General features: G+C 38.2%; 2 protein-coding genes and 1 pseudogene across 2 annotated transcripts; 2 read left to right on the top strand and 1 right to left on the bottom strand.

The window, feature by feature from the left end:
- Positions 1–12346: 12346 nt before the first annotated feature.
- Positions 12347–68946, top strand: HNRNPC (heterogeneous nuclear ribonucleoprotein C). Its single transcript, XM_030318646.1, has 10 exons — positions 12347–12492; positions 13118–13163; positions 17014–17039; positions 39860–40137; positions 45783–45858; positions 46489–46536; positions 66876–67040; positions 67577–67689; positions 67932–68092; positions 68191–68946. Exons 4-10 carry the CDS (start codon positions 39897–39899, stop codon positions 68272–68274), a joined length of 888 nt encoding a protein of 295 aa, XP_030174506.1. The 5' UTR covers positions 12347–12492; positions 13118–13163; positions 17014–17039; positions 39860–39896; the 3' UTR covers positions 68275–68946.
- A 13341-nt stretch (positions 68947–82287) lies between these two features.
- Positions 82288–82630, bottom strand: LOC115515380 (annotated as a pseudogene).
- An 11695-nt stretch (positions 82631–94325) lies between these two features.
- On the top strand, positions 94326–95408 carry LOC115517222 (olfactory receptor 5AU1). Its single transcript, XM_030320333.1, has one exon. It carries the CDS (start codon positions 94473–94475, stop codon positions 95406–95408), a length of 936 nt encoding a protein of 311 aa, XP_030176193.1. The 5' UTR covers positions 94326–94472.
- The last annotated feature ends 11157 nt before the right edge of the window (positions 95409–106565 follow it).

The following is a 106565-nucleotide window of genomic DNA, read 5'->3' as shown; positions in this document are numbered from 1 at the left end:
AAAAATATTTTTAAAGGGAAGAAACTTTTTTTTTAATGTTTATGTAGTTTTGAGAGAAAGAGAGACAGAACGTGAGCAGGGGAGGGGCAGAGAGAGAGGGAGACACAGAATCTGAAGCAGGCTCCAGGCTCTGAGCTGCCAGCACAGAGCTCGACACGGGGCTTGAACTCACAAACTCGTGAGATTATGACCTGAGACAAACCAAGAGTCAGACACCTAGGGCCAAAACCAAGAGTCAGATGCCTAACTAAGTGAGCCACCCAGGCACCACAAAAAGGGAAGGGACTTTAATGATGTCTCCTCCATTGCTCAGATCTGCCAATTCAAATTCATGCTACCTTTATGATATATATATATATATATATATAATCCCAAATTCAGCATTTTTTTATTTCTAAAATTTACCATTTTTTAACTCCTACTATTCTATTTCCACCACTCTTTAGAAAAGAGCAGCAGTCAGGGTTCTTTGGACAATGAAGAAGTGAGCAGGGGAGTGTGTTCTGAGGTTTTAGGCATCTGAGCATAAATGGAAATGATGAAAATGGCAGGATTCTGGGGGTGGAGTTGTGGAATAGGTAGTACTCAAAGATAAGAGTACACATTCTATTGGAAACGTTCCTCAGGCATTAAGAGACATCTCTCAAACTGTGTTTTAAAAAATCCCTGGGTAAACTTTAAAGTGGTCAGTAGTGTGAAAGATAATTACTATGTAAAATATAATTTCATAACTGAAAGGATGTGGGCCAGTTCACATGGTATTTTTATAACATTTTGATGGGTGCTCACAAGGTTAATTTCTACTTTAATAGTAAAATAAGTACTAATGATGAAATGTAAGGCTTGTCAACTGAAATGTACTCTGTACGCTGTATAAAGATTAGCCTAATGAAACATTACCAGAGGATAAAATCTTGTGCTTCAGAGCCAGAAGGAGAACAGATGGCGAGTGTGTTTAAAGAAGGCTTAACCTACAAGAAACCAGATTCAGGTCATTGCTGGGATGAAAATGACAAGAGGAGCAAAGACGACAAAGGAAAAGATGGAGAAAAATATTTGGTAGGAGGGGAAAAAAACAAATTGAGGAAACAAAGAAATATAAAGTTTTTTTTTAAGGAAGTTTTTTAAGTGAAAATCTTTTCACAATATCTCCTTCAAGAGGCGAAGGGCCTATATTACACAGGTTCCAAAGCACCCCATACTTATCTTTAGTAGCACTTAATACAATTTACTATAAGTAATTAATTATTCACATAAGACTTGACTCTGTTCTGTAGGTCAGGAACCACAGCTATTTATTTATTTCTGTGTTCTTATGACTTGGCATAGTACTTGGCACAATGCTTATTACATAGCATGTACTTCATAAACATTTGTTGAATAAATGGATAGGATTTTTCCACCTTGGCAAACTATGAATAACTGTATAATGGTTGTATGCACACACTCAAGAATCAGACTTGCTAGCATCAGAATCTTAGTTCCAACAAAAACTGGCAGTGCCACCTTAGGCAAATTACATAACCTCTTTTTACTTTCCTCATCTTTAAAACGGGGATGAGATGGTGCACCTGGGTTCAGGTCACGATCTCACAGCTCATGAGTTCTAGCCCCACGTTGGGCTCTGTACTGACAGCTCAGAGCCTGGGGCCTGCTTTGGATTCTGTATCTCCTTCTCTCTCTGCCCCTCCCTCACACACTGTCTCTCTCTCTCAAAAATAAATAAACATTATTATTATTTTTTTTTTAAAGAAGGGGTACCTGAGCGGCTCAGTCAGTTAAGCATCTGACTTTGGCTCAGGTCAGTAGCTCATGGTTCATGAGTTCTCGTGGTTCATGAGTTCAAGCCCTGCGGCGGGCTCTTTGCTCTGTGCAGAGCCTGGAGCCTGCTTCAGATCTGTCTCCCTTTCTTTGCCCCTCCCCCACTCCTTCTCTCTCTCTCTCTCTCTCTCTCTCTCTCTCTGTCTCTCTGTCTCTCTCTCCTCCTCCTCTCCCTCTCTCAAAAATAAACATTAAAAAATAAAAAAAAATGGGGATAAGAAAATCACCAAATGAATTAATTTGTGTAAAACACTTAGAAAAGTACTTGACACATGGTATCTGTTCAATAAAAGCTATCTTTTATTATTTTAATTTGAAATTAGCCAATGACACTCAAAATCAAATGCTACTCAACCTCAAAAACACTAAAGTGGATGTAATGATTTAAAATTTCTTTAATCTAACTTTTTCAAGCTTTATGAGTAAGCATTTTTCCTTGTTTATTTTTTTAATTTTTAAGCTCAGGGTTTTGCCTGTTAAGAAAAAAGGTGAGGGTGCCTGGGTGGCTCAGTCAGTTAACCGTCTGACTTGGTTTCAGCTGAGGTCATGATCTCATAGTTTGTGAGTTCAAGCTCCACATTGGGCTCTGTGCTGAAAGCGTGGAGCCTGCTTGGGATTTCTTTCTTTCTCTCTCTCTAAATAAATAAATAAATAAAGCATTAATACATTTTTTTTAAATTTTTTTTCAACATTTATTTATTTTTTGGGGACACAGAGAGACAGAGCATGAACGGGGGAGGGGCAGAGAGAGAGGGAGACACAGAATCGGAAACAGGCTCCAGGCTCTGAGCCATCAGCCCAGAGCCTGACGCGGGGCTCGAACTCACGGACCGCGAGATCGTGACCTGGCTGAAGTCGGACGCCCAACCGACTGCGCCACCCAGGCGCCCCATTATACATTTTAAAAAAGGATAAAAACAAGTCCTTGATTACAGATTATGATAATATTTACGTAAAAATAAATTCATACATACATTTTCTTTAATCTGTACAGAGACATACCAAATAATTAGGAATGGATGCTTTTAGAGGATGGATCAAATAGAAACTTTAACTTTTTCTGTATTTCAAAGTTTTACAAAAATTACATATTCTTAGAAAAAAGAAAAAAGCTTATTTCCATATGGAAAGCTTTAAAATAATAAGATAGGGGAGAAAACACTGGAAGCCTTAAGAAGGCATATATCCAACTAAAGTGACCAATAATTTTATCAGCATGCATGAAGTCTTTTTTGTAGAATTCAGATCATCAATAATCTATTCACTGGAGTCTATATTCCAAATTCCCTTAGTATGATTTTACCCACTGCCAAAGGCATTTGCAATGAAAACAGAAATAGATATGACAAGATGCTATGACAGATAGTCAAGCCATCAATCTATAAAATTTTGTGATTCACACATACATACCAAGTACAAAATGAGGTCCATTAATAAAAGAATTACACAACAAAAGAGTGCTATCTTGTTATGGGGTAAATAATAACTGAAATGAGTTTGAGTAGGGGTACAAGGCTTGAGGACTAAAACTATGTTATATCTGGTTTTGTGATGTCAATACATTGAACACAGAAAACACTTAAAAAATACATGAGGTACTGGTTGATTGAATAAGCAATTGAATCAATCATCATATATTCTTTAAAAGCATTAATTGGGACTTGAATTCTGTTTTAAAAAATAGGTGGGCAACTATGTGGATGCAAATGGAGGGTATTATGCTCAGTGAAATTAGTCAGAGAAAGACAAAAATCATAGGACTTCACTCATATGAGGATTCTAAGAGACAAAACAGATGAACATAAGGGAAGGGAAACAAAAATAATATAAAAACAGGGAAGGGGGACAAAACAAAAGAGACTCATAAATATGGGGAACAAACTGAGGGTTGCAGGAGGGGTTGTGGGAGGGGGAATGGGCTAAATGGGTAAGGAGCATTAAAGAATCTACTGAAATCATTGCTGCACTATATACTAATTCGGATGTAAATTTTAAAAAATAAAAAATAAAGTTAAATTACAAAGTTAAAAAAAAATAGTTGGGACTATGGGGAAAGAGAATGGCAATGTGGCCTGTTGGAGAAAAAGGACTACAGGGGCTGCCTAGGCATAGGGTCTTGTGGAGGGGATAACATTGACAGGTAAGGCGGGCTCAGTCAGGGAAGAGCTGTGAATGAAACAATGAAAATGTAGGACTGAAATAGAGAGCTATTATAGGATTTTAGTGTGGGAGTCACACAAAAAAAGCAAATGCTTTTAGATGATTACCATGACAGTAATTTGCAGAATGAGCTTGGGGGACAGATTCAATGTGGGAGAAACAGAATGCAGCCAAAGAGGAAGGGTCTTGAAAGTGATGTGTATTATCTTTATCATATTTATTTTTCATATAGACTAAAGTTGCCTGTATAAGATACACTGTGAACAGTCAGAAAGGTTTCCAAATTAGTGTAAAGAATTATAAAGTAGTGTTAGGTAAATCAGGGAGCTCTGGAAGTTTAAACTTTTTTTTTTAATGGTTATTTTTGAGAGACAGAAAGAGCATGAATGGGGGAGGAGCAGAAAGAGAGGGAGAGACAGAATCCAAAGCAGGCTCCAGGCTTTGAGCTGTCAGCACAGAGCCTGACACAGGGCTCTAAACCACGACCTGAGGTGAAGTCTCAACCAACTGAGCCACCAAGGCGCCCCTCTGTGAAGTTTAAATTAAATGCTTTTTCTGGATTCTTCAGAGACCATGTCCTCACTCTCCAGTAGGAAATGCTTATGACAACCTTGGATGATGGAGGATGCAGAGGAAGAGAAGCAATGATGATTGACTAGTAAATTCCTGTTTGACTTGTTGAATATAATAAGGTAGAGAAGTACAACGAGGGTATGTAATATGATAGACATAGAGTACAACATTCAGCTAATTACTTAGGTGAAAAGTAAATTAGGCATTTCACAGATGTTGCTGCTTTTCCTTTCTCCTCCTTCTTCTTGGCAGGTGGCTTGGAACTGGGAGGTGGGACGGTTGCAGGGGATATATTACTCTGATAATAACTCCAAGCCACATAAAGCCTTCCTCAAAGAGAATTACTTCTTGAATGGAAAACGAAAGTTCAGGGGCACCTGGGTGGCTCACTCAGTTAACTGTCCAACTTCAGTTCAGGTCATGATCTCATGGCTCCTGGGTTTGACCCCCATGTCAGGCTCTGTACTGACAGTTCAGAGCCTGGAGCCTGCTTCAGGTTCTGTGTCTCCCTCTCTTTCTCTGCCCCTCCCCTGCTTGTACTCTGTCTCTCTCAAAAGTAAATAAACCAAAAAAAAAAAAAAAAAAAAAAGTTTAGTTTTGTTTTCTCTTTAGCCCAAGGTAAGGAGTTACTACTTTGTTTCCTTACCTCTTCCTCCACTACTGGAGTCTGGCTCCTGGCTTGCTTTCTACTATACACCACTACCAACAGAAGCATTCAACTTTAGAACTATAAGGTGTTTAGAGTAAGCAGAAGAGATCAAGGGCGCTTCCTACTTTTCATCTCGCCTACCTAGGTTTACAAAGCTTTAAAACCAGAGTCATAAATGTGTGTCTTCAGCATAGTGCTTAGTAGTTTGCCTTGTATTATGCTATTTTTGCATTGTTTTCTCACCGTTAGTAAATTCTAAGTTACTTGATGGAGGGACAAGTTGTCAATTCTTCTTGTATTTTCTTTTTTTTTTTTTTTTCAACGTTTATTTATTTTTGGGACAGAGAGAGACAGAGCATGAACAGGGGAGGGGCAGAGAGAGAGGGAGACACAGAATCGGACACAGGCTCCAGGCTCTGAGCCATCAGCCCAGAGCCCGACTCGGGGCTCGAACTCACGGACCGCGAGATCGTGACCTGGCTGAAGTCGGACGCTTAACCGACTGCGCCACCCAGGCGCCCCTCTTCTTGTATTTTCTAACTCTACCCCACCTAGCAAAGGGATGAACTCCTTGAAAACATAAATGGTCTCTTAAGTACTTCTCTTGCATCATATACAGTGGTTAATAAGTAGGTCGTGATAAAGATAATGCACTAAAACAGATTTCTGGTAAAATGAAAATAAGTAGGTTTTGTTAACATTTTAGGGGTGTATTTATTCTATGAGAACAATGAGTAATAAAACATGTTAGTGTTGTGAAAAAAACAAAATTCAATTGAGTAAATTTGAAGATCTAATTGACTTCATTCAATGACTCATGAATCAGGCAGCACCATATCTAGCAAATAGAAAGGAGCTCCAAAGAATTATAGGAAGGAAAGGTTTTCAAAGGCAGAGAGCGGGTGAGATAAGGAAGACGTAAATGGGGGAGGGGGGGGAAGGATTATTTCAGACAAGGTCACCTTCCTATGGAGGACAAAAGGGTCTATCAGGCAGATTACCTCACTGGTGCTGATCAGGAATTTCAGAGGGACTGGTTAAGATTACACTTCTGGAAGAGAATCAAACTGCAATTAGGTAAAGTATTAAGTTTCACTTTGGTAGTGTGGGCATAGCACAGGTGATTCCATCGGGGACTGTTGTTGCTTTTTAAACAGTGACTATTTTTATTTACTTAAATCAATAGTTACATGCATTGCAGACCAAGGAAGCCTCACAGCCTCTGGGTCCCTCTGAGTAAATGCTATATAAAATATATAATGAAGAAAAGACAGTCTACCTGTACGTCCTGGGAAAATAACAATTTCTCCTGATAAAATTACTGACTAATACAAATTTCAAATACACTTTGTGTAAGATCCTGTAATATGCAGTAAGCCAGGGGAATACAGAGAGTAATATGAAACTCTGCTATCAAAAAAAAAACTTACCATCCAAAAACAAAGCCCAAAGTTAATAAAAGGAAGGAAATAGTAAAGATCAAGGTGGAAATGAAATAGAGACTGAAAAAAAAAAAAGCAATGAAACCAAAAGCTGGTTCTTTATCAATTTTGTTTATCTTTTCAAACAGCCAGGAAAAAAAGAAAACTTTTTTTTTCAAGAAAAAAAAAAAGAACTCAAATAAAATCAGAAATGAAAGGAAGAAGCAACAACCAACATCAAAGAACAACCAAGGATTACAGTGAATACTACAAAAACTTATATGCAAAAAATTGTACAACCTAGAAGAAACAGATAAATTCCTTAAAATATATAATTTTGCAAAACTGAATCAGGAAAAAATAGGAAATCTGGGCAGACTGATTACTAGTAATGAAATTGAGTCAGTATTCAAAAACCTCCCCAGAGGCCCCTGGGTGGCTCAGTTAAGTATCTGACTCAATTTCAGCTCAGGCATGATCTCATGGCTTGTGAGTTTGAGTCCCACATTGGGCTCTGTGCTGACAGCGTGGAGCCTGCTTGGGATTCTCTCTCATATTTTCTCTCTTTCTCTCTCTCTCTCTCTCTCCCCCCCCCCCTCTTTCTTTCCCCTCCTCCCGTGCTCTCTCTCACAAAAAATAAACAAAACAAAACCCTCCTCAAAACCAAATGTCCCTGACCCGGGGGCTTCACAGGTGAATTCTACAAAATGTTTAAAGAAGAGTTAATACCTATTTTTCCCAAGCTATTCCAAAAAAAAAAAAAAAAAAAATAGAAGAGCAAGGAAAACTTCCAAACTCAAGCCAGCATTAACCTGAGACCAAAACCAGAGAAAGACACCACAAAAGAAAAAAAAAAAAATACAGGCCAATATCCCTGATGAACATAGATGCAAAAATCATCCACAAAATATTAGCAATCCAAATTCAACCATACATTAAAAAAAATCATTCACCACAATCAAGTAGGACTGTGGGCACAAGGATGGTGCAACATCCACAAATCAATCAACGTGATACATCACTATAACAACATGAAGGATTAAAACCATATGATCATCTCAGTAGATGCAGAAAAAGCATTTGACAAAATTCAACATCCATTCATGACAAAAAATTCTCAACAAAATGGATTTAGAGGGAGCATACCTAAATATAATAAAGGACATATATGACGAAACCATAGCTAACATCATAAAGGACATATATGACAAAACCAGAGCTAACATCATATTTGATGCTGAAAAATTGAAAGCTTTTCCTCTAAGATTAGGAACAAGACAAGAATATCAATTCTCAGGGCACCTGGGTGGCTCAGTCGGTTAAGTGTCCGACTTTGGCTCAGGTCATGATCTCGCAGTCCGTGGGTTTGAGCCCCGCATCGGGCTCTGTGCTGACAGCTCAGAGCCTGGAGCCTGTTTCAGATTCTGTGTCTCCCTCTCTCTCCAACCCTCCCCTGTTCATGCTCTCTGTCTCAAAAATAAATAAATGTTAAAAAAAAATTAAAGAATATCAATTCTCACCACTTTTATTCAACATTATACTGGAGTCCTAGCTGTGACAATCAGACAAGAGCTAAAAGGCACCCAAATTTGTAAGGAAGAAATAAAACTGTCCCTATTTGCAGATGACATGATACTACATAGAGAAAACCCTAAAGACTCCACCAAAAAAGCTGTTAGAACAAATAAATTCAGCGATGCTGCAGGATACTACATTAAAAATACAGAAATCTGTCGCATTTCTATACACTAACAATGAACTAGCAGAAAGGAAATTAAGAAAACAATCCCATTTACAATTGCACCAAAAAGAATAAAAGACCTAGGAATGAACTTACACAAGGAGGTGAAAGACCTATACTCTGAAAACTGTAAGACATTGATGAAAGAAATTGAAGACATAAACAAGTGGAAAGATATGCCCTGATCATGGATTGGAAGAATTACCATTATTAAAATGTCCAAACTAGCCAAAGCAAACTATAGATATAATGCAATCCTTATCAAAATACTAATAGTATTTTTCATAGACCTAGAACAAATAATCCTAAAATTTGTATGGAACCACAAAAAAACCCAACTAGTCAAAGCAATCTTGAGAAAGAACAAAACTAGACATATCACTATCCCAGATTTCAAGATATAGTACAAAGCTATAGCAATTGCAACAGTATAGTACTGGCATAAAAACAGACACACAGATCAACGGAACAGAATAGAAAATTCCACAATGATCCCACACGTATATGGTTGATTAGTCTATGACAAAGGAGGCAAGAATATACAATGGGAAAAAGACCATCTCTTTAATAAGTGGTACTGGGAAAACTGGACAGCAGTGTGCCAAAGAATGAAACTGGGCCATTTCCTTATACCATACACAAAAATAAAATAAAAATGGATTAAAGACCTAAACATGAGACCTGAAACCATAAAACTCCTAAAAGAAAATACAAGCAGTAATCTCTTGGACACTGGCCTTAGCAACATATTTATGGATAATGTCTCCTCAGACAAAGGAAACAAAAGCAAAAGTAAACTATTTATACACCAAAATAAAAAACTTTTGCACAGCAAAGGAAACCATCAGCAAAAGAGGTAACTTATTGAATGGGAGGAGATATTTGTGCAATATATATCCAATAAGGAGTTAACATCTGAAATATAGAAACAACTTATAGGGGTACCTGGCTGGCTCAGTCAATAGAACATGTGACTCTTGATCTCATGGTCTGGAGTTCAAGCCCCATGGTGGCCATGGAGTCTATTTAATTAAGAAAAAAAAAAAAAAAAAAGAACTTAGCTCAACACTAAAAAAAAAAAAAAATCCAGTTAAAATTGGGCAGAGGACCTAAATATACATTTTTCCAAAGAAGACATACAGATGGCCAACGGACATGAATAGATGTCCAACACACTAATCAGAGAAATGCAAATCAAAACCACAATGAGATATCATTTCATACTTGTCAGAATGGCTAGTTTCAAAAGGACAAGAAGTAAGTGTTGGTGAGGATATGAAGAAAAGAAAACCCCCTGGGGTGCCTGTTCAAGGCAGGTCAAGATCTCAAGGATTCTGGGATTGAGCCTTGCCTTGTGTAGCACTCTGCTTTGTGCTGACAGTAAAGAACCTGCTTGGGATTTTCTCTCTCTGCCCCTCACCCACTTGTGCGCGTGTTCTCTCTCTCTTTCTCTCTCTCTCTCTCAAAAATTAAACTTTTGTGATTTCACTACTGGGTATTTATCCAGAGAAAACAAAAACACTAATTGGAAAAGATCTATGCACCCCTATGTGTATTGCAGCATTATTTACAATGGCCAAGATATGGAAGTAACCTAAGTGTTCTTCAAGAGATGAATGGATAAAGGTATATGTATGCATATACACACACAATGGAATATTTATAAGACATTAAAAAGAATGAGATCTTGTCATTTGCGACAACATGGCTGGGCCTAGAGAGTATTATGCTAAGGGAAATACATCAGACAGAGAAGGCAAATATCATAGGATTGCACTTATGTGTGGAATCTAAAAAATAAAAAATAGAAAGAGACTGATAAATACAGAGAACTGGTGATTGCCAGAGGGGAGGGAGTAGGTAGGATAGGTGAAACAGGTGAATGGGATTAAGAGATACAAACTTCCAGTTATAAAAGAAATAAGCCAGAGATTTGAAAAGTACAGCATAGTGAATACAGGCTACCATAATGGAAAAACATTGTTTGGTAACTATACTTATTGTGGGTGGTGAGCACAGCATAATGTATGGCACTGTCAAATCTCTAGGTTGTGCACCTGAAATGAATACATTGTCAATTATACTTCAATAATAAAAATTAAGAAAAACAAAACAAAACAACTTACCATCCAGGACAAGACTGTAAAATTAACCACAGCACTATGAGAGAGTTTCAAATGCAACCTCAGCTTGAGCTGAGGCTTCAAGCACTTGTAGGATGTTTTCCTCTGGTTACTTGTTTAAAGTTGACAATTTGGAAAATACAGAAAAGAACAAGTAAAACAAACAAACAAACAACCCAACAAATAAAACAAAAAGTGCCTGTAATTCTCCCACCAGGAAGAGAACTATGTTAATAATTCAGTATGTTTTTTTACATGCTTAGATTGTTTCCAAATTTGCTTAAAAGCATGTAGCCAAAAAATTCAAGCAGTATAACAAGGCATACCACTGAAAAAGATAAAGTTTGCTCCCCAAGGGCATGTTGAAATAAATTTCTAGATCCAAGATGGCGTCCCTCCTTCCAGGTGTACCCTATAAATTCTGCTTGACCGGAAACGCTATATACCCTGTTAGCCAATCCCCAAACGTCAAGCCAGCTCTGGCCTCTAAACTTGTTTCTTTTTCCTTGACCTTTGTAAATAAGGTCAGAAATGCAACCCCAATCCTGTTTCTGAGTTGCCTCTTCTAATGCTAGGTAAAAGTCGCTGTTGCCCAAACGTCCCGGGTAGACATTGCTTGTGAGGCACCGTATTCTCCCAATCCGTGGATTGTTTTCTCTTGAAGGAAAGACATCAAGCTAGTTAATAAATTGTTTTGTCATTTGACAGGTTAACAGCTAGCTTCATTGTGAATCTCTCTGCAATTCAGAATTAATTCAAAACTAATGCATAAAACTGCATTCACTTATACATTTACCCCTTAAGATGGATACAGATGAAATCACATTATCAGGTGTTCTGCATCCTCCTTTCCTTAACTGTGTAAAGAAATCTCCCCCATTCTTAGTAGAGCTGGAGCTATTTTGATTGCGTTCATGGCTGCTATAATACAACCAGAGGGACTGGCAGGCGGTAACCCCAGGGAGTAGGTGGTAGGCCATTTCAGGATGAGGGGATTTGAGGGACCAGATTTGGATGATGAGGGGAGATGGAGGGATAAGCCAATTTGGTTGGCACTAGGGTATCAGCAGGATGACTTGAGGCCAGAGGGTAGGCCTAGTATTCCAGGCCAGCACTTTGGACTTCTTTACTTTTTGTAGTGGAAAGGAATAAGGAAGTTAGTTGGTTTGGCTGAGATATGGGTTGTCTGAAGCAAGGCTTGACAGGCTGACAAGTGGAGCTGTCCAGGAAAGGGCTGACATTCGGGTCTAGAACTGAGAAGGGACTTGGGTTGGAAAAACTGCAGGGCTGGTTTGTTTTCGGCAGGCTGGTCCTCACTGCTCCCTTTCCTCTCTAAGAAAAGTCCTCTCTTTACCCACATTCGGTGGAGGATTCAGTAGGTGCGTCACCTTTTTCCTTGACCCGAGGCTAGGGCAGTTCCTTCCAGCCTGCTATCTAAAAAAATCCCTCAATCCTTCCCCGCCCCCACGCCGCGGGAATTCCGAGATCTGGGCGGGCCTTCTACTTGGAGATCTAAGGAGCAGAGATAGGAGAATGCGGCCGCCAATCAGACCTCCCGGATACCCGGATGTGAAGCGGTGCGCGATACAAAGACGAGTTTCCACCCAGCGCTTCGTCAGGTACAGTGACCAATAAGCACTTCTCAGGTGATAAATGACAGGAAAAGTAGCCATTTACAAACTAGTTTCTCCCACGCATGTGGAAATTCTCCCGAATAGTCTAACCCACTACTGGTTGTGATTGGGCAGCGTTGTGAAGAGCAGTAGAACTGTCTAATTAGAAGCGGGAGCGAGAAAAGTCGCAGCCAATAGCAGGATTTTCGGGAGCGGGGCGGGGGCTAGGCCTTCGCCTCGGCGGCAGAGGAGACTCGGGGGCCATTTTGTGAAGAGACGAAGACTGAGCGGTTGCGGCCGCGTTGTCGACCTCGAGCAGCAGTTGGCTTCTCCACGTAGAACTCGGGAGTAGGAGATTCAGAATCGAATCCCTTCTCCCTCCCCCCTCCTGGTAAGTGGAGGGGGCGGAAGCAGGGCAGGCGCTGGGTTCCTCCCGGAGCGCGAAGGGGTGTGGGAGAAGACGAGGGAACCCTACCCTCGGTAGAGTAACTAGGCCCCCATTTATTCAATTTGCGTTGGGCCATTAGGTTTTATGCAGGACAGAGTTTTATAGGCCTCAGCCCTTGCGTAGATTTAACCTGATGTCCTCTGGGCCACGATCGGCAGGGGAAATGTCCTTTTTCTTTTTCGCTCTTTCTGTGTTAACGGCTGCTTCCTTTCATTTTCTACGACCATGAGGACTCCAGGAGAGATATGAAAGGGAAGATCGAGATGCTTCTTACTGCAGTGGAAGTTCCTGTAGTGTCGATGCCTCCTGTTAAATTTAAAAATTGGGCGGGGGATGGGTAAGGGTTACCGAGTAAATCTTGTACCGCAAACCTTTAAATTCTGGAGCGTGCCGCAGGGTATGAGTAGTAAATACAACAATAGATTTAACGTTTTGCCGATTACTTTTTTACACCTCTCTGAGCAATGGCGGACCTCGAAGTAGTTATTTTCAATTCTATTTTTTTAAAAATTGTGATCGTTTGCATATTAACAGTAATAATTAAAGCTGGCTTACTTTTTATCTGCAGGTTACAAATCACTTGAAATATATAAGTTAGTGGAACTTTGCTTGAGGTAGGTACTACTATCTTTCTCAGACAGAAACTGAGGCTCTAGAGTGTCGGTTACTAGGGTCATACTAAATCAGTAGCGGAACTAAGGAATTTGACCACTAGGTTGGTTAGTCAAGTGGCTTTACCTAGCTATTAGAATAGTAGGTATTAAAAGTACTATATTTGAATCTTTACAAGAAACTAATTACAGCAACCACTAGCGGTAACTGGAAATTTCCAAACTGCACTTGGGGAAAATATTAGTTACGAGAATTGCAGCTGTTATTAATTTAACATTCTAAAATAAACTTAAAATTTGATTTTCAGGATATTCTGGCAATAATTTTTCCCAAATATCTAAATCTTTTATTAAGAAACTATTATAGTGCCTACTTTTTAGGTCCTGAAATTTACTAAAAATGTTCACGAAATTTATAAAAATTACATAGGTTTCTAGGTATCACATTCACTTATCCAAGAAACCACTTTGTCTTAATACTGTGGGAAGGGGAAGATTTAGTTGATTTTATTTTTTATGATGTGTTACAAAAACTTACTAAGCAAAATTTAAACCAGTACTGCAGGGTAAATTCATCCTTCAGGAAACAGAAGGTAAAAGTACTTTTACCAGGAATAATGATGCATTTGTTAATTCCCTCACTCTGTAGATACTGTAATAGGGATTAAAAGCATTGCCCATTAAAAATGTAAACGTATATTAAATGGGCTTAAAACTAAAGTTTATAACTGCAGAACTGTTAGAAATGAGATAAGGGTGTAGTGATTGGTTAAGTCGTTGACAAATAGAGAAATGTGAAGAATTAATATTTAATAGCAGTTATTGGTAAGAAGTGAAATTAATTGAAGGGCTCTTTTCTTGCCTTGAGGTGTTAGAAATATGGGGTTTCTTAGGATCAGCATGTACCAAGGAAGCAATTACTTTAGTATCCACCTGGAAAGATTTGACCCCAGAATTCATGTCTGAAACAATTTTAGAGGTGTTTTTAGATTCGTAGGATTTAGTAGCATTTTCATATGGCTAAAGAGGAAGGGTTTAAGAAGGGTGAGTAAGTTGCAGGTCTCCTGACCTTCTGGTGTTTCCCATGCCCGTAGCAGGGGAATGCTTGGTGGTGGTTGCTGTTTCCTTCTGTAGAGAATTTAAACATTCCTTGTTATTTGTGATGAGGTCTTCACTGGGTTTAATATAGCATGCGACTTTGTTTTGAATGGGACTGCTGTAAGAACAAAAGTATAAATCCAAAATAGTTCATTATTGTAATATTAAAGATTACATTAAGTGGTTATTGTCTAATGTGTTAACTGGGGAGTGACATAGTTAAGAGAACTAGACTTTATTCCCTATCTCCCCCACCCTCTTTATTGCGTTAGCAAATCATTTAAACCTTATGGCTTTCAGTTTTATACTTAACAAGGGGGCTTAGACATCTTACCTATTTTCATGTCTGATTTCTACTCTCGTAATTTGTTGTACGGAGGCTGAAAAGTGTACAGAAGGTTTTATTAAAAGCAGTTTTTGTGTATTAGTAATTGTTTTCTACCTTACTAACATTTTTTTTGTCTTGAAAGAGTTTTGTTAATCTGGAGTGCATTACTCATGCTTAATAAGTATACTCATAGGGATCAGGGAAGATGATGATTTTGTACATATTAGATACGTTAGAGAATTGGTGAGAACTGCTAGTACTATTAGTTATTAGATGTAGTATAACTGCATGTATTTTCTTAGATAATAGAAAGTTGGGGTGTGTTAAGGGGGAAAGGATTACTATACAGTTTTTTAATTCTCTTGGTGCAATTACTATGATAGGTTATGATCTTAGATTTATTTTATAGTGCTCATACCTAAAGGGGTACCCGTTAAGCTCTCATAGTGGTTCTTAAATGTGAACTGACATTAGAATTAGCGAGGGGAAGAACAGTTGAAATAGTTTTCAAGGCTCTCCACCACCAGAGTTTCTAATTAAGTCTGGTGTGGGCCCTGAGAATTTGCATTTCTAATAAGTGCCACTTGGTGCTGGTTCGCAGCCCTCACTTTGAGAATAGTCCTTTAGAAGAAGGGATCCAAACCTCCCAGAGGTTGGACAAAGTATTCTCTAGGTATAATCAGGCACTAAAGTTATTTATTTTTTTATGTGTTGATAGCTCATCTATTTAACATAACATTTTGGAAGACTTTCAGAATTGTGAATGCTTTTCATATTAACTTCTGTTTTCATAGTTTGTGTAATTTTTTTTAAAAGATTGTATTTTTAATCTCTACACCCAATGTGGTGTTTTCAACCCACAGGCCTGAGATCGAGAGTCACATGCTCCTCTGACTGCGCCAGCCACACACCCCTGTAGTTTGTACAATTTAACACATCAGTCCAAGTATAAAAGTAATTTCCTTGTCATGCCTCAACTAGTCTGCTTTGAAAAAGTTAAAATTTTAGAGGTTTAGTATCTGTTCTGTTGCTGTAGTCATTGACACATAATTGATGTAAGGAACACTTTAAAAGCTCAGCATAAGATGTTTTAGTTTACTGACATTTGGCTGAATACTGAAATGTGAGGGCAACCAGTTCCTTCTTTGGTCGGAAGATCTACAATCTAATTTCAAATCTTACCTGATGAAACAGCCAATCGGGTCATGTATGTTTCAGTGGGTGTTATGTATCAGATTCTTGGATTTCATATCTTGGAATTAGCTATGTATACTGGCTTATAAACAGTGGGACCACAGAAACAAATTCCTCGAGGGCCACAATTTATTTTTCACCTATTTTACGACATTAAATATTCAGTAACTCTAATAATCTTGTCCTTCATTTGTGGTTTTTCTGTTGTCACTGAGTGGAATGATGAGCTCCTTATTTATTTTTATGATGTGCTTCTTATTTAAAACATCTTTCCCCTTTTTGTAGAATCTACCAGGTCTTGTAGTTCGATCATTTACTAGTTTTGAGAATAGATGTCATCTCTAGTATGTATCTTCATAGTAGACCATTCCCCCTTCATAATCTTGATATTTGACTTATGCTCACTTCTTCATCTCTTTTGGCCTGGTTTTTCTATAATTTCTTTGCCCAAACTGCTGATGTTCAAGATGAACATTCAGTTGTAGATTTTTGTTTTTTTAGACCCTTTTGGGAATATAGGCATATATTTAGTAAATTTTAGTCACCTACTGATAATTGAAGAATTGTGAAGACAGTCACTGGAGGAGGGGATGGTTCTGTAGAGGCTTTCCCATCCCAGTGTAATGTTATGCTTTACCAAAATGTTTTAGATGCAGTGGACAGATGTTTCTGTCTTGGGGGTTTAGGGCACAACATTTCTGAGGAACTCTGACTCAATCTGTCCCTTCTCCTTTCACAGGGCAGCAAGGCGAACCCCATCCCTACTCACTGGAGCTCAGCTTTGATTTTTAACCTCCCTTCCCCACCCTTCCAGAACACACACATTCCCATTCCAAAACTGATTTTATAAAGACATTTTAAACATAATGATGCAACTTGGTGTGCACTACGGCAAATTTACAGGTGTTTTTTTTTTAATTGTTTCCAAAAACGGGCCTTGGATTTAAGATGTAATTTTTAAAATTTCTATTTCTATTTTTTCTGCAGCAGTTGGGTTAGAGGAGGAGGAGCCTTTTAGCCTCTCATAAACTGACCTCTCTACTTCCTCGTGTATTTTTAAGATTGATTGATGATGTGGAAAGGGCTTTGCTTGTCTGCTACTGAGAACTTTACCCTTGCGGTTTTTGTGGAAACTGCTTTTGGAGAAAGAAAAGAAATGAACTTTACTGACTTGACATTTTTGCACCTCCCGTTTTTCTAATCTGGGCTATTTTTATTTTTGTTTTTTTACAGTGAGATTTTTTTGATCTTCAGCTACAGTAAGTTATTCCAATTTTTTTTTTACATTTTTCCTGACTTTCCGCTGATTTCCTTTTTATTGTTGTTACTAGTTACTATTATTATTTATTATTATTATACTTATGATGGTGATGATGATGATGATGATGACACTGATGATTTTTAACCGGATTAAAATCGAGTTTTTCTGAATGTTCATAAGAATTTCTCCGGCCTCCTGATTGACTTTGGAGTTTTACATCTTGGGAGAGAAAGTGAAGGCATTAGCATTTTTAAGTGGATTGATCACATAAACCTTTTCTCTCCCAACCCCACCCTTGCCCTCATCCCCTTCCCCACGCTCGAAAGAATTTTACTGGCTGTTAAGTCTGTGACCTTATTTTTCCTGATCTTTAACTTAACTGTTTTAGAGCATCTCTGGACGTCTGTATTTTTAATTTTTTATTTTTGTTTTTTTATTTTTAATCTTTCATTTGTTAAATTTTTAAACTGTGCTGCAATAAAATGTGTGTGGTACTACTTAACACCTATAATGGTGATGGCATTTTCCCAGAAAGCCATCTTCCTCCTGTTTCCCTTGAAATCCCATCCTGCTTTTCCTGTACACTACTACCCCTCACAAACCACAAGCTGCAGCAACATGGATGCCCAGCCTGGAACAGCAGCAGCCAGGATGACCTGGAGCCAGGGGGGCCTTCGGAACAGATGCACACCCTTCCTGGGTGATGGTAAGAGGTGTGAGGTCCACTTGGTTTCATTGCAAAGACTAGGAAATACACCCCTTTAAGTCTAGTTGATACGGTGTAGGTGGTAGCTTCTGGAAATGCTTAGGTTGAGATTTTTGTGTATCTCAGATGTTTCCCAAGGGATGCCATCTCAGTTTTTTGTAAACTATGATGGAATTATGAGTTTGTAATTGGGCTGACTGAGAAATTTTGGTAATTGGAAAGAGCAGCTGAAGGTTACATATACTTTAGAATGAAAATGGCTTGTTTTTATTAGCAACAAGACATGGACATACTACGTGTTTTTTTTTTCCTTAGATTATTGCAAATTAGTGTCATTCGGAGTAATCTTCCTTGGGTTGTGGATTGTATTCTGTTTATTCTTTTTTTTTTTTAATTTTAAAAAAAATTTTTTTTTTCAACGTTTATTTATTTTTGGGACAGAGAGAGACAGAGCATGAACAGGGGAGGGGCATAGAGAGAGGGAGACACAGAATCGGAAACAGGCTCCAGGCTCTGAGCCATCAGCCCAGAGCCCGACGCGGGGCTCGAACTCACGGACCGCGAGATCGTGACCTGGCTGAAGTCGGACGCTTAACCGACTGCGCCACCCAGGCGCCCCTGTATTCTGTTTATTCTTAATAAAATTTAACGTGAATCAAGCTGTAAGAAACATCCTGTAATGATAAATGCTGTCTCACTGGGAGTTTTTTTAAAAAAGGATAGCTAGGCTTTTTAATCTCAGAAAGTGAAATCTAACCTGTATCCAAATTAGGAAAGATCTGGGGCTGACCTCTTTCAGTGATAACTTGGGACCCAGCTAAATGTTGGGGAATCTGGTGTGTTCCCAAGAGTACTAGGAAGGAATGAGAACCTAAAGACTTAAGAAATTTAGCATCGTCTAGTATTTTACTGACAACAGTGGAATATTTTGATAACTCACTTTAGAGTTGCTCTAGTAGATTTTGAACTGAGGTTAAAAAGTAAAATGGTTTTTAAAGGCATTATTGAATGCTGTGTGGTACTAGGGTCATTAACATACATCCCTTGCTTGTACTAAAAGAATAAAGTCCAATTAAAGTGAACACTGAAGACATCCTCAAAGTAAACCAGAATGGGAGAAAGTTCTATGAACTGTCCTGATGTTATACGGAACAGGAATGGAAAATTTTAATAGGTCCAAGTACTATTGATGGCCTTTATTGTAGGAAAGCTATTTTTACCTGTTAATTCTCTGTCATTGTCATTGTGTGGTTTCTATTCGCTATATGCTCTTTCCTGTTCATGCTACAAATTTATCTTGTGTTACAGTTTGGGAGATACAAAAAGGTGTAGTTCTTCAGGGACTCATAACCTTGTGAGGGAAATGTCGGTGAATGAGATGTCACCATGTGATTAAGAGAGAAACATAGATTCTATAAAAAGTATGCAAAAATGAGTAAGTACCTCATTGACTCTTAAAAGGTCAGGAAATGCTGCTTTAAAAAAAATTTTTTTTTAATGGTAGAGTGTGCAGGCAGGAGAGGGGCAGAGAGAGATAGAGAATCTGAAGCAGCCTCTTCCCTGATCTGGGCAGGGAGCCTGATGTAGGGCTCGAAATCACAAACCATGAGATCATGACCTGAGCCAAAGTCAGGTGCTCAACCAATCTGAGCTACCCATGTGCCCCAGTCAGGAAGTGCTTCTAAGAGAAGGAACTGAAGTGAAGCTTAGAATTAATAATGCCAGATTATAAAAATTTTAATGCCATGCTAGGGAGTTTTTATTTTATCCAAAACCATTGGTGAGCTATTGAGGTTTTAAACTGGGGAGTGAGATCAGATTTTCATTTTAGAAATGTAATAGTGTGGAAATGGCTTAGAGGAGAGTGAGATTAGAAGTAGGCGATAAGATATTCAAATACACAGAAAAATAATGAGCTGGCCTCCTCAAAAGCAGTGTAATTGGGATTAGAGAGGAGCTGATAGATGTTGGGTAAACAAAAGGAGCAGATTAGAGTTAAGAGTAGGAGAAAGCAGTTTAAATACTGCTTTGTGAGGTAGACATTTGAGTGCTTATTCTGAAAATCACTGTCAGGCTGGGGCATATAGGGATGAACAAAACATTGTTCCCTAGCCCTCTTTGTTATTGAGCATTTTATAATCTAGAAGGAAAAGAACAGAATGAGATGATAGGAAGAGAACCAAATTTAGAATATGGAGGTGGGAGGGTGCTGCCAGTGAGAGACCTTAAAGGAATTAGTGTTGAAATTAAGATCTGGACGTGGATTATCCTACCTAAAAGCACAGATTATTGGGAGAAAAAACTTGGCTACAGAGCAAGAAATAATTGGAAAGATAGGCAAGTACCAAGCATAGTATATAGGTCCTTGTAGGGCCACATTTAATATCTAGATTATTTTGGGAAGAAAAGGAGTCTTTTGAAGGAACTTGAGAATGCTGAGATCCTATTTCTTTGGAATTTCCTTCTGGCTATTGTATGGGGAATGTTAGTAATGAGGACAAAGTTCAAAGAGGACAATAAATTAGAAGAGTTACCAGAGTAGCCAATCAGAATGGTCACTATCTGGTTAATCTCTTAAAAAACAGATAATCCTACTTGCCCAGGTTTTTCAAATGAGTTTTTTTGGGGCATGTATTACTGAGCAGATGTAAGTTGTTTGAAGAGGGCAGGTTGATCAGATTGTAGGAATTAACTGGTTACTTCTCTGACAACCCCTTTGGTTCAGACATGATAGGATTGCTTCCCTATTTGAAAAGAAAAATGAAGTAGACACACGGTTTTTTCCTTTTGGAAGCGATAATGTGGACACTTTACCATGTTTGTGTTCATCAGTGTTAAAGTTCTTGTAACCTTTCTTAATTTATTTTAGAGGGGGAGGGGGCAGAGAGAAACTTAAGCAGGCTCCATGCTCAGCACAGAGCACGGCTAGATCCCACGACCTTGGGGTCATGACCTGAGCCAAAGTCAAGAGTGAGATGCCTAACTAACTGAGCCACCCAGGCACCCTTGTGTGAACTTTTTTAATCATCATCGTAATCTTTGTATAAGTATTCACATTTTGGAGATGAGAATATTGAAGCACAAAATTTTTAAAATTTGCCTAGTTAGACATACTTAACCAACTGAGCCACCCAGGCACCCTTGTGTGAACTTTTTAAATCATCATCGTAATCTTGTATAAGTATTCACATTTTGGAGATGAGAATATTGAAGCACAGAATTTTTAAAATTTGCCCAGTTAGACATACTTAGTAAATGGTGACACATGGGTTTAACTCAGGCAGTTAGGCCTACAGATTTCAACTTTTAATCATAACTAGGTTGAGCTTTACTTCACATATTGAAGTATTTATGGAAAACAAATCTTTATTGGGTTAAAGTTACCCTCACCCAATTGTGTTGGACCTCCATTTTTAGAGAGTGTCCAACTAAATATCGTTATATATTTTAACTTATGTTAAATGGCATAATGAAGTGTCCAAGGTAATGAATTACTTAGATGTAGCTTTGTGGTATAATTTTATAAAATATTTGGATGTGACAGTATTCTTTTGAGGAAGTAAATACACTTTAAAAGTGAGTTTAGTCAAATAAATAATTGTATTTATGGTTTAAAAAAATACACATCCTAGAGGGTTGTGTTGCCAAATCCAGCAGTCTTTTTCAGTCCTCATCACACTTGACCAGTTGGTATGATTTAACCAGTGGAGCCACTTCCTCCTTGAAACGTTTTTTTACTTAGCTTCCCGGTTTTTGTTCTGTTTCTGGGTCATTTCATTCAGTCGGATGATTTCTATACCATTTATAAGCTAATTATTCCCATGGTTCCATCACCAGCCTTGGCCTCTTTTGAATGACTTGCCAATCAATCTGTTTAACTGCCTGGCTGACTACTCCCTTTAAGTGTATCAACTTAAAAGTCCAAACCTGGGCTCTTGCAATTCTCTCAAACCAGTGTTGCCTGTTAATGAAACTCCAGTTTTTATGTCAATTTAGGTCAGATGTTGGTTAGCCATCCTTATCTGTTTTCTCTCGTACCTTATCTTTGGCCTTGTGAAATACACTGTCAGTGCTTCCTTTAAAATACAAGAATTGACCCATACTGCCGTTCCTTGGTCCAGTTTCAAGCTGTCATTGTCTGGTGCACAATTGGAATAGGTTTAGGTTTTTTTGCCCCTCCCACCAGTTGTGGTAGCTGCATTGGTCCTACTGAAATGTAATGCTTGAAAAAATGTATTGCCTGAAGGAGTTTCTTCTTGAAACTCAACTAATAGCTCCCTATTTTCAGTGTTAAAAATTCACTGTGGTTTAACAAAGTACATGATCTGTTGTGCTCCTCTTTACCAATAGTGTACACACAGTATGCTCTAGCCAAGTTGCCTCCTTACTGAGTCTTGAGCACACTAGATGGTCCTGTCTCAGAGCCTTTCCTTGGAATGTTCTTCCCTGAGACATTCCTAAGATTAGGTTCCTCACTTCACTCAAAGGTCATCTCCTCGCTGGTGTTTTCCCTCTCTTGGCCCTTCAGGCTTTCCCCCACTAAATACTCGAGCACTTTTTTTGACAGCACACGTATTAAGAACTTTGTCTTCTACGTAAAGGTATGAGAGAAATATCTGGAAAGCTACATGTGAAAAAACATTGATTACCTCTGGGCAAGGAGGGATTTAGGGTTGGAAGGAAACTTGCTGTGTGCCTACACTGAGGAGTATAATGAGCAACAGTATTTCGTTTCTAATTTAAAAACTTAAAACTTCTTTTGTAGAAATGCTTCAATTCAGATTCTGTGACTGAAGTTAAATAGTTAAGGCCTATGGTAGGGGTTTAGTAAACAGTTTTGTAGTTAAGTTGAAATGCAGTTTTAAGATAGGTTTGGCTGGAGGCAACTGGGTGGGTCATCCAGTTAAGTGACTTGGGCTCAGGTCACTATCTCCTGTGGTTCAAGAATTTGAGCCCTGCACTGGTCTGCGCTGACAGCTCAGAGCCTGGAGCCTGCTTCATTCAGAATCTGTCTCCCCCTCTCTCTACCCTTCCCACACTTGCATTCTGTCTCTCTCAAAAATAAATAACATTAGAAAAAAAACTAAAGAAATAGGTTTGGCTGTGGTGGAATGAGTTGAGTTGTAATTTGAGGACATGGGTTGTGTGTTTCCTGGAATGGGGCTGTAGACAAAATTTGGAAGAACTTTGTCATTTTCTTAAAAAGTAATTCTCCAGGAGTATGCATACATAGGCTTTTCAGAAAGTCATGTCATACATACAGCATGTAACATTCAAGTAGAAAAAATTTCTTAATGTGAATATAATATTAACAAAATTAGATAATCTAAGAATTTTAATAGCTGCATACATTGCATACTTAAACAATATTTTACTTAAAACTATTATTTGGGGCACTTAGGTTCTTGCCATTTTTCCCTTTTATACACAATTGAACAGTCCTAAAACTAAAATTTTATAAGTGGTTTATATTTTTACATATATGTATGTGGATATTTGATGCTGTTTCAATTTTGTGAAATATTCTTGAACTTACACAAAGGGATATAATCAGTTTCCATGAACTTGATCCAGTTTTGACAGTCCTTGTGTAATCTTGTTTCACCTATACCTGCATCTACTCCCTCTGCTTCACATTATTTTGAAGTAAATCAAGGATTTACTTTTTTGCTTGGTCTTTCTGGACTTAGAGAAATTCTTTTATTAGAGACAAGTTTTTTGTTAATTTGAGTGAATCTTGGCATGGTTTTTCTCATAGGTGATAAAATTGAGTTGAGAGTAACAGAAGATGGTCATCTTATTGTCAGTTCTCAAATTTAGGTATAATCCCATGTTCTAGCTGCTTAGGTCTGAGTGATGGAGAATGTTGTAACTTTAATTCATTTCCTTATTAAAAATTATTTCCTTATAAAAAATTAAAATTTTATGACAAATATTATTAGTTTGACAAACTCATTTGGTGACAGCCTGACTTCGATTGATTTGATTATTTACAGTCTGTTACATTAAGTGACTGTGATTATGTATATCTATTACTGTATAAAAACTAATACATTTGATTTGACAGCTGAGTGGTTCCCCAGATCCAGCTGGGGTGTAACATAAAAAAAAAAGGCACAGTATTGGTAAATACTGAAAAATACTGATTTCCAAACACCTGTCTCCATGGTAGACTTTAAAAAGTGTATTTTGGGCACACCTGGGTGGCTCAGTCAGTTGAACATCCAATTCTTGATTTTGGCTCAGGTCATGATCCCAGAGTTGTGGGATTGAGTCCCGTGTGGGCTCCGCATTGAGCATGAAGCCTTCCTTTCTCTCTCTGCCTCCCCCCTCCCCCGACATGCTCTTTCTGTTTCTCTCTAAAAAAAAGTAAAATAGTATAAATTTTATAACTGAAAAGTATAATTTGTTGGAACTCAATTGCAAGATAAAAAAGAAATGAAATCCTGTGAATAAGTATCACTGACACTTTCTATCTGCTATTCAGAATATGGTCTGTGCTCCAGCAGCAACATCATCATCATCATCATTGTCATCATCATCATCATAACCTGGAAGTTTCATAGAAATACAGAATTTTATGCCCTATCCTAGAACTGATGGGCACATCAAAGAAAAGTACTGGTCTAGACCACTTGCATTCCCTTATTATTGCTTACTTGTGATGTAGACATTTTGATGGGCTTTGTGGCAAGAGGGTTTTTTGGTGTTTGAGGGGAAAGTTGGGGATCACGGTATGTGAATTTGCAGTAATACAATATAAAAAAATGTAAAAATTGAAATAATGACTCATAAATAGGATTAAGAATCAAGTAATTCAGACGGTAATTTGATAAATGGTAGATAAGTAGTGGATACCACTGAAGCTAGTAATCAAATATTTGTCGGTGATAAATGATAGCTGAAAAGAGAAATGTTTGAAAAACATAATTTTGCCTATCAGTGTGGATCTGTGACTATAATACTTATGAACATTTTTACCTTTTCCCCATGTTTAAAGAGAATATTCAGACATACAAAACAGTATTGTATATTATATATATACCTAGATTGCCATGTTACCGTTTTCTTTGAGTGTTATTTACTGAACCACTTAAGGGAAATTGCTGATTTAAGACAGATTCCTAATATTTAAAGCATTAATCTCAAGTATAAAGATACTGTTCTCTTGATCAAGAGTTCATGTGCACCTCAACCATTTTGTCACTATTATGCACATAGGTTTTCAGTGATACTAGAAATAAGTACTTCCTGTATTTTTTTTTTTAATATTTTATATATTGCATGTGTCCTTGATGTTTTAGTGTTTGGTCAAGGTTTATTGACTTTACTGAAGTAATTATGAAATGTTGCTCTTATTTCTTTTCCTGTGAAAAGCATTCTTTTACATACTCCTAATACTTGTTTGATACTTGTAGATTTGGGAACCTCTTTTTTTGAAATGGCTTAAAACATCCCCAGAATGGCACCAGGGTGGCTCAGTCGGTTAAGCGTCCGACTTCAGCTCAGGTCATGAACTGAACTGTGACTTCAAGCTCCCATTGGGCTCTGTGCTGACAGCTCAGATTCTGTGTCTCCCTCTCTCTGTTCCTCTCCCACTTGCACTCTGTCTCTCTCTCAAGAATAAGAAGATTTAAAGAAAAATTCTCAGAATGAGTAGATGTTTGTTGAAGGGGAGTTTTGCTATGTAGAAGTTAGTCTAGTTAAGAATATGATAGGTTTATAACAAGACAGATACCATATGTTTTCACTCTTGTGGATCCAGAGAACTTAACAGAAACCCATGGGGGAGGGGGAAGGGGAAAAAAAAAAAAGAGGTTAGAGTGGGAGAGAGCCAAAGCATAAGAGACTCTTAAAAACTGAGAACAAACTGAGGGTTGATGGGGGGTGGGAGGGAGAGGAGGGTAGGTGATGAGCATTGAAGAGGGCATCTTTTGGGATGAGCACTGGGTGTTGTATGGAAACCAGTTTGACAATAAATTTCATATATTAAAAAAAAAAAAAAGACTATGATAGGCTTTGGGGCACCTGGGTGGTTCAGTAGGTTAAGGGTCGGACTCTTGATTTTGGTTCATGTTATGATCTCGTGGTTCATGGGATGGAGCCTTACATCAGGCTCTGTACAGCATAGAACCTGCTTGAGATTCTCTCCCCCTCTGTCTCTCTTTCTCTCTCTCTGCCCCTCCCCCACTCTTGTGTGCACACTCTTTCTCTCACTGTCTCTCTCCCTCAGATCATTTTTTGTTTGTTTTTGTGAGAGACAGAACAAGTGGGGATGGGGCAGAGAGAATCCCAAGCAGGCTCCACAGTGTCAGCACAGAGCTTGAAACCATGAACCAGATCATGACCTGAGCTGAAACCAAGAGCTAGACACTTAACCCACTGAGCCACCCAGGCACCCTTCTCTCAAAAATAAATGAAAGTAGCAGCCTTCCCTTTTTTAGGAAAAACAAATGGGATTGCCTGGGTGGCTCAGTTGGTTAAGCATCTGACTTCGGCTTGGGTCATGATTTCACATCTTGTGGGTTCAAGCCCTGTGTCAGGCTCTGCTGACAAGCTCAGCCTGGAACCTGCTTTTGATTCTGTGTCTCCCTCTCTGCCCTTCCCCCACTCATGCTCTGGCTCTCCCAAAAATAAATGAAAAAACACTTAAGGACAATACAATACGCTTCTAAAATGCTGAGGTTTGCTTTTTTTTTCTTTTATTTTTAAGTAATCTCTGCACCCAGCATGGGGCTTGAATCCACAACTCAGATCAAGTCACATGCTCTACCCACTGAGCCAGCCAGGCATAACCTTACCCCCTTATTTCCTTAAGTCTGATGTAACTCTGACTGAAACTGACAGGTAACTATTTAATAATGCCAACAGTTGATTATGAAGGTTGAAATGTGGAGAGAAGTACCTGTCTCTGTTGGGACTACTAATGAGATACCTTGAATTTGTGAAACACAATATCCAGTGAAAAATTTGATTGAGAGATGCCCATTTTCTAAAATTTTATATAGTTTTGAATTGCTCTTTGTGGAAGGGAAGCACTCAACCATTACAACTTGTTTGTGGGGGGAGGGTGGGTTATAGAAATCTTTGCTTATTCTAGGCCAAGCTGTGCATTATAATCCTTGAATTGCAATGTTGCATTAAGCTATCTTTGCAGAATGACGAATTATGAGAGCAATGTGGTTGTTGAAGAAAAATCAAGGAAAAAGTACTTAAAAAATTAAGAATATTACTACATCCTGAGATGTCTAATACTTAGTAATTTAGATAACTTCTACGGTTGACCTTTGAACAACACAGATTTGAATTGTATGGTTCGACTTACATGTGGGTTTTTTAAAATATAAATGCAATACTGTAAGCATTTTTCTTAGGATTTAAAAAAAATTTTTTTTTTAGTATTTATTTTTGAGAGAGACAGAGACAGAATGCAAGTGGATTAGGGGCAGAGAGAGAGGGAGACACAGAATGGGAAGCAGGCTCCAGGCTCTGAGCTGTTAGCACAGAGCCTGACACAGGGCTCGAACTCACGAGCCGTGAAATCATGACCTGAGCCAAAGTCGGATGCTCAACCGACTGAGCCACACAGGCGCCCCTTTTCTTAGGATTTTAGTAACTTTTTTCCTTATTATTTTTAAGGAGCATGTGAACGGGGGATGGGGGGAGGTAGAGAATCTTAATCTAAGGCAGGAGTGGATCTCAAAACCATGAGATCATAACCTGAGCCAAAATCAAGCTTAACAAACAGTCACCTAGGTGCCCCTCTTGCTTATTGTAAGAATGCAGTATATAACATACACAGAATACGTGTTAATAAACTTATTGGTAAGGCTTCCAGTCAGCAGTTTTTGGGGAGTCCAGTTCCGTTTGGCTTGTTTATTGCACAGTGGGGACGTTGGTGCCCCTTGCCTCCTGTGTTGTTCATGGGACAGCTGTATAGCATGTGTGCTCCTTAGCATCTTGAACATCTCTCAATGTCAGTACGTTGTCATTTTTAAATAATTGTTGCTGCTTATATTAATCAGATTGATGTACTGAAATTCATTAAGCCAGTCCTATATTGTCAGGCACTTATTTTCTAATTTTTCACTGTTAATATGTCCAAATCCTTGTTTGCTTCAGATGAGTTCTCAAAAGTGAGATTGAGCCAAAGAATGTGTACAGGTTTAAGGCTTTTGATAAAAAAAAAAGTCCCATTGTCCCCTGAAAATAATGGAACCAATTCATAGAAAAAATGTATAAATATGACCATTCCAAGTTTAAAATATTTTTGCTTATTTGGTAAATGAAGTATGGTAATTGATTTCATTTATGTTTTCATTATAGTGATGTTGAATTAAAAAAATCTCCTTAAACCTTTAGTAGTACTTGCTAATAACCTGTTTGTGTCCTTGGCCCATTTTTTTGTTGCTGTTGGTATTTACCAATAATAGTAAATGATGTAGTAGTAGCAGCAGCTGCAGCAGCAACACTTCCTGTGTGCCAAGCACCATGTCAATGTTTTCTGTACTTTGTTTATGCCTCCTACCTCACCAATGAGACAAATACTATCAATGATACTGATTTTACTGTTGAAATGTCTGGTTTTTGGAGGAATTGGCTTCCCAAAGGGTGGTGTACACTATTCAAAGGGGTTGACCTTGAAAGTGAAACAAGTCTGACCCTAGTCTCAGAGCTCTTGACCATTAGGATGTATTCTTTTCATGCATTTTGTGTATGTTATTAAGAACTTGAATTGTGGACAAATAGACATTACGGTTTTTTGTAACTTTTATTTTTCATTATTTTTGTATTTTAGTGTGGGAATGTGTTGTATTTTATGTTCTATTTAGGAAGTTTTCGTTAGTCACTATTGCAAGTGAAATTTGGTCATGGTGGCCATGGCTTGAACTTTTGGGGATAGGTATCTTCCATTTTGGTTAAAAAAAAATTTTTTTTTGAAAACAGTGTTTACCTAAACTTTTAATTTGCAATTTTTAAAGTTACTGACTCAGGTCCTGTTCAAACCTAAACCAGGATAGGGCTGATCAGAATACAGAAAATACGCAGAAGCATTTGTCAGTTGAGATTGACTTTTGGTTGTCATTGTTTTAAAACTAATGTGACATAGAAAAAATCTTGTGCTATTGAAGGAAAATTGTGTTGATCTTATTAAACTTCTCTAAGTGATTTGGGCAAGATTCCTCAGGGTATGTTGAACAAATCAGTGAAGGATATGTAATTGTAAGTGACTGTTAATATTTTAATACTTAAAATCCGAATCTGACACTTCAGGCTGAAACAAGGGTCATTGAAATAGGTCTAAAGAGGATGAGGGACGCCTGGGTGGCTCAGTCGGTTAAGCGGCCGACTTAAGCTCAGGTCATGATGTCGCGGTCCATGAGTTCAAGCCACGTGTCGGGCTCTGTGCTGACAGCTCAGAGCCTGGAGCCTGCTTTGAATTCTGTGTCTCCCTCTCTCTGACCCACCCCCATTCATGCTCTCTCTGTGTCTCAAAAATAAATAAACGTTTAAAAAAATTTTTTTTTAAATAAAGAGGATGAAATGGTATTCGAAGTGTAAAACCGTGTACTAGATGTAAAGAGACCCAACTCTATAGTCATACAAATAGGAAGTTAGCATTATATTAATGAGTAAGAATTAGGTTTTACTTTATGAATTCTGCATATGTTGACAATACAAAAGTTATTAGCAGAAGCACTAGCATCTGGATAGCATCCAGAGTGTATTCCATTCTTTTTTTTTTTTTTTTTTTTTTTTTTTTTTTTCAACGTTTATTTGTTTTTGGGACAGAGAGAGACAGAGCATGAACGGGGGAGGGGCAGAGAGAGAGGGAAACACAGAATCGGAAACAGGCTCCAGGCTCTGAGCCATCAGCCCAGAGCCCGACGCGGGGCTCGAACTCACGGACCGCGAGATCGTGACCTGGCTGAAGTCGGACGCTTAACCGACTGCGCCACCCAGGCGCCCCCAGAGTGTATTCCATTCTTGAAAGAGCAACCAAATTTGGGCTGCTACTATGTTCAAAGGGACATTGACAGATTAAATTGTTGCATGGGACTTCTTTCTTATTTTCACAGATGGTGAGGATAGACAACACTTTGAATAAGATTTATGTTAAAAAGAAAATTTTAATGCTAACGAAGAGACAAGGGAAGAAGCAACTAAAGAAATTAGTTAAAAGCCAGTTAGGTTTTAGAGTTGAGTATCTTTAAATTGTGGATTCCTTGACTTTGGTGGCAGTTCAAGAAGCTAGATAGATTATTAGTGAGTGAGCAAGGATGTTAGGGGATTTTAACATGTTCTGAAGAATTGTGAGGCTGTTGAACTACATGATTTAGTTTTTTCATCTTAGAGATTCTGGGAATATTTTTAGTACAGGTTAAATTTAAATTTTTAAATTTAAAACAGTTTAATACAGTTTAAAATTTGTTGTTGTATTTCATTACCTGTTTATACTTTGACAGGAACAATCTTATTATAAAAATGTTTATTAAAATTTGAAGGAAACATGTAAAGAAAATACTTAAAGCATCAGCAAAGATAATCACTATTAATATTAGCTATCTGGGGCGCCTGGGTGGCTCAGTCGGTTAAGCGTCCGACTTCAGCCAGGTCACGATCTCGCGGTCTGTGAGTTCGAGCCCCGCGTCGGGCTCTGGGCTGATGGCTCAGAGCCTGGAGCCTGTTTCCGATTCTGTGTCTCCCTCTCTCTCTGCCCCTCCCCCATTCATGCTCTGTCTCTCTCTGTCCCAAAAATAAATAAACGTTGAAAAAAAAAATTTAATATTTGCTATCTTCGTCCATTTTTCTGTCTCTAGCTATGGGTGTACCTGTACATCTCTATATTTTTTTCATAGTATGTATTTTATATATTTATAGGTTTTAGCAATGTAGAATTGTTACCATATGTAGTTTTAGAGCATTTATTTTATAAGTATTTTTCGCTTAGTTTTCTACAACATGTTTTTATTAGGGGGTTATCTAATGTTTTTTGTTATAGGGATCTATAAAAATTACAGGCGTCAAAGTTTCTCATTTTCAGTTCCAAATAGGATGACCTGAAATTAATTTAACATTGTCAGTTGCTTAATTAATGCAAGTATATAGACCTACCCGTTGCTTGGCACTTAACTTTAAGAATTTTCAGGGGCGCCTGGGCGGCTCAGTCGGTTGAGCTTTCGACTTCAATCGGGTCATGATCTGGCGGCTTGTGAGTTCTAGCTCCGCGTCAGGCTCTTTGCTGACAGTTCAGGGCCTGGAGCCTGCTTCATATTCTGGGTCTCCCTCTCTCTCTGCCCCTCTCCGGCTCATGCTGTCTCTCTGTCTTTCAAAAATAAACATTAAAAAAAATTTTAAAAAATAATAAAGTGTTTTCAAAGGAACCTATAGAAACATGTACTGGTTTACTTAGCTATAGCAGAGGAAATGCCATTTCTCTTCATCCAATTGGATGATCATTGTTATATTAGTAAATCTAAGAAAAATGTAATTTTGCTATTTTCTGGGAACTTGTTAAAGTGTGTGACCTTGTATATATCATTTTCCCATTTGCCTAAACTAGCTTTAAGAAACTTTGGAACAGGTAATATTACACATGTAAAATACACCATCTGTGTTCCAGCCTTATGCTTGGTTCTGGTAGCTGCTTCTTAGATTGCCATGTTTGTTCTCTATTTGCATTTTTTCCCCCCTCCTGAATAATTTTAAAATTCTAGGCATGATACTTCACTTAGGAACTTGAACGTGGCTTCACCTTGTAAGAAGAAAGATAGTATGTATCATCACATAATTATCAAAATAATTATAATATTCAATATTCTCTTGTGTACAGTCCATAATAAAATTCTCTAGTTGTCACCAAAAAATGTTCCCTATCCAGTCAAGGTTCATACATTGCTTTGTTAATCTAGGAAAATCCTTCCTTTTCCCTATTTTGTATGTATTTATTTTTGAGGAGTTTCAATCATTTTTATTGTTGTATAATGTCTCTACAAACTTGAAATTGATTGTTTCCGTATGTATAGGTTCAAGTATTTTACCAAGAATATTGCATAGGTGATATGTTTGTTACATCAGCAGGCATATGTCAGATCAGTTGGTTTAAGTGGTGGCATTTATGTCTCCCATTGTAAAAGTACATTTTTCCTGTTAAAATCGTATTCTTTTTGGTAATACTTTGAGATTATGTAAATCCTGTTTCTACTCAAGCTTTTGCCCAGTGATTTTAGCATACATCAGTAGTCGTCTGAATCAATTCTTAAATTGATGTAATCTTTACCAATCTAACAGTTTTAAGAAGTATCTTTAAAATTTTTCATTTCAGTATGTTTTTCTTTAAAACATTTGATTTTAAATGATTTGTTTTGAGTTTCCTGCCTTTTACTTTCTCTTCATACTTTTTGGGACTGTTGCATGTTTTGTGTTGAGGTTTTGACAATTGCATATATAATTTTTACATTTAAATTTTGACCCATTTATAATTTATTTTGGTGTACTGAGTTTGTTTTTAGATGGCTGTGTGCTACCATTTATTGAATTATCTATTTCTCCCTATAATTTATAATATCTTGAGTATTCTTAGTTTAATTCTTAGACATAGCAGTTAGAATAGCTTATCTAAAAATGGCTAGCGTCCCTTTTTGTGACCTGAAAATGCCTTAAAAATAAAGTATACTGTTCTTTTTGCAGACAGATGGACAGTTCATTGTTGGCCAGAGGGAAATAATTGAATGCAATAAAGATAACAGACAGAGAACAAAGAAAGGGGGCCAGTTTGAGTAAGAGGGAACCAAGAGGGACAAGTGATTTATAAAGGGGCAAAATAAGAGCTTAGGATTGTTAAAGGAGGACAACTTAGTGCAGATGATGACACTCTAATTGGGCAGAGAAATTTATAGTATCAGAAAAAGAAACTTTGTCAAGAAATTGTGAAAGGCGGTGTGAAGTAGAAAATCTTTACACTCCAGATTTAGTCATATATTTTTAAAAATGCCAACTCATTGCTGCCATCTAGTGATACTTTCTTTTTATATTGAAAGATGGGAAATAACATTAGTCATGTATCTAATTTGAATTGGATGTATAGGGTAGTTAAAGGGTAATGAAGAAAATTTTAAGGCAGAGTTCTGAATTTTCTAGTTTGAGGCAAGTTGTTTTTCTTAGTATGATTTGACATCTGATAAGCCATACAGATGTTGTCTTTGATTTATTTTTTTCTGGAGTAAAAGGTAATGTGCTATGAGCAAGTTTCAACGTGATTAGGTGTATAGGGCAAGCAGGTAGAGGTTTAGCTGAAATTTTTTTTTTTGAGCGGCTGGCAAAAGTTTATTAGAATATAAGATGGGAAAAGAAGAAAATAGTATGAAAGCTCTCTTTACAGAGAGGGGACATTCAAACGTGAGGATTGGCTGAAATCTTAAGTAGAAACCTTATGGCTTGTGTACTTAACTTTCTGCTGCTGGGATTTTTGTTTGTAGTAAATATGCCTAAATATTACTACTGTGATACTAAACACAGTCTGAATGAGTGACACAGTTTTGTCAAGCATTTATCTTTCCAGTCCTTTTCCACTAAAGGTACAGTTCTGGTGTCCCAGACGTAAAAGCAAGGGAGCTAAAGTGTTGGTTCCAGTTATAAATTTGTTTTGGGCCAGCTCCCAGCAAAGTCAAGGACCTTCATAACCTATGTTTTTGGGCCATTTGAAACTTCATAATCAGAGAGTGTAATCTACATCTCCCCTTGCTGCTCCTCTTCCCAGCAGAATTTACTTGACATTTAATGTGAACTTGAGAGATGGAGTAGTCATTATAAACATCTCCCAAATTTTTAGTTAGATTGGCAGTCCCAAGTTAGGTTGGTCTCAAGAGGGCAAAGAATCGGGATAGTGCAAACCTGAGAATGAACAGTTGAAATAAAATTTGACAGGTTTGTTTGCATTCCAAACAGATGGAGATTTTATTTACCTTTTTTTTTTGGTTTTAGGATATAATTGGAATGGCAGGAGTGTGAATAGAAACACTTCTATATCCACAAGTCTTAAATATTTGTCCATCACTGCCACTAAAATCTCTTGGTTTTATTGCTTCAGCATAAAGCCTATGATCAGACACATAGATCCTTTGGTGTAATGCAATAAAGGTAACTGAGTACTCCTAGTTTAGATTTACTTACCAGATAAAACACGCCTTAGATTCTTTGGGATAAAAATATATATGTAAAGTATGTAGTATGCAAACACCTGCGTGCATGTGCATCTGTGCTAGTTAATGAGTGCTACAACCCAGATAACCTTTAGGAAAATGTTCATTCTTTCCTTCCATTGTATTTACTGTGTTCGAATTCTGCTCTTCTGGAAACCAGATCTATTTAAATCTTCAGCAGTGAATTACACAGGATGCAGAGTATCCAGGGAACATAATCATTTCAGAAGTCTACCCTGTTCATTTTACTTTTTTTTTATATAAATTGTTTTAAATGTTTTTATTCATTTTTGAAAGAGACAGAGCATGAGTGGGGGAGGGGCAGAGAGAGAGGGAGACACAGTGGGAAGCAGGCTCCAGGCTCTGAGCTGTCAGCACAGAGCCCGATGTGGGGCTTAAGCTCACGGACTGTGAGATTGTGACCTGAGCCAAAGTCAGACACTCAACCGACTGAACCACCCAGGCGTCCCTCATTTTTTACTCTTTGAAACTAATTTTAGGAAAGAACCTTTTTTATTCTGTGTAACTTTTATTTATTTAGATGTTTAAGAAAGAATGAATTTGACTTAGAAATGAGTTCTGTGGGGCGCCTGGCTGGCTCAGTTGGAAGAACATGCGACTCTTGATTTTTGGATTGTCAGTTCAAGCCCCACATGGTGTATAGAGATTACTTACTTCCCTACCTACATACATAAACTTTAAAAAAAATTTTTTTTCTGATAACGCCTGAAACTAATACAACACTATATGCTAACTAACTAGAAATAAAATAAAACTTTAAAAAAATGACTTCTCTGAGAACACTTTAAAAAAATTTTTTTTAAGTTTATTTTTGAGAGAAAGATAGGGCATGAGTGGGACAGGAGAGACAGAATTCAAAGCAGGCTCCTGGCTCTGAGCTGTCAGCACAGAACCCCATGTGGGGCTCGAACCCACAGGCCATGAGATCATGACCTGAGCTGAAGTGTGGATGCCTAACTGACTGAGCCACCCAGGAGCCCCTCTCTGAGAAAACTTTAAGGATGTTACTAGACTAATTTCATCTATGAGGAATTACAGAACATTTAAAATGTGCTAGCAACTTCTGGTTGTCAGAAAAATGGGAGAAGGTGTGGAATTTATAAACTAGCTTGAGGAACTAGACTATGAAGGTCATAATAAGCATTAACCAAAAGCAGAGTACCCACAGGACAACATTTTAAAATATTATTGCTTTATCTTTTGTAAGCATGTGACTTTTATGTGAATAGTTTATATGTGCTTCTTTTTACCATATAGTTATATATGTTGCTTTTCGACCTAAACATTTAATCATAATTCCCCACATTATTTAAAGTAATTGCCAGATTTTTCTCTTTAAGTTCTTTGTTTGTTTTTGTTGAATCTCTACACCCAATGAGGGGCTCAGGCTCCACCCTGGGATCAAGAGTTGCATGCTTTCCCCCACTGAGCCAGCCAGGCACACCTAAAGTGATGTGCAGATTAGTCTAAAGACTGTAATTGCTGGTAATTAGAATGCTGAGTTAAAAATTAAAAATCTGCTGTACAAAAATGCATGTAGAATATAACATGCTATAGATATTTGTAAGGTAAAACAAAAGTTAACTTGTTCTGCAACTGCTTTTATACTGAAATCTGATGTATGTCTTGAAGACTGTAGCATTTGGATCTGATTATTTAAGCTAGGCAGCACTTCCACCCATATCTTCTTGCCTAGCACTTATTTTTAAAAAGCTAGGAGAAATCTGCCCAATGAGGAAAAATTACTCAAGTGTGAACCTTTATGACCCATAATGTAGCCTCAAATAAGTTAATTTACATCTGTTCCATTTCTGTTAGGTCGAGAAAAATAATTAGGAAGCAAAACCTCTAATGACCAAAGTCCATAAAAATACAACTCTGCCAACAAGGTTTGCACCTTGGAATGACCTGTGACAGTTGAGAAGTAAATGAAACAACATATTTAAGGAAAGAAAATGCAGTGATAAAATTTCATACCCAGCAAAACTGACTGACAAGTATAGACCGCATAGGCCAACTGTTAGTAACATGTAAGAACTGAGAAAATATTTTCATGAATTCTGAGTAATACGTTAGAGATAAACCTGAGATACTATAATTTTAAGTCATGGTAGAATTTAAGCAGTAATATCACAAAAAAGACTTTGTGTGTGTGTAATTGCACTAAGAGTATGAAATTATGGGAAATCCAGACTGGGAAACTTGAGGTTGAATACCCTGTACTCTTCAAAGAAGTTGTTTTGAGTTAAAGGGATGGAAGGGGAACATATCTAAAAGAAGCCATAAAAGACACATCAAATTCGCTTTAATGGGTAAGACTACTAACTAGGGATATACATAAACGTGATAGAATATTTTGAAAAGAAAGTGATTATGGCACACCTGGGTAGCTCAGTCCTTTGAGCATCTGACTTTTGATCTCAGTTCAGGTCTTGATTTGAGGATTTTGAGTTCGGGCCCTGCTTAGGGCTCTGTGCTGGGCTTGAAGCCTTCTTCACAAAAAAAAAAAAAAAAAAAAAGCGATAGTTAACTTTTGGAGGTTGGAAAGGGATTGAGAATGGAATGGTGCACATAGAGGGCTTCTTAGTTTTGAGATTTTGTAGAGGCTCTGGTACCTAGAGATTTTTACAATAGTCCCTTGTACTCACCCACACTTGGAACAGGAAACACACTCTGTTTCAAGTGCTTTTCTTAAAATTGGTTCCCTTGGCTATCCAGTAAATGGATATTTGGGGATTCTTCAATTCCTGAGTCTATTTCCCCCACGTGGGCTGTTGCATGGGCCGTTGGCTTCCTTACCAGCCTGGCATTTTGGCATTTTCATTGGGGTACCTTGACACTAAAGCTCACTATCTAGTTGCTTTTATCTGGGGATTCAGAAAGATCAAAAACTATGCTCTGCTGTTGGTGCTTTCTTTTGAGAATCTTTTTTTTCCCAGTAGTTTCTTTGCATTTGGGATATTGGTCACTATCCATCCCTTCCTTCCCAACAGAGATTTCAAGGGTAAGGTACCTTAAGGATTAAAGGTAGGGTGAATGTGAACTGAGATAATTTGTATTTGTGAAATTTGTAAAATTTTGGGGAATCTGTTCCTCTCTTCAATAATTTTTTTTTTTTTAATGTTTGTTTATATCTGAGAGACAGACACAGAATCTGAAACAGGCTCCAGGCTCTGAGCTGTCAGCCTAGAGCCCTACATGGGGCTCAAACCCACGAGCTGTGAGATCCTGACCCAAGCCAAAGTTGGATGCTTAACTGACTGAGCTACCCGGGGCCCTTTCAATAAAATATTAAACAGTAGTATTACTAGAGTGTAAACTCTGAGGAATTGTAGCTGTTGCTGTTTTTCCTCTGAAGTAGCCTTGATAGCTGTACTTCTCAGATACATGTTCAGTGAAAAAATGTATTTATTTGTACTAACCCTTTTTTTTTTTAGGAACATGTGTTTCTCCTTGAACCAGGATTAATGAATCTTTGTGGGTTCATTTGTCTTTACTATTGCTCATATTTTGATTAAATCCTTACAGTGAGTATGGCATTGAAAGCTATACCATTCACTTTAGCCAAGCCTTTGAAGTTGAGGTCAATATATTATTTTTCGGTTAACAATTCATGATTCTTGTAGCAAATTTAGAAACCATATATAATCACCTAAAAGATAAAATCATATTCTTAAACTCAGAGATGGCACCCAAAGTTACCACCTTCTTATTTGTGTCTGGATGTTTCTTTACTGGCCTTTCCAAATGGAGTTGCTTAAGAATTAATCCGTAATGCCCAGTGGCATTCTTTATATATAATGAATTCTATATTTCTAGATTGGTACAAGCTATATACCTACCATCTTTGTGAAAATTGGAAAAACAGTCATATAAGTCCATTTGTTTTGTGGTTCCAAGGAGTATATTTGAAGCAGGCATTAATGTCCATTGTTTGGTGGTTTACCCTCTTGTTCAGTATACTGATAGCATGTAGAACCATCCTCTTTTCCCTTACAGGTAATTTCTAATTGAACCCAGGAATATTTTTTCCTGTATTTATTATTATTTACCATAACATGTAGAATATATGTTTGTTTCTCATGAAAAACATTTGTAGAAACCTGGCTTAAGTTGTCCCCATTTACAATAATAGGAAACTTTAATAGCCAGCAGTAACATTTGAAACCAGTTACGCCTTTCATTTCATTTTTGTTTTTGGTGTTCTAAGGCTTTCTGGCACTCACACTTAGAGTTGAAAATGTGTTCACGACTCTCACGACTGCTGTTTGATAAATTTTTATTTCTTAGTCTTAAAATTTAAGAACTGTTTATAAAGCTATAATTTAGAAACCAAAATCAAATAAAGACAATTTCTTGAATTTTAGAATGGCTAGGAGGGAAAAATGGTTTTGGCAGCTTTAAAATCAGTACTGTTTGTGGGGCGCCTGGGTGGCTCAGTCGGTTAAGCGTCCGACTTTGGCTCAGGTCATGATCTCATGGTTTGTGAGTTCAAGCCCAACATCAGGCTCTGTGCTGACAGCTTGAGGCCTGGAGCCTGCTTCCGATTCTGTGTCTCCTCCTCTCTGCCCTTCCCCCACCGGTGCTCTGTCTCTATCAAAAATAAATAAATGTAAAAAAAATTAAAACAGAAATCAGTACTGTTTGAAAGGACTAGGTGTTTAAGGGTCAGAATATTAGTGGTCCAAAAAAAAAAAAAATACCAGTGGTCTGTATAAATGATGTTGTACTATTTTGTTAACATACATATATAGAATATATTTTTACATAATCCACGAGAACTAGTTTGTCATGATTTCTCCTGAGGATTGGAAAGAGACTGATATCTGATTTGAGTTTCAAAAGGATGAATGGGGAAAAATTAATCTTAAGAATGTTACTCTAAATCTAAAGTGGGTTCATCTTCAGTTTGGTAGTTGGAGTGGGAAGGGGCAGCAGATAAAAAAGCTTAAAGAATGTCAAAACTTTTCTCACATAAAAAAAGACCTAAGATGGTAGTATCATGAATCTCTATGTAATTGTGATTGAACCTTTATAACATACATAAAGATAATTTTGTTTTGAAAAAGTCTGAGGAAAGTAGTTTTCTTGGTCTCCTTTTGATTCATGCAGTGTTCTATTTACTAGTTTTATCATCATCATCATCTAGTAGTAAATGTCCCAACTGTATTTGTAGATTATCACATAAAAGTAAAGTAGGTCAAGAGTCCGTACATTGTGTAAAGTGCTAGTACTGATACTGGAGATACCTCTGGCATATTATAAGTCAATTGAAGTACCTGGAAATAGTTCCAGAGTGAATGAGTTGGGTCTATATATTGCTTTAGTATAATAAGGTTAATTATACTTGAGGGTGTCAGCTGCCCACATTTATCTAGCTAAAGAATGGTTGTTTGTGGGCAGAATTCAGAGTTTTATATATCTTTGGAATAGTTGAGACTCGTTTTAGTAATAGCACTGTGCAAGAAGGTGGAGTTCTTTATACGTGGCAAGGAATGGTTAGGTTAGTATGAGGGGTAAGGTTAGAAATCTGAGAAGTTTGTAGTAGAAAGCTTAAGGATTTCGAATTTGCTTCAGGACTTTAGAACAGAGATGGTCACTTACAATTAATAATGTCCGTGATTGTGTTACTAGTAGTCTCTGAAGAGGACCCCCCCCCAGCCCCTCATGGGATAGACTTGGGGAAGAGGGAGCTAAATTTTTATAAGAATACATATATTCAGGAGCTCTCCTCTCTAAAACAGTCAGATAACTTGCTGCTATGACAGTCCTTTTGGTTGACTGATACTCTAGTCACAGTGGTTCAAAATAAGGAGTAGAAAGTTTCATCGAGGAGTATTTTGTTTTTATCTCCTTTTCACCTGAACGCATTTTTTTTTTTCCTTCCAGCTTTTCGGCTTTGTGAACAACCGTATCATCAAAGACCATGGCAAGCAATGTTACCAACAAGACAGATCCTCGCTCCATGAACTCCCGTGTATTCATCGGGAATCTCAACACTCTTGTGGTCAAGAAATCTGATGTGGAGGCAATCTTCTCAAAATATGGCAAAATTGTGGGTTGCTCTGTTCATAAGGGCTTTGCCTTCGTTCAGTATGTTAATGAGAGAAATGCCCGGGCTGCTGTGGCAGGAGAGGATGGAAGAATGATTGCTGGCCAGGTTTTAGGTAAGATCTGGGTTGAATTAATTTTTTCATTGATTGTATAATTCACATACCGGTCATTTTTCTTTTTTTTAGTGTTTATTAGTTTTGAGAGAGAAACAGAGACCCATGTGCATATAGGGTACTGGTAGAGCGAATCCCAAGCAGGCTACATGCTGATAGTGTGGAGCCTGACACAAGGCTCAGTCTCACAAACTGATGTCATGACCTCATGAGCTGTAGTCAAGACTTGGACTCAACCATCTGAGGCACCCAGGTGCCCCCAGATCTAGATTTTTCTATTCAAGCTTCTGTTTTTCTGTCCCTTTCCCATTAAGCTAACAGTCAAAAAATGTTAGGGTTGTAGGTATAATTGGCTAAGGATTTTATTCCATTTTGTGTAGCAGAGTTTGGATAAGCTTCTGTTGGCAGTCTTGAGTAAGGTCAGGAGAATAGGAATGACGTGTTACATAAGGAACAGTTGCTGCCTAATAACTGTGTCCTACCATTCACAGGAGGGATGAGGTGAAGACAATATAGCTTAGTCATTCTTGAGCTGTGGAGCCGGGTGCTTGGCTCTGCACTGGCGATTCATAACTGTGTATTGGGCAGTCTGCATAGCTTGGCTGAGCCTTAAATTTTCTTAGTTTTTAAAAACTGTGCCTCAGAGTTTATTATCTATTCTTACCTGAGGTAATAGTACTTTGGTGTTATCAGGAATTTGTCTTAGTTGAGATGATTCATGAGACGCTTCAAGTATAGTCTAGCATGTTACACATAATAAAAGGTACTTATTATTAAATATATTTCAGCATTAGCACAAAGTGGTTTTGTCGTAGGTGTTAGTTTTCCCAATAAGTGTCTGCTCTGATCTAGTATGTTCAGATATTTTAGAATGAGATTTAAGGCCTATTTAATAATAGTTTATATTCTAAACTTCAGAAGATTTCATTACATATTAAGACTTAGCACATAAGTCTTACAGAATTTCATCTCCTTGAATAGTTTTCTAACAACTTACCAGTTGCTAAGATTTGCTGTCAGAATCATAGTAATTTTATATAGCTTATATTTTCTTGGGTGTGAATAATATTAGGGAAGTTGAAGGGTTCAGTAGAGAAGTCAATTTCTCTTTTTTTTTTTATGAATAAAAAGGAATAAGCACATATATTTGAATGCCACATAATGGCTAGTGGCATTGTTGATACTGTGGTTATCAATTTAACAATTATTTAGGTTTATAAAGTTTATAGCAGTTCATAATTGAGAACTTAGTTTTCTGATGATTCCTGTAGAGGCTTATTTAAGTTTTCATTTTGTTTTCAGCATTTTCAGGACTTTGTATTCAGTTGTATAATGTGCAAATTTGAATTCCAATTTAAACATTTTAATTTCTAACTGCCTTCCTCTCCAGGTTGGAGTGGGTTCTTTCCTCCTTAAGTGTATTCATATTGGTGATTTTCCCTCTAATACTAGATAAAACTTGAGCATTTCATAATGATTGTAGCATTTAATAATACTTTATATCGTGATTTATTGTAAAGCTTCAACAGCTTTTAGACTATTTTGGATGTTTATGGTTTTTCAGTGGCTATTTCATGAAAGCTCTTTGATTTTAGAATAAAAGTTTAGTGTAATTTGTATTTCACTTGTAAACCCTTTTCAAATTCTGTTTTAGAAATCTTAACCACAATGGATTGGGAAGGAAAAATATTGGAAGTTAGAGAACCTTGTAATCCTTGATATTGAAGATAAAAGTAACAGTTTTAATTGAGAATACATAAGAAATTTCCGTACCCACTTGTCCTATATTCAAACTATAGGAAAACTCAAAGTATAGGAAAACTTTGATACCTGTAAAATGGGTGTGGTGGCAAAAGTGAACTAAAACAGTTTTCTTTTTTATAAAAAATTTTTTTTTTCAACATTTTATTTATTTTGGGACACAGAGAGACAAAGCATGAATGGGGGAGGGGCAGAGAGAGAGGGAGACACAGAATTGGAAACAGGCTCCAGGCTCTGAGCCATCAGCCCAGAGCCCGACGCGGGGCTCGAACTCACGGACCGCGAGATCGTGACCTGGCTGAAGTCGGACGCTTAACCGACTGCGCCACCCAGGCGCCCCCTAAAACAGTTTTCTATCATAAAATGAGTCAGGTTTTTTTATGATACTTGTTTATTTTTAACGGTCATGGAAATTTACTAATACAAAAATAGAAGAATTTAATGAGCATGTGTGTATGTACATCTCACCTGTGTTACCAACCAGATACCAACATTTGACTAATCTTGTTTTCGTCTGTTGTTTCTTTTTTTCCCTTTTTTCTCTTAAATTTTGTTAGAGTCAAGTCTCTTTTTAAGACTCCAGCATATATCAGCAGACTGGACTTTTAACAAAATGCAAACCACACTGCCCTTATCACATACCAAAATAAAGCCTCCCAGAAATTCCCTAATGCCATCAAATAATTCATTCCATGTTTAGATTTCTTCCTTTAGAGTCTGAAACTTTTATTGTTATTATTTTAATGTTTATTTTGAGAGAGAGAAACAGTGTGAGTGGGGTAAAAGGGCAGAGAGAGAGGGAGACACACAATTCAAAGCAGGCCCCAGGCTCTGAGCTGTCATGTCAGCAACAGAACCCCACTCAAACCCATGAACCTCGCGAGATCAGTGACCTGAGCCAAAGTTGGATGCTTAACTGACTGAGCTTTCCAAGCATCCCTGGTCCCTGGTTGCAAACTTTTTTTTTTTTTTTTAAGTTTTTGTTTTGTGGTTTGTGGTTGGTTTTTTGTTTTTTTTTTTGTTTTTTTTTACTTTTTATTTTTTTGAGAGAGAGCTAGGGGTAAGGGCAGAGAGAGGTGGGGACAGGATCTGAAGCAGGCTCCGCGCTGAAAGCAGAAAGCCTGATGTGGGACCAAACCCACGAACTGTGAGTTCATTAACTGAGCAGGGATAAAAGTCAGACATTTAACTGACTGAGCCATTCAGGTGCCCCTCAACTTTTTTTAAATAACTTGATTAATTCAAATCAAGATCCAGTTCATGTCTGTATGTGTGTTTAATTCCCTCTTAGATGTTTTTAAATCTGAGTTTTCCTGTCCTTCTAATTTAAAAAATGTATGACATTAATTTGTTGAAGAAAATGTGTTCCACACTGTGTACTGATTGATTCTTGTGGTGTCACTTAATTTGTTGTTTTCTACCTCTGTTTGTGTAATACTGCTACATCTAGAGCAGTGCTGTCCATAGATGTGTAAGAGAATATATACTTAAAACACATCTGAATTCAGACTAGCAGCTTACTTCCTTAGACTGCAGATCTAGAGGCTTGATAAAATTCAGATACTATTTATTTTGGTGAAAATATTACATGGACCGTGTTCTGTGTTTTATATTATACCACATCAGGTGACCTAATGTGGTCCCATTTTTAGTGATGTTAAGGATAATTTGTGGGTTCTGAGTTTACATCCTGACACATCAATGATAAGGTTTCCCATCAGTTTTTAACTTTAATGGTGATTATCCATTGATGATTATTGCCTACGTATTTCATTAGGGCTTGCAAAATAATTTTTCTAACCTGATATCTAGCAATCATTAAATATAATCATTGCTTAATAATATAACTCTTATATTTTAGCTTTTTTTATTTTTGTTTTTTTAATTTTTTAACGTTTACTTTTGAGAGAGTGAGAACATGGAGCAGGGAGGGTCAGAGAAAGAGGGAGACACAGAATCCGAACTAGGCTCCAGGCTCTGAACTCAAGAGCCGTGAGATCATGACCTGAAACCAACGTCGGACACTTAACCCACTGACCCACACAGGCACCCCTAGCCTTTTTAAAAAAAAAAAAAAAAAAAAGCTCTAGGGGGTGCCTGGATGACTTTGTGAAACCTCCAACTCCTTAATTTCTGCTCAGGTCATGATCACATGGTCGTGAGTTTGAGCCCTGTATTGGCTCTGGGTTGACAGTGTGGAGTCTGCTTAGGATTCTTTCTCTGTTTTCTCAAAGTGGATAAATAAAGTAAGCTCTGTTCTACACCCAGCATGGGTTGAAGAACTCGCAACGCCAAGTACAAAAAGTTGCATGTTCTACCAACTGAGCTAGCCAGGCATCCCCATAAACTTATATTTAAATTGATACATTTTGTGCATTGCAAATCATTCCTTAGAACTTAAAATATTTCTTCTGTGGCCAGTGGATCACCTTCAAATTGGTTTTCTATGTCCTTGAGACCTTACTCTTGTAATATTTTATTGCATCTTTAACTTTCTGGCATCACAAGATATTTCAGGTCATCTGATAGATTTCTTGACCTAAATCTCGATTTGCCCCTTTTTTCTAGGAGCCTGGCTCCTTTAAATGGCACTTACATAGAAACCATGATCTGTACACTGAGAGTGTTTATTATTGTTGAATTTTAATAGCTTCTGTCTAGTTTCAGCGGAAGAATAGGAGCACCTTGGTTTTTAGAAAACAAAACATAATTTTATGCATTGTGCACAGTTTTAAAATAACTACGTCTATTAGGTTTGTTTTTTGTTTGTTTTTTTACCAAAATTAAGATTATTAAAAGCAATTTTAGCTTTTAGTTTCTTTTTATTAGTATATATCCTATTCTGGATATCAACACAGTACTATAGTTTAAATCATCACTTGAAATAATTCTTCTATAAGGTTGTGTAATTAACATGATACATAGTTTATTGTTTTTGTTTAGAAAATTTTTAAAAACTACATTCTCAACAATAAATGTTAAAAATTAAAAATGAGTTTAGTGAACTAAAAACTGAAGATTATTCATAAATGTAGTGGTGCTCAGCAGATAGTGTACTGAAATTCTGTTTTCAGTTGGTCATTTGATGAACTGAGTTTTGGAGAGCTGGTTTTTGGCAAATGTATTCTTATTAGAATAAGAAAGCAATCAATTCTTTTGTTAGACAGTGGGTAACGGTAAACAGCTGGCCATGTTGGAATATGTGTTTTAAAAATGACGAGGCATATGGAAACTAGGGCTTTTCCTTTGTTCCCTTATTTTCCTTTTCTTTTTGTTCATGTAACAGTTGCTCAGCAGTTAGTCTGCATAATATATATTTTTTTAATGTTTATTTAGAGAGAGAGAGTGCAAGCTGGGAAGGGGTAGAGAGAATCCCAGGCAGCTCTACGCCCAGCACAGAGCCAAAGTAAAGAGTTCGACACTTACCCAGTTGAGCAACTCCACGTGCCCCTGCATAGTATTTCTTAACCAATTTTTATTCATCTTTACAGCTGATTCTGTTGTAAGGGGAATGAGATCTGAGGGCACCATACTCCAATTCATGAATTGCTGTATATTTTATGTCTCTGAGGTCACTCACTCATTCCTAATATATGCTCTGAATAGTGAGTTTAGTGGCAGTTGAGGGTAGAAGGGTACCAAAAGACCAAACCTAATGTTTTATGTATAAGAATACTTTGTTACAGAACAGAGGACAAAGGAATGAAAGACTAAGTCTTAGCCTTATAAAAATTCATGAGCCCCTTTTATCTAAGGAAAGATGAGATACGGTGTTAGTCCTTTGTTGACTTATATACTGTGTACGCATTTTAAAACTAGTTTAAGATATACCCTACCCACCCAGAGTTGTCATTAAAGTTTTTGTCCTTTGTTTTGCTTTTCAGATATTAATCTGCTGGCAGAGCCAAAAGTGAACCGAGGAAAAGCAGGTGTGAAACGATCTGCAGCGGAGATGTACGGGTCAGTACCAGAACACCCTTCTCCGTCCCCTCTACTCAGGTCCGGAACTTTATTATTTATAACTGCATTGTGTCCATCAGTGGGCATCTTCTCTATCTGTTTTCTGGATGTGGGGAGGGTTACTGTAGTATGTTTATCTGTGTAAAAGTGATGCTTTATTAATCTTGTATTAGTATACCTCCTTTTCGCCCATTTCCCAGAGAATTATTAGAATTCCCTGAGGTTTTACTTACTAAAGAGCAGTTTGATATTTTTAACATAAAATGAAATCCTTCAAGAGGAATTGTTTAGTTTAAGAAGCTGGGAAATAAGAAAGGGAAGGAGGGTAGCATAAGAATGTTTGGTTTATTGTTGTATTTTTCAGTGTTCCTGTATTAGCTGTTAATGGTGTATGTTGAAATTGTAGCATACTTGTGCCTAAATTTGCAAATTGGCTGCTGCATGTCCAGTGGCCTCTAAAATGATTGAAATTTTAGTGATTTGTTTGAATGATTGGATATTATTCCATGCTAATCTCTTGATCTGTTTGTTATGATTGGTTTTGCATGGTTTTTGTTTTGTTTTTCCCATCTACTGTTGTAAATATACATCAGCAGCTCAAATTAATCCTTTTTGGTATTTGTTTTTCAGCTCCTCTTTTGACTTGGACTATGACTTTCAACGAGATTATTATGACAGGTATGTTAAAGGTGTTTGTTTGTCTATTCTGGTTAAAAGCCATTTAAGTAAGATCATTTTATTTTTCAATTTTGTAACAAACATTCCCTTTTGTAGTAATGAGCATAAGCAGGTTGTCAGAGTCCCCCCTTTATAACAAAATGAAAAATACTTTCTTACAAATTGTCAGAGGTAGATGAGGGTGGGTGTTTGTTAGTTTCAAAGAATCAGTTTATATATGGTCTGGGTATATGGGGACATGTCCCATTGTTTTGTTTGAATATGATATGCCAGATAGAGAAGTAAGGATTCATTGACTGCTAAATGAGGAAATAGAACTTAATTAGCAATTTCCATGCTCTCTTCATTTTGTCCTGTCACATACTTGCCATTTGGCTTTGCTTTGTAGGGATTACAACAAATTTTTTTTTTTTTTTTAAAAAGATCCCTAAGTCTCCCTTGAGTAAACCAACTAATACAAAACAGATACAGTGAGCATACATAAACGAATTAACAATATGCACTCCAGACACCTGTGTTGTTAGCTCAATCGGTTGAGCGTTCGACTTGATCTCCACTCAGGTCATGACCTCATGGTTCATGGGATTGAGCCCTGTGTGATGCTCTTTGCTGACCGCTTAAACTTAAAAAAAAAAAAATCCTCTCCTTGAAGGACATTTTAAGAATTTGTGTTAGGAGGTAAAAGGTGTTGAAGACTGCAGACTGGGATGGTGGTAACACCTTTCTAAAAGACAAGGAGGTTGGAATAATGGTTGGAGAGTGTGTGAGTGTGTGCGTGCACGTGCATGGGCACATACCTTTAGAAAAGCAATATTATTTGTTGGAGCATGCTGAGAAATAAAATAGGAATATATGTGGATAGGCATAGGTTTATGGAAGGTTATGAATGTTTTAGACCTGATACAGGAATTAGTTCTTGGGGAATGATATAATACACAAAAGATACCAGTATCATACTAGCATTCTGATAACAGTTTTCATTAACATTAAAAAACTATTAGTTTTATTTGGTTTCCTGCTTTTAAAATTATGCATCATATGGAAGTGTATGGTGTATGCTGATACATTGGACTTGATCTAGTATAAATTTTTCTTTGGTGTTTTTCATCTTAGGATTTCAGTATTCCAATGATTAGTATAATGTTAATATATAAGAAATTAATTAAATTTCTGCTTTGGGAGTAAAAGTAATAGCTTTCTTGATTTGGGAATAGCTTTTTTTTTACACATGAAAAACTTTTGAACTGAGTTGATGAGTCATGCTAAGGCAGTTGGGTAAAGGATTATCAAGTCAGCCAGTAAACACCTGTGTAAAGATCTGAGCATGTATGTTTTTTCTGTTTGAGAAATATATGGGCTGCGGTAAGGTAGTCATTAATAGGCCAGAAAGAATTAAGAATGGAAACATAGTTTGGGCCTACATTGTTAAAAGTGTTTGAATGCCATATTAAAATTGTGTGAGTATTCTTTGTGCATCATCAGTATGGCTATTTCATTTGTCCTTAGTGATTTCTTCATATTTTTATGTCTATTTATGTTTGAACACATGTTTTGAAAACCATGATGATTTCATATTTTGGAAATACTAAAATACAAAGATGGCAGTTGAGAGATCTGGGCATCTCTTTGCTCCTAAAAAATGTGATCAATGGTTGGGTGACTTCAAGGGACAGAGAGAGACCTAATGAGTTTATCTGAAGCAGCTGCCCTTTACTCTCTTAAAAAAATACTAATGCCCAACTATACCTGTAGGGATTCTTATACATATGGTCTAGATAGATGCTTGAGTGTTTGGTGTATTTTTCGTATGCTTCTCAGAGATTTTGATGTCAAAAGGTTGAGAATCCTTGATTAAAGGATGAGGGAAGTAGTTTTGTTTCTTTGATTCTTACCCTATTTCTTTGTCTATGAATCTCTGTAGAAAAATTCTAATACATTTATATATGTATGTAATTTCTGGGGTATCCTGGACTCTGGCACAAAAAAACTCCTGTTTTAAATTTAGTACATAGAGAATTAACGTGTACATCCTAACTTCATGACAGTAGTCCTCTAAAGTTTTACTTTTAGTTGTCTTGGTGAGGCAGCAGCAAACATTGACCATTTCTATCATGCCACTATAAGTATGTTTGGAAAAGATTTTTTTGAGTGAGAATTTTGGATGAGTTAAGGTATCAACAGCAAGGAATAGTAAGGAAATTTAGATGTTTGCAGAAATACCTTCAAATTTCTTGCCACTGCTCTTTGATCCTAAAATCAGTGGCGGTGCCACTGTTGACCTCATTCTTCAGTTTTCAAGAGGCAAGAGAATACCTTTAATTACTCTGGTGTATTTGCTTGGTATTATAGTTTCAGTGAAAAGTAGTATTTTCTTCCATTCTAATCTCAGCCAATGGAAAAAGCCTATGATGACTGATGGAGCAGCCAGGTAGTAGCTGGTAAAGAGCAGATTCAAGTATAGTACTGAGGTCTATAATGAGAAAATACATTTAGTCAGGCATAGAGAAACTAGTCAGGAAAATTGCATTAGAAAATCTCACTGAGGGGCGCCTGGGTGGCTCAGTTGATTAAGCGTCCGACTTCTGCTCAGGTTATGATCTTGCAGACCATGAGTTTGGGCCCCGTGCCAAGCTGCGTTTTGACAGCTCAGAACCTAGAGCCTGCTTCAGATTCTCCCTCTCTTCAAAACTTAAAAATAAGGATTAAAAAAAATTTTTTTAATCACACTGAGAAGTCATTCTGAAGATACTTATTTGGAAAGTTAAGATTTGTATTAATTGTCATAACAACATAGTGGTCCTAAATCACTATGTTGGATTCTTTATTGAAATAGGTTATTGATAATGGCTCTGAGATGAGCTGAAAGCTCTGAATCTTCCTATGTAAATGGGTTAAATCAGTGTTTATTTAAACCTTTTAGTCCATACCTTAAGAACTAAGATTCACACAAATATTTCAAGACCTGAAATCAGCATTGTCTTAATTAGCTTTCTGGGATCTTGAGTTCTACTTATTTTTATGGTAGAGAGGTAGCTGATCTGGAGCCTATAAAAAAAGAACAGGTGAAGAATCCAAAGACCTAATATTTAGCAAAGAAATTTTTGACTGAAGTCCTATGTAATCTCAAATTTCTTATCCCTAATATGGAAATAATCTTACTAATAGAGTTGCTATGAAGACTAATGGAAACATGAAGACTAGAATTGCATTATAAATGTGATGACTCGCAATATCATAACTGTTTACAACCAATCAATAGAATTCCCAGTCTTTAGAGCATGAGGATTCATTCCTGTTAATTATCAAGATCTTCACATTTCTTATATGCAAGGTTGCTGCAAGTTACACTTCCAGATTATCAGAACAAGGGAATTGTGGATACCCCTCCAATCCTCTTCCCCAGAAAACTAACATCTCTAGCATACTCCAGTTCTCTTTAGGTGTGACAACCGTCTTCTCAACTTTAATGCATATTGAAATGCTTAGTATTTCTAGTGTTTTCTGGACCTCTTTTTAATGGTTAAAAGATTGCTTTTATAACATAATCACACCACCATACTTAATATTAATCTCATCAGTTTTTCATAGATCTCATTTTGTGGTTATACTTTGTGTTGTTAAGCATGTTTCAGTGCCACCTGTATTTGTGAACTGGTGGATAGATCCTGCAGGCTTGATCAGATTTCAGGTTCTATCTTCTTTTTCTTTCTCACCGCCCCCCCCCCCACATGAGGGAGTGTGTTGGGAGTAGTGGGGAAGGAGCCCAGAATACTTCATAGAGGTATTGTGCACTTTAATCATTAACCTGATTTGGCAGAAATTTTAAGAATACAGGAGGCATTGGGTGTTTTATAAGAAGAAACACTTTAGATATCAGGAAATAGATAATTAACACTTTTGTTAGAATTAGAGTCACTTGGTTTTTATTGTTTTGTTTTGAGAGCCCTCTCCTGCCTGTGTTGTATTTTGTTTGGGATGTGTGATCAAGACCCAAGGATTGTAAAAATACTCTTTATCTTTAAAACTGGAGGGCAATCAAACTTTAAAACTTAAACCAAGTTACTTATATTTTAGTATTTTGTCTCCTGAGGGAGACAACAGGATCAATTCTATAGCCTTAATGCTGCCACCTGCACTGCAGTAATATTACTGATTTTAATTCAGGGTGTGGGTGGAAAAATGCAAAACTGTTACCTGTGATCATTTTTTTTTTTTAACATTTATTTTGAGAGACACAAGCACCAATGGGGGAGGGGCAGAGAGAGAGGGAGACACAGGCTTCAGGCACCGAGCTGTCAGCACAGAGCCCGACGTGGGCTTGAACTCACAGACTGTGAGATCATGCCCTGAGCTGAAGTCGGACGCTGAACCGACTGAGCCACCCAGGCACCCCTACCTGTGATCTTAAAGCTTACTGTAGTGTGAATGAATTCTTAGTACATTTTTTGCTGTTGGCATAACAGGAATGCTGCTGTTTTTCCAACGTTAACTACATGTATTTTGTTAATATTTTAGCATTTTTACAGTTATCAGATTTTGCATCTTTTTTTTTTTTTTTTTTTTTTGAGAGAGAGAGTGAGAGCACAAGTCGGGAAATCAAGAGTTGGATGGTTACTGAAGTGAGCCACTCAGGCACCCCCAGATTTTTCATCATTAAGATGAAATTATTATTATTAGTTTTTTTCCCAAAAGTTACCTCTTTCATTAGGTAGGTCTGAATATTTGGTCTGTCTTTTGTTCTTAAGACCATTCCTAATTTTATAGGCTTTGGAAGTTTGGGGATGAATTTTTAACATAAAACTACTGATATATGTGGAACTACCATTTTAGATAGATGTATTAATGTTTGACAGACACTGTCAACTATTTCATGTATGCTGTAAACTCTATTATACATAGTTTAGAATTACCTAGAAATTCATTAACCAACACATTTTCTGGTAGGATAGAAGCCCAAAATTAGCTTTTTGTTTTAGGATGACTATTGGTGGGCTTCTATGTATAAAACAAAGGGAATTACATAAGTCTTGCCTGTGTGCAGAACATACTATTTGTTGATTTTGAAAGCCTGAAAACCTGGGGGTGCCTGGGTGACTCAGTTGGGTAAGCTTCTGACTTCAGGTCATGATCACACAGTCTATGAGTTTCAGCCCCACTCGGAGCCTGGACCCTGTTTTGGATTCTGTGTCTCTCTCCCTCCCTCTCTGTCCCTCCCCCCGTTGTATTTTGTCTCTCAAAAAAAAAAATCAACATTTAAAAAAAAAGTTTTTTTAATCCTGAGAACTTGTAAGATTCTAGCAGAGATCCAGTTTTTGTTGTGTCCTGTTGAGAATCATGTTGCTTCTAGGAAAATTGTTGCTAAAGGACTCCTTATGTGAGCAGTTGCTTTGAAATACTTAGAAGTGATTTTTCAAATTCTTTGCAAAGTTTTATTTATTTACATAATTTCTACACCCAACATGGGGCTCGAACTCACAACTCTAGGATCAAGAGTTGCATGCTCTTCCGACTGAGCAGCCAGATGCCCTGTTTTTTAGTTTCTTAAAATGTATTTTAATTTTAAGGTTTACATTTGTGTCACAAAGATTTAGTGTTTTCTTAAGTATAAAACCGTATCCATTTTTGAAAAATTCTGGAATTCTTTAGATTTTTGTCAGTTGTAGTCCCACTTTTCTTCCCTTACAAGATCCCTGATGAAATTATTCTGGAATTACATAGTGGTAATGATTGCAGAAGTTTGTGTGTGGAGGGTGTTTTTCTATGGTATGTGAATCATATGTTAATAGAAATTGGAAAAAAAAATACTCCATTATGGACAGCCAAGTAATTCTTTCTCAGTCATTTCTTCTATAGAAACTTGGGAGCACAGAAAGCAATAAGGTTTATTAGGTTTGACAGTAGGCTACAGTTAAAAGTGAAGACCCAATAAACCTAGTAGCAAAAGATGTGGTAATAAGTAACTTATCACACATTACGTATGGGCCATGAATAATAATGTAACTAGTGTATAAGTGACTGGACTGTAAAAGTTCTTACATGAGAGCTTTTTCAGAGTGCTAATACTGCTTCATATCTAAATATATTAAGTAAATATGCCATCGCACCATGAATAGAAAGAGGAATGGAGTACATCAACTCACATCAAATACAACACATGGATGACAAGCAGTATGTTATCCAATGAAAAGCTATTGTAGGAAGCACAATATTATACAGTGAAGACAGTGATGTGGAATTAATATTGGCTGTTATGTGTCCTGCATTTGTACAGGATTGTGTCATAGAAAGACGAGTTGTGTTTCCCGTTGTGGAGCTCTGAGCTCTCTTACATTTAAAGATCCCCAGGGGCGCCTGGGTGGCGCAGTCGGTTAAGCGTCCGACTTCAGCCAGGTCCACGATCTCGCGGTCCGTGAGTTCGAGCCCCGCGTCGGGCTCTGGGCTGATGGCTCGGAGCTTGGAGCCTGTTTCCGATTCTGTGTCTCCCTCTCTCTCTCCCCTCCCCGTTCATGCTCTGTCTCTCTCTGTCCCAAAAATAATAACGTTGAAAAAAAAAAAATTTTTTAAAGATCCCCAGGTAGTTTCACAAAGTGCTATTTTTGAACTTATCTTTGATACTAAGTATCAAAGGTTTGAGGCAGATAGATTAAAGGTACAGTTGGTAATATCCCTGGTTGTATTTGGAGAAACAGCCTGGTATAATTGGAAAGAGTGGTTGTTGTACAAACCTTTTATGGTCTGTTAGGGAGTTGTGTCCTGCAGGTAGAGAGGTCTTAGAAACTGCTTCATGGATAGAAAAGAGAAAGTGGAGGGGAAAAAAGATTGTATTAAGTAGTTAACATTGTAAATGTTGGAATGGAGAAGGAAGTACAGGAATTTCTGGGGTAGACTGGTCTTGGTAATTTATTGAGTTTAAAGTTAAATGTTTTGTAGGGAGAAAAAATGATGTATAGCAGAGATCTTTTATGACTACAGTTATACCATTAAAGGTTACATGAAAGGGATGTTGGAGGGTTGAGTTGTTTGAATTTGGGGAACATTTTACTGTTAATATTATGTTAGAGCTCTTTTTTAGGAATGTATCCTGGTAGACGGTAGAACAGCAGTTGAGGTGAAGTACAGTTGTTAGGGGAGTTTCCTTTGAAATGCAAGACAGGTGAAAGCGGCTAACATCATATTAAGCTAATATTTACCCCTTATGTGTTCTAAGCACCCAGTTTTAGGTTTTGGTTAGTAAGTTAAAGAAATACTGACTACAGGAGCACCCAAATGGCTCAGTAGGTTAAGCGGCAACTTGGCTCAAGTCATTATCTCCTGGTCTATGGGTACAAGCCCAGATTGGGCCCTGTGCTGACAGCTCAGCCTGGAGCCTGCCTCAGATTCTGTGCCTTTGTCCCTCTCTGCACCTCCTCTGCTGCTGCTCTGGGGTCTATGTCTCTCTCAAAAATAATCAATATTTAAAAAAAAGAAATACCACAGATTAAGGATACTTCCACCCACCACCCCCATGTTCTTGGGATTAGTGGGGCTGTCATCCTGCCTCCCTCCCTTTTTCCATTTTTCTGATATTCCCGAGTAACACTAGACCTGAAGGAAGAACACCTGAAATATTTAGGTTTTGAAGAACTGATTTAGACCATCTGCTTGGAAAGGCATGTGATTCAGAGATAAGAGGGTTCTTAGCTACTTGGAAAAGCTAAGGGACACCTCTGTAGATGTGATTTTAAGCATAAGGTGAAATTTTGCATTTGCTAAGAGCCCTTCTGTTGGTTTTATCTTTTGCATGGAAACCTCATTGCCAGGAAGATTTTAGTTGAGGACATCAATTAGTACAAGTATACTCTCAACATAAACCTGCTATTACTGACTTAAAATTTTGACAGTATATTCTTTATTTCACTTCGCTTTCATTTCGGGTTGTTTATGTTTGTTGTGTCTTGGACTCTTAATAACTAGGTGGGAGGTATTTCTTTTGCAGGGGAAGCATTTGACTTGGTCAGAGAATCTGCTATATGGCTCTGAATTAAGTGGTGTTCTGGTTATGACCTCTAATGCAAAATTAGCCCCTGCTGTTTTAGGATTCTACTTCATGATATTCTTAATCCAGGTAGACTTTGTCAAGCTCCTTGACAGCGGTTTTTTTTTTCTTTTTTAAAAATGTAGCTTTATTGAGACAGATGTATAATATATAACATTATAAAATTCATTTAACCGTGTACAATTCAATTTAGTATATTTAGAGTTGTGCAGTCACGATCATGATTTAATTTTAGAACATGCATCACCCCAAAAATAAACACCTTACTTATTATCAGTCATATCTATTCTTCTATCCCTAGGCCTGCCAACTACTAATCCATTTTCTATCTATAGATTTGCCTATTCTGCACATTTTATATCAATAGATTCATATAATATTTGTCTTTTATGGCTGGTTTCTTATACTTTCTAGTTCATAATTCATCTATATTTTACCATTTGTTAGTACATCATTCCTTTTTATATTCCATTTTTATGGGTGATAACCACATTTGGTTTACCCATTCATCAGTTGCTGAATAATTTGATATGTTTCTACATTTTGAATAATGCTTTTGTGGACATTTGTATGTACATTTTGCATAGACATGTGTTTTCATCTGTCTTGGGTACATACTAAGAGTAGAATTGCAGGCTGTAATGGTATTTCATTTTAACCTTTTGAGGAACCTGCCATACTATCTTTTCAAAGCAGCTGTACCATTTTGCATTCCTGTCAGCATGTATAAAGGTTGCGCTTTTCTTCACATTCCTTGCCAACACTTACTTTATTACCTGTCCTTGTTATTTAACTATAGTAGTTCAAGTTTGAATAATGTTATCCCGTTGTGGTTTTTGATTTGCATTTTCTTACAAACTAATGACATTGAGGGGCACCTGGCTGGCTTGGTCAAAAGAAAGAGCACACGACTCTTGATCTCGGGTTGTGAGTCCATGCCTCACATTAGATGTAGTGTTTACTAAAAAAAAATAAAAAATTATGGTGAGTAATCATGGGCTTATTGGATATCTATTTTAGAAAAATGTATTCAGATCTTTTGCTTATTTTATATTGAGTTTACTTACTGAGTTGTAAGACTTCATATATTAAAGATACAAGTCTTGATACAACATCCAATACTGACATTTTTGATATTTATATTACTGTTTTTAGTTTTTATAGTTTCACGATTCTGCTTTGTGATCACAGGAGATGTGTTAACTACCGTTTTATACAAAGAACCTTTAGGTTTATTTAGTTTGAGAGAGCAGGAGAGGGACAGGAAGAGAGGAGGTGTAGAGTATCCCAAACAGTCCCTGTGCTGTCAGCGCAGAGCCCAACACAGGGCTCGATCTCAAAAACAGTGAGATCATGACCTGAGCTGAAATCAGAGTCAACTCTGGTACCCCACAAATGAATTTTGAGCAGTGTTTCAATATGAGAATTGTAATGACTGAGGACTGCTCTTCAGGCAGGAAGTTAGAGAACCCAGACTGCAGTTTTGAAATAAAGCTACAAGGAATTTGAAGGAATATCCAGGAAATCAGTCTTTCAGGGAAAGAAAGAGAGGGTACCCATTGATACATAGGATAAGATGATAATTTAATCTCCTCTTAAAGACTGTAATCCCAGGAATAAGAGGAAAAGGTCCACCAAATATAGTTTGACTTATTCAGGCAGATCAACTTTTTTCCCAGGACTTTATTACTTTATAGTAATAAATGTGTTACTATTGTGAGATTGATGGGCTTAAGAAGGGAAATAGGTTAATATTGTAAAAAACATATATAATTGCAAGAGAAAGTTACTACTGGAATTTTTTGCGGGTGAATTCCTTAACAGCAGGTATGACCTGATAGTCTCATCACATCCCATTATAGGCACAGGATCTGATTTTTATTTTGGGGTAGATTATTTAGCTTTTCCAATAGTTTTCGTACAGCTGGGGGAAAAGCAGATTAGTGCTTTTGGCTTTCCAGCTATAAAGATAGGTTTGATTTGTTGCATGCTGATAGTGTGATTTGTGACAAATCTTCCTAGAGGCTAGTTTAGGAGAGGCATTGTTGTGTTCACCAGGGATACTATAGTGGAAAATAAATGGTCTCAGAGAAGGTAGGTTGAACACATAAAAGCATGTTAAGGCATCTTTAGCTTTTATGAAATGAGATGAGAAGGCAGTGGGGAGAGTTGAACTGAGGAGTGAGAGGATCTTATTTGTATTGTAACAGGATTAGTCTGATTGTAGATAACAAGTGGCTGATAGAATTATCTAGATAAACAATCATTTGGGAAAGGACCCTGGGAGGTAGACTTGGAAGTGGTAAGTAGTAGGTGAATTTTGAAGTTAATAAAGACCAATTCACTTACACATCACTGTGAAGGCTAAGAGAGGAATCCGATGTCACCAAAGTTTGGCCTGCGTAACTAGCGACTTGGAATTTGCAGAAATAGTGATAGAAGAACATAGGGGGAAACTAGGTTGAGGAGTCACTATCACAGATTGGCCATTGACATGTTTATTAGACATGTTTATTATTGAGAGATGTTACATAGACAGTTGTTTATGTGGAGAGATAGTAGTTGTCTGCTCGTAGGTCACAAAACCACAATACTGGGTGAGTAGAGACAGAAAATAGAGATCATTAGAGCACTGCAACTATTAAAACTAGGAGATGAGGAGTGAGTTCAAGTGATTGAAAAGTGCCATAAAAAAAAGCTGGGGCATCTGGGTGGCTCAGTTGGTTAAGTGTCCGACTGCAGCTCAGGTCATGATCTTGGGGTTTGTGGGTTTGAGCCCCACGTGGGCTCTGTGCTGACAGCTCGGCACCTGGAGCCTGCTTCGGATTCTGTGTCTCCGTCTCTCTCTGCCTCTCCCCAACTTGTGCTCTGTCTCTATCAAAAATAAAGAAAATGTAAAAAAAGACAAAAATTTTAAAAAAGCTGGACAAAAACCAGAAGCATGAAGTGTCCCAGCTGTGTGAATATGTATTAAAAGAGTAGAAGGATGAACTACAAATGTTAAGTAATATGAAGATCGAGAAATGCGGGGATCATTGGTGACTTGACAAGGGTAGGTTTGGGTAATGGTAGGGGCAGAAATTTTACAAAGAAGTTCGAGAATGGAAAGAAATTGAGACCTCAATAGGATACCTTTTTATATATAGCGAATTTACTCTTTCAGTGTATTATTTTAACAAACATAGTATATTCAAGTTACAGTATCTACCAGGATATCAAGATACAGATAGATCATGCGTCTCACAAATTCACCATGAACTCTTTTGCTAGTCAGTTTCTCCACCCTATTCCTAGCAACCACAAGTCTGTTCTCAGACAACTCCTTAAAGGAAAATTTCATTGTAAGCAAAAGAAGTGTACCCTTTGACCTGGATGTAAATTGAGAATATAGGAATGAGTGGTCTTACATGTTCTTAACATACAGTTTATAAACAATATTTGTCATAAATACTGTTTTGTAATTTCAGCTTTATAAAAAAAAATTTGACAACACCTACAGTTTATTATCTTTGGGGAAGACCCAAAGTGATATGTGGGGAAGTGTATGTGTTAACATTATGACAAATGAATAATGTTGTAATTTTCGCGGAAATTGTGTCAATTAAAGATGGTCACCTGGATATAAAGCTTCATAAGCAGAAGCAAAGACAGATTAAAAATTTTTTTAATTTTTTTTTTTAATGTTTGTTTATTTTTGAGACAGAGGCAGACAGAGCATGAACAGGGGAGGGTCAGAGAGAGAAGGAGGCACAGAATCTGAAACAGGCTCCAGGCTCTGAGCTGTCAGCACAGAGCCCGACCTGGGGCTCGAACTCACGGAGTGTGAGATCATGACCTGAGCCGAAGTTGGCCACCTAACCGACTGAGCCACCCAGGCGCCCCTAAAATTTTTTTCTTAACATAGTCTTGGATCCGGTACTGTTTCTGAAAGGATTGATCAAAGCAACCTTACATATTGCTCAGATTATTTTTCATTTAGAAAGTTTTGAGATGAATTTTCAAATTGTCTTTCCTGGAAACCTCTGGTTTTGTGTTAACAGCTTTCCAAATGAATTTGTCAAGACAAATCACTGCAATTTTAAGATGCAACTTTTTACTTTTTTTAATATACAAAACTGGATGCATCCTGAAATGAGTATGTGCAATTAATTTTTTCCTTCTCTTTGAGAGTTGCAAATAAATCAGTCAAACAATTTTTAATCAAATGTATCTTTGAATTTACAAAAATACTCGTGTTAAACCAACAATTCTTTGTGAAAGAAGATTGTAGAGCCAGTTGTTCATTGACAACTTTGGTTTCTACGTATACAGGGGCTGTCTATGTATATGTCTATATTGTAAGCAGGAATGCATGTGGTGTTCTCAACCTTGATCATTGTTCTTTGGGTAGTGTTCTTTAAAAAAAAGGTAGTTAGGTAATCTTTGTTTTCCTTTAATTACAAATAGTTTGTTTTTTTTTTAAGTTTTTAACGTTTATTTATTTTGAGAGAGAGCGCATACCTGCGTGAGCAGGGGAAGGATAGAGAGGAGAGAGAATCCCAAGCAGGCTGATACTGTCAGTGGGGAACCTGTTTGGGGATTGGTCCCTTGGGGCTTGATTCCAGGACTATGAGATCATGACCTGAGTCCAAATCAAGAGTTGGACGCTTAACCCACTGAGCCACCCAGCCATTATATATGAAATGATCCTGTGCAGCATACTGGTTTGTCCTTCAGTCCCTTTACCATTAATATGAGTATGGCTTGCTGTTTTTCCACTGTCCTACAAATCTGTATCCTTAATGGGCCATTGGATAAAGGCAACATGAAGAAAGTTAAGGAATACAAAGTACAACCATGCAAATTTATATTGGTAATTGGCACTCTAAACATAAATTGTATTAGGGAAACATTTAACAGTTGCATTCACTTCAGTCCTTCTCTGAAGAAGACTCACTAAGGCAGCATATTTGTGGAAAAACTACTTGCTACTAAGGTTTAGAAATTGTCTCTTACTGGGCCTCCTGGGTGGCTCAGTTGGGTAAGCATCTGACTCTTGATTTTGGCTCAGGTAATGTTCTCACAGTTCGTTAGTTCAAGCCCCACATTAGGCTCTACACTGACAGTGCAGAAGAGCCTGCTTGAGATTTCATTCTCTCTCTCTCAAAATAAATACACATAAAAATGATTTTAAAATTATCTTTAGAAATAAAACAAGTTATAAAAATTTAGCTAGTTGATTTAGTTTTAGGCACAAAAGCAAGCATTCTTACAACATGAAAGGTTTTTTGGGATCTGTTTTTGGTATGACATAGTTTCATATTTACATTTTAATGTAAATCTGAATTAAACGCGTTACAGATACATTTTTAAGCCCCCCCCCCCAATTTCTTACATAAAGCAAAGTCAGTGGCATACTCATGTATTTATTTAAGTTTGTTTATTCTTTTTTTTTTTTTTTTTTTATTTTTTTTTTTCAACATTTATTTATTTTTGGGACAGAGAGAGACAGAGCATGAACGGGGGAGGGGCAGAGAGAGAGGGAGACACAGAATCAGAAACAGGCTCCAGGCTCTGAGCCATCAGCCCAGAGCCCGATGCGGGGCTCGAACTCACGGACCGCGAGATCGTGACCTGGCTGAAGTCGGACGCTTAACCGACTGCGCCACCCAGGCGCCCCTAAGTTTGTTTATTCTTGAGAGAGGGAGAGAGAAAGAGAATCCCATGCAGGCTCCGCACTGTTAGCATGGGGCTCGAACCCACCAACTGTTGAGATCATGACATAAGCTGAAGTCCAGTGCTTAACCAGCTGAGCCACCCAGGCGCCCTATCAGTAGCCTACTCATAAGTCTTTGAGATTTAAATAAATATATACTATTGAAATTTCATTAGGATGAACTTAAAGTTTTTTTTCCTAAATTCTTAAATTCTAGTTGGTTAAACACAGTGTAATACTGGTTTCAGGAGTAGAATTTGGTAATTCATTACTTACATATAATATCCAGTGCTCGTAACAAGTACCCTTGATACTCCTCACCCATTTAGCCTACCCCCCAAACTGCCTCCATTAGCCCTCAGTTTGTTCTCTATTGTTATAAAGTTTGCCTCCCTCTTTTTTTCCCCCTTTGCACGTGTTCATCTTTTTTCCCTAAATTCCACATGAGTGAAATCATATATTTCTCTTTCTCTGACGGTCTCTGTGCATGTCATTGCAAATGGCAAGATTTCATTTTTTTGTTTATTTGAGAGAGAACACACGTGGATAAGGGGTAGAGAGAGGAAGAGAAAGAATCCCAGGCAGGCTTCCCGCTGTCAGTGTGGAGCCCAGCACGGGGCTCAGTCTCATGGTTTGTGAGATCATGACCTGGGCCAAAATCAGAAGTCAGACACTTAACTAAGTGCTCACACCAAGACACCCCAGGATTTTTTGATGGCTGAGTAATATTCGAGTGTGTATGTGTACCACATTTTTATTGATTCATCAGTCAGTGGACACTTGGGCTCTTTCCATAGTTTGGCTATTGTTGATAATGCTACTATAAACATCAAGGTGCATGTACCCCTTTGAATTTGTATTTTTGCATTCTTTGGAAAAATACGTATTAGTGCAATTGCTGAATTTTAAGGTAGTTCTATTTTTAACTTTTTGAGGAACGTCCTTACTGGTTTCTAGAGTGGCTGCACCAGTTTGCATTTCCACCAGCAGTGTAAAAGGGTTCCCCATTTTCCACATCTTCACCAACATCTTTCGTTTCCTGTGTAGTTAATTTTAGCCATTCTGACAGGTGTGAGTTTGTACCTCATTGTGGTTTTTTGATTTGTATTTCCCTGATGATGAGTGATGTTGAATATATTTTCACGTGTGTGTTAGCCATTAGGATGTTGAGTAAAAATTTTGGTTTTTAGTTATTTGTGTACATGTTAAAATGAATTTTATGCTACAGTGTTTAATTGTGCATTTAAGGTAACTTGATTATGTTAATTCTAGCACATTAAAAATGAATAACATGATTTTATTTATTTTTTTTATAACATGATTTTAAAAGTCTGAGGGGTTGCACTGTCTGTAGTCTAGTGAAAAAGTTTTGGTAGTCTTAAAGATAATGGAAAATAGTTATCTAAATCATTCAAATATGTTTTCATAGAAGCTCTTTTTTTTTTTAATTTTTTTTTTTTAACGTTTATTTTTGAGACAGAGACAGAGCATGAACGGGGGAGGGGCAGAGAGAGAGGGAGACACAGAATCGGAAGCAGGCTCCAGTCTCTGAGCCATCAGCCCAGAGCCCGACGCGGGGCTCAAACTCACGAACCGTGAGATCATGACCTGAGCTGAAGTCGGATGCTCAACCGACTGAGCCACCCAGGCGCCCCCATAGAAGCTTTTATAAAAAGTGGGAAACAGAGGTGCCTGGATGGCTTAGTTGGTTAAGTGTCTAACTTACACTCAGGTCATGATCTTATGGTTCATGAGTTTGAGCCCTGGGTAGGTCTCTGCTGACATCTTGGAACCTACTTCAGATTCTGTGTTTCCCTCTCTATCTGACCCTCCCCTGCTTGCTTGGGTGCTCTCAAAGTAAAACATTTAAAAATTTTAAGAAAAAAAGTGAGAAAGAAATATTCTTTTCAAATTCTCAAAGATACCAATTGCTGAAGGCTTTGGTTCTTGAATAGTTTTTAAGATTCTGGTATTCATTAGTATCAGTCATCTTGTGTAGTGCAACGCTTAGCTTCAGTCTACACCATCCAAAGATAAAGTAAAATTTGTAAAGTCCTTTTCTACAAAACCATGCAGAATGTAATGTAAGGTGTGTATTCTGAAGGTTTACCCTGGATAAATCGTTGGGAAACCTGTAGTTAAAGTTGTAGATTGTCATAGGAGAGTACACTGACAAGAATCAAACTCAGGACAGTTAATAGGTCTTCACTTAGGGCTTTAGTTTAAAAAAACTAAGTGAATTGTTAGTGTGCTAGTTTCTGTGTAGAGTCATTGTGGGTACAGAGTTTGAGGTATCTGTCATCAACTAGTAATTACTAGAACTAGGATGGAAAAAATCTCTTTTGGCTCTTAAACTCTATACATAATATTTGCTATTGTGTCACATTGATTTCCATGGTTTCATCTAGATCTGTCCAATAGATTACTTCTATTTATTCATCAGGATTTTGTTCCTGTCACTTTCTTAAGATCATGCCTTTTGTATAACATGGATTGTACATAATTTCCCCTGTATTTCTCTAAATTAAAGCACGTTTTGAGGTGTCTAGCTCATTCAGTGGAGCGTTATGACTCTTGGGCTCATGATTTTGAGCTCCATGTGTGGTGTAGATTACCTAAAAAATTTTTTTAGTGAATTAGAGCACATTTCTTAGAAATGAGCAGTCATTTTAGATTTGGTCCTGATTTGCTTAAGTAGAATGGAAGATTCCTCTCGTTTCTGCCTCAGTGATTTTTAACCTTATTGGGAATAGGTACATTTGTAGAATTTTAGCAGTTTCAGAGATGCTTACACATTCCAAAGCCCAAACAACATGGTAGCCTATAAAATCAATCCTAGGAAAATCAAAGGTAAGCAGGAAGAAACACCATCTTGAAATCCCATTATAGATCATAATGAAGCAGAAGAAAATACCTAACACTTGAATGACTTTTTTAACATATTTGTGGGCCTAAGATATCTGGCAGTTATTTCCAGAATTGATAATTTGATAATTAATATTAACCTAATCCATCATTTTTAATCTAAATTTTTAAGGCCTGAAGGCAGGTGTGGTACATTAAACAAATAAATTAAGGAGAATATAGATATTTACTAATATATTCTAGTTGTTTCTGCTTTGGTAGTGATTGAAATTTAATACTGTTAATCAGGGTTTTTGAGACCCAAAGATCACTTTTACTTCTAAGCATTTAATAAGCTTGACTCTCTAAACTTTATTTAAGATTTTTATTTTTAAGTAATCTCTACATCCAACATGGGCTTGAACTTAACCCCAAAATCAAGAGTCACACGCTAGGCTAAGCCAGCCAGGCGCCTCTATAAACTTTTATTTTATTTTATTTCTTTAAAGTTTATTTATTTTGAAAGAGCAAGAGCGAGCAGGAGAGGGGCAGAGAGAGAGAGAGAATCCCAAACAGACTCCATGCTGCCAGCACAGAGCTGGCTGGACCTGGGGCCATGACCTGAGCCAAAACCAAAAGTCTGACACTTAACCAACTGAGCCACCCAGGCGCCTCTGTAAACTTCTAAAGTTTATTTATTTATTTTTGAGAGAGTAGGGAAGGGGGAAGAGAGAGAATCTCAGCCTAGAGCCCAATCCAGGGCTTGAACTCATGAACGGAGATTATGACCTGTGCCCAAATCAAGAGTCAAGACACTTAACTAACTGAGCCACCCAGGCATCCCTAAACTTTTATTTTTAATAAATGACTTGTTAGGCGTATGTTTTGCTTAGAGATTAGGACAGAGTTCCTTTGTCTTATCTGTTCAGATAATTAGCTGGCTCATGTGATCAGAAGTGATTTAGGTTTTAGGGGCGCCTGGGTGGCGCAGTCGGTTAAGCGTCCGACTTCAGCCAGGTCACGATCTCGCGGTCCGTGAGTTCGAGCCCCGCGTCGGGCTCTGGGCTGATGGCTCAGAGCCTGGAGCCTGTTTCCGATTCTGTGTCTCCCTCTCTCTCTGCCCCTCCCCCGTTCATGCTCTGTCTCCCTCTGTCCCAAAAATAAAATAAACGTTGAAAAAAAAAATTTAAAAAAAAGAAGTGATTTAGGTTTTTGGTTTTTTTTACGGTATTTTAATTACCTTTTTATTCTGGCTAGATTTTATACCAACACTTAATGTCCAGATTGCTGGTTTATGGGGCAGTCATAACCCGTTTAGGGTTTCTAGTGCTTTTTCCTTTGGTAATAGTGAAACTTGTGTGAAGGCTTTTTAAGGACTTGGGCTTTATCAATTATCAGTAGGGGATCAGCACATGATGTTGATCTTAATAAGGTTTTCTTGTGGGGAAAATGGTTACTTAAATTTGTAGCTGGTTTTTGAAGGTGTCATATTCAGCTTTGTATTTCCTATCCCTTTGACCTTGAGGGTTATCATAGTAGGTATGGTTTTCTTCTCATGTTTTCAGTCATACACTTTGAGATTTTACAAGGAAGGTCTACTTAAACTTACTTCTTCCTTAGAGTTTTTCAAGAGTTCATTTTTGTTTGAGTAGCAGTTAAGTTCCATGGCACTAAAAGCCATTCAGCACTAACAGTTTATCTTCCAAAATACACTTTTGTTCTGAAAATTGGAGCATTTGACTTGAAAACTGCATTTCTTGCCTTACTTTCATTATCGATTTACCTGCATTGAGTGAAATTGTATATTTCCAGTGCGGTGAAGTATAAGGAATGTGAACTGGCAAGGTCTTTGGTTTGGAGACTTGTGCCAATGACAGTGAGTGGGTTGGTTAGGAGGGGTAGGTTAGATCTCTGAATCCAACAGGATTGGGCCATGAGTTGTTCCATGCCCAAAGATAATGGATTAACTCACCATCATTGACTGAAACTGCTTTTTAAAGTATCTTCTTCCTCATTAACAAAATTGTCTACTGAGCAACAACCTCTGTAGAAGCACCAATACCTCCCTACCTTCTAAATCATACATTTTCTTATTTCCTGGAGCTCAAACATAAAAGTGATCCTTAAGGGGTGCCTGAGTGGCTCAGTCAATTGAGCATCCCACTCTTGGTTTCAGCTCAGGTCATGATCCCAGGGTCTTGGGATTGAGCCCTGCACTGGGCTCTGCACTAAGTGTGGAGCCTGCTTAAGATTCTCTCTCCCACTCGTCTTCTTTCACACTCACGTTCTCTCTCGAATAAAAAATTGTTTTTAATAAAGCTTAAAAACAAGAATTATGAGCACTTCAGTAACTCTTAACATCATTTTTCACTTGGCAAATCAATAACTGCTGTGTTTCAAGGGTGGTCTTGACTGAAAACTGCTTAAGTGAAAATTTAGTTGTGCCCTCACTTGTTTGGCAATGTACATGTGCTCTTTCTTAATTTAGGAAAATGTTCCTGTGATAGCTGCTCCTAGGAAAAACTAAAATACTACTATGTTAAAGTATAATATGAAACATTTTATATTAAATTGGGTTGAGGAGAAGAGAATTCTCTGAAAGACCATATAAAATCACTGTTTTCACAACCAGGAGGTTTGAAACCTTAGAGATTCAGAGATTAGCCACTAATGAAGTATATTAGAGAGAGAGTCCACATATATGAATTACATAATTTTAATACATCACATTTGCTCCTTAAAACTTTGGAAGTTAGAGCAGCACTTGGTGTGGGTAGTTTTCGTAGAAAACTGGGCCTTGAAATTAAGTTAGTTACTAAAAAGGTGCAGAACTAAAATTGTAAGAATTTTTTCCTACTGCTATGTCTTACCTTCTTATGCTGCCACAGTATTTTGTAAAAATGACATGGAATGTAGAGATTTTCTAAAACTGATACCCATGGAAGAAGCTTTTTGTTGTGCTTTGAATTTTCTCTTTACAAATTGTAGAGCCATACTTCCCCAATAGAAGAACCAACTGAGCAACCAGTGTCTGTATTAGAGAGCTGAATGCATGCTGGGCATTGGATTTAGGCACTAGTGAATAGCAAATAAGACAGACAATATTCTCCATCTTGTTGTAACTATGAGTACATCTTATGTTTAAATGTTGTTAGAATTGATCATGGCTTTTTATACACAACAAACACATTTGAATGGCTCTTTGTTTTTATAGTCCTAAACTGGTTAATCTTGGCAGTTTTGTGTGGTTCAGTCTATTATCACAAACTAGTTAGCAGTAATGATTTATCTGTATAATTCTGTGGATAATAAAAATTAGGGATTTAGCTAACAGTAAATATAACACTGTTGGCAGACACCAGTAATTGCAATCCCTTCTTGTGAGAACTTTATTTGGGATTGTTTTTATGTTTGTTTTTTGAGTTACATATTATGTGTTGTGTTACTATGTATTGTAACACGTATAAAAAGAGATCAATATAGACTATTCATTATAAAAAGCAGTGCTTTATTGATACTGCCCTAATACAAAGGAGGTTTTTATGTCCATCCCTTAAGATCAACCAACTATCCTTGGGTATGCATCTTCTTGGAGTAGTTGCAGTATTCAAAGCAGCAAAGAAGAAAGGTTTGAAGTGGACTTTTGAATGAAATTAGCCAAAAGAAACAAATAGACAATGAATATTATTCTTGTATAAGATCACTGTTGGGTCTTGCTGACATAATTTTAGTTGTGAAGGAATTCTGTTTTCTTTTATCCAATAGGATGTATAGTTACCCGGCACGCGTTCCTCCTCCTCCTCCTATTGCTCGGGCTGTAGTTCCCTCAAAACGCCAGCGTGTATCAGGAAACACCTCACGAAGAGGCAAAAGTGGCTTTAATTCTAAGAGTGGACAGCGAGGATCTTCGTCCAAGTCTGGAAAGTGTATGTATTACTGCAGTTTTGTGATTCTGCTATTTTCTTGTGTTGAAATAGGGAAATTAGTGCAGCCAGTAGTCAATTTTTATACAAATAGCTCCGCATTATTAAAACAGTGGAAGAGGAGAAGGCAGTGATTCAGGGGCCAATTTAGACTGCCTTCTATAAGTTACATAAATTACAAGGCCTTGGTAATTTGAAAAAAGTTGCTAGACTTTAGGGAGCTAACTAAGCATTTATAAATTTATGAAATGTGTAGGTCAGTAAAAACAGTACAAAAAATGCTTTCAAATATAATTGAGGTCTTTAGCGGGCCTACAAAAGTAAGATTCTACTGCTAAGTGAGCAGGCATATTAGATTTAGTTTTTAGCTACCAGCTATAAAACCGAGGGTCCCCACATTAGCGGGAGAATATGGTCCTGGCTCCATTTCTCCCCAGTGATCTTCTGTTGGCTACGGCCATATGGTTTAGCTGGGGATGAGTTTGGCAACAGGTAGCTTTCTGGTATAGTTGATTCTGATCTAGAGTTTTGTTTGTATTAAAGTGAAGGCGATGACCTTCAGACCATTAAGAAGGAGTTGACCCAGATAAAGCAAAAAGTGGATTCTCTACTGGAAAGCCTGGAAAAAATTGAGAAAGAACAGAGCAAACAAGGAGGTAAATGGTTTTCCTGCTTGTTGGGTATAAAGTTGGGTTAGCCACCTAAGATAGTTGAAGGTATATGTTGGAGTAGTGGGATATAAAGCAATTGAATATGAAACTTGGGGAGTTTGAATTGGGAAGGGCATTTGTGTGGGAGGATTTAGGTTTGTGCTGCAGTTCTATGATCATTAGTGGGGATTGTCTACATCCTGTGGACATTACTTGCCCCTAGACAGACTTGTCCTTCTCATCCCCAGTAGAGATGAAGAATGATAAGTCAGAAGAGGAGCAGAGCAGCAGCTCCCTGAAGAAAGATGAGACTAATGTGAAGATGGAGTCTGAGGGGGGTGCAGATGACTCTGCTGAGGAGGGGGACCTACTGGATGATGATGATAATGAAGATCGGGGGGATGACCAGGTGAAAACCACGGGAAAGGAAAGAAAGAGGTGGTGGAGGGGGATCAGGGACACATGGAGTGCCTCTAACTCCATCCTATTTGTGTCTGTTTCTCACAGCTGGAGTTGATCAAGGATGATGAAAAAGAGGCTGAGGAAGGAGAGGATGACAGAGACAGCGCCAATGGCGAGGATGACTCTTAAGCACATAGTGGGGTTTAGAAATCTTGTCCCATTATTTCTTTACCTAGGCGCTTGTCTAAGATCAAAATTTTCACCAGATCCTCTCCCCTAGTATCTTCAGCACATGCTCACTGTTTCTCCCCATCCTTGTCCTTCCCATGTTCATTAATTCATATTGCCCTGCGCCTAGTCCCATTTTCACTTCCTTTGACGCTCCTAGTAGTTATGTTAAGTCTTACCCTGTAATTTTTGCTTTTAATTTTGATACCTCTTTATGACTTAACAATAAAAAGGATGTGTGGTTTTTATCAACTGTCTCCAAAATAATCTCTTGTTATGCAGGGAGTGCAGTTATTTCCATTCATACATGAGCTCAGTAGTTGTGCTTCCCTAACTGCAAAGGCAATCGCTTTAGTTGAGTAGCACCTGAGAGCAGCTTTGAGTTAGAGGTATGTGTGTTATACCCCACATAAGAGTGCTTATGTGGGGATGTTCAACACAAATGTAACAATGTATTTTTGTGAATGAGAGTTGGCATGTCAAATGCATCCTCTAGAAAAATTAGTGTAATAGTCTTAAGATTTGTTTTCTAAAGTTGATACTGTGGGTTATTTTTGTGAACAGCCTGATGTTTGGGACCCTTTTTCTCAAATAAACAAGTCCTTATTAAACCAGGAATTTGGAGAAAAAAAAGAACCTGGTTTTTTATTTTTGTAGTTGATAATTGTTTACTTCCAATTCTTTGTTTCACAGCGGCTTCCACAAAACCCTTAAAATGTACTAAATATATTTTTCTTTGAGTCATAGTCATTATGCATACCAATATACACTACTCAAACGATGTATCATTGGGGTGGGTATTGTGTTAAGGAGACAAGTTACTTAAATTCTTTTGCAGAATGGCTCTTCTTTCCAAATGAAAAGGTTTGGGAACTACATTAAGCCTTTTCATCAATGTTTTGTGGTCCAGTTGGCACCCTTTTTGAGATTTTTGTTGTGTGCTAAATTGTTTTCTCCTTAAATACATGAGGCTCAGACATGTCAAGATTTTTGGAAAATTGAAACAACTGGAGAACGAAGTTTCTTTTTTCTCCCATTTTATCCTTTTAATTGATATAGTCCCAGTTGCTTCCTGGATTGAGTCTGTGCCTCACTGTTACTAAAAATAGGAAAGCTCTTTCTTTACTTCTCTTCTATAGTATATAATAACCTTGCAAGGTTACTGAGAACATGTATTTTACTTTAAATTGGTTTAATCCCTGTAAGTAATTTTTGCGCCTTTGCCAATATGATTAAATTGTTGTGATTTTTAGTCACGATACTAATTAGCACCCAAACTTCTAAGGACAGATTTATTAAACAGCTTCTAGATTTGTGATGTTTGCCTAATCCTGAAAGGTCCAGTTTATTTATATTTATACTTCAGTTTCCAGCCGAACAGGACAAAAACATGGTTAGTTTAGACTACTATCATTCACACAAACCTTGGATTCCCCAGAAAAATTGTTGCAACAAGGCATTTGTATCCAGCCTACCAGAAATCCTGTCCTATTTATTAGAATTCCATAAATCGTTTTATGTAACAGGTGACAAAGCAGAAAAGAAGGAAGAGCTGAACTATGGACTGCCTTTGGACCTCATGTCCACAGTACGAAAGTAGCTTTTTACCCACCCTGTTTCTGATCTGACATGATTTCATGTTACACAAACTCCCTTTCGGCACATAACTCCCAACAAGAAAATAAATTGGATGCTTAGAAGAAAGGGACACGGTTCTAAGATGTTAATAAAACCTGTTTAAGGTTATAATGTTAGCCATCAGTACTTAAAAGATAATAGACTAGTCAGGCCAGGCCTAAAAATACCTACTTTTATAATTTCGTATGAAACCAAATATTGAAAGAAACTGCAGAAAGCTTAGAGAAATGATCATATGCTGTTAGAAAACATATACACATAGGGTTATTGATACAATGCCAAGAGACCTCTAGTTTATCTTGATGGGGAAGAATCATTTCATACTCGAAGATCCTCTTAGAACAATACTGTAGAATTCTATAGTCATAGGTGTACTCTTTTAATACTTTGAAATTCAGGCTCCAAGGCCAAAACTGTACGAAAGTAAAGGAAACATGATTGAAATAGCATATAGTTCTATATCTTGCAATCTGATGAAATGGATAGATTACAAACTTGTTTTTAAAAAAAGAGGCCATTGTCTTACCACCGATCTAATGAAGGTTTATAGTCACTGTTACGTTACTTAATTTTGGGCCCCAGGAAAGAGATTGGAGTAATTTTAATAGAAATCTAGGCAGAGCAAGTGGTGGGCTTGGTTAGCAGTGCAGGTAAGGATGAAAAGCTTGAGTTTCAGACTCAGCTAATTGTTGTTTAGAGGGAATTCTGGGTAACGACAATCTCAAATTCCAGGACCGTAAGCTATTCAGTAGAAGTAAGATTTAAAACCGTAAAATATGGTGATGTATTTGTTGGGTATAAAATTCAGAATAATGTTTCCCTTTTTTCCCCCAATATGCCAAGAAATAAAAGAAAAAATAGCTTGGAAGCTTTTAAGAATGGTTGCCAGCCAGGAATTGATTAAGAAGGTAGATGACTTAAAATGAAATCTTTGAAACTTTTTTTTTTTTTTAAGAGTTTTAATTTTTTTTAGAGAGAACAAGCAGGGGAAGGAAGAGGGTGAGAGAGGATCCCAAGCGGGCTCCACACCCAGTCTGGACCCCAATGTGGGGCTCTATCTCATGACTAAAATCAAGAGTTAGATGCTTAACTGAGCCCCCTAGGCTTTGAAACATACCTGATACCCAATTTTTAATGGAGAAACTTCTTTGGAGTTGACTGGCTAAGGTAGTTTCAAGTTTCATCTGAAAACTGCAAGGATTATTAGTACTATTCAGTACTTGTTTTAAAGCCTCTGTTTTACAGAGGGAACTAGGCATAACAAAATAGGAAAATGTAAACAAGAACAACAGGATTATGGTAAATTGGAACCAGGGAATAAACAAGTCAAATGAATATTAAAAATGTAATGGAAGGAATAGAAAAATAGGCATCATTCCAGCCATACAGTAACCAGAAGGTCGCAAAAAGGAGTCTACTGGATGACTTCTAGCAGTAGATTTATTGAAAAGAATAAGTAGCTAGGAGAAGCAAAGCCCATGGATATGATATGCAAAGTAAAGAAACAGAACTGATGAGACATGGTTTTAGACAACCTAGATGAGGTATTTTATGGAAGTAGTTGGGAAATAGGAAATAGCTGTGTATTTAATGAGATCAATTGAAAGCTATACTTAGTTCTGAGCACATGTAGCTGACCTGTGACAGCATTGACTGACTAATGATGAACTAATGAATATTATTTTTAGGAAAACCAGAAAGCCTCATCATTGTGTGGCCTAGGAGAATGAAGGATTTAGCCATATCCGTTGACCTTTTTATTGAATGTGAGGGAAATTCAGCTGCACCAGTGTCAAATGGGGTTTGAGTTTCTGGACCCTGGTTCACATCACACCAAAAATTGCAATTCAGTGGAGTTCTAGATAGATTTAAGGAAAAAAGACACTGTGATGAGTTGAAGCCAGTTAACAATAGTAGACACACAGATAAGACATGAAATGAGAGCAACCAGTAAATGAGCTACATATAATGTGCAGAGTATGGGCTGGTAAGTAACTATAAAGAACTTCATTTGCCTTATCAATGCTGAATCTCATAGAGAACAGGTATCATTTACACTGTGTTTGACAAATGGGGCATTATGTTGGAGAATTTTTAGTGTTTGGAAAGACCTTAGGATAAAGTGAAAATCTGCCCAGCTTTTCTATACAGAAAAGGCTAGATTTTAGATATATATGTGACTGGGATGACAATTCCAAATATTTAGAGGGGAGACTAAAGTAGGAGTGTTGGGAAATACCTATTTGAATTTTAATCAAATTAGTCCTAATAAAGAAGGCCTCAAAACAATATATGGTTCATAAGTAACTTTCAAGTTAATCCAAAAACTTAAAATCCCAATTTGGAAAAGCAAAACCTGTTTAAAGCCCTGTTGAGAGCTAGTCAGCCTCCCCCACCCCGCACTTAAGTCAGAACTACAATAGAAAGAAGGGACAGTATAATGGAGTGCAAAAAGGCAAAGCAGTTACATAATAGAAGCTCAAGATTTGATTGTGCAAAATGACTCCTGCAGGCTGGCCTCTTCACAAACAGTTTTAAAATAATTAGTTGAGTGGATCTCAACCTTGGTTGTGCATTAAAATTACCAAGGGAGCTTTTAAAATCCTGACACCCAGGTGTGCATTCCAGACCAATTAAATCTCTTCAGGTGGGACTTAAGTGGATTAAGAGAAGTGCTTACAGTAAGAAAGTATGGTGGCAACACATTATTTTAAAAAATGAAAGTGTCAGGTGAAAGGGTGAGAGTACCTGCATTGAAATCTATGGCCAAAGTATAGAAATCACTGAAGAGGGGGAGGTGTCTGGGTAGGGTTATAAGTTGAGAAAAGCTAGGGCCAGAAGAGAGACACATGTTAAAGTAAGCCCAATTTTATCCATCCACCATTCTTAAAACTATTGCACTGTCCAGTAGAACTTTCTGTAATGGAATTATTTCATAATGCATTGACCAATACGCTAGCCCTGTGGCTGCCACCCTTGAAATGTAGGTAGTGTGACTAATTGGATTCTAATTTTTACTTTTTTATTAGCACAATGCAGGGTATGGGCAGAGGGAGAGAAAGCAAGAATCTTAAGGGGCTTGATCCCACAACCCTGAGACCATGACCTGAGCTGAAGTCAGAGTCGGATGCTCAACCGACTGAGCCACCCAGGCGCCCCAAATTTTATTCATTTTTAATTTAAATAGCCACAGGTAGCATGTGGCCAGTTTGTTGGATAATGTAGTGCTAGAGAATACTGAGCAGTTTTCAAACAAGTACAGATGACTTAGTGAACAAATGTGACTTTCCAAGTTGTTTCATGCCCTGAGTTCATTGAAGGTATTTCTAGGCCTTAAGCCCTACAGTATTCAAGAGTATGAGGACATCCACAGCTACAAGTTTAGTCTGCCAACTTCATTAGCAATGCTTCTCGCAAGATAAAGTCTTGTCAGGGGGGCCCAAGGCATCCATCCAAGCATGATGCTGGGCAAGCATTTAACATAGTCTTACTGATTTTCACACAGTCCCATTAGATTAGATTATATAATCCAATATATATAGGATTATATTCCATATATATATATATATATATATGGAAGTCTGTGTTTCAGAGTTTCGGATTAAGTGCCTTGTTGAATGCCCCATAATTATGTTAGCGCCAACATTTCAACCTGTGATCTGACTTGACCAAGGATTTTGGACCTTAGGAGAGGAAATGGTATCTTTGAGCTTACATCCTGAATCCCAAAAACTGACAACTGTTACCAAACCAGGATAACAGACTTTAGGATCCCAGCACTCTCTTTCTTAAATTTAACAAAAGAAGAAAAATATCCTTACAATTTTTCTCTCGATTCTGTACACTGAATACTAGGAGGGATTCATAGACCTACAATTAAAACACATCTTATTGAAAAACACCTGGCTAAGAATATAGTCTCTCTCACCCGTTTTCCTTAGCTCTTCTTGGGTAACCCAGAGGCACTATTTTAAACTATTCTATCTCAAGCAACAAACTTTACAATATCTTGTAAAAATTATTTTCTTCAGGATAACACTCTGATTATACAACTTTGACCCTGTATCTTATGCCTGCAAGGTCCATTAGAAGCACCTGGCAGTGTCATTGCAAGAGTGTCCTTAAAAAAGGCTTGATCTTTACCCCAAAAGATTTATTAATGTGAAATGGTGTTCAGTGACAGAGGTTGAGGTACCGCTGCAAACTTACAAGCCACAATAATGAGTTTCTGGTGTGAATTTGGGACATAAGGGACCCCCTTGCCCCCCCCCCCCGGCAAAAGTTTGAGCCTGAGAATCTACCTGTCGAGTTCAATGACTCAGAACCCCGTGCCCATTTCCAGCTTGGTTAACAGCTTTACTAGTTCCCATCCAGACTTAAAAAATCTTCCTATGGATCATAAAGTCTTGGAGTCTGATAACCTTTTGCCTATTTTGTCCCTGCACTAAAGGATACTTGCTTTAGAGAGAGATGAGACACTTAAAAGACCCTCTTGGCCCTCCTGGAGGAGGGATTTACCAGAGGGCTTGTAGTGGAGCCAGGTGGTCTGCTAGATGAGCTAGAGCCAGCTGCCAGCCCACCCTCTCTCACAGTATTCCTCTCCCTACTCAGAACCCATGATACTACATTTTGTTAGTTTCCTCATCCAGTCAAACCTGCCCTTTCCCCAGAACTTTACGTGGACTCCACAGAAGCTGTTCTATAGTGGCAGCTAGGTCATTTACAGGGTCCTGGAAGCTGCCGGGGTGTAGTTGCCAGAAGGTTGTCTGCTTAACTGCTGGAAATACTGCAGTGGTCTGCTCTGTCCTTAGCAGGTCCTTCATCCTGGACTGACCCTCAGCGTTTTTCCAGCTAGATTCTCAGTGTCTTGGGAAGGAGGAACAGCTCTTAGAATCTACTCCCTTGTGGGAAGTCTAGAAGCATCCTCACTTGCTCACTGTTATTTGACCACCTGTGGAGATAGCTTCAGTGTTTGCTGTCAGTGTTTTCATTCCCTCTCACCTGGGCAAACAATCCTGATTCATTACCCTGGTGGGACCCAGTAACTACCTGGCTACATACCCAGGGCCTTGCCATCTCCCTACCTCTCTGAAGCTTAACCTGTCTTGTCCTCTTAAGCACTCACCTAAGTGTAAGGATACACATCTTCCCTTTTAAAATATTAACCCTCCAGCACAGTCCCTCACTTTGTGAAGGAGTCTGCAGTCTTCACACAAATGGCTCAAAGGTTTATTTTCCTTAGATCTCTACAGACCTTGGGAGGCTTTGTCTCAGCTTTGGTGTATCTGAGGAGTCCTGTTTTAACTTTTCCCACCCAAGACGGCAGCCTCCTGCCTGCCCTTTATACATTTTCTTGCCTTCCTCGCAATGCCCGTTGGATGTCAGTGGTTTCATTACATTTCCCCACTCCTGCCCTCTTGCAACTTTGGTAGTCTTCAGTCCTCCCCTTGAGGAATAGTTGTACTTGGCTTCAGAATAACAGCAGCTTCAGAATCTCCTAGGCACAATTCAGTTGCAACATGATCACATACCACTTTTCCTAAGAAGAAATATGCTAGTGAAACAAAAATAACCAAGTTTAACAAAATGCATATCCCTGTATCCAGCTGAGGTAAACACATGGTTCTATTTGCTGTTTAGAAATAAATGCCATATTTTATTGCTACTGGTAGAACTCATGTGCCTCATAAATGTCTATTCAATCCGTTTTCCTTTCTCTCCACCTTCACCTACCATCATTCCAGTCCAAGCTACCATCACCTTGCCTCTGGTTTACTGCAGTACCCTCCTGTATACCCACAGCCACTGTGATCCTTTTCCAGTCACTTCCGCACAACAGCCATAGTGATCTTTTCAAACACACCTATAATCATGGCACTTCTTGGTTTAAAAGCCTTCTGGCTTCACTTGCCTTACGATAACAGTAAGACTTCTTACAGTCTACACAGGCATAAATGGTCCTCCCTTGACCATCTGTCCAGCCTCTCTACCATGTGCTCCCTTACCTACCTTGTCCAAATTTTCTTTTGTGCCTCTTACTCCCCATGGTCACTCCCCACACCTTTGTCCATTTGGGTCCCTAGTTAACTTCTTTTCATCCTTAGAGTTCAACTCAAGTGTTGCTTCCTCCAGGAATCCTCCCCTGCCTTTCTTAAGTAGACCAGTAGGCTCTCAGAGAACCAGTAATCTCTTTGTAGCACAAATTACAGTCACACTCATTAATGTGTATGATTTCTTAATTAATACGGCTTTCTTATTAGAGTGGCACTCAGAGCAGGAACCACATCTGTTACTGTTCACCAATATATCTCAAGTGTTTCACTGTGTCTGAAACTTAGAAATAGGCTCAATGAATGAAACGGGAAGTGGAAAGGTGAAGTGGGGGAAGGTTAGCTCTGGGTAGGGCAGTATTGGAAACACAGCCTGAATGCCAAGCAAGGTTGAAGAACTGACTGTACAACACACCTGAAGGAATGTTGTAATGCTTTGGGCCTGTCCCAAGGAGATGCATTCTTGCAGGTGAATTTCAGTGCCCCTGCTTTCATTGTAATATTTCACAATCCTTCCCTGTGCCTCCAGTAAATCCCTAATAATCCATGTCTGGTTGCCAAGGATATGAGAGAGTGCATTGTCCAAGAAAGATGCATATGCTCATTGAAATTAACCTCTTTTAATACCTGTAAGTCCAGTTGCCCTTACAAAGACCACTGTACCCTTAATGAGTTGCTCTCTGACCCAACACCTGTATTCTTTAATTTTTTAAACTATACATATATAAAATGCATGCATTTTAAGCATACAGCTTCATGAGGATTTACAAAATGAACATGCCTGTTTAATTAAACACCACCTTGATCAGGATATGGAACATTACCAGCACCCCAGAAGCAACCTTCATGCCCCCTCCAACCATTACCCCACTAGGTAACCACTATTTTGACTTCTATCACCATAGATAGGTGTTGTTTGTGAACTATACATAGATGGAATAGTACTGTTGAAGTTTGGGCTCCCCTGGGAGAAACACTTGGATGTAGTTTATGTGGGGAATGACTCCAGGAGACATGACTCCTGAGGAAGTGGAAGAGTGAGACAGTTAAGAAGAAAAAGCCAATATAAAGGTGTGTACTGAGATTAGGTACATAATGCTCAGAGTTTCTGAAGGATGGGGTAACAGGAGGCTGGAATATTTATCCACTGGCTCCTGTTCCCCATTGACAGAGGGATGCCACAGCAGGGGTTCACTTCTCTGCAATTTTGGGCTGTAACTGATCTTAATCAGCTCCAACAGCATTGAAGGACATTTGGATTGTTTTGGTTTGAGTAATATTGCCATGAACATTCTTGTACCTGTCTTATGAGAACACATGTACACATTTGTACATATTTCTGTTGGGTATATATATAATCGGGGTGGTATTGGGGCATAGGTTATGTGTGTATGCAGCTTTAATAGATATTGCCAAACAGCTTTCCAATGTGATTGTACTAATTGATATTTTCACTAGCTGTAAATGAAATTTTCGTTGCTCCACATCCTTATCAGCACTTGGTATTGTTAGTCCTTATAATTCTAGTTTTTTTTAATGAGTGTGAGTGTGCCTCAGTTTGCTCTTTGGTAAACTTTTTACTGTATAATTTACATACAGAAAAGTGCACAAATCATGTGTACAGCTGTTACTTGTCACACACTGAACACACTCACAAAAAATAGCAAGAAATCAAGAATTGAAAAATCACCAGCACTACAGAAGTCCCATGCATGCATGCCCTCTTCTGGCAACTTATACCACCATCCCAAAGGACATCTATTATCCTGACACCATAGATTCTTTTTGGCTGTTTTTGAGCTTCAAATAAGTGAAATAATATATTATGTGGGGTTTTTTTTGTCTATCTTCTTTGAGTCAACATTATGTCTTTTCAATTCATCTATATTGTTGCATGTTGTAGGTGGTTCGTTCATACTGTTGTATAATATTACATTATACAAATATACTGCAATTTATTCATTCTGTGAGTAGGCATTTAGACTGTTTTCAGTTTGGGCTATTATGAATAAAGCTGCTATGAACATCTAGAGCATGTCTTTTTTGAACAAATGTGTCTATTTCTGCTGGGTATAAACTAAGAATGAAATCACTAGAATAAAGAATATTATCCCATACCCTTGCCTATCTGCTATTTTCCAATTTTAGCCATTCTAGTAGGTATCCTAGCAGTGTCACATTAATTTTTTCCCCCCTTGGGGCTCCTGGGTGGCTCAGTCTGTTAAGCATTCAACTCTTGATTTCAGTCTTGATCTCATGGTTCATGGGTTCAACCCTCGCATTGGGCTCTGCACTGACAGTGTAGAGGCTGCTTGGGATTCTGTCTCTCCTCTCTCTCTGCCTCTCTCCCACTCCCACTCTCTCTCTAAATAAATAAACATTAAAAAATATTAAAAAATTTTTTTTCTTAATTTTTTTTTTCTTTCCTTTTTAAAAAATCAGCTTCTAGAGGCACCTGGCTGGCTCAGTCAGAAGAGCATGTGACTCTTGATCTCAGGGCCCAGAGTTCAAGACCCATGTTGGGTGTAGAGATATTTAAATAAATAAAGGTTTAAGAAAAAATAAGCTTCTAATGTTGGAGTAACATTTGGTTTACAGAAAAGTTGCAAGAGTACAGAGAGCTTTTTGTCTACCCACCCTCCAGTTTTGCCTAATGTTAACATCTTAATGCTACCATGGTACATTTTTCAAAATTAAGAAACCAACACTGGCACATTACTATTAAACTCCAGACCTTATTCAGATTTCAGCAGTTACTACATTCACTCATGTTGGTGGCGGGGGGTGGTTCTGCACAATTTTATCACCTGTATAATTCATGTAATCACCACCACATTCAATATGCAGAACTGTCCCATCACCACAAAAGAACTCTTATACTATTTATCATTGTACTGTGTCCCCCATCCTCCTACAACTGTTCCTATCCCTTGTAAACCACTAATCTGTTCTTCATTATAATTTTGCCATTTCAAGAAGTTCTATAAATGACATCATACTATGTAACCTTTTGAGAAGGGCTGTCCCACAGACACCCACAGCACAGTGCCCTCGAATTTCATCCAAGTTGTTACATGTAACAATAGTTTGTTCCTTTTTATTGCTGTGGATGTACCAATTTGTTTAACCCATTCATCTGTCGAAGGACATTTGCAATGCTTCCAGTTTGGGGCTATTACAAATAAAAGTTGCTATAAATATTTGTGTATCAGTTTTTGTGGACATAAGTTTTCATTTCTCTGGGATAAATGCCCAGGGGTGTGGTGATTGATGAGTGGCATGGTAAGTATATGTTTAATCTTATGAGAAATTGCTAAACTATTTCCCGGAGTTGCTGTGTTATTTTACATTCCCACCAACAAGTACAAGAGATTTAGTTTCTCTGCATTCTTGGCAAGATTTGAGATTGTCACTACTTGCTTTTTTAAAAAAGTAATCTCTATATCCAATGTGGGCTCGAACTCAACCCTGAGAGTAAGAGTCACATGCTCCACTGACTCAGACGACCCAGGATTGTTGCTAGTTTTTATTTTCACTTTTTTTCAGGCTTATTTACTTATTGTGAAAGAGACAAAGACAGCGTGAGCATGGGAGGGGGAGAGAGAGAGAGAGACAGAATCCCAGGCAGGATCCGCACCTCAGTGCAGAGCCCAATGCGGGGCTCAAACTCACAAAACCTGAGCTGAAACCAAAATTTGGACGTTTCACCGACTGACCCACCCAGGTGCCCCTATTTTCACTTTTTCAATAGGTATGTAGTGGGGATTTGTTTTCATTTTTTTGTAGTTTTTGTTTACTTGTTTGCATTTCCCTAATGGCTATGATATTGACCATCTTTTCACGTGGTTGTCTGCCATCCACATATCCTCTTTGGTGAATTGTCTGTGAATGGCTTTTTTCTATGTTATAATTGGTTTGGGTTTTTTTCACACTGCTGAATCTTGAGGGGTGCCTGGTTGGCTCAGTCAGTAAAGCATGTGCCTCTTGATCTCAGTCATGAGTTCAAGCCCCACACTGGGTACAGAGCTTACTTAAAAAAAGAAACTTCTGAGGGGTGCCTCTGTGTCTCCCTCTCTATGCCCCTCCCCTACTTGTGTGTGTGCACTCTCTTGCTCTCTCTCTCTCTCTCTCTCTCTCTCTCAAAAATAAACTTAAAAAAAAGAAACTGCTGAGTTTGGGGAGTTATTTATATATTCTAGAGACAGATCCTTTGTCAAATGGTTTGCAAATATTTCCTCTCATTCTGTAATTTTTTATCTTTTTATTATTTTATTCTATATTATTTTAAGTTTACATCCAAGTTAGCATACAGTGCAATAATGATTTCAGGAGTAGATTCCAGTGATTCATCCCCTATGTATAACAACCAGTGCTCATCCCAACAAGTGTCTTCCTTAATGCCCCTTACCCATTTAGCCCATTCTCCCACCCACAATCCCTTCAGCAACCCTCAGTTTGTTCTCCGTACTTACGAGTCTCTTATGTTTTGTCCCCCTCCTTGTTTTTATATTATTTTTGCTTCCCTTCCCTTATGTTCATCTGTTTTGTCTCTTAAAGCCCTCATATGAGTGAAGTCATATATTTGTCTTTGACTATTTAACTTAGCACAATACCCTCTAGTTCCATCCACATAGCTGCAAACATCAAGATTTCATTCTTTTTGATTGCCGAGTAATACTCCATTGTATATATATACCACATCTTGTTTGACAGTGCTGCTATCAACATTTGAGTGCATGTGTCCCTTTGAAACAGCATACCTGTATCCCTTGGATAAATACCTAGTAGTCCAATTGCTGGGTTATATAGGAGTTCTATTTTTAATTTTTTGAGGAACCTCCATACTGTTTTCCAGAATGGCTACACCAGCTTGCATTCCCACCATCAATGCAAAAGAGATCCTCCTTCTCCGCATCCTTGCCAACATCTGTTGTTGCCCGAGTTGTTAATGTTAGCCATTCTGGCAGGTGTAAGGTGGTATCTCATTGTGGTTTTGATTTGTATTTCCCTGATGATGAGTGATGTTGAGCATTTTTCATGTGTCTGCTAGGCATCTGGATGTCTTCTTTGGAGAAGTGACTATACACGTCTTTTGTCCATTTCTTCACTGGATTATTTGTTTTTTGGGTGTTGAGTTTGATCTTTATAGATTTTGGATACTAACGCTTTATCTGATATGTCGTTTGCAAATATCTTCTCCCATTCTGTCCGTTGCCTTTTAGTTTTGCTGATTGTTTCCTTTGCTGTGCAGAAGCTTTTATTTTGATGAGGTCCCAATGATTCATTTTTGCTTTGGTTTCCCTTGCCTCTGGAGACGTGTTGAGTAAGAAGTTGCTGCAGCTGAGGTCAAAGAGGTCTTTGCCTGTTTTTCCCCTCTAGGACTTCTAGGATTTTGATGGCTTCCTGTTTTACATTTAGGTCTTTCATCCATTTTGAGTTTATTTTGTGTATGGTGTAAGAAAGTGGTCCAGGTTCATTTTTCTGCATGTCGCTGTCCAGTTTTCCCAGCACCAGTTGCTGAAGAGACTGTCTTTATTCCATTGGATATTCTTTCTTGCTTTGTCAATAATTAGTTGGCCATATGTTTGTGGGTCCATTTCTGGGTTCTCTGTTCTGTTCCATTGATCTGAGTGTCTGTTTTTGTGCCAGTACTATACTGTCTCAATGATTACAGCTCTGTAATATATCTTGAGGTCTGGGATTGTGATGCCTCTTGCTTTGGTTTTCTTCTTTAGGATTGCTTTAGCTATTTGGGGTCTTTTCTGATTCCATACAAATTTTAGGATTGTTTGTTCTAGCTCTGTGAAGATTGCTGGTGTTTTTGTTTTGTTTTGTTTTGATAGCGGTTGTGTTTGTTTTTTCATCTTAGCAGAGCCTTTTGTAGAGCAAATGTTTTTAAATTTGATGAAGTCCAGTTTATCAGTTTTTGTCTTTTATGGATCATGCTTTTTTAAAAAAAAAATTTGAGAGAGAGAGAGAGCACTAGTAGGGGAGGGGCAGAAAGAGGGAGACACATAATCCAAAGCAAGCTCCAGGCTCTGAGCTGCCAGTAGAGCCCAACGCGGGGCTCGAACTCACGAACAGTGAAATCATGACCTGGGCTGAAGTTGGATACTTAACTGACTGAGCCACCCAGGCACCCCAATCATGCTTTTAAGTGTCATTTCTAATAACTCTTTACCAAGAACTAGGTCCTGATGATTTTCTCCTATGTTTTCTCTGATAAACTTTATAGTTTTATCATTTACATTTTTTGACTATTATGAACGTTTATTTAGCAAAAAAAAAAAAAAAGTTCAATAAGAAAATGCATAGCCTGATTTTTATTTTGTAGTAAAACAGTTGCTAGGAGAGGGGACATGTGGAAGCAGTTGGTTTCTTCCGGTAAACACACCCATTGTTTATACTTGTCCCAAGACTTCTAACATGATAATACTATTTCTTTGAATTACCACCATTCCAATATTGTTCTGTTGCCCACTAGTGCCATCTCCACACACTGATTTATCACAAGATTCGTAAAGGGATCGAACCCCAGCAATATTCCTTGGACATCTGCCACCATTTAATTTCAATGATGATTTCTTGTCTATAAATTTTTCCAACATGGGAGCGTGAGCTTTGCTCATGGTGTCTACCTCAAAGATGCCTCCTCATTTACATTTTTTTAAGTTTATTTATATTGAGCAGGAGAGGGACAAAAAGAGGGAGACAGGGCATCCCTAGCAGGCTCCATGCTGTCAGTGCAGACTCACAAACTGTGAGATCATTACCTGAGCCAAAACCCAGAGTCGGACAAATAACCGACTGAACCATCCAGGCACCCCTCTTTTACATCTATGATCCACTTTGTTATTTTTTGTATAAGATGTAGGGTTTAGATTGAAGTTTTTTTTTTTTAATTTATTTTTTACCTATGGTTATTCAATTGCTCCAGCACCATTTGTTGAAAAGACTATCATTCTACCAGTGACTTGTTTTTGCACCTTTGTCAAAAATCAGTTGGGCATATTTGTGTAAGTTCTATTTCTGGGTTCTTTATTTTGTCCCATTGATCAATGTATTTATCCACCTGTCCATACCATGTTTTTGTTAACTGTAAAATTGGGTAAAACTGTCTTAAAATTGGTTAGAATGATTCCTTCCACTTTATTATTTTTATTTCTTGATCTTGTATCTTGCAGCCTCACTGAACTCTTATTCTAGGAGTTTTGTTGGTTAATTTGTTGGTAGCTTCTTTGAGAAAGGAAATTTCTCAGTTCACTGAGAATTTTGTGGATTCATCTGCCTAGATAGTCATGTCAACTGGAAAAAGGGATAGTTATAATTCTTCCTTTCCAGTACGGATGCCTTTTGTTTCCTTTTCTTTCATTCTTACACTGGCTAGGATTTCTAGTACAATGATGTATAAGGATGGTAAGAGCAGATATCCTGCCTTGTTCCTACTTTTAAAGGGAAAAGTATTCATTCTTTTACCATAAGTATGATGTTAGCTGTAGGTTTTATTAGGCTAATTTTCCTCTACTCCTAACTTTTTGAGAAGTTGTTTTTTTTCCTCCCATGAATGAGTGTTGAATTTTGTCAAGTGTTTTTTGTGCATTAGATGATATTGTGTGACTTTCTTCTTTAGCCTATTAATATGGTGGATTCTACTGACTGCTTTCCAAATGTTGAACCAATCTTGCATCCCCAGAATCAATCCCATTTAGTCATGGTGCATAATTCTTTTATATACATGGTTAGATTTTGTTTGCTAATATTTTGTTGCAGACTTTTGTGTCTATATTCATGAGGGTGTGTGTGTGTGTGTGTGTGTGTGTGTGTGTTGTTCTGGTTTTTGGTTTGGGTTTGGTGTGCTTTGATATCATGGTAATACTGGCTCCATTAAATGATTTGGAAAGGATTCTATTTTCTTGAAGAGATTATGTAGAACTGGTGTAATTCTTTTCTAAACATTTGGTGGAACTAGCCACTGAAACCATCTAGATCTAGAGATTTATTTGTAAGGATTTTTAACACTAGGAACCCAATTACCTATTATCTATTTGTATTGAGCGATTTTTATAATTGTTTTTATTTTTTAGGAATTGATCCATCTTATCTAAGTTGTTGAATTTATATGGGTAGAGTTGTTTGACCTATGCTCTTATGATTCTTTTCATGTCTGTGGGCTCTGTAGTGATTATCTACTGTTTCAATCTTGATATTGGTAACTTGTGTCTTTTTAATTTGTCAGTCTTGATAGAGGTTTATTAAGATGGTTGATTTGTTCAAAGAGCCACATTTTGTTCAGATTTTTATAGTTTTCTATTTTCAATTTCATTTTTTCTGCTCTTATCTTTATTATTCCCCTTTCTTATTTTTAATATTATTTTTTAAATTTACATCCAAATTAGTTAGCATATAATGCAACAATGATTTCAGGAGTAGATTGCTTAATGCCCCTTACCCATTTAGCCCATCCCCCCTCCCACAACCCCTCCTGTAACCCTCAGTTTGTTCTCCATATTTATGAGTCTCTTTTGTTTTGTCCCCCTCCCTGTCTTTGTATTATTTTTGTTTCCCTTCCCTTATGTTCATCTGTTTTGTATCTTAAAGTCCTCATATGAGTGAAGTCATATGATATCTGCCTTTCTCTGACTAATTTCGCTTAGCATTTTGACCTGAGCTGAAGTCAGACCCTCTAGTTCCATCCACGTAGTTGCAAGCGGCAAGATTTCATTCTTTTTAATTGCCAAGTAATACTCCATTGTGTGTGTATGTATATGTGTGTGTGTGTGTGTGTGTGTATATATATATACACACACACACACACACACACACACACACACACACCACATCTTCTTCATGCATTCATCCATCAATGGGCATTTGGGCTCTTGCCATACTTTGGCTATTGTTGATAGTGCTGCTATAAACTTGGGAGTGCATGTGTCCCTTTGAAACAGCATACTTGTATCCCTTGGATAAATACCTAGTAGTGTAATTGCTGGGTCATAGGGTATTTCTATTTTTGGTTTTTTGAGGAACCTTCATACTGTTTTCCAGAGTGGCTGCACCAGCTTGCATTCCCACCATCAATGCAAAAGAGATCCTCCTTCTCCGCATCCTCACCAACATCTGTTGTTGCCCGAGTTGTTAATGTTAGCCATTCTGGCAGGTGTAAGGTGGTATCTCATTGTGGTTTTGATTTGTATTTCCCTGATGATGAGTGATGTTGAGCATTTTTTCATGTGTCAGTTGGCCATCTGGATGTCTTCTTTGGAGAAGTGTCTATTCATGTCTTTTGTCCATTTCTTCACTGGATTATTTGTTTTTTGGGTGTTGAGTTTGATAAGTTCTTTATAGATTTTGGATACTAACCCTTTATCTGATATGTCGTTTGCAAATATCTTCTCCCATTCCGTTGGTTGCCTTTTAGTTTTGCTGATTGTTTCCTTTGCTGTGCAGAAGCTTTTTATTTTGATGAGGTCCCAATGGTTCATTTTTGCTTTGGTTTCCCTTGCCTCTGGAGACATGTTGAGTAAGAAGTTGCTGCAGCTGAGGTCAGAGAGGTTTTTGCCTGCTTTTTCTTCAAGGATTTTGATGGCTTCCTATCTTACATTTAGGTCTTTCATCCGTTTTGAGTTTATTTTTTTAATCTTTATTTATTTTTGAGAAAGAGACAGCATGTGAGCAGGGGGAGAGCAGAAAGAAAGGGAGACACAGAATCCAAAGCAGGCTCCAGGCTTTGAGATGTCAGCACAGAGCCTAAGGTGACGCTCGAACTCATGATCTGTGAGATCATGACCTGAGCTGAAGTCAGACGCTTAACTGACTGAGCCACCCAGGTGCTCCAGTTTTGAGTTTATTTTTATGTATGGTGTTAGAAAGTGGTCCAGGTTCATTTTTCTGCATGTTGCTGTCCAGTTTTCCCAGCACCAGTTGCTGAAGAGACTGTCTTTATTCCATTGGATATTCTTTCCTGCTTTGTCAAAGCTTAGTTGGCCATATGTTTGTGGGTCCATTTCTGGGTTCTCTACTCTGTTCCATTGATCTGAGCGTCTGTTTTTATGCCAGTACCATACTGTCTTGATGATTACAGCTTTGTAATACATCTTGAAGTCCGGGATTGTGATGCCTCCTGCTTCGGTTTTCTTTTTCAAGATTACATTGGCTATTTGGGGTATTTTCTGGTTTCATACAAATTTTAGTATTGTTTGTTCTAGCTCTGTGAAGAATGCTGGTGTTATTTTGATAGGGATTACACTGAATATGTAGATTGCTTTGGGTAGTATTGACATTTTAAGAATATTTGTTCTTCCTATCCAGGAGCATGGAATCTTTTTCCATTTTTTGTATCTTCTTCAATTTCTTTCATAAGCTTTCTATAGTTTTCAGTGTATAGATTTTTCACCTCTATGGTTACATTTATTCCTAGGTATTTTATGCGTTTGGGTGCAATTGTAAATGGGATTGATTCCTTGATTTCTCTTTCTGTTGCTTCATTGTTGGTGTATAGGAATGCAACTGATTTCTGTGCATTTGGTTTTTTGGTGAAATGTTTGGGGTTTTCCATATAGAGTATCATGTCATCTGTGAAGAGTGAAAGTTTGACTTCCTCCTGGCCAATTTGGATGCCTTTTATTTCTTTGTGTTGTCTGTTGAGGCTAAGACTTCCAATACTATGTTGAATAACAGTGGTGAGAGTGGACATCCCTATCTTTTTCCTGACCTTAGGGGGAAAGCTCTGTTTTTCCCCATATAATTTCCCTTCTGCTTGCTTTGGGTTTGTTTTGCTCTTTTTTAGTTTCTTAAGATATAAGCATTTATTACTATAAATGTATTTTTCTGCTCTGCTTTAGCTGTTTCCCACAAATTTTAATATGTTGTATTTTAATTTGTATTCAGTTCAATGTAATTTTGATTCTCCTTGAGACTTCTTTTTTATCCATAAATTATTCATATTTGTTTTGTTTAAAGTTCAGGTGTTTGCATATTTTCCTATTTCCTGTTCTCTTATTTATTTCTGGTTTGTTGCAATTATGATTAGAGGACATATTCTGTACTATTTCGATTATTTTGTTTGTTTGATTTATTTGAGAAAGACAGAGAGTGAGAACAGGAGTGGGGGAGAATGGCAGGGAGGATAGAGAGAAAGAGAGTGAGAGAGAGAGAGAGAGAGCGAGAGAGAGAGAGAGAGAGAATATCCTAAGCAGGTTCCATGCTCAGCATGGAGCCCAACATGAGGCTTGATCCCATGCCCCTGCGATCATGACCTGAGCCAAAATCAAGAGTTGGACATTTAACTGACTGAGCCACCAGACACCTCTCAAGTATTTTAGAGTTGCTGAAGTTTGTTTTATGACCCAGGATATGATCCATCTTGGTGTATGTTCGGATGCTTAAAAAGTATGCCTATTCTGTTGTTTAGTGGAGTGCTGTATAAATTTCAATAAGATCCTATTGGCTGATGGTTTGATCCAGATTTTCCATATCTTTTTTTTTAAGTAGGCACTAAGCCCAAGGTGGTGGTCAAACTCATGACCCTGAGATCAAGAGTTACATGCTCTACCAACTGAGCCAGCAAGGTGTCCCTCCATGTCCGTGTTTATAATCTAGTAGATATATACAGTGTTTAGAGAGGGATATTGAAATTTCCAACTATGATTGTGGACTTATCTACTTATTTCATATCTATCAGATTTTGATTTGTGCATTTGGACCTCTATTGTTTGGTCCATACCTATTTAGGATTTAAAGTTAACACTAACAAATGGCAAGTGGGAAACGTAAAACTTAAGGCATTCTCAGGACGGCATTGTCTCAAGATGAAGTTGAAGAAGACAGTAAATTTTGTTAAGACCATATAAAGATACAGGACGCCTGGGTGGCTTAGTCAGTTAAGCACCCAACCCTTGATTTCAGCTCAGGTCATGATCTCATGGTTTGTGAGTTCAAGTCCCACATTGGGCTCTGCACTAACAGTGCAGAGCCTGCTTGGGATTCTCTCTCTCCCTCTCACTTTGCCCCTCCCCTGCTCGCTCTCCCTCTCAAAATAAATAAATAAGCTGAAAAAATAATAACAAATTTTTTTATCTTAAAAGAAAAAAAAGACCATATAAAGATCCAAGGTGGTGGTACCTCAGAGATTAGTTCAGTCAAACAATAGGGTTTCTAAAAAGCTCACAGGTATTGTGCCTCAGCAGTCTCAGCAGAGGCTCAAGGAAGAGAGTTATCTCAAAGACATGTATTAATGCGATTTTTGTCTAGCAGACAAATCCCAGTAAGATTCAGAGAAGTTTTTAAGAGAATAATAGTGGCAGAACCACTACCAGCTTGAGCTGTAGAACAGTAGAAAATAAAACGAAGTGTTTTGATTCGCCAAACTTCTTCAGGCAGGAAGCAAACCACGAAAACTACTCAGCCACAAACACAGGCTAGTTTTCACATATAGGAGAGTTCAGTGAGCAGAACCGTGATCTCAGAGGTGGAGCCAGGAACCACAGAGAATTTCCCAGGACTTGAATCCTAATCAAGGAATTGCCAACAAGTGCCTACTGGCTTTCAGAATTTCTATGACTCAATGACTTTTGTGTACCTACCTTCCCTTACCCCCCATCTTTATTCTATAGTAGTTATCCCATCTCTGTCCTGCCATTATATGTTGTGAGTGTAGAAGCCAGATGTAACTTGTGTGTTTAGCTCATCAGTCTTATGACTGAGAGGAATTGTACAGGAGGAATGCTGTGTAACTCTACCTAATGAATTTCATCCATACCTGTACCTGATTTGGATGATGTGATCATGGACTTGAGCTAACACTGTAATGAGATGTGACTGTGGAGGGCCTTGAGAGCAGATGAGTGTATTTTGCATGGAAGGTGGACATGAATCATTGAGGGCCAGAGGGCAGATTGTGATAGCCAGTCTTCAAGATGGCCCCAAAGATTTTCACGTCCTGGTATTGATACCCCTGTGTTGTCCACTCCCACAGTGAATAGGGCCAACCAGTGTAACCAATAGGATATTGTGGAAATTACAGTATATCACTCCCAAGTAGCATAAAATAATAAATTTATTAATTTAACTAAGTTGGGGGAGAATTTGTTGTATGGCAATAGGTAACTAACCCAGTGATCAACCAATTTACTTACATATCATTATAAACTCATGGGTTTAAGCATATCTGATAGACTGCTAAATATTATTGTTAAATACTTAAGAATAGCTACTAATAGAAAGAGAAGAATCAGTGGAAGGGGGAAAAAGTACACTGAAAAACAAAGAGGGGCACTTGGGGCTCATTCAGTTGAAAGTCTGACTTTGGCTCAGGTCATGATCTCAGTTTGTGAGTTAGAGTCTTGCATTGGGCTTCCTGCTGTCAGTGTAGATCCTGCTTCAGATCCTCTGCCCCCCACTCTCTCTGCTCCTCCCTCACTTGCACGCATGCTCTCTCTCTCTTTCTCAAACATAAAAATAAACCTTAAAAAACTAAATAAAATTTAACCCAAAAGGAAATAAAAATAAGGTCAGAGAATGGGAGAGAGAAGCAAATTGGAAAAAGTATGATAAATAGAAAAATCAAAGTGAGATGTAAAAATAAATTCAATGTATATCAAAAAGCCCCGAAAACTAAAAAAAAAAGCCAAGAACCAAAACCCCCCAATCTCACCAACATAAAGACAGAGATACTCTGAATGGCTAAAAGAAAAAATTCCAGATATATGATGTTTACAAAGGCCACACCTAAAACTTGAGTGTTGGTTCTCAAAATGATTTTAATGAGTGACAAGCCAACAGACTCAAATAAAGGACACAACTTCCTTAACCATAAATAAAGGATATGAGAAATGAATTAAATGATACCTGCATAGAGAAGACACAGAAGCACTCTATCAATGGGACAAGTATCCCTGGCTTTCAGGTCTCCATTAAGGTATTCAGCTGCCTATGATAGCATCTGATTGGGGTGAGGATCTTACCCATTCTTCACAAAGTTGCCTTTGAGGGGGTTTGTTTGATTTTTGCCTAGTCCATACCAGCTTTTCTGGTAAAGCCTGAAAACATTACTGAATGTTTACTGTGTGACAAGGTACATCTGAAATCAGTTTTCCAGGCATATCATCATCCTAGAAAGACCCAGATTTCAGGTCTGCTTGGGGAAATTCTGCAAATATAATGGCACAGAAAAGTTGCAAATAAAAAGAGTAAAGGTAATGAAAAAGATATACCATTCTAGTAGTAATCAAAACTGTAGTGACAGTTTTTCTATCGGAAAAAGTGTATTTCACAGCAAAAAGTATCAGCAGGCACAAAGAAAGTAATTTTATAATAAGTGGGTAAATTTATCAAGAGGACATAACAATCTTAAATGTTTATTTACCTAATAAAGAAACTTCAAAATACCTGAAGCAAAAAGTAAAGAATAAGGAAAAATAAACAAACTCACAATTATAGTTAGAGATTTCAATATACTCCCGTTTCAATCCTTGACTGAACAAGTAGGCAGAAAATCCAAAAGGATATAGTAGACTTGAACAACTCTATCAAGCAAGCTGACCTGATGATTATAGAACACTCTACCCAAGAACAGCAGAATATACATTCTTTTCAAGTGAACATGGAGTGTTCACCAAGATGGAACATATTCTGGGCCATAAAATGAGTCACAATAAATTCACAGGCATTCAAGTTATACAAAGTATGTTCTTTGATCACATGCTACTAAATTAGAAATCAATAATGGGAAGATCCCTGGAAATCGCCAAATATTTGGAAACTAGTATACATCTTTAATTTTACTATGATCTTAGGCAGGAAGGTCCTCAGCCGTAGTCTAGGTTACATTGGTAAAATTGGTATACAAGAAAAATAGGTATACAAGTCTAGGTTACATTGGTAAAATGGCATAACAAGAACACCAAGAATACTTTGTCTTCCACTGTACTGGAAGTACAGATAATAATTACATAAGAGTTAAGTTTAGGGTCAATAGAGAACAGTCTTTGGGGGCTAATGATGAACATATTGGTAGGGATCTCGTGTGGATCCATTCTCTCCATTCCCAGTTTCCCAATCACCTTATTATTCCTCAGGATAGAGGCTCTTGGAGAGGTTACTAACTTTGCCAACACATTAATGGGTCTACCTGGGGCCAATTATTCTCACTTCCTCAGCTGTCTCCTAAACCCTCATCGGTGAACACATCATCCTCCCCAGCTGTGAGCTACTAGGCTGCCCAGGGGAAGGGATGTCTCTCCTCAGGACAGGATCAGTTGAGGGGATGCCTTGGGGAACAGGGCTGTCTTCCTCCCATCACCACGTGAGAGGTTAAAGTCAGTAGCATCTCTGATCTCCAGATTCAGTCTATGTACCCAGTAAATCTGGTTTTGTCTTTATGGTTTTTCTACTGAAGGCTTGTGTTCTGACCCCCAGAGCAATAATAGCTTTGCCATCAAGTCATATGCTTTACTTGAAATAAAGTATTTGCTTAAGAACATGTCAAGCAACTTTGAAGGAGGAAATTCTTCTGGTGTTTGATTATCATCAGGTAATACTTCGATTTCTGGAAATTGATGACTATTGATACACATTTAGGAAGAAAATGACCAAGACAACTATCCTACCCACGGGCTGATTTTCCAGGACACAGAGGATTCCAGTAGGTTAGAAAAGGATATTTATATGTGGCTCAGGAGGATCTGTCTGTTCCTGCAGGTACCCTATGGTTTAGTGTTTCTTGAAGTGTGGTTCAGAGATCACCTGTTTCAGAATCACCAGATTTGGGCCCACAGGATCAAATTTTCTGAGGTTGGGACCTGGATCTGCACATATAGCAAGCTCCTCCAGTGAACCTTGGGAAGGGCACCTTAATGTTTAAGAACCACTGTTTGGGGTCATCATTGCTCAAAGAGACGCACTAGCTGCTTCCTTTAGCAGCCTTTTCTCTATCTGTGCTCCTGCTCTGCTATCCCAGGGAGGAGGGCAAAGAGGCAAGAGTAAATAAAGCCTCTTGCCTACTCCTCCCTCACCTACAGGCCCAAGGTATTGGTTCTCACTCCTAGACACTCCCCTCCCCAGCCTATTTCCATATGATAAGACCACCCTTAAGTTTTCTTCCTAGTTTTCATTCACAGGTACAAACTGTAGCCAACAGAAATAGAGGCTATTCCAGCATCCTTTGAAAAACTGTCAGAGATGTCAATTTCTTCACAATCCCTCGCTTGGTGTACTCTCTATGTTCAGAATAATTTTGAATTTAGTGCAGAGTGGAGAAGAGAGATAAGAGGGGAAAGCAGAGGGGAAGAGAGAGAGTGGACTTAAAGCGAGTAATAAACCTGGAGCCTCTGATCAGCTATCCCTTGTATTACCTACCACCCTACCCCATCCCATCCCACCTCTGAACCTCATCTATGCTCTCCTGATAATTGGTCACATTCCTACTTGACTTAGCTTTTGTCCATCCTTTTAATCACAGAATCAGAGATACTTGACTAGTTACCCACACTGAAACAGTCTATTGAGGAAAGATGCAAAGCTGGATCTCAAGAAGTCCTATTTCACTCTTAACAACCACCTCTCAACTTCCTTGAAGTTCCTGTAAGTTATTCCATCCTGAGATTTTTAGTCACTTCTCTGAAGTCCTTGTAATTTGCCTTGAAGCTGGGTTGGCTTTTGAAACCAATGGAGCCAGTGACATTTGCAACCCAAATCTAGGGCTGCGCACATTCCTGAAATAATGGGGTGTATTACAAACTAGCAGCTATTGGGTTAAGAATGGCTGAATGTTACACCTCAGTGACATCAAATCTATCATGGAGTTATGCTCCATGTGCTTTAAAAGAAGTTACCAATGCTCTGTGTTCAAATTTGCGCTCTTATATTTTGAGCATCTCAGCTTTAGTAGAGTGTGTGACCTCTTTGGGCATTACAATGCTTTCTTGTCACCATTCACAGTACTCTATCAATGGCCACAGTGCCTTCATTACCTACTTGACAGTCAAAGTTAGTTGTTTATATGTTTAGAATCTTCTCCTGCCCTGGTAGTTTGATGATTCTGGGAACTTTGCTAGTGGGATAAACTAGAATCTTTGCCTGCTGAATTCAGCTCTCCTCTCCCAAATCCTCCCAGTATCTTCCATGGTGTCATTCACATACACTCCTCAGGGCAGGAGGAGGGGGCTCACTTACGCACTTTTCTGTCTTACCCAATTACATCTGGCTTCAAAGTCTTCACAGCTGAGTGTCCTCACCTAAGACCATGGAGCTCTTAACTGACTTAACTGACTCCAGAACCCAAAGGTAATTCAGGAACATGGTGGCAGAGCAGCCAATGGAGGGGAAAATAGTATGGTGTTTATTTAGGTAGTGCACCCATGGCCTCGTTCATTCTCTGAGTAGGAAAGGCATTTTATTTACAGAGCTTTACAGAGCTGTTCCTTCCCCTCTGGCTCCAATGGCTTCTGAGTCCAGGATGAACCTGTTTCCTGGCAATGACTGGTGACTTTGTAAAGGACGCCCCCAAGAGCAAAGTCTCAGTTTGCTCTTCAGAGCCCTACATCATCCCCATGTCTCCACATCCCCAACCCTCATCACTGTGAGAACTCACAGTAGGGTTTGGCTTGTGCCAAGTTCACAGAGGCAATTTTATAGCTGAGCCAAGAAATCACCCCTAACTCCCCTAGAATATTCAGGATCCTCTGAAGGCCTGTTCAGTCACTCCTGCTTATTACAAGTGTCTCTGTCTTGTATTGTTTGGTGGTGGGTTGCTTGCCAAATTTTGTCATTGTTTCATTTTATTTATCATATTTAGTTATGTGCTAGGTCTGTCTCTCTTGTGAGAATAATCAAAGCTAACATTCTTTGAACTTTCTTAGCCTGCCAGGCTTTGTTCAAGTGCCTTTGCATGGATTAGTTCATTGGATTCTTTCAACAGTCTTTTAAGATTAGTGCCATTATCCCTATTTTACAGATGAGAAAACTGAAATCAGAGAGGTTAAGTAACATTCCCAAGATTACACAGCTAGTTAGTGGTGAGGTCCCAGCATGGAAACTTGGCAGTCTGATGCCAGAGCCTGAGTGCTTTAACACAAAATATACTATCTCTAGAATATAAGCTCCCTAAAGTCAGACACTTTTGTATTGCTGACAAGAAGAACACAGAGCTAAGCATATGGAAGACTGTCAACAAATATTTGGTAAGTAACTGCTTCATTATTGAGAACTTCTTAAGGTCACTGAGAGACCAAATGGCATATGTTGCTTTTCTATTTTTCATTGCTGCTCTAGTAATGCTTACAGACTATCCAATCAACCAAGTAGAGAAGACCCTCTCTATGACCGAGTTCCAGCTACAAAGGACTTTTTCAGCGAGACCAGTCTTCAGAAGGCTGTCCTTAGCCAAAGCAGAACTAAATCCAGTGAGAGCCCCTGAGGGTTCCACATCATCTCTGGTAGTCCCCTCTTTACACACCAGAGCACTGGAGAAATATGGAAGGGGCAAACCTGAGCCAAGAGATTGAGTTTGAGCTCTTGGGCCTCACCAGGGACCCCCAACTCCAAAGGTTGCTCTTCACGGTATTCCTGGGCATGTACACCATCACTCTGCTGGGAAATCTGATCATGTTCCTTCTGATTCACGTGAGCACCCCTCTGCATACACCTATGTACTCTCTCCTGAAGAGCCTCTCCTTCTTGGACTTCTGCTACTCCTCCACGGTTGTCCCTCAGACCCTGGTGAACTTCTTGGCCAAGAGGAAGGTGATTTCCTATTTTGGCTGCATGGCTCAGATGTTCTTCTACGCAGGTTTCGCCACCAGTGAGTGCTATGTCATTGCTGCCATGGCCTATGACCGCTATGCTGCTATTTGTAACCCCCTACTCTACCCACTCACTATGTCTTCTGAGATCTGCCTGTCTCTCATTGTGGGCTCCTACGGTGCAGGATTTCTCAATTCTCTTATCCACACAAGCTGTATCTTTAGTCTGAAGTTCTGTGGTGCCCATGTGGTCACTCACTTCTTCTGTGATGGACCACCTATCTTGTCTCTGTCTTGTGTGGACACCTCGCTGTGTGAGATCTTGCTTTTCATTTTTGCTGGTTTCAACCTTTTGAGCTGCACCCTCACCATCTTGGTCTCCTACCTCCTAATCCTCATCACCATCCTGAGAATGAACTCAGCCCAGGACAGGTTCAAGGCCTTTTCCACCTGTGCTTCCCACCTCACTGCTGTGTGCCTCTTCTATGGCACAACACTTTTTATGTACCTGCGCCCCAGGTCCAGCTACTCCTTGACTCAAGACCGCATGGTGGCCGTGATCTACACAGTGGTAATCCCAATGTTGAACCCCCTTATTTATTCTTTGAGAAACAAAGATGTGAAGGAAGCTTTAAGAAATGTTTGGGGCAGGAAAATAATGGAATGATCTTCTCAACTCATTACCACATCCTTCCTTCTTTCCTTCCTTCCTTCTTTCTTTCTTTCCTTCCTTCCTTCCTTCCTTCCTTCCTTCCTTCCTTCCTTCCTTCCCCCCTTCCTTCCTTCCTCCCTCCCTCTCTGTCTCTTTCTCTCTTTCCCACATACCTTTAGAAAGCCAAGGGAGGGAGTCTAGGTGGCTCAGCCAATAAGCATCTGACTTTGGCTCAGGTCATGATCTCATGGTTTGTGAGTCCAGGTTCCACATCAAGCACCCTGCTTCTGGTGAGCCCCACTTCTCTTTCTCTTTCTCTCTCTGCCTCTTGTGGGATTCCCTCTCTCTGCCACTCACTCACCTGTGCGCGCGCTCTCTCTCTCTCTCTCTCTCTCTCAAAAAAAAAAAACAAAAAAAACAAAAAAAAAAAAAACAAGCAAGCAAGCAAGTCAAGGGAACTTTACCAGTCGGCAGTTGTGGTGCCAACCTGTGCACATTTGCTCACTCCCTGCTATGAATGACCGGCATACACTCTGGTCAGCCGGTGCTTCTGCATCTACTTTCCACACAAAGAATTGTTGATATCATAGAGACTAAACACAGCTGAGGGTGTCAGCTTGTTGCATAATTGGACCATTGGCAAGACTTAGTCATGACTTTGTTCAGATGCTTCACTCATATTTCCGTGTGTGAGTACTTTATTATTAGAAACTGATGTTTATATTCCTCATAATAAAGTCTCTCCTTAACTAAGTTGAAGACTTTGACTCCTCCCCTCCTTTACCATCTCCTCTTTGTAAAAACTGACTTTTTTTTTAATGTTTTAGTTTTGAGAGACAGAGACAGAATGTGAGTGGGGGAGGGGCAGAGAGAGAGGGAGACACAGAATCTGAAGCAGGCTCCAGGCTCCAAGCTGTCAGCACAGAGCCCCACGCAGGGCTCAAACCCATGAGCTGTGACATCATGACCTAAGTTGAAGTCAGACACTTAACCGACTTAGCCACCCAGGAGCCCCAAATGTATAGATTGTACCAATTTCAGTTGTACCAAATGTATAGATTTGTTTGGGAGAATTCACATCTTTAGGATACTGAATTTTTTTTATGAACATGCTTTATCCTTGTACTTATTAGGTTTCTTTAGTGTCTTTTATTAATGCTTTATGACTTTGTTCATAATTTCTCCCTATCCAGAGACCTCATATCTTTGCTTATCTATGTATTTATATCTAGTATTTTTTAAAGTTTATTTACTTCAAGAAAAAGAGAGCATAAGCATGGGAGGGGCAAAGAGAGAATCCCAAGCAGGCTCCATGCTGTCAGCCTCAGAGCCTATTCTGGGGGCAGTGGGGAGAAGCAGGGGGCAGCTCCTCTTACCTGTTTCTTACAAACCCATCCAGAAATATTCTATGCATCTCTGGGAAATCACACCCCCAACACACACTCAAAAATGATAATATTGTATAGCTGGTGCTCAGCATCCAGATTTTTTCATTTAACAACATGTATGGATTGTTTTAAATGCTTATTTATTTTAGAGAGAGACAGACAGAGCACAAGTGGGGGAGGGGCAGAGAGAGCAGGAGACATAGAATGTGAAGCAGGCTCTAGAATCCAAGTTGTCAGCAGAGCCTGATGTGAGGCTTGAACTCATGAACCATGAGATTATGACCTGAGCCTAAGTCGAATGCTTAACCAACTCAGCCACCCAGGTTCCCTTAACAATGTATCTGTTTTAAAACCTAGTCCAGAGCCCAGATGGCAGAACAGCATGGAAGTTTTGTGTGTGTGTGTGTGTGTGTGTGTGTGTGTGTCCTGCGTCCATGAAATACACCCAGATCAACACTAAACCATCCTGAACACCTAGAAAACTGATTTGAGGATTAACACAACAATCTGCACAACCTGAATCACAGAAATCAGCAGGTATGAGGCGTAGAGAGGTGAAATGGAGAGAAGCTGCAGGGGCAGGGAGCTGTTTTTGCATGCAGATCGAGGATGGAGACGCCAGGGAGATTACAGGAAAATCACCTCCCTCAAAATCAGCTGGAGAGAAAATGGAAAAGTGGAAACAGCCGCAGGGACCGAAAAGGGAGAAAGGAAAAAGGAGAGGGTTTAAGTTCCATTAAGACTCTATAAACGGGGAGTGCAGAGCCTGAAACTCCACAGCTCAATACCTGGTGGTGCGCTGGTGGGAAGGGCGAATCCCCAGGAGCAGAGTGAAGTCCAATGGTCTTCAGGCCACGTGGGGAGAGGCGGTTCCCCTGCTGGGAGGACATCTGGTAGATGTGTGGCCCCTCACAGGAAAAGGCCCCAGCGGGCCTGGGAGAACAACCACATTCACCGGTGCTGGAACAAGGTCGTTGGCGGTGAAGCCTGGTGCCAGATGCGTGTTGTGATTTTCCATAATCCCTGAAATGCTGCTGCTACACGATCACGTGAACTTTTTCTGGGGCGGGCTGGAGCCCAGCCTCAGTCTCTGGGCATCAGCAGCAGCACAGTCCCATAAATGATCCTGGGTGCAGCCGGCACTGGCCATTGCTCGTTGACACCCTCCTACAGAGGGGCAGAACGGATCAAAACCGCAGTCCCTCAGAAGTGAGGGGTCGGGAAACACAGCCGCATCTGAGATAAAACTCAGGAGGGAGGTGCTGCCTAGCAACCTGACGGCTTGGTCATGTACAGTGTAAAAGCGGGGAGTGGACGAAAGCCGGAGACAAAGGACAGGTGTGCGATTGCTGGTCGGGGAGAACGGAGTTCAAATACTAGAGACTGAGTAGTTGCGTGACGCCATTTTGACCACTCCCGCGCATGCGCATACGCACCTACAAGCACCGCAACAATCCGCCCCAGTAAGCTAAGCAGCGCCATCTAGTGGAGAATGGAGCCGTTACACTAAGCCCAACCCAACTGGGCCAACCTCTCTTCGGAACACGTCTCTCCGCCTGCTTCATTTACGGACTATAAAGTGCTTCATAGTTTGACTTCTAGGGGAAAACAATGTAATTTCAATAATCATATTTAAGTCTGTTCACTGGTCTGTCTATTCAATTTTTGTTTTTTTTTCTTTTTCATTTCTTTTCTTTTTCTTTAATGCAGAAAGAGAAAATATTTATTTCTGTTTTTGATTTTTATTAAAAATATTTTTCCTTAGGGGCACCGGGGTGGCTCAGTCGGTTGAGCGTCTGACTTTGGCTCAGGTCACAATCTCACGGTTTGTAAGTTCAAGCCCCACGTCAGGCTCTGTGCTGACAGCTTGGAGCCTGGAGCCTGCTTTGGATTCTGTGTCTCCCTCTCTCCCTGCCCCTCCCTCGCTCATGCTCTGTCTCTCTCTCTCTCTCTCAAAAATAAGTAAACATTTTTAAAAAATTTTTTTATATTTTTCTTTAAATTTTTTCTACTATAGTTTTTACTTTTTCTGTAAATTTTTCAAATTCTATTTTACTTCCATCACTTCATTTTATTCTATTCCTTTGTATTCCTTTTTTCAAATTTTCAAAAGTTTTCCTTTTTTTAAATTCCTTTTTCTTTAATCTATCAAGCTCCTTTCAACACCCAAATCAAAACACACCTAGGATCTAGAATCATTTTATTTGATTTGTGTGTGTGTGTGTATATGTGTGTGTGTGTGTGTTGTTTCTAATTTTTTAATGTTAATTTTTTACCTTATTAATTCCTTTTCTTCCTTCAAAATGATGAAATGAAGGAATTCACCCCAAAAGAAAGAGCAGGAAGAAACAACAGCCAGGGACTTAATCAACACAGATACAAGCAAGATGTCTGAACAAAATTTAGAATCATGATAATAAGAATATGAGCTGGGATCGAAAATAGATTAGAATCCCCTTCTGAGGAGATAAAAGAAGTAAAAGCTAGTCAGGATGAAATAAAAAATGCTATAACTAAGCTGCAATCACAGATGGATGCTGCGGCGGCAAGGATGGATGAGGCAGAGCAGAGAATCAGCAATATAGACGACAAAGTTACAGAGAATAATGAAGCAGATAAAAAAGAGGAGGACTAAGGCAAAAGAGCATGATTTAAGAATCAGAGAAATCAGTGACTCATTAAAAAGGAACAATATCAGAATTATAGGGGGTCCCAGTAGATGAAGAGAAGGAAAAAGGGTAGAAGGGTTATGTGAGCAAATCATAGTGGAAAACTTTCCTAACCTGGGGAAAGACACAGACATCAAAATCCAGGAAGCACATAGGACTCCCATCAGATTCAACAAAAATCAACCATCAACAAGGCATATCATAGTCAAATTCACAAAATACTCAGGCAAGGAGAGAATCATGAAAGCAGCAAGAGAAAGAAAGTCCTTAACCTACAAGGGAAGACAGATCAAGTTTGCAGCAGACCTATCCACAGAAACTTGGCAGGCCAGAAAGGAGTGGCAGGATATATTCAATGTGCTGACTCAGAAAAATATGCAACCAAGAATTCTTTATCCAGTAAGGCTGCCATTCAAAATAGAAGGAGAGATTAAAAGTTTCCCAGACAAACAAAAATTAAAGGAGTTTGTGACCACTAAACCAGCCCTGCAAGAAATTTTAAGGGGAAATCTCTGAGGGGAGAAAAGAAAAAGAAAAAAAAAGACCAAAAGAAACAAAGACTAGAAAGGACCAGAGAAAATCCTGAGGAACTCCAACTCTACAAGAAACATTATGGCAAAAAATTCATATCTTTCAGTACTCACTCTAAATGTCAATGGACTAAATGCTCCAATCAAAAGACATAGGTTAACAGAATGGATAAGAAAACAAGACCCAACTATACACTGTTTACAAGAGACCAACTTTAGACCTAAAGTCACCTTCAGATTGAAAGTAAGGGGGTGGAGAAGCATTTATGATGCTAATGGTCGACAAAAGAAAGCCAGAGTAGCCATACGTATATCAGTCAATCTAGACTTTAAAATAAATACTGTAACAAGAGATGAAGAAGGGCATTATATCATAATCAAGGGGTCTATCCACCAAGAAGATCTAACAATTGTAAACATTTATGCTCCAAATGTGAAACACCCAAATATATAAATCAATTAATCACTAACATAAAGAAACTCATTGATAATACCATAACAGTAGGGAACTTCAACACCCCACTTACAACAATGGGCAGACCATCTAAACAGAAAATCAACAAGGAAACAATGACTTTGAATGACACACTGGACCAGATGGACTTAACAGATATATTCAGAACATTTCATCCTAAAGCAGTGGAACACACATTCTTCTCCAGTGCACATGGTACATTCTCCAGAGTAGATCACATACTGGGACACAAATTAGCCTTCAACAAATACAAAAAGATTGAGATCATACTGTGCATATTTTCAGACCACAACACTATGAAACTCAAGATCAACCACAAGAAAAAATTTGGAAATTTAACAAATACTTGGAGACTAAAGAACATTCTACTAAAGAATGAATGGGCTAACCAAGAAGTTAAAGGGGAAATTAAAAAGTACATGGAAGCCAATGAAAATGATAACACCACAGCCCAAAACCTTTGAAATACACCAAAGGTAGTCATAAGAGGGAAGCATATAGCAATCCAGGCCTTCCTAAAGAAGGAAGAAAAGTCTCAGATACACAACCTAACCTTACACCTTAAAGAGTTGGAAAAAGAACAGCAAGTAAACCCCAAATCAGCAGAAAACGGGAAATAATAAAGATTAGAGCAGAAATCAAAACAAAACAAAACAAAAAACCCAGTAGCACAGATCAATGAAACCAAAAGCTGATTCTTTGAAAGAATCAACAAAATTGATAAACCACTAGCCAGTTTGACCAAAAAGAAAAAGGAAAGGACCCAAATAAATAAAATCAAGAATGAAAGAGGAAAGATCACAACCTACACAGCAGAAATAAAAACAATAATAAGAGAATATTATGAGCAATTATATGCCCAATAAAATGAGCAATCTGGAAGAAATGGACAAATTCCTAGACATATATAAACTACCAAACCTGAAACAGGAAGAAATAGAAAATTTGAACAGACCCATAACCAGTAAAGAAATCGAACTGGGAATCAAAAATCTCCCAAAAAGATTCTCCAGGGCCAGATGGCTTTCCAGGGGAATTCTACCAAACATTTAAGGAAGAGTTAACATATATTCTCTTGAAGCACTTCCAAAAAATAGAAATGGAAGGAAAACTTCCAAACTCTTCCTATGAAGCTAGCATTACCTTGATTCCATAACTAGACAAAGACCACACTAAAAAGGAGAACTATAGACCAATTTCCTTGATGAACATGGACGCAAAATCCTCAACAAGATACTAGCCAACCGGATCCAACAACACATTAAAATAATAATTCACCACGACCAAGTGGGATTTATACCTAGTATGCAGGGCTGGTTCAATATCTGCAAAACAATCAATGTGATTCATCACATCAATAAAAGAAAGGACAAGAACCACATGATCCTCTCAATAGATGCAGAGAAAGCATTTCACGAACACATTATCTTTTCTTGATAAAAACCCTCAAGAAACTAGGGATAGAAGGATCATACTTCAAGATCATAAAAGCCATATATGAAAGACCCAACGCTAATATCATCCTCAATGGGGAAAAACGGAGAGCTTTCCCCCCAAGGTCAGGAACAAGACAGGGATGTCCACTCTCGCCACTGTTATTCAACATAGTACTGGAAGTCTTAGCCTCAACAGACAACACAAAGAAATAAAAGGCATCCAAATAGGCCAGGAGGAGGTCAAATTTTCACTGTTCGCAGATGACATGTTACTCTATATGGAAATCCCAAATGATTCCACCAAAAAGCTACTAGAATTGATCCATGGATTCAGCGAAGTTGCAGGATATAAAATCAATGCACAGAAATCGGTTGCATTCCTATACACCAACAATGAAACAACAGAAAGAGAAATCAAGGAATCAATCTCATTTACAGTTGCACCAAAAACCATAGAATACCTAGGAATAAATCTAACCATAGAGGTGAAAAATCTATACACCGAAAACTATAGAAAGCTTATGAAAGAAATTGAAGACACAAAAAAATGAAAAAATACTTCATGCTCCTAGATAGGAAGAACAAATATTCTTAAAATGTCAATACTACCCAAAGCAATCTACATATTCAATGTAATCCCTATCAAAATAACAACAGCATTTTTCACAGAGCTAGAACAAACAATACTAAAATTTGTATGGAACCAGAAAAGACCCCCAATAGCCCATGTAATCTTGAAAAAGAAAACCAAAGCAGGAGGCATCACAATCCCGGACTTCAAGATGTATTACAAAGCTGTAATCATCAAGACAGTATGGTACTGGCACAAAAACAGACACTCAGACCAATGGAACAGAATAGAGAACCCAGAAATGGACCCACAAACATATGGCCAACCAATTGTTGACAAAGCAAGAAAGAATATCCAATAAAGACAGTCTCTTCAGCAACTGGTGCTCAGAAAACTGGACAGTGACATGCAGAAGAATGAACCTGGACCAGTTTCTTACACCATACACAAAAATAAACTCAAAATGGACGAAAGACCTAAATGTAAGACAGGAAGCCATCAAAATCCTTGGAGAAAGCAGGCAAGAACCTCCATCACCTCGGCCACAGCAACTTCTTACTCAACAAAACTCCAGAGGCAAGGGAAACAAAAGCAAAAGTGAACTATTGAGACCTCTTCAAAATAAAAACTTTTGCACAGCAAAGGAAACAATCAGCAAAACTAAAAGGCAACCAATGGAATGGGAGAAGATATTTGCAAATGACATATTGCATAAAGGATTCATATCTAAAATCTATAAAGAACTTTTCAAACTCAACACCCAAAAAACAAATAATCCAGTGAAGAAATGGGCAAAAGACATGTATAGACACTTCTCCAAAGAAGACATCCAGATGGCCAACCAACACATGAAAAAATGCTCAACATCACTCATCATCAGGAAAATACAAATTAAAACCACAATGAGATATCACCTCACACCAGTCAGAATGGCTAACATTAACAACCCAGGCAACAACAGATGTTGGTAAGGATGTGGAGAAAGAGGATCTCTTCTGCACTGCTGGTGGGAATCCAAACTGGTGCAGCCACTCTGGAAAACAATATGAAGTTTCCCCAAAATACTAAAAATAGAAATACCCTACGACTCAGCAATTGCACTATGTGGTATTTATCCAAGGGATACAGATATGCTGTTTCAAAGGGGCACATGCACCCCAGTGTTTATAGCAGCACTATCAACAATAGCCAAAGTATGGAAAGAGCCCAAATGTCCATTGACTGAAGAATGGATAAGGAAGAAGTGGTATATATATATATATATATATATATATATATACACACACACACACACACACACACACACACACACACACAATGGAGTATTACTCGGCAATCAAAAAGAATGAAATCTTCCCGTTTGCAACTATGTGGATGGAACTAGAGGGTATTATGTAAGCAAAATTAGTCAGTCAGAGAAAGACAAATATCATATGACTTCACTCATATGAGGACTTTAAGATACAAAACAGATGAACATAAAGGAAGGGAAATATAAATAATATAAAAACAGAAATGGGGACAAAACAGAAGAGACTCCTAAATATGGAGAACAAACTGAGGGTTACTGGAGGGGTTGTGGCGGGGGGGATGGGCTAAATGGGTAAGGGGCATTAAGGAATATACTCCTGAAATCACTGTTGCACTATATGCTAACTAACTTGGATGTAAATTTAAAAAATAAATTAAATTAAAAATAAATAATTAAAATAAAACCTAGTCCATATTAGTCATTATAGATCTCTTGTTCTTTTTTATAATTTCATTGTTTGGATATCCCATCATTTATTTTACCAGCTCCCTCTTTCATGGATATTTAGGTTGTTGCAAATCTTTTGCCATTACAAACAATGCTGGGAGATATGCAGTTCCTGACCAAAAAGTATACACACTTTAAGTTTTGGTAGTTATTGCCAAATGGCCTTCCTAAAAAGTTGAAGAACCAATTTATTTATTGTTTTTTTAATTTTTTTAAGTTTATTTTGAGAGGGAGTGCATGTGCACATGAGTGAGAGAGGAGCAGAGAGAGAAGGAGAAAGAGAATCCCAAGCAGGCTGTACAGTGTCAGCACAGAGCCCGACACAGGGCTCCATCCCATGAACTGTGAGATCACGACCTGAGCTGAAACCAAGAGTCGAATGCTTAACCAGCTGAGCCACTCAGGTACCCCTTGAAGAACTAATGTATATACCCATCAGCAATGAATTACAGTGCCTGTTTCCATTCACAGTTTATGCTCTAGAAATATGACCTATTTGAATATCCCAGAGTACACCATGCTTCCTCAAACCTTTTTTCTTGGCCTCATACTTGTGCTCTTTGCCTGTAATATTTTCCTTCCCTTTGTTTTCTTGGGAAAATCCTACACATTCTTCAAGTTCTTTACTCAAATGTCACCTTTCTGTGAAGGCTCCTTTTGCCAAGGACCCTATACTCTCAATAACCTTGTACATATCTCTATTAAGGGATGTGATTATCATCATTTACGATATTATAATTATAATAAAATAATGTTTATTCTCTACTAGAATGTAGTGACAATTTCTTTTCACTTTTATTTCTAGTACATAACACCATGTCTGGCTTAACCACCCAAGTATTTGTTGAGTTAATTAAGATGAATCTTAATCAACAATGCATTCCAGATCCCTTCCCAGGGTGCTAATTATTGCATCGATGACAGTAAATCAGACTTCTATAAGTTGCGCAGTTTGGAGGTTAAAAATATCTCTATGCCAATCCCTCCTTTCAATAACAATGTAGTAACCTCCTCCAATAACTACGGGAGCCAGAGCACACTAGTAACTACTCAGATGGCAAATTAGCTCAGGTTCCTGGCTCTTTCCTCTAAAATCAATCCTGAAGAAAATATAAAGAGGAAAGCACAGGATCCAGGAACGAACCACCATAACTACACCCTCTATGAGACACTGCTGGGGAAGTCACAGTGTCTTGAACTGGAATGTGTGCAAAGAGATGGGAGAAGATGAGGGGGAAGAGAGTAATAGAGTCAGCAGGCTATGCTCTGGGAAGCAGTGAGAGATTAGGTGGAGAAAAGTCTCCTAAAGTCTGCTCTCTGGTACAAACTTTCTGTTAGAAAATAAAATAAGTCATGGGGCACCTGGGTGGCTCAGTCTGTTAAGTGTCCGACTCTTGACTTCAGCTCAGGTCAGGAGCTCACGGTTTGTGAGTATGAGTTTTGCACCAAGTCCTGCTTGGGATTCTCTCTCTTTCTCCTTCTCTCTCTGCCCCTCCCACACATTCTCTCTCTCAAAATAAATAAATAAACTTTAAAACATAAAATAAAATAAGTCACAGAGAGGAAAAAAAAAGTACAGCAGAGGAAACATACTCAATAATACGGTGATAAGGTTGTGTGTTGACTGCACTTACTGTGGTGAGCACAGAGTAATGTATAGACTTGTTGAATCATTATGTTGCACACCTGGAACGAATATAACACTGTATGTCAGCTATAGTCCAATAATAAATTTTAAAATATTTGCTTGCTAAAAAAAAAAAAAAAAAAAAAAAAAGCTCTCTCTTGTCTTTTTGCAGGGTTGTTTTGAGATAGACAATCATTCCTGCCCCTTCACAGCAACATGCTAGACCATTGAGGGTGGTACTCATGGGGCTGTCTCTAAGAACTGCACAATACTCCATGATTTTATCTGTTATTCTGTTATCCATTCTACCAGGGCTGCACACCACTTTGCCTCCAAATTCCCTGCTACTATTCTAGTCCTTCAAATTCTTTCTTTCTTTCTTTCTTTTAATGTTTTATTTACAGTAAAACCTTGGATTGCAAGTGACTTGTTCCCCGAGTGTTCCACAAGAGGAGCAAACATTTTTAATAAATTTTAACTTGATAAACGAGCAATGTCTTGCAATACAAGTAGTATGTGATGTCAAACGTCACATGGTCACAACTGAGCCAATGGTTCTTGAAATTGGCTTTGATATACAAGTGCTTTGGATTACAAACATGTTTCCTGAGTGAATTATGCTCATAAAACAAGGTTTTACTGTATTTTTGACAGAGAGAGAGAGAGCACAAGCAGGGTTGACCACGGAGAGAGGGGAACAGAGGATCCGAAGCAGGC

Source organism: Lynx canadensis, chromosome B3 (assembly GCF_007474595.2).
Source record: "Lynx canadensis isolate LIC74 chromosome B3, mLynCan4.pri.v2, whole genome shotgun sequence".
NCBI lineage: Eukaryota > Metazoa > Chordata > Mammalia > Carnivora > Felidae > Lynx > Lynx canadensis.
Note: the sequence above shows the minus strand (reverse complement) of the source record. Positions and strands in the feature narration are given on the sequence as shown.

What these genes read in the sequence shown, in the direction of transcription:
- HNRNPC (XM_030318646.1), top strand. Translation starts at nt 39,897, where the DNA reads ATGGCAAGCAATGTTACCAACAAGACAGATCCTCGCTCCATGAACTCC. An exon ending in TCTGCAGCGGAGATGTACGG is followed by an intron (nt 45,859 to 46,488) that starts GTCAGTACCAGA and finishes TTTGTTTTTCAG; the next exon opens with CTCCTCTTTTGACTTGGACT. An exon ending in AGAACAGAGCAAACAAGGAG is followed by an intron (nt 67,690 to 67,931) that starts GTAAATGGTTTT and finishes TCTCATCCCCAG; the next exon opens with TAGAGATGAAGAATGATAAG.
- LOC115517222 (XM_030320333.1), top strand. Translation starts at nt 94,473, where the DNA reads ATGGAAGGGGCAAACCTGAGCCAAGAGATTGAGTTTGAGCTCTTGGGC.